At 39.5% G+C, this 144,179-nt stretch overlaps 3 protein-coding genes and 1 long non-coding RNA gene across 5 annotated transcripts; 2 read left to right on the top strand and 2 right to left on the bottom strand.

Annotated features, from left to right (window-relative positions):
- Positions 1-13,887: 13,887 nt before the first annotated feature.
- crip2 (cysteine-rich protein 2) lies at positions 13,888-37,956 on the bottom strand. Its single transcript, XM_028000893.1, has 8 exons — positions 37,778-37,956; positions 22,829-22,923; positions 18,066-18,123; positions 17,711-17,833; positions 15,835-15,903; positions 15,616-15,710; positions 14,445-14,502; positions 13,888-14,241 (listed from the first exon to the last, which is right to left on the bottom strand). The coding sequence occupies exons 1-8, from the start codon at positions 37,818-37,820 to the stop codon at positions 14,174-14,176; spliced, it is 609 nt and encodes a 202-aa protein (XP_027856694.1). The 5' UTR covers positions 37,821-37,956; the 3' UTR covers positions 13,888-14,173.
- A 13,964-nt stretch (positions 37,957-51,920) lies between these two features.
- Positions 51,921-95,445, top strand: mta1 (metastasis associated 1). 2 transcript variants are annotated; one of them, XM_028000172.1, is made up of 18 exons: positions 51,921-52,044; positions 65,380-65,447; positions 67,807-67,900; positions 77,556-77,682; positions 79,327-79,390; positions 80,359-80,476; positions 81,632-81,734; positions 83,425-83,524; positions 83,662-83,850; positions 85,394-85,468; positions 85,607-85,665; positions 87,000-87,136; positions 87,394-87,545; positions 88,615-88,804; positions 88,913-89,002; positions 90,049-90,204; positions 92,133-92,282; positions 93,497-95,445. In XM_028000172.1, the coding sequence occupies exons 1-17, from the start codon at positions 52,017-52,019 to the stop codon at positions 92,240-92,242; spliced, it is 1,860 nt and encodes a 619-aa protein (XP_027855973.1). In that variant the 5' UTR covers positions 51,921-52,016; the 3' UTR covers positions 92,243-92,282; positions 93,497-95,445. The 2 variants fall into 2 exon arrangements, with proteins under 2 accessions (XP_027855973.1, XP_027855972.1); XM_028000171.1 differs by having other exon boundaries at positions 93,494-95,445.
- Positions 95,446-99,539: 4,094 nt separating this feature from the next.
- On the bottom strand, positions 99,540-100,267 carry LOC114134000 (uncharacterized). The gene is made up of 3 exons (XR_003593322.1): positions 100,098-100,267; positions 99,761-100,022; positions 99,540-99,677 (listed from the first exon to the last, which is right to left on the bottom strand). It is a non-coding gene; the product is annotated as an uncharacterized LOC114134000 (long non-coding RNA).
- An 846-nt stretch (positions 100,268-101,113) lies between these two features.
- Positions 101,114-124,075, top strand: tmem229b (transmembrane protein 229B). The gene is made up of 2 exons (XM_028000173.1): positions 101,114-101,264; positions 118,240-124,075. Exon 2 carries the CDS (start codon positions 118,295-118,297, stop codon positions 118,898-118,900), a length of 606 nt encoding a protein of 201 aa, XP_027855974.1. The 5' UTR covers positions 101,114-101,264; positions 118,240-118,294; the 3' UTR covers positions 118,901-124,075.
- Positions 124,076-144,179: the final 20,104 nt, after the last annotated feature.

The raw sequence follows: 144,179 nt of genomic DNA, 5'->3' as shown, positions 1-144,179 counted from the left end.
ATTTGTTTCACTGTAACAGGAAGGAGCATGTCCCCATATAATAAAAAAAAAAATCAAAAAAAATCAAAGACATTCAAAATAACTTGGAATGCTTTTCGTCTGAGAAGCCTGCGTTTCCATGGGAACCGCCTCCCGATAACACAAACAGACCCCGATTAGCCGTCCAGGCGAGAGCGGAGAAAATGTTTTTTTCCCTGCTGATGGATTCTGGAGAGTCCCTGGGGAGGGTTTCCATTATGTGGGAAAGCTTTGTGAAGAAGTCTGTGGAATAATATCAGAGCAACAGCTGGGGTACTTGCAAGCTGAGTGTTGCTGGATAACAATCTGATCTGTGCCTTGTTTTATTATTATTATTATTATTATTTCATCTGTTATGCTGTAGATTTACACCAAAAAGGGACAGGACATTTTTCAAGAAATGAAAATGTTAGCTAAATCCAGATTTTTTCCCGTAATAATAATAATAATAATAATTTTGTACACAAATGATTCACTTCTTATTCTATTTTTCAACTTCTTTAGCTCCAAGATTACAAAAAGGTACTACAACAAGTAACATCGAAGGTTATTAAATATTCCAATGGAATCAAGAAATACCTTAACCTCCTGAGATCCGGGCTTTTGTTTGATGTGCATTTTTTATGTCTCCTTACTATTTGGGATTAGTATGACCTAATTTTAGTTGAAATTAAATTTTAGCTTTCTATGTGCTCTTGAACTATGTCAAAACCAATGCCCTCATATGAGGACAATGGGTCTGTTTTTGCATATACATTTTCTCCTTGTCATTTGGGATCATAAGGACCCAATTAGCCTAAAAATGAAATTTTAGCTTTCTACAATAAGTGGTTATCTCAAAACCCAATGTCCTCAGAGGAGGACATTGGGTCTATCTGTGTGACAATAAGACCATTCAATCAATGTTATTATTTACATCTGTGTTTACAAAAATGTAATGTCCTCATATGAGGACGCAGGGTCTCAGGGTCTCCTCTGGGGCCTCTGAACTTCAGGGGCCCCAGAGGAAGGAGTTTCAAGTACAGTTGACAAAACAGATTCACTGGCAATAATTAGTACTTTTTAACATATTAATTACTTATTCACATTTACTTATAATATTTACATTTGTTGATTTACTTTTTGTTGAAGACCCTAACTTAAACATTTTGACTAGATTTTAACTGCAGATGTTGTTTCGGTCAGGAGGTATTCCCCTTTGTTGTATATGATTCCCAGAATAAGAGCCACTGCAAAACCACAAAATCTCACCAAGTATTTTTGGTCTAGTTTTTTAGCGCAAATGTCTTATTACACTTGAAATAAGTCAAACTAAATTTAAGTAACTTTTCAGCAAGATATACAGGCTTATTTTAAGTAAATAATTCCTTAATATTGATGAAAATGTACTTGTTCAGTTGGCAGATAAATTAACTTATAAAACGGGAAAAATGTCTTGTAAATTGTAAAGTTAAATAATTTGCCAATAGAGCAAGTTCTTTTTAATCAATAATGAGGTATTATTTACTTAAAACAAGCCTCTACATATTGCTAAAAAGTTACTTTTAAGTTAGTTTTGATTTAGTTCGAGTTTTCAATGATATTTGCACCAGAAATTATAGACAAAAATACTTGGTAAGATTTTGTGTTTTTGCAGTGTAAGACGAGATTATTTTAATTTTGGGTTACATAATGAATAAATATCAACCCAGTAAACATTATTAAAGATTATATCATAAAGCATGTGCAGTAGCTTTGAAGCGGGGCAAAATGGGCAGTTGCCCAGGGCGACAACTTCAGGCCGTGTATGGGGTTTGCATAAACAGCACGTGAAAAAAAAAGACTTATTTATTTATCATTTGCCCCCTGAACAATTGTGTTGCATTCACGCTCGTGCAAGTTGACACCGTCACGCTTTGACAAGGTAACGCTTAAAAGTATTATCAGTCATGCTGCACCCCTGTGGAGTGAGGAGCAAGTTACCATTTAGTTTCTTTTTATCTTTTGATCTTTAGCTCTACCAAACTGGGAAACTGCTTTTTCGTAGCTGAGAGTGTCCAAAGGAGGGGTTAGCACTGGGTGCCATTCATGCAGGAGCCGCTGTGAGCATGTGGAAATGAGACAAAGTTTACGGGTTGGAACAAGAAGCGCAGATTGTGTCCAGCTTTGGCCGGTTTAGAGACGAAGTGAAGATTAAAGTGCAACTCTCTAACAAGCTGATCTTGGTCTTCCAGGCTGTAGTTGTCAGCTGTGGAAGTTGCAAAATGTCAACTTATCTGCGCTGTGCTAATGTTGACTTTCTATCTGCCATCTCAGCTCGTCGACATTCCAGCCATCTCTCATCCTCCTCCCACAAACACCCACAAGCGACTCGTGGTATTTCACCGCTCCTCCTCGCTTGTTTTCCGTCCGACTGACAGCCTCACACTGGGCCCATTGTACACACACACACACAGACTTTTTTTTTTTCTTCTTTTTTTTCCTACACATTCACCGGACATTCAACAATGAGGGAAGCCGTAAGCGGGCGTGCCCTCTGAGTCTGAGTGCTGATGGACACCCTCTCACTGGAAACACAGACTGTACAGTGTTCACAATCTGCCATCTGAGTTACAAAATCCCAAAATGACAGAACTTCTGGAGCCACAGCACAGAACAAAACGTCGAGTCTTTTCAGAAGCATCCCCGTAGTGCTCACAGTTTGTCTCACATTATGTCGTTGTTTTTGTTTCTGGTCTTACTGACAGATAAGAGTTCGGTGGCGTAGGAGCTGACAGTTCCCACATTCACAGACTGTTAATCACTTAAGATTTCAGGAACTATAAATAAACTTCAGCCTCACTGAACTGGGTGATTTGCAGTGTAAAGTAGTGAGTGTTTTGGTTATTTAGGTGCCCTCATTTTAACAGGCAATAGTCCAAAAGTGTTCATACCGCTTTAACTTCTTTCACGTTTTGTGATGTTGCAAACAAGAAATGACTCTATTTTGGAATTTTATTCGATGGGGCGGCTGCTAATTGTAAAACATGGCAGAAAGGATAAATGGTTTTCAACATTTTATTTTACAAACAAAATCAGAAACGTTTGGCATTCAGCTTTTCGGCATGAACAGACTTTGACTAGGCCATTCTAGCACATGAACATGTTTTGGTCTATGCCGTCTTATTGCAGTTCAGTGTCGTGTTGATGCTCATTGTCCACCGGAAGGTGAGGAAACAGCGACCCAGTGAAGTTGTTTGCGGCGGGAAAAAGATTTCTGTGTTTCCAGTCAACCATTTTCAGATGCTTGACATTCAAATTGGATTTTAGCTGAGCTGAAAGCGACACAGGAGGGATAGCATTGCTGCTCAAAGCTTGCGGCTGTTTCCATCTGTTTACTATTTCTTGCATTCTCTCTTTTTTTTTTTTCAATATACAATTTTCCAGGAATAATTCTGAAATAAAATCAAAATGCAAATTTGGTTCATTCAGAAAGTGCTCCACATTTCAGGAATCTGACTTTGCTACAACCAGAGACCTCTATGAATGGCTCATTGTCCTTGTTTATTCTGCTTTTTAAAAAAAGCTTTTTACATATATTCATCATGCAACATGTTGCAAAACGGAAGATGTCACATCTGGCAGAAACACAACCTTAGAATTTCCAGTTGTTAAAAAAAGAAGTTTATTTGAACTAGGTAAAAACAATAGTAACAATAATAAAAATCTGTTGCATTACCAAGCAAACGGGTATGAAGTGGATTGGGCCGCTCCTCTTTAAATTTCAGGACATAAAAAAAAAAACCTCCAGCCCAATTTGGGATTAAACCAGTTCTGGTTTAAATATGGATCAAATCTTTGATTAATTTAACATGATTAAAGAGTCATGGCTTTGAAAAAAGAGTAACTGATTCTAATGTCAGGGACACAAGATGAGTAAAAAAGTATAACCTAGCTTAGATGAAAAAAGATAAGATTTTTTTTTTTTTTACTGACAATCAATATTTCAATAATTCTCAGCCCATTTATTTATTTTAACCATATTTCATATTTTTCATTTTGAGGATGATGCTTTTGCTATTTATAACGGAGGTCTTCTCTAACCCAACAAACAGGGACACAATTAGAAGATTTGTTGCTCACTAGAATTGCTGAAAAGCCTCCAGGCCTTCCTGTTTTCACGTCCTGCTTCACCACCAGCTCAGCTTTGCACTCTGACCTCTGCTGGGTTTATACTGTCGGGACACAAGATCAGGTAAACGGGAAGTTTGTTTGTTGTTGTGTATGCTGATACTGATCAATCTGTGCTAATTATTGCAAGCTTGTGCTAGCTGCACTAGCAGTCCCAGCTCAACAGAAACATTGACAAAGCTGTTTTTGGCACAGTTTACATCGCTGCTTGTCTCTAAGAAAAACCTGGGTCACGTTTCCACTTGGGGCCGTTCTGCGTGGTTTTCTGTGTTCTATTTGCGCGTACGTAGATTATCTCTTCTGTCAGTTCTCAAACATTTTCTGCTGTGAAGCCTTGCAGAGGAAAAACCTGTCTCTGCCCTGCCATATCAGCAAGACGAGAAACGTAGGGCTGCATTTTGTTGTAGTTAAAGAGTAAAAGAAAAGAATCAATATTAGTTCATTCGATATCTACCAGGTGTTTTAGCCATTTTGTCCTTCTGATCGTCTCTTTTCATCTTTGCCCCATATTATTGGTGCAGACCGACAGCCCAGCTCTGCTGTGTAAAATTATCCCATGATTGAGGGTAAGACTTGTTTGGAAAAAATAATGATGAGATGTTTTTCCCTTTTGCAATTTCGAGTGTGTCTTGCTCAAAACGTACCATAGGTTGGAAATCTTTTTTTCTGCTCCATCGTTTGGCTGAATAACACTGAAGTCATAGCAGCCTGGCGTACATGATCAACTATAGGTAGGTAGTGGAAACCTGCAGTATAAAAAGAGGAAAAAACAGGAAAAGCTGACAAAGGAGGGGGAAGAGTCGGCGTAGACACGATGATCGGCGGTCCACAGCTCCCTCCATGTGATTGGGTTCACAGCTGCTTCCTGTCTGTCTGATGGGCGTGGATGGATGTTATATAACTGATCTAACATCAGTGAACTCCTGAAGGCGCTTTGTCTCTGCATTTTCTTCGGAGATGTCTGAAGAAAGGAGACTCCTATGACAGCAACGTGTCTTCCTCCAGACTTTACTTTCACTCCGCTTCTTGTCGCTATCACTTCCCAACCCGATAACTGAACCGACTTGCAGCCGAATAGGCCCGTCACTTTGGATCTTGTTAGCATGTGCTCTGTGTTAGCGACAAGTAAAAGAAAAAGAAAACCTGACCCCGTTGTCTTTGACCAGCCAAGAAAAAGCGAGGTGGCCTCATGGCGGATAAGGACGTCCGGGCACTTTGTGCTACAGATCATCAGTTAAAAGTGGAGCTCCCTTCAACAAAAGTATGATAAAAGAAAAATTCCTCCATCGTGGGCTGGTCGGGCCCTGAGGGAGAGAGGTGGGAGCTGGGGATTCAGAGGCGGAGGCGGAGGGAGGGAAGGGTTGGCTTGCCGCCCCGGCAGTGGCAGCTGGCCAAGGTTTCATGTCTCTCTGCTGCCATTCTCCTCGATTTAAAACAGCAGACGGCCCACCTGTGTCGGCTGGTGGTTGATGTGGGGTTGCTCTGGGCTAGAGCCGGAGAAGCTGCCTCCCAGGTTAGGTAGGCTGCCAGGGCAGCAAGGAGGTTGTGGGGTTCAGGTATCCTGCTCTTTTGTTCAAAGCGATGCCGCCGCATCCATGTCCAGGTTTGGAAATCGGGCTCATCGTCCGGTGGGATGTTCAGAACAAAGAGAGGCGCGATAAAACGACCGGCTGCAGACGTGAACGCGTGACAAGTTGGTTGAAAGAACAGAGACACAGAAAGCAGCCGTGGTATATGAAGCCATCAGTATGTTTAGCTGATTTAACACATTACAAAGTTAAAGCTTACGTTTCAAAACAACAGAAAAAGGAGCATGTGTTGCACACCTACGTACATGCTTTAAAAAATAACTTCAATTAGCTCCTTTAAGATAGTTCCTAAGATTAGTTCCTTTTTTAAAAATCTTATCATCTCCACTGATCCATGTGCTTGTCTTCAACCGCTTTATGAAGCCTAGATTTGGTTTTGCTAAATGTCTTTTCACATTATTTATGACATAAAAATATGTCACTTAGGACTAACAAAGCTTTCACTTCTAAAAGTTAGCACCGTCAAACACCGTTGCTGCTTACGCACTGATGGAGATAGTTCGCCAAAGTTTACAAAATTTACTTTTCTGTACGTATTTGTGAACATTAGCGTCTCTCACTTCTACAAAGCTGATCATACGTGTGAAAAATGAAATATTTCTTGGAAATACAGTACAGACCAAAAGTTTGGACACACCTTCTAATTCAATGGGTTTTCTTTATTTTCATGACTATTTATAAGGCAAGAAATCCCACTTATTAACCTGACAGGGCAGGTTGACCTATGAAGTGAAAACCATTTCAGGTGACGACCTCTTGAAGTTCATCAAGAAAATGCAGAGTGTGTGCAAAGCAGTAATCACAGCAAAAGGTTGCTACTTTGAAGAAACTAGAATATAAGGGGTATTTTCAGTTGTTTTACACTTTTTTGTTTAGTGCACATTTCCACATGTGTTATTCATAGTTTTGATGCCTTCAGTGTGAATCTACAATGTCAATAGTCATGAAAATAAAGGAAACTCACTGAATTAAAAGGTGTGTCCAAACTTTTGGTCTGCACTGTACATACACACCAATTTTTCTTTTTAATGAATAAAACATGAAAGGCCTCTAGATTTTCATTTAAGGTACTAATTTCTGCTTCAGTTGTTTATTTTTGAAGGTGTATTAAGTGAGAGGACTGCAGTGGATAGCAGTGCCGTTGAACTCCCTCTGTAAGCCTGCAGATGCAGCTAATCGGGATAGTCAGGACAAAATGTCCCTGACCTTCAGCTCAGTGTTACTCTATGATGGTGATGTGTTGGTCTCTTCCTGCTCCGTTTTAGGGCTCATAAAACAAAAAGCAGAGCATGTCAACAATAAGGTATTGTCCTCATTTCTGAGTATTCCTGAAGGATGGTGGAGAGGGGATGTACTACATTTCTTTCTCTGCAGTCCTGCTGACCTTACAAGGCTCTCTGAGCGGCGTATGTGGGTTGTTTTTTTTTTTATTTCCCTGCCTATGTTGACTGTTTTTAACTGTTAACAGCTGTATGGAGGCTCTGCTTTACATATGGCTTTGAGATCTGAATAGTGTAACATCATACGTATGAACTTGCTAAAGAGCTGCAATGCATATATATGACTTTGCAGCCAAAAGAAAAACAAAATGTTCTCATATTAGTTGATATTATGAGGGGGAAAAAAAGCACTAACATCTGTTGGACTTCTGAAAATAAAATCATTTTCCAAAAACGTTGATGTATTATTTATAAGCACCCCAAATGCTTCAGGTTTGTGTTTGTTAAAAGGAAAAACAACTGAAAATTGTGTATTTTTTGTCATCTTAATAGCTGTGTGCAGTTTTGTTTTGGTTTATTACATGCAGTCCAAACAAGCAGAGAAGACTGATGAGAAAAGGGGAAAACAAGTGGAAAAAGGAAAAGCAACAGCAAGTGTTATTGTATTGTACACTGCAAAAACACAACGTCTCACCGAGTGTTTTTGGTCCAGTTTCTAGTGCAAATATCTCAGTTCACTTGAAATATGAAAAAAAAAAACATAAAAAACTGACTTACCAGTAACTTGTCAGCCAGATATGAGCTTATTTTAAGTAAATAATTCCTTAATATTGACAAAAAGAGTACCAGTTCCCCTGGCAGATTATTTAGCTTATAACCTGGGAAAAAAATAATATCTTGTTATAGGTGAAAGAATCTGCCAACAGAACAAGTATTTTTCATCAGCATTAAACAATTATTGATTTCAAACAAGCTCTTGCTGAAAAGCTACTGGTAAGTTAGTTCTGTCTTACCTCAAGTAAGCACTGAGATATTTGCTCTAGGAACTAGGCCCGAATTTCTTGATAAAAACTTTGTAGTTTTGCAGCATAGTACATTTTTTTAGTGCTTATAATACAAAACCGTGTAAAGAAAACCACTGCAAGTGCAGTTAAGCCTGTTCTCATGATGAGTGTGGCGGTTCAATATTCACTTTCTCAGTACTACCAAACTCTTACATCTCTAGTTAAAGTACAGTTCAGTTTTTTATTGACACACCCAGGGGGAAATTGGGTTGCCTAGAGTCATTCTGTGTTCAGTGACTCCTAAAACTTCAGAAACTGCTGCTGACGTTCCAGTCTGTTTCAACACTTGAGCTAAAAATGTGTTTCGTTTAACCGTGGGGTTTTTTTTTTCTTTATTTTGTAGATTTTGCAAAAGGCCAACTTTGATGGCAGGACACAATCATGGTCACTGCGGTGGGACTTCTGCTGAAAGGAGGGGCCTGCCAAAAAAAGCGACTAGCAGGTCCCCGGAGACGTATCCCGATTTCATTTTAGTGACCTATCCCCCCGTATGGCTGCTTTGGTCGTGGAGTTAAAGCGTTCAGACATCTGCTGGAAATGTTGGAAGTATGCAGGACCTATTTAGGGAATAAGACGGTGGAAATATGATTTTATGATGTGAAACAAAGTTATAATCCCCTCAGAGAAGCAAGTCCAGTTCAGAGGCACAGAAACAGAGAGGAAATGATATCATTTTTATGAGGAAACCAGTTCTGCACACTATAAAAAAAATCTATTAAATAATCACATGGTTTGCTGAGATTTATTTATATTTCAGGCTAGAGTGATTCCAATTATTGCCCTTGTCCCCCTCAGTAGCCACAAATGTGGTCATAAGTGGACAGTACAGCAGTTCAGACAAATGGTGAATTAGTCGAATCGCACGGCAACAGCTGAATGCATGCAGAAGACGACCTCCGACCTCCTGAAGTTTAAGCTGAGCATCAGAATAGGGGAATGTTTGTTCAGTTCTGCTGAGAGTTTCTTGCATAATAATCTCCTGGGTTTACAGAGAATGCTCAAAAAAAAAAAGAGTAAATATTGTGTCAGCGGCGGTTTTGGGGATAAAATATCTTGTGGGTGTCTGAGGAGAACCAGCAGACTGGTTTGAGTTGATAGAAATGCAGCAGTGGCTTTGAAAATCCACTTGTTGCAAGCAATGTATACAGATCTCCAAACGCACAACAGATGGGCTGCAGCAGCAGCAGCAGCAGAAGGCTGCGCGCCTGGTGCCGCCACTCCTGTCAGCTGAGAACAGGAAACTGGGGCTGCAGCTTACAGACTCGCCAAAATTGAAAAATGACAGATTGGAAAAACGCTGCCTGGTCCGGTGCAGTCTTGGATTTCAGCAGCGAGAGTCGGACGGTCGGGTGAGAATCTGAAAACACGGTTCCACCCTGCATTGCGTCTCCAGTCCAGGCTGCCGCTGTAGTGCAATGCAGCGAGCTTTGCTTCAACAACACCCGAAACTGAATGAAGAACATCACAAAGTCAAGCCAATCTGCATTCTTAAACAGAACTATGTGTTTACTGTAGTCCACAGTTAGAATATGTCAAACTAACAGCACCTTTAACTTGTGGTCGAAATAGGGCTACAGCTAACACTTACTTTAGTAATCGAATAATCTATTGATTATCCGGATGAGTCAAATTTAAAAAGTTGGCCCATTATGCAGATTTCTCATTTAACCACTTGAGCCTTTTTGACATTAGAAATGCACGAATACAAGCAAATGCCCAATTAATTAAATTCCTTTTATAAATAAGAAAATGTAGATTGTATTGCCTAAAATGTAACAACATGGGATATCAATACAGAATAATGCTGATCTGATCTTACTTTTGGATTAACCAACTAATAACTGGATAGATAAACGATGCTTAAGTATTCTTCTTCTTCCTTTTTAAAAAAATTTTTTTTTTACGAAATTTGAATTAGCTGAAGCTAAAACTACCACTATCTTAAACGGAAATAGTAAATATTTGTTGTACAGTTTTGGATTGATTACTATTCAGAGTGCATTGTTCTTTCAGCAATTGGTCTATCGCGAGTGTCCAGTTAACGATTTTGTCGATCACTAAATTTGCTGACGATTATTGCAATAATCGATTCATCCTGGATCTGCAGCTGACAAATCTGCTGCAACTGTGATGCAATCATGACTCTGATGCACCAAAACCAAAATATGGGAAGTTTTGAAGCTTAAAGGGGAACCTAACAGACTGTTAGCAACATGTAATGTGGCCAGTGACCTGCTCTGGACAACAGAATTGAAATGAAATGGTCATCATGGACTATCCTCTCTGTGTCTAATTTCGCCAGACCAAGCCTCGGGGTGTGCGCGAGCTCACAGTGAAAGCGCGCGCTGTGGGCGGCCCAGTGGCTCCGTTTAATGTTTCCGTGTGTTTCGTATCCAGGCAACGGCTCCAGGGAAAGACCCAGCCCAAAGCAATGAAGGCGTACGACTGGAAACGACTGAATACGGAGGGGAGGGAAAAACCCCCAAAAACTTTATTTTTGATTTTCGGGCTCATAAATCACATCATGATGCAAACTGCAACCATTCCGCTAAATGCAAAGCAGTGACGTCAACGCACATGTACAAAGGAGAAACTTTTTTAACCCTCGTGCGTTTACGGATCAAGAATGACCCGCCCTAAAAAAAAAAAGAAAAGCCCCCAAATAAAGCAGCTTACTTGAGTTTGAAATCCAAAATCTATTTTGCAGGATGAAACTATCTGTTATTTATCAATTCAACTCAATTTAATTCATTTTTATCATGTATATTTTTTGTGTTACGCAACACAAAAAGACGATCAACAGTATTACACTTTTTTTTTCTTTTTACGACAAACCACCTGTCATAAGTTTTCTTTTATTATTGTCATTATATAAATGTGAATTACTTCTGAATTAATTATACTGAAAGGGAACAATGTCAACAATCGGTAACTTTTTTTTTGTCAACAGTTCATTCTTTTATACAGTTTAGGACGTCAATTATGAATTACTTCTCTAACAACATCCTTCAACATAAGATGCTCAACATCTTGTGTAGGACAGTATGTGTGAAAGTACAACCTATGACCTGTTGGGACAGAGAAACATCAACTCACAGCTTCAGCAAGAAATCAACTAGTGGCACTTTGATTTAGGGCACCTTTATATCCTCTATACTGAATTTGTTTTTATTATGTCTGAGATTTTTTTTGTGTGTGTTTGGGAGCTTGTGTGATGTGAGGGGTTAGCTGCAGGTCAAATCCAAGTTCAATTCATACATCAATCCAGTTTATTTGATGTGTGTGTAGGCGTGCATGCGGGTGTGTAGGTGTGTGTGTGTTGGAGACAGTTTCTGTGTGACAATTTGAACTTTTTCTGCTGTTTAAATGGTTTTATAATTCCCGGGCCAGAAATTACCATAAGACAATCCTTGTACCCATGTGGTGTACAGCCCACAAGGAAACATAAAGTATCACTTTTTCTAATGATGGGGTCAATTTAGGAAAGGTCATAAAATTTCAAGTTGGTAAAAGGTGGTTTAGGGTATTTTTTCTACAGCTAAACATGCTAGTGGGTCACTTTTGACCTGCAAGACAACACAAGGGTTAGCAGGTGATTCACAAGTGAAACTGTGGAGCAAAGTCATTCTTGTTTTGGTCAGCCTCCACGTATAGAAATGAAGCAACAACGATGGCGTCTAGTCGTTTCTAATACCTTTTGGTTCCTTTAGGAAATGAGGCACTGACAGATGAGGTTTTGTCATGAAGGCAGGCATGCATTATCTATTCTTCACTGCAGGATGGTTCTGTTTTAACGAGCAACAGACAATAGGGCCATCCCACATGGGTCCAGGCAGAAGTCTGCATTCTGGGCTAAATGAGAAGAATGCAGTCATGCTTTGTTTTGGGGCGTCACGTGAAAACAGGCCACAGTCCAGACCTGCTGTTTCAAATTTAATGTTGACGACAAAAAGAAAGAAGAAACCTGCAGCAAGTTTAGTGTTCGTTTATTGCAGTTTATGAAAAGAAAGAGACAAAAAAACACATCAGAATTAGTCAAACGTCTTTCATAACACAGAAAAGGAGCTTCTGAAATAAAATACAATAAAATAAAAATAAAAACACAAAGGCCGTTGCCCAGTGAGTGTCTATGAAGCCACTACGATGCACAACAAACAGTGACAATCATACATTAATACTAAAATGCACATTCTTACAGAATGACTTGTCCGTACGTTTACAAGCTAAGCTAACATGTTGGCTAAAGGCAAAAAAAAAAAAAAAACCCAAAAAACTGAAAATGGCGCATCATATCCTGGAAAACAGCAGGGTAACTTTTTCTTCAAAAGAATAAAAAAAATCTTGATCATTAAAGACTTTATACAGCAGGCATTGCTTTGTTTAATCATCTTTATGATGTGTTCTTCCGTACGGAAGCTAGTAGTACGATGGCAGAAATTTAAAGGACTTCAGTTAAAGCAATAAATACCCACAGCCCGACCTCCTCCGAACTTCACCCACATCATAACTTAGGAAAATAAAAACCCCAAACGTTTACTTGTAGCAGATGGGGGGGAGAATGTTCACCATGTTGAGCTTACAAGTTTGCAGAACTTGTAAGTTTGAAAAGAATCAAACTGCTAGCTTATGCTATAACCACAAACTTCAATCGCGTTTTCATCTGACAAACCAACCCCAAGGTATGTTAAAAAGAAAATGTTTTGTGGTTTTGAAACTTTTATCTTACAAATCACCAGAAGAATTTGGTGCGTTCGTAGTGAGGCCCTTTAACTTTAATGCAACTAAATAAAATCCAAGTCAACTAAGCACCTTTTATAGGTTACTTATAAAACATAACTCAAAAGAACAACATTGTTCTGGGGGAGGTGAAACAATAAATATATGCCACATATTTTTTCAATTTGTAGAACCTGTTCAAAACCACAGCTCTTCTCATTTCAATTTACTATTATTCACAACAATAACCCCTGTGGTTGTAACACAGTCAGGCACTGTATTCTGAACTTCATTTCTTTTCTTTTTTTGCATTATTCTCACATTTGAAATTCAAATCAAACGTATGTTTTAGAGCATATGTAAGGGTCACGTTCGTAATGCTTTTTCCCACCTATTCATAATGTGCTCAAATTTTTTCCCTCTCGTAGCAGCAACGTTGTCACACAGCCAAACTACGAATATGGCGTTTGTGAAATAAGAGAATTATTGGCACGGCGCTCCATTCCTCAAGACCATCTGTGCGTGCAAACAGCCTCCGAGGTTAAATTTCTCCGTCTGTCGTCAGTAAAGCAGCACCTGAGAATCCCTGGCGGTCAGATTTTTATTTCCTCGCATATATCCTTAAATAACCCGGAGGACAGATTCGATTAAGTTTTGCGGGGTGAAATATGTGAGACGGAGAGACCTGAAGTCTCCTGTTGTGAAACCGCATTACAGTGTGAACGTGGCAACAGCTTTAGCTTTTGTGAAGAAAAAGAAAAAAAGCACACTGAAAGCAACATAAACTTTTAGTTTCTAGTGCAAATATCTTAGTACACTTTAAATAAGGCACAACTGAAAAGTTACTAACAGGTGTTAGTAACTTTTCAGCAAGACAGAGGAGCTTGTTTTAAGTAAATAATTCGCTAATATTGATCAAATTCACTAGCAGATCTTTTCACTATAACAAGACATTTTTTCATATGTTATAAATGAAATAATTTGCAAGTGGAACTAGTACTTTTTAAAATCAATATTATGAAATTATTTACTTAAAATAAGCTTATATATCTTGCTGAAAAGCTACTTGTAAATGAGCTTTGTCTTATTTCAAATGTACTAAGATACATCCACTAGAAACTAGACAAAATATCCTTCGTCAGAGTTTTTTTTAATGTGCATTTTATGAGATACTTTGACGTGTCTGTGCTTCTTTCTGCATTCGAGTTCAGTTAATTTTCCTCCGTGCTGCTTTATCTGATCCTGGGAACGGCAGAAGAGCTGGGAAAGGGAGTCGCAGCCGATCGACAGTTGCCTCAGGTATGAACAAACGAATAGGGAGGAGGGGAGAAAACAAAATTCAGCACATAATACTGTGGGTGTTGGTCAGTGTAATGTAGAGAAGAGGAGGGTGAGGCTGAGGGGGGGGACAAAAGGTTCAAGGCTGGGTCACTGCACTGGGCTCCTTGTCATAGATGTAGCTGCCCACGCCGCCAGTGTTGACGCCTGGAGAGACCAAAAAGGGAGAACAGCGGGAGAACAGTCAGGAGGGCAGCAGAGAGGAGGAGGGGAAAAACAAGGTAAAACATCAGCAGGACGGGTCGCTGCACAGTCACAGTGGGAAAGGCTTTTTTAGAAACACTTGTGTGACATTCTCTTTCAAGTGTCAGTTGGAGATTCGTGGGTCGACAGCGCCCCCTAGCGGTTACCTTTGGGTCCAAAGAGGACGGCGTAGCAGGGTTTGTGGCAGTAGGGCTGGCCATCATGCTGGAGGTGGGGAGGAGACGACGACAATTAGTTAGACAATTTACTCTGAAATGGAATGAAATAATAATAATAATAATTTAAAAAAAAAAAAAACTCTCACAGCTACAGATTAACGTAACATATACATGGACAAAAATCAGACTACGGCTGATTTGTACCGCCTCTACAAAATGGCAGTAAAAATCTTCTGCGGAATCAAATCTTGACCTTTGTAGATTATATTTCTTTTATTAGAGAGCTTTTAAATTAAACCATCTACGAGACAGAAGATGATTTCAGACGTAATAAAAGACTCGAAGAAGTCTGCCATTGGGAATATGAAGTGACCTTTTCAATTAATTCCTCCCCAGAATAGCTCATAATGTTAGCTTGGAGGTGGAAAAGGTGGGGATTTGTGCTGTCAATATTTCCAATACGCTACTACCTTACTTGATTGTGGTCACTTTTGTTGTTAGTTTTTTGGCAAGTATTGCTTATCTTTTAAAAACCACTGTCCAGTGTAATTTTATTTTTCCTGATAAAAATATACACTCGCAAAAAACACACAGCTGGGTATTAATGTTCGGACGTCCATTGTGGGATTTTATATAATTTTTGGTTTTTTTTAGAACAACATTGAAAAACTGCTAAATACGCTTTGTTTATGTTTGGGTTGATGACATCACAAGGAAAAAAAAAACAGCATACCGGTACTTTACTTTGAAATAACCTTTTAATTTCACCAACATGTTTCCTCTGACTAAAATAAATATTAACATTTTAAGACATAACATCAGTGTGATGGACAATCTGCATGGGAAGGGTGATGGCAAGAAGGACTAGAGGAGACGTGCAAAAAGCATCAGATTAAAGATCTTTCAATTTATTATTGAGGAGGGTATAAATAATTGTCACTACTGGATTACATTTTTTTTTATGTAGAAAATTGTTCATTATCTTATGTCTGATTTTCTACCAGAAACAAACTTCTCAGTTGAACAAAAATGTGCATTTTTACATCTAAATCTGCTCTAAGTCAGTGATGTTTTATGAATGATGGTTTTAATTTAATATTTCTAACAGTCCTGTATTAGGCTGCACAGTAAGAACCCAAAACCTAATGTGAGTTGTCACCTCTGCGTGGCTGCCAGGAGCCAGAGTCTTGCTGCACCTCTCACAGCGCAGACAGGGCCGGTGCCAGTCCTTCCCCAGGGAGGTCACCTTCTCAGCTAAAGGGACGGAAACCAGACACATATTTCATACATCTGTGAGACGCCTCGTTACGCGCTTTGCACACGTCCGCGCCGCTTCCTGTAACGATCTTTGCGATTCTGGGTTGTTTCAACGACTCACCAAAGTACACCTTCTTGTTGCATCGGGGACAAAGGTTGGCCTCGCCGGAGAAAGTGGTAATGCTGCCAGCTGCAGAAAATAATCAAATAAAAATGACCCCTGGAGGTAAGTCTCTAAAGAACAAATGTAAAAAACAAAACTGAATGAAAACTGATGAATGAGTATTAGTCTGGCCCTGCAATAACGAAAGAACAGGAAAGAAATGTTACGTTTTTATGGATTTCAAGGGAAGCTTATCTAAAACACCCAAATATTGCCAAGTTCAGACACTTAACTCATTGTTTCCTATCCGAGTGTGAGATGACAAGAGATGTGACCTAATTAAACGGAAGCTTCCATGTTTTCCACACAAACATGAGGCTCAGTAGACCGACGGATCCAAAACATGAAGTATTCACACTCAGAACCTCTCCACATTTTCTCATGCTATATTTTATTTGATAGCTAAACACAAATTAGAGCTTAATTGCAAAACATGGAAGAACAATTAGAAATGATTTTCAAAAATTTTCACATCTAAAAAATAATAATAAAAACCAAAAAAAGTGTAACACATTTGTATTTACCCCCCCTTTATCCTGATGCCCCCTAAGTTCTGTGCAGCCAGTTACGTGCTGCATCTAATTTACTAATTAGGTGCCCAATTAAACATCTAAATTTCCAAATAGGTGCCTTGGAGGGCATCTAATTACATAAAACATAAAATCCCCCTGTGTGTTATTTAATCTCTGTGTAAATCCAGCTGTTCTTTGTTAGAGAGGATTAGTGAACAAACAGCGCCATGCAGACAAGGAACACAGCAGACAGGAGGAAGTTATGGAGACGTCTGAAGCGGGGTTAGGTCACAAAGCGACATCTCAAGCTTGGAACATCTATCAGAACTTTGTTCAATCCAAAGTCTGAGACAGAAATGACATCCTAAACCTGCGCGAATCTTGCAGGCTGCGCCACGGCGGCTTTAATAAGGGCAGCAGCTGATGGGACCAAATACCGATGCACACCACACTTTTTAGATTTCAATATTTAAAACATTTTGAAAACTATCTTTGATTTTCACTTCACAGCTTCACAGCTTCATTTTGCTTGTTTATCACATAATATCAAGTTGGGCTGAAGCAATTAATCAGATGAATCGATTATCGAAATGATTGTCAACTAATTTAGTAACTGATTAATTGATAACTATAGACTAAAAAAAGAGAGAACAATATACTCAGAGCAGTAATTAAGCCAAAGCTGTCCAAAAAAAACATACATTTTGTTTTTAAGATTAAAAAAATATATACTTTTGTAAACATGTTCTGCCTAGAACTCCTCAAATGGCAGTTTTAGTTCCACCTGGTTCAAATTATATATACGTATCAAAAAAATCTATTAAGCACCTTTGCCAACTAATCAGTTGATCCAATAAATAATCAACAAATCAGCGCTATACCGTATTAATGTTAATGCAATACATAAAGTCAAGACCCATTGACATGTTGCTAGAATTTTTTTCTTTTAGCCGCAGATGCATATTTGCTGCAAATGATGAATATTGCCTGCTGTTATCCCAGTTTGGGCAATAAAATGTTGCTTTTCTTATTTAAAAAAAGAAACTCACCTCTTTGTTTATTTGCATCTTTGAATGTATTCCCAATATTGCATAAAAACTGATTCAATTGGTAAGTTAAAAATCTGCAGACTACGCCGATTTTAAAAAATCAGGTCAATCATCGTAAAAAAAAAGAAAAAAAAGAGGGAATGATCGATTACTCAAATAATCATTAGTTGCAGAATTCATATCAAACTCCCAAACAAAGAGAACGTCAGATCATTTTCTCACGTAGATTTTAAACCAACAGCAGAATCTTAATGAACACTGCATCTGAAATACCTTTTGATGGCGCCTTTGGCGCGTACACACGCTTCTCTTCAACTTTAGAGGCTGAATCCCCACCAGTGTTGTCGTTGGCTGGAGCATCGTACACATAAGAACCTGCTCCTCCAATGTTAACACCTCGAGTAAGAAGATAAAAGAAGATTTAGAATTGCACAAATTTAGTTGATGTAATATCCATTTGATGAATTATCTGCATTAAAATGTTCCAGATTATATTTTAGTATAACACGTACAGCTGTAAGGAGCCAAATATAGAGAATTACATGCATCTAATCAGCCGAGAAACCAGCATAAATAAATCAAATGGGTTTTTAATAATGTAACGGTGTGAGAGGGGAATGCAGTTCACCTTTTGGCCCAAAGAGGGCAGCATAGCATGGTTTGTGGCAGTAGGGCCTTCCATCGTGCTGCAGGGAGAGAGAACATATAGTCGTTAGCAGGAGAAAACCCCCAAACTGATCCATTTGAGTACATAAAACACACCATCTGACGCGGAAAGGAAGCTGCACATGATGTGTGTGAAGTCATAACGTTCACACACTTTCCCGGTGTTAAAAATGTTGCCGATGGAGGAACAGGTCCAAAAATGGAGCTTTATTAGTTTTTTTATCCTTCTGCCACCTAATGATGAAGTCATTGTCACAGGGAGCTTTAACCCAAAAATAACAAGCGCTACTGTATCCAGGGAACCGGTCTCTGTTGATGAATTCACACACACCCGCACGCGCACACACACACACGTCAATGGGAGCTTTGTGTCTGCACATGTGTGACAGACATCGTGTTTCCACTCCCAAGGAAAAAGGGGGAGGAAAAAAAAAATCCAAATTGTGACATAAAAGGTCTTGAATCCGATGCACACTGGGAATGTGTCGGCCACCGCAGGAACATGTGATGGGCGAAGAGGATGATGGGTGAGGGGCCACCGGTCTGTGTGCAGGTTCCGATGCCCATAGATGAGAAAAATCACTAAGCAGGAGGCGAGACCTGTAGGGTGATGAGTGGAAAACCAGACACTGCTCACATTGCCCTGGCCACCTGAGCTCTTTTTTTTTTCTTTTCTCTCCCTTGGAGGACAGCGAAGAAGAAAGAAAAGGTTGCTCTCTGACTTTAATAATGCATCACCCGTGACAGGATCAGCTGTTGTTAAAGCCGCCACACTCTCCCTCTCGCCCTCGTGTTCGGCTTTCATGAGACTCGCAAAGGTACGGAGTCGGACTCCTACTCTGACGTCTTTCTCAGGATCCGACTGTACAGACAAGATGCAAAGTGAACTTAAAAATGGATTCGCCACTGAAAGAAAAGCCCACTTTCTTCCCAGCAGTCAAACCTCCCACACTGTCACACACACTTAAGATTTGCTTCAACCCTGTGCTCTGATTTCTGAACCACTGCTCACCTTTCAGCTGGTAAATAATCTCTGAGGTTTAGCTGCTTTACTTTTTATTTTTTGCGGACAAATTCCCTGTCATCCATTTCTGGGTGAGTTATTACTTAATAAGAACCCTATTTATTAAGTCAAAGTTCATGTTTCTTCTAGGATTTCCGTTGTGTTTGAGCCTAAACTGCCTGGAGTCAGCAGCAGTTCAGGAGCGACCCGTCGCTGCAGGTTACGTAAAAGAACAGGACCATATTTCCTTCCTGTATTGTCTGAGTTTAATCATTTTAGATGGCTGAAAATAAGAGCAGTTTGATAGAACGAGTTTACATTTGAGGCACAGTTAGCTGAGCCTTCTAAAAATGTTTTGACACATTGAACTTTTCCAGTTTCTCACATTACAACCAGAAACATCAACGTATTTCATCAGGATTTTATGTAATGGAACAATAATGTCCGTGATAAATGAAAGAACGTCCAAAGCATGAGGCTACCGAAACACTTTTTTCACATTAGGGTGGATGTTTTGTTTCACTAATTAGATACCTTCTGTGGAATATAATTGGTTATTTAGGTGCCTTGTTAGTAAATTAGTTCAGTGCAGCCAATCTTAACTGACCTAAAACAAGAGAAATACATTTGTTCAGACAGTGAGATATTTATTATCTTTAAAAATGCGGTTTCAACTGTAAATAACGCTTTCTGAATTTAGGCTTTTAATCGAACGTTAGATTACACTTTAATATTAAACTGTGCAGTTTGAATATCAGGCACTTTCAAGGGTTTTTATACAGAAATCAAGCACTTTCCAAACCTCATACACCTAATAGAAATTCAATACTTTTCTAGGTTTTCGAGCACTCATACGAACCCTGTATATTGGAAACGGCAAAAGAAGTATAAATAAATAAAATTAAATAAAACATTTCTAGGTTTTTGCGGTTGGAGAAACTGATTTGGCTCGACTCATTCTGTCCCTGATCATTCTGACCTTTTTATGAGCAGTTCATGAGTGTACCGCCATCATGTGTGTGACCCGTACAGGCAGCTTCAGAGCATCATCAAGGCCCATTAGGCTCAAGTGATGACTGCCGACCCCGTAAGTGATGCAGCTGACCTTAAAGCAGCTAAAAGAGCCAGTGCTCATCAGCAGAGTGACGAAAGCTTGCAAATGTAGATGAGAAGTAGACCTTTAAGTCGCTGCAGTTGAAAACAACTGGTAGCTTTTATTCCATTTGCAAGAAAATGAACGTATCTGAACATACGAGTGTCTCACTTTGAAGCTGTTAAAGATTAAATCAAACATTTTAAACCAGCACACGCGCTAATTCTAGACCACTAGGATTTATAGACGTTAACTGAGTCCAGATGGTTCTGATGTTCCAGCGGTGTTGCGTTAAAAAAAACGACCAAAAAACAAAAGCAAAAACACCTCTGAATGTGCTGGAACAAATAAAGCCATGCTCTTTCAGGGTCAACTACGGAGACTTGCCACGTCGCATGTTGGAGGTCGCCTCGGGGGGGAAACTGCTGCCCTCGTTTAGCCCACAGACGTCAAGCCGCTCTGGGCCGCATCCTGTCCTCCTTTTAAAGCGGCAGTCCTCGTCCTTCTGGGGTTCATAACCTTCCACATACCGCGCCTGAGACGATAACAAACAGCACTCCCGGACAATCCCTTTAAACGTTTCTTTCCAGGACAAACGTCACCCGGCCTTGAGTTTCCATGACGACGACCGGGCAGAGATTCGTTTCCCTGTTAAAGTAAGAGTCATGGCGTGGGGAGGGACTTGGATGCCCTCCACGGAGCGAAGGATGGCGGGAAGAGCGAGCGAGGGCCTCAGAAAGAGATTGTGTGCGACTACTGTACTGTAATCAGGCAGAGATTAAACAGCAGACAAGCATCCTCTGAGGTCTGTGGGGGGAAACTGCTTTTGTGTCCAAAGAGGTTGAGATCACATCCTCTTTGACCAAAAGGAAGAAAAAAAATGCGGGAGATCAAGAAGAGTGTTTAAAAAGAAAAAGAAAAAACATAGTTGCCCGGGTCATGAATGGGTAAATCAAAAAGGATGAGATGAGAGAATCCTCAAAAGACAGAAGTGGACAGTGAGCAGTGCCGCGTCAAGGGAAACTGACTGAGATGTGATACTGCAGTCTGACTGTGCAAGCCAGAGAGGGAGGATCTGAAAACGGCTCATCCTGCAGGGCTAAAGGGAGTAAAACTTCCCATGAGGACCCAACATATCGACAGACACCACGAGACACACAAAACAGGCCCGGAAAACGGAAAGCAGAAACAAATATATCCGGTGACAGATGCACAAGGACTGTGACATATCAAGACTCAGAGAAAGAAAAATAACACTCCGATACATCACAGGACCTTTTAAAAGAGACTACAGACTCTGGTGTTACACGACACTTCAGGTCCAAAAGGCCAAAATTGAGAGAATCTGTCTGTAAGTCTGATAATCACCAAGCAACAATCGATACTGGCTCTTAGAAGTTACAATAGCAACGAATGGACTGCAGGAATACTAAAGTCCTAAAAGTTGCAGACCTTTGACTACTGTGCCATGTCGTCTCGTTTACGGTAGTACTGGTGGATGTTTTGACGCTGGTGATAAAAGAAAACAAAATAAACTGGTCAGCCTCGACGAAAAAAACTTTCTGAAACACCGACGTCTTCCCAAAAAAGTAATCAAATAACTCAATGCTTACTACAAGGTTCAGGGCCACAGAAACGTAGGAAACAGGAGAAACATTTCACAGATGTTTTGTCAGCACCCGGTCGACTGGAACAAGCTAGCTAGCTGCAGCCAGCTAGTAACATCTGCTACATCTTGAACATTTCATTAAATGTTCAAGATGTCAAATGTTCATGAGGAAGCTCTGAAGAACGTTTCAGTGGTGCACCTCACGTGTAAAATATCCTTAAGTTCTTTTACCATTGATGACATCACTGGTTTTACTGTCCTAGTTTTGAATTATTCACGAATCTTATTAATGTAAAGTGTCTTTGTCATGATTTTAATCATTTCTTTTTAATGGACTATATTGTACTGGATCAAATCAGATACACTTTGGCATCCATTGTAAATGAAGGTTCTAGACTTTTTTGAGGGTTGAATCAAAAATACTTTTCAAGAAATCTGCAGCTTGTGCATGTTTGTAAAAAAAAAAAAAAACGTTCTTTAGCTTTTAGTTATAGTTGAGGTTTTGCACTGTTGTTTCATTTTTTTATTTATTTTGACCTTAATCACTCTTTTATCTGGTCATATTGTCATGTGTTATTGTAGTTTATATTTTGGTAAAGTTAACTGTGTGTTCTTGCTCTACTTTGTGCAGCACTTTGGTCAACAATCATTTTGAAAGTATAATAATATAAAAAAACAAAAGGCTGACTTGACTTCAAGAAGTCAGAGTAGGATTCTCTTGCAAAAAAAAAGATTTGTAATGTCAATGGCATTTTCCTGGTAAAATAAAAAATAAAAACAGTCATGAATAATGGTTGAAACAAATGAGCTCATAAAGCAAAAACAGCTCCTTTCTCCGACACAATGTCTATACGGCAATTGAAACAAATTTGAAGAAAAAACTAATATTTTATGTTTTCATGGAGAGAGAAAAAAAACATACATTCAGGACTGGTAAAGCTTCAAACGCAGCCAAGTGATTCCACACAGAAGTTTTTTTTTTTCTTTCTCTGAGCTCTTTCGCAGTTTGACCCCACTGACCTCTGCGTGGCCTCCTGCGGTCAGAAGCTTGTTGCAGCGGTCACATTTGAGGCACAGTTTGTGCCAGTCCTTCCCAAGCGATGACACCTTCTCAGCTGCAAATCAAAGACAAAAGACAGAAGGAAGTGGGATCAATGCAAACATTCACATCAAGAAACATTTGTGCAGATTACTGTGAATAATCCCGCCCTCCCCCTCTGCCCCTTTATCAATTGTGCACGTTTGTAGCACAGAGCGCCCTTCAATCAGTCACTGCAGGGAGGAGTGACGTCCCCCATTGCTTCACTATCTACAATAATGATTGGTTTGTGATGTTGTTGTCTCTGGCCTCGATGGGGATGCTGTCATCACGCCAACAGAGGGATTGTTTTCTTGGAGGCGGGAACAGTGGGGATGCCTGTGTACAACACAGGATACGGCGATGATGTCATAGCCGGGTTAACCGACAGCGGCGTTAACCCGTCCAGTTGAAACAGTGGGGGGGATCCATATCTAACCCAGATTCTTTGAATAATCTATTTAAAAAAACAACAACAACAACAACAAAAAAACACACTCCCTTCCCCCACTCTGATGCACACAACCCCCCCAAACCCATTTCAGTCCACTTCTCCTGCCGTCGTCCGTCCAGACAGGCGAGGGACCCAAAATGTACACTTTAACACAACAAATCACCACTGCCTCCAAACAATGGGCCCCAAGGAGTCGTCCCGGCAGCGGAGGAAACACCTTCTCTTATCAAGGAACAGCAAAAATAGCCGGAAACTTCGGCCCGTTTCCTACATGCCCCAGCTCATAAAACACACAAACATGTGCGCACGCAGCCAGCTTATATGCAGACATTAAGGAATTCCTCTTGTTCCTCCACACTGCGACATAGCTTCATGTTATAGTATATATTTATGGAAAGGTTTAAAAAAATATATACTGTGTCTGCAAGCGAAAGATGGAAAAAAGAGAAGAGCCTTAGTGGGAATGTACTGAAAAAGAAAAGATATAAATACCATAGAAGCACAAATCAGATTTGTGTTTGATTTTAGATCTTGATTTTTTTTTTACAGCCTCTACCTGCCTACACAAACTTCAGCACCTTTTCTTTAAAAAGGAATATTTAAATGCCGTTGAAAGTATTTCTTTCAAACTTTCTTGATTTGAGTTCAGTTATGTGCATCAGGAGCAGAGGGGACGTCACACTGTGTTTGTACGAGACAAAAACAGGATTTTGCTTATTTAAAACAACCCATAATTATTACAGACCTGACATATTGAAATTACTTCAATAGCAAGTAACATCAAGGATGTTATATTAGCAGAACTCTAAGGTTTACAAGACACTGCCTGCATTTCCAAATCTAGCATTTTCTATAGGTTTTCTATTTAAATAGCTTCTTGCATCTCTGCACTCGCTCTGCACTAAGTTTGAAACATTTCACTGATACCCAAAATAGCTAAGTTTGAGTCTTCCTCCCTCAGTAATAACTTCCACACTGCAGAGTTTTGTGGTTAATGCAATCTGGTATTATTTAAGAAAGGTATGTTCGCTGCTTGGAAAAAGATTGTAATTTTGAGTTCCCAATCATATAGTCATTATTCAGTACAAAGTGAGCTGAAAAATATTAAACTCCAAATATTGCCTGGTGCATTTCTAACACAAAAAAAATCTATGTTAGCGTTGAAAGCTGTCATTTTCTAAAGAAGTCATTTCTGTAAAAAATAAACTTTTGAAAACTGTGTCTGGGCATTAGATCAATTGCCACATGACTTCACTAAAACATTTATTTAAAACAAAAAAATCAAAGTTATTCTATCAAAAATGAATAAAACCCCCAAATAGCCACACGCAACACTTCTTGATTGTAGAAAATTGGCAGGTTTATAGACTATGTCTCCTTTGACCGACTCTAAATGACTTCTTTGTAAACCTGATTAAATCAACTTCCCTCTTTGGGTAATCAAGTTAAATTTGATTTGATATAAATTACAAAGGAATCACATTAAATTATCTAGTGGAAAAAATTCCCTCAGGATTGATTCGAGAGATGAGATTACTCTGTTCTGTCTCCAGTTGCACTCTCCTAACTCTGTCAATTACGACAAATGGATCACAACAAGACCTGGGGAAAAACTCACACTCTGCGTGGAAGTGGGGTCCTGGAAAAAGACCAAGCGCTGGACAACTTCTTAAGTCCAGCAATTTACACAATAAATTGCAGCATGAATAATTTTTATTACTTAAATCAGAGAGAAAATACATTTCAAGCTACAGAAAAGAATCTGCCTTTTGACAGTTTTTCAAAGCAGATAAATAATGTCAAATCACACTTTTCTGGCACAAATATAGTCCTCGGCGCCACAACTCCAGTAAATGGAAACGCACCAACATATTTAGATTTTTAAGGTCGTCTTTAACAGAAAACAGATCAGATATTATTCACAACCTTAAAAAAAAAAAAAAGATGGAGTGAGAACAGGTCCTCTACACAGAAAACAGAGGTGAGCACCAGGTGCGCTGTTGAAACGCTGTTTACCCCAGGATCATGAAACAGCTGAAATTGGGGGTTCAAGGGAAGAAACCAACACATGACTGAGAGAAAAACCAAAACACAGTTCATGCAATAACATGAGGTGACTGCAGGTGTTGTTTGTGAGCATAAAGATTCTTAGGTAAGAATTCTCTGTAGCTTTTACATCTTGTTATGCAAAAAAGCAAACTTGTCTACAGCTACCTAGGTGTAAGAATAACATTTTGACAGCTACATTGGTGAGGTGAACGAGTAAAGAAACAGACTGATTATGCACAAAAAATGAGACTTTTAGCTGCTTCCATTCACTGCCACCATATTTTAACACATCCTCAGCAACAATGCTGACCAGAATCTTAAAATAAATTTCTCAGTTTATCTGAGAGCTGCATGAAGTTTCTTTTTTAATATTTTTATCAAATTGTCATTCACCACCGTTACCGACAGATATTTGTCTTTGTACATTTGTACATTAACAATTTTGGACAGAAAAATTAACATCCCATAACGTCTGCGCAACACAGTAATTAGTTCCCTTTTCGCTCCAACTTCAGCTCGAAAAAGTAAAAACAGGATGTGTTCAGTTTCTTTTCAAAGCAGATTTGCAGCATTTCCTCTCATGTCTGAGGTCACCATATGACCTCTCAAATGTTGACAGAATGGCGCAGAAACAGAGTACTGGAAAACTGCCTGCGTGTCCTCTGGGAAATCTTTCTGTCAATGACTCATTCACAAAAACGGACACAGAGATTTAAAAGTCAGAGGATGAATGGAAACACACTTCAGGGGGACTACCGCATGTTCTCTGCGGATGTCCACTGTTTAACAGCTCCCACTTTGAAAAAGACGTTAATGTAACAAGAAGGGTGAGCTCATCTGGCGTATTAAGTGCAAGAAAAGGGAGGGTAGGGGGGCTGGCCTAGATAAACTGAGCCACTATCTGCCCTCATCATCCTTTATTCAGTCCAAACTAATGCACCAAGAAACAAAATGCGTTACATAACAAAAAACAATCACGATATCCTAAAATAGTGAACACGTGGGAACAAATGATGCAAACGAAAATGCTGCAGCGCATCGTCCCGCCTACATGAGGGTAAAAGCCCCCACCGGTTTAAAACAAACAGGCTCCGGCTCTAAAGGGGGAGCAACTTGACAGAAACTCGCGTTGGCAATGTCAACATTGAAGAGGACGTGCCAGATCCTGTCTGCTCTCTATCCAAAGCCCACCAAAAAGGGGGATTCCTGGGCATGTTGATGTAAACAAAGGGGAAAAAATCCCAGCTGAAAGGTTCTCATGCATCTTACCTGACCTACGCTGACAGAGCCATGGGGAAATGAATAATTTTCAGTGAACTGGGCTTCTCTTTATTGTCCTATTTCCTTGTAAATGACATGCATCTCTCCTATTGGATGTTCTGCAAGGATTTTGCAGCTGGACAGATTAAATGCAGAAAACTAACTAGAGATATTTAAATGGTCCATAATTTGGGGTGCAAGCATGTAAAGGCCTTCATTTGTGGAAAGGGTTTCATGCGAGATATGATTGCTGCCGAGGCGTTTAGAGGCTCTTCGGATTTGACAGTGTGTTTGTGTTTATGTAAATGAGAGCCGGTGCCTTCAAAACCGAGAATGTCAGCGCTGACTTTAAATCCCGACAAACAGAGCATGGTCCCTGCAGTAACGCTGAGCTGGACAGAGGTCGACGCCAGAGGTCGATGGATACCTGCACCACTGAAAGCTCTTTAACTTAATTTCTTCATTTGAGCTCTTCGGGATGTTCAGGAGTCTCTGACTGCATTGGCCTTAATCACAGAGCCTTAATCGCTTCCCACTCTCACTTACCAACGCAACTATTACAGCATCGTGCAAATGTATTCACACCCCTTCAACTTTTCCTCATTATGTCATGTTACAAACACAAACTCTTTTTAGAAGGATTTTATGTGAGACCAAAACAAAATAGTGTATAACTTGAGATAGTAAGGAGATTGATATTAGTTCATTTATACAAATTAAAATCTAAAAAAGAAAAAGGAAAAAAAATTGGTATTTGCATTCACTGCAAAAACACAAGATCTCACCAAGTATTTTTGGTCTAGTTTCTAGTGCAAATATCTTAGTGCACTAGAAATAAGACAAACCTAAAATTGATTAAAAAGATATTGATCAAACCAAAAACTACAAGTTTCACTGGTATTTTATTTCACTTATGGAAAAAATGTCTTGCTATAAGCAAAATAATCTGCCTGTGGAACTAGTACGTTTTTGTCATTATAAAACATTATTGACAAAAAAAAAACAAAAACTCCTATATCTTGCTGAAAATGTATTTGTAAGATTTTTGCACTAGAAACTGGACAAAAATACTTGTTAAGAGTTGGTTATTTTTTGGCAGCGTTTAGCCTTTTTTTACTCTGATGTCTCTACATAAATTAATCCAGACCATGGAACACACCAGAGAGACAAGGAATAAAGTTATAGTGACATTCAAAGCAGACCCTTCACATGGTGATACACAATGGCGGTGGGATGATGCTGTGGGATGTTTCTTTTCCAGGAAAGACAGGGAAGCTGCTCAGAACTAATGGGGAAACAGGGAGTGAAAGTGGGAGAAAACCTGTTAGATGATGGAAAAAATTTGAGAGTGGTGAAAGGTTAAATTTCCAACTGACTGGTCTCTAAATATAGTCAGAAGTACAAAATCAAAGCATATTTTTGTGGTAGAGTGGCCTAGTCAAAGTTCAGATCTAAGGGAGAATGGAAAGGCAAGCCACATGCTTTCTCTTTTTTAACTTTTTTGAAAACTATGATTAGCCACGACTTTGTGGGGGTCTATCACATAAAATCCTAAAAAAACACATGGAGGTTGATGGATCCGTTAAATATGCAGAGCAAAAAACAGAGCAATAAAAAATACCAACTGCATTAAAAACATTAAGCCAAACCCCAAGAGCAGAAAAGACTTCTACTGTATAAGAAAAAAAATTAAATAACACGACTAGCTTGATCTGTAATGAAATGCAAATAAACGAGGCGGCGTTCTTTACAACAAAACAAAAGAAAGCATCTGCATGTCGCTTTAAGCACTACATAATATAATTTCACAAAACGTTATTTCTGGTAAACTGTAGTCAAATGATTTTAACTAAGGAGAATAAAAAGGTCCATTCAACATCAAATAGATTTAGCATTAGCGAGCATGAATTACTCGTGATTGGGTTTGAGGTCGTTGGAGCATCCATGCCGTTGACGTCACAAAGAGCCTCCTGGAGGTTCTAATTTAATTCTCCCCGTTCGTTTCGGTTGTGAGATGCACTTTTAGTCTAGACTGCCCTCAGACCGGGTTTTCCATAAAGACAGCAGCTTGGGAACAGACTTGCAACAAATGGTCCACAAACACAGCATAATTGGACAGAGCATTAAGAAACGGAGCACTAACCTTCTGAGTGGAAACATTAAGCCGCATTTCTCCCAATGACTTAATTACCTTTCCCTGATTGTCAGCAGTGACAGAGCAGCTGTGCCAAAGCTGCCGGTGGACTCGGTTTTTTTGGGGGCTGGGGGGGAGAAATTGTCCTCGTTTTTCTCACGAGTGATCAACAAGAACGGAGCGCTGAGCAGAATTTACACAGCCGAATTCACAGCATTTAAAAAAACAACAGGAAGCTGCGTCGGTAGGTCTGGGTTTGGAAATCTAATATGTGTGTTTACTTATCACTCAATAATTCGATCAGGGTGTAACAGGCGGAATTGTAATTTGCTTGACAAGGAAGAGGACAACAGGGCTTTCTGATCAGGAGCTGGTTTCTATAAGAGAAAAATCTGATCATCATTTGGATCCATCAGATAGTAATAACAAGCTATAGTCAGCCATGATGGTTCTGGTGTGACAAACTTAAGGATTCACCTAATGCTTCACCCTGAGTTTTGTGCTGTTCTTTTGCAGCCTGAGCTAACTTGGACCCATGTGTTCTACCTTTTCTGCAATAAACCCAACCACAGAGCCGTCCCTTCATCTTCTTCTTTACCCTCTTCGTCCAACTAGACACAGCTGTGTCCACACGGGTGTTTGTGATTTCAGCGTGATAACCGTGGCTCCACACACCTGAGGAACAGACTGGAGGCCAATCAGCTTGTGTCCCGGGAGAAACAACAACAACTAACCAAAGGGAAAAACTAAGCACCCTGTGTTTTCCTGTCTCCATCCGTGTTCCACTCTCTGGAGGAAAAACACCCTCAAGCACTTCTGACCTTTTCCTTCACATAAGCACAATGGGCATTCATGCACCAAAGGAAAGTTCTCAATAGATAAATATGCTGTGAATTTAGTTCATGTTTTTTTTTTTTATTGTCTGCTCATTACAAAACATTCAAGATGCAAACGCAATATGAAGTTGTACAGTGCATTCAAGGGTGAACATTCTTAGATTAATTACAAAGATGATGAGGTTCAAAAATAACAAAAAACATAAGAACTACGGACACACAGACTAAGTCTGTCTATTTATAAATACACGGTTCCTTCTTGTTTTACAGTAGAATCATTTTCCAGACTCAAATTCCCAGAATTCTCCATTGTTTATACACATTTTAAAGTTTCTAAAAATGTAAAAACAACAAATGTATGGCAAATGTTAAAGTAAACAGGCTTTAGATACAGAACCTATAAAAACCAAAAGGAAGAAAAGGAAAGCAAGAAACCCCAGGAAGGACACAAGAAAGGGAAGAAGAACGGAAGTAAGCAAGGACTAAACAGAAAGAAAAGCACAAGGAAAGAAGGAAGGACACAAGGAAAGCAGAGCAAAACTGAGAAACAAAAAGAAAGTGGTGGATACCAGGAAGAAAGGAAAATATAAGAAAAGAAAGATGAGAGAATAGATAAACATAAGGAAGAAAATAAGTAGGACAGAATGAACAACCTGAAATGAGGATCTTCCTATCTTTCCTTATTTCCTAAAGAAAGATGGAAAGACAAAGTGAAAAGGGAAAAAGAAAGGACAACAGGAAGGTAAAAAATACATGAAGAAGGAAGAAAGGAAGGATAGACATGAATAGGAAAGGGACCCTATAAAAAGTAGCTTTGGCCACACTTGATGCAGATTAACAGGGTTTAACAACATATTCTGCTCCTTTTTAATGGGTTCCCTGTGATCAGGATGGGGGGGCTTTACCAACACTGACAGACCAAAGGAAGTTTATCTTAACTTCATAATAACTTTCAAATGAATATTGTATATCGAATGGCCAGAGGGCAAATGCAGCCTTTAAAACAAAACATACAGATAAACTCAAGGTCAGACCTACAGGACCAAGGACTGTTTGGAAAACTACATTTCTTGCCCATTGCATTTCAATTTTCTCTATAAAACTCAATGTCTGAGGTTTCACTAAGGACATTGGAACAAACACCACCTTCTACCAACATCCTCACATTGTTTGACTGAGCTGCGGTTGAGAGCTGGATCTCAGTGTGGAACTCCAACAGAAAACAGGGCCCTGCAGAGGATAGTGAGGGGATCTGAGTAGGTCATTTTTGTAACCTTACTGTTTAAGATAATATCATGATCACAATGTCCTATTGTTATTTATTTTAGGAGGAGAAAACATCCATTAACTCACAGAAAAGTATGCACAAAGTCATAACTTTCTTTTTTTAATATATTTTTAAAAATCTAGTGGATGGAGATTGAAGAGTAAAGCACCAACAAGAACACTAATTAAAAGCAATTACATAAAAAAAACAATAGAGAGATATTGTAGCTTAATATAATTTATGAAGATGTTATTACATTAGATTAACTTTAAAAATGAATTCTGGGAAATTTATCCTGTAAATCCCCCTCAGTTTTATTTTTATTGTGGCAGCAGTTTTGGGATGTTGCTAAATCTGGTAAAAGTAACATCGGGCTGACCCTGATGGCAGCGTTAACCAACAGAATTGATTTATTTATGGTCGGTACACGCTCGTAGCTCCCTGAGCGGCTCACAGTGACTGTTCAGGTTGGCTGTTCTTTTGTTTCACAGTTACTAAAAACATCTTTTTGGATCCAGCTCACTCCCTGTGGCTGATGCAACCTCATAGCAAAACCAGCTCTGGAGGTTGTCCATTGCCTCAGACGAGGTGAGGTTTCCTCTCCGGGCTCACACCCCGTCGCCCCTCCCTTTGTGTACAAGCGAGGCCGACCTTGTGAGTCCCGCTGGCTGATGTAAATGGACTGCAGTTAACGTGCATCCTGCCTGCGCCGACCAGCAGACCCGCGGGCGAAGCAGCCACTCGACCGTCCATCTCTCTTTGACTTGTTTCCCCCAAAAGCTGCTTTCCCTGCACCGAATCTCTTCTCCAAGGAAAAAGGGACACAGTGTCCAAGCTGCGTGCCGTTCAGAAAGATCTAGTGCTTCACCAAACAGGAAGCGGAGTCACTTCTATGACTTTGCATTGTGCACCAGTTTGCTTTAATTTGATAATGAGTCCCTAAAGGGAAGACATCGCATGAGAGTCCTATAAAGTGCAGACGGTTTTAAGTGAGTCTTGAGGCCTAACTGCATGGACTGCATGTCTGTGTGGCAGGATGGTGCAGAGAAGAAGCTCCAGAGTCTAACAGGTGAAGTTCTAACTCAATGGAAATTTGTTTGTCTGTTTCCACTTTTATTATAATTAAATCAGGTTCTACACTTAGATCACTAAAAATATTGTATGAGATGCATACAATTTTCATCATCTGAATCATGTCCAAACCAAGTGCATGCACCATTTACACAGATTTAAATCTGGAAAACCTCAAAAGTCATCAATTTGGGAATGTGGTGTGTTCCCAAATTGATCTTTCCATTGGATCGATTGGATGCTTTGTTGTCATATCTGCAAAACGGACTCCAGCTATTTCTCTTTACAGTCATCAATAACCCAAAAAACACAAACACGACCCCAAATCTTATCAAGCACCTCAAAGCATGCAATACATGTAGGAGACATGAATAATGATACTAGTCTGATATCTGATTTCACTTCTTTTCCAGCTCCTTCTAGCTGATTACAAACACAGATGTTTGCAGATATTGTCGTCCCCCCCAACCCCCCCAGCTGTTTTTCATCATGATACCTCACTTAAATGCAGCAATTGCAAGTTGCAGCTTTGTCTAAGCTGTATGCTAACTGGTCTAAAAGAAACATGAAATAGAAGGAGTACACACAAAAAACTGTATTTTGTTTTTAAAAGATATAAAAAAAACTGCATAAAAATGTTCTATCCAGGATGTGTCCTGCTAGAGATGGGGACCGACACCCCTACCAAACCTTGCTGGGATAAGACGATGGATGGATGATTCGTGCCAGCTGACTGTGTGGAAATTATGCCAAAAAAAGCTTTTTCTTTCCCACCATCACAAATGTAAACATATGACGTTTGTGAAACTCTACTGGGAGTTTAACTGGAATTGTGTGCATAGTCCTGTCACACAATAATCAATGAATTAATGAATCGCATGATAAATTAAAACAAGCTCAATAATTTCCATTGGCATGGTTTATTGTTTTCCTGTTTTCTTCTCTTTCTACCAAACACTGAATGATAAAGTCTTCAGTTTGGTGTTTTGGTTTCAACTAGCCCTTTTTTTGAAAGACAGTTCTGTTGTTTTGTTTACTTATCTTTGATATTTAATATGTCTCCCACTTTCAGTGTTAAATGTTCATTACAATTTAAAGTTCATTGCTTTTTGAAAATGTGTTCTTGTATTATTTTGCCATTATCATGACATTAGTTGAAAATGGTCTCAAAACAACATTATCGGTTATTGCAGTAATTTCTTTATTTATCGTCCAGCTAAATTTGTTATTGTGGCAGGCCTATGTGTGCATTAAAAACAAGATTGGGCTTTTCAGTAGCCAACGCTCCAATGAAAAAAATGCCACTCTCTGTATATGTTCTAACCTTGAGAAATTTTACAGTTTAAGATTAAGTGCCACTCTGAAATAGTAGGCGTACTAATATTTGTGCCAACCTCTCCTTTCATTCCACTTCAGAACAGGGAGAATACTCTGTGCATTAGGATGAACAGCCGACTGCGCTCCTCTACTCTGTTGCCTAACAAGTCAAACCGCAGCAATGGTTGTACCTGTGTGGAAAGCAGTGGTAAAAGATGAGCCGTCAGCACCAAGCTTAATGTCATGTCCATTAGAGGATCATATTTGTGCTTCATAAAGGCAGAGAAAGAGGACCCTCGGTGACTGCCGCACAGGAGCTGGTGGGTTATGCAATTCCAAAAACGCAGGAGGAAAAAACCTCAAGAAAAGATGTTACATAACCGACAAAGCACATTCACCCAGCCCGCTGGGCAGCCAAGTGGAAAACAGGGTGCTCCAGCATTGACAAAAAAGTGGGGTGGGATAAGTATTTATCCCACCCCAAGGCGTATTGTGCGGGATAAAAGTGGGAATAAAAGCGAAGAGGAGTGTGGGAAACGGACCGCTGGCCTTTCGTCCCCTCGTTCTGGTTAGACCGAGGGGACGAAGGTACTCGGACTCTCTGGAAAGAGAACCGTGCGCAGAGACAGAAAGAGCCCTGTGTGAATAGAGATGTCGCCTCTCATTAGAATGCATGAAGCACTCAGGGAGTCTCTGCTTAAAGAAAGGCAAAACCATCTCACCCTGCTTCCCCCATTCCGTGCAGTTAGAGCGGAAAGGAAAGTGAAGGAGGAATTACAGGTCCTGGGCCGCCACCAAGAGACTGAGAGGAGTCGGTGGATAAAAGAGAGAAAGAAGAAGCTCACACGGGAGCTCCATTAGTTCCCATTAAGTCCTCGTTTATTCAGTTAGCGGCCAAAAGATGCATTGGCCCTGTTTGTCGTGCAAACGATACAGATCAGCTGAATTCAGGCTTGGACTCCATCACATGGCCTGAATTCCCACTGAGCCTGGCTACATGTCTGCCTAGAGTCCCCCCAGTGTATTATTACAAGCATTTCTGTCCCCATCCAGATGCGAGGCCACAATGTGGACATGTGGAATTCAACCAACCATACCCATACAATCCTCTGAGACCTTCGCATTCTTTCAATACCAACTCTGACGAGGGATTTCCTTTTTTTTTTTTTATTTATTCCTGACGTTTTTCTTTTGGGGTCCCTGAAAGCAAATCAGCATTTTAAGTTTCAGAAACTCCAGAAGTAGAGGTAACATTTTCCCCTTAAGTTGCAATTAAGCTAAAACGTCAGTGCCCAATAAAGCTTCAACGGAAAACCAGAGGAATTTCCATCCCAGCCGCGGCTCACCACTGCCCTTTGAAAAAGCATTTCTATTTAGAAAAGATGAAGAAAAAAAATAATTGGAATTAAATAATGAATCTACTGTTGCTTAACCCCCATACAGAGGGAACCAGATGGAGAGCCAGGTGGGTTTTTACAGGCAAGTAGGAGCTTTTTAGAACACATCCCAAACCAAGAACGCATGAAGAAAAAGGAGAGCTAAACAAGACTGGAAATAGACAATTTTCTCCACCAATGACACACTTTTGAGAACATTTGAAAAATTAAAGGCGTAGTCGTGGAGAGAAGAGAGTCTTTGTTTGGGAACTTTGGTGCATCATATTTGCTTTTTGCAGACAATGCGGTTCTGCTGGCATCCTCAGCCAGTGACCTTCAGCATGAAAGCATTTCAAAACTGGATATTAAGGAGCTGTGAGAGTAAACCTGAAGTTCTGATGAAAACAAAAAAGATGGATTGGGAGGTCAGTCTCTGCGGTAGAGTTCAAGTTCCTTGCCATCTACCACAAATGACAGTGGAACGGATGAAGACAGCTGGGCTAAAATTCCTTCATAGGGAGATTGGACTTACCCTTTTAGATATGGTCAGGAACTCAACCATTCCAGAGGAGGTATAGGTAAAGCCTTTAATCCTTCACATTGAAAGGAGTTATGATCTGTATGAGATTCTGATACTGATCTCAAGACTGACAGTTTGCTCCATTAGCCAGGAGAGCTCTGACAAGAGCTGCTGCTCTTCCACATTGAAAGGAAAAAACTGGTCAAAAGAGCAAAGCTCTCGATTTTCCGATGCGTCAACAAGTCATTTGACAAAGGACCAAAAAACAAAGATCTAAAAATACTGGTCTCGCTAAACCCCAAACATGACATATAGTTCATGACCAAAACAAACACACCTTGCATAAAAATGACTGAGATTAGCTTCCTTCATTGGTTGGCTTGGCTAACCTTTAGAGATAAAGTGAATATCTTGATTATCGAAGGGGAGATCTCAAAGTCGAACCACTGCCCCTCCACATAGAAAGGAGTCAGTTGAAGAAAGAGCTGAGCCAAATAGCGAGATTCTACATTTCTTAGAACCATCCAATCTTCTCTAATATTAATAAGAGATGGATCAAGTCCAAAAGAACTAGAAAGAAGAAGGTCAGAGATAAGCTAAGGACATCCAAGTAAAGTCACCAGTCCTCCAGGGCAAAAGGAGTCATCTGAGATAGCTTAGGCCTCTGATCAAAAGATCTCCCTCTGGAGGTTTTCCGGCCACTTAAAACTCAGCGTCTCTGGGGAGAAGTCTTCTATATCTTTGTGGACTTTTTACCTTCGAAGCACCACAACCTCATAAGGAGAAGACAATGGACAGAAGGATTGATCATCACACTCACTCATGTCTGCCTTGTAACTTCTACATTTCTGCAGACTTGTTAACTCACCCCTGCTCAGAATTCCTCACCTTTTTCACAGGCAAAGTAATTGTAAGGAGTATGTGTGTGTGTGTGTGTGTGTGTGTGTGTGTGTGTGTGTGTGTGTGTGTGTGTGTGTGTGTGTGTGTGTGTGTGTGTGTGTGTGTAGGTAGCCCTGCTGAACTTATGTTACAGTATCTGACAGTCATTGGGCATGTTGTTATTGCTGCAGGTCAAATGTTACTCCCACCCTGACCTCTCCCATTCCTCCTTACGCATTTCACAGCCGCGCTCTATAATGACTGAAACGTTAATATTGTCATTAACGCCTCCCTGCACTCCTCCATGACCCCTTCATCATCTTCATCATTTGCTCCACCCAAGCAAGACACACCTCACACAAAAATAACTGACCCGGACCAAAGTGCGTTACATAAAGACAAATAACACACACCAACGGGGAGCGGTGACTCACACGCTGCAGAGAATTAAGGCTATGCAGAAAAGTGAATACTCATATGTTTGAAATCTGTAAATAAATCTTATTTGTAGGGATATTATTCCATGCCAGTGATTCCCGGGACCCGGAGGATGAGGAGCAGTGTGCTGCGGGCCGCTTCTGTTACGTAACAGTCCTTCCATCCACTCACATAATTGCTTTTGACCCCCACTGATGAGCGCTGTGAATTGCGTAGAGCTGTGCTTTCTGTGTTTTTTCCCAACACAAACAGTGGATTATAAAAAAAATTCAACAGCACAAGCTTAAATTTGAAAAAATAAAAATCTACAGAGGAGGATGCACACGAAGAGCAGAGGACGCAAATTACTGTTTATGTTAAGAATCTGAGCTCCTATAATCTAGGCACATCTCAAACTGTAAGCGTCTTTTCATAAAACAGAGCATATAAGTAGTAATCATCCTCGCTGTATGGAAGTATGAGTCAGAACTGTCGTCGTGTGGGTGTTTTGATTTCTCAGTTTTGTTTACAAGGATGAAAAAGATGTACATTTCCAGGTTTCCATCCCACTGACGCAGCGTGATGTTGCTACCATCTTCTGTGAGTGGACACTCTTAGCATATGGCTCTCTTGGCAGTAGGTCTCTGACTGCTATTCTCCAGAGCCAACCGCTGAGTTTGGAGCTTTACCAAACACAACAAATTAAAAATGGCACAGATCAGACTCAGAGCGGGATAAATCCTTCATCTGATCTGCAGCAGACGGCACAAACATCACAAATTTCCACACTGATCATCCCTTGATGACATAAAGAGGAGTCATTCAATGAAAAATGTGTTTGTTTACTTTCTTTTTGTTCATTAACCCCTTCAAATACACAGCTTTTGGGTTTCACAAAGTTTGTTCAAGTGAATCATTTACTTTTCCAGTGACTATGACCCCTAAAATTGGCTCAGTGAAAGGAATGCTGAGGACTTCTGTGAGGGATCCTTAGGGAAAACTAAGAAAAGTATTTCCCGCCAGTACAGTGATAATTCATCACAGCAGACAAATTTGACCAAATATGTAGGTGCATTGTGTGGAAGATCTGCTCACATTCTAAACTTTATTTTTAAAAAGCAGTGTTACTTATAATGCATCTTCATAATTGTCATATTAAACAATCGACAACATCTAAAAATAACACTGCATAACACGAACGGACCCAAATGTTTACCGTTTAAAAATGTTTACGTTTAAATTGGCGACACCGTTATTATTAGTCAAACGTAATTTAAGCACACAAAACTCAACTCTACGTGCATTACTCACCGAAATACACCGTCTTGTCGCACTTGGGACACTTTGAGGCCATGTTGGAGCTGTAGGAAAGACGGGGCTACTAGTTCTGTCTGTCCACCCGGGATTTCTCCTCTCCTCGTGCTCTGGTTCTGCCAAAACAGCAAGTGTCCCGCCGTCCACAGCAGCCAGAGCATCTATGCCTCATTTGCATATCCCCGCCCACTTCCAGCAAAAATCCCGCCCTGACTACTTCAGGGACTGTCGGAAATATTCCTGCTTGGCAACAAAACCCCCCTCCTTCGTAAAAAAAAATTTCAAATATTTTTGTGAATATCTTAGCTGCATCTGACAACTCTCTTCTCACCCTTCACTTACTATAATCCATGCTGAATAATCTTTCTGTGTGAACTAGTTATTGAGATGTAGCCTAAAGCTTTCCCAGTTAGAGCAACTGTTTCATACAGTAGAGATGTACGGATCACAATGTTCAAACCTACCAGTTCATTATTTTTTATATTTTCCTCTTAAAAATGTGCTACACCTATTTCTGTTGTTTCCTTTATTTTTAACAAAACTATGAGACAGAAAATTTTCTTCCACCTCTCATTTTTGCCACCTTTTAAATATTGATAAGGTTTACTCTGCATCATGCTAACTGTATTTTTGGAAACTGGGCTAAATATTTGTACAGCAGAGCCAGCTCAAGTTATAAGCAAACTTTGTAGCTGGTCATGGCTTCCAGATCCTATAGAGGAGGAAAGAACTGTAGATCAAGTGAATATAAAATAAACATATTGTTATTTGAAAGCACTTTATCCAGTCCTGGCATATATTACCTTCTGTAAGTATAAATTTCATTAGTTTCATATTGGAAAAAAAAATTGAGAAGAGTTCCTTTTATTAAAATGTGTAATTTTGTAATTGTGTTATCTATTTGCATTTTTTTCTTCATTTTAGTCTATAAACACCAGAATTAGCACATAACTCTTTGTTTTTGTCTGTCTGATTACTTATTTTCTAAATATTATAATATTATAATCAACTACTCAGCACATAGCCTTTTTACCAAATCCTTTTTTTCCTCTTGAGTAATTTCTTAGTGACGAGTGAAAACTTGAGTAAAAATATGTTGAGGTGCTATTGTTACTTGAACGCAAATTTTTGTAATCAATTAATTTAGATCATAAAATTAAAATGAAATTAGAATCTATAGTTGCTCATATATTTGCTTATGCTGCTGGATACACTTGCAAAGCTATGGTGCTGTTTATGACCAGTAAAAACATACAGCTTTAAATGACAAGCCTAATATGATAATGAAGTGTATTTGTGTTCTACACAATGAAAGGTTATGTTACATAAAACTATGTTGATTTATATGTTATTGCATCAAAACAGTGCAATGAGTTACAGAACTTTGTACGGTTGCGATTAGCCTAGCCTTCCTGAGCAAAGTGAATGTCCACTGTTTATGGCATTTCCATTAGTCTAAGATCACCTAGGCTGTTGTGATAGTGAAAATGACACCCTTTTTTTTTTTTTTTTTACAGAAGTCATCCAGTGATGTTTTGTGTGCTGCTTCAAGATTTTTAAAATCCGTATAAAATAAAAGTAAAACAATGATAACAGAATTACATGGATAATCGGTTTAATTTTGCAATGGTTTTAGAATCCTTTCAATAATTATCTACCCCGTCTAGCAGTACTTGAATGCATCACATCTTTGTCACAGCCTGGCAAAGCCAGGCAGGAAATCTTTAGGCCAGTCCAATGGAACATATTCACCCCCGCTTCCTTTTCCCTCTCTTCCACAAGAGGAGTAGGCAGCCTTCGGTTGAATCACAATGCTCTCTTTCAGAGAAAGTGACTTGTAGGAATTTGTAGGTAAGACAAGACGCTGAAACGTGGCTCTGGTGGATCAGCTTTCCTTCTTCCAAGGCTTTACTGTCTTTTACACAAATTGGGCTTTCCGAGAGAGGGGGGTGGAGTTGAAAATCGGGGTCTGAATTTCTCACAATCCAGTGGTGCATGTGACTGCTACATTCACTTACGTCTCCTTAAAGACCTGGCAGGAGACAACCAGTTCCCCCAGCAGACAGTCTACCTCTTTCCAGTGGGCCTCTTGAGAGTGACTGAAATAATCAGTTTCACACATTAGTGCTGTCTGCTCTGTCCGCCTCGTGACACAGAGCAGGTTCGGGAACAGCCGAGCTGATAATTCCCACATCTGTAGAGCAGCTGATTAAGACCTGTCAGCATAAATATCTGCAACTGCTTCCTCTTTATCTCTGAGTGCACTCTTTTTTTCACAAGACGTCAGAGTTAACGGTCAATCGGAGACTGAAGGGGTTATTAAGGGCAGCCAAACTGTACGCCGGACAGCTTGAGGGGAAAATCTTGAGGTTTCGCAGAGTTCATTACTGTTTGCCTTCAGCTGTGTTTGCTGTGGTTGCAGGTTTGTTGCCAGTTCAGCTTCAGACCTCAATCAGACCTGCTGAAAGGATATCCAGTGTGCTACTGTGTGAATCTAAAACCTTTGGCTCGCTGGTCTCCTGTAAGACAGAAAATCACAGAGCACATTTTTTGTGTGGCCCTGAATTAAACGAATACTCGGGTGAAGAAGAAAACCTTCCCTGGAAAATACATCTAGGAACATGATCTTAATACATCAGGACAACCCTGAACGGGTTGGCAGCCTGATTTAAGGCTCTTGAGGAGCGGATGATGCCAGGAAGATCGATCGGACATATTGAGGCCAGTAGTCTCTCTTTGAAAGCGTTTGTGGCGCTTGGTGCGCTCTGGTTGTCTGCAGATCAGCTATCCAGCAGGGACAAACACAGATAAACAGGAAAGGTGGAACAGGGGGAGTATGGCATTAGTAGTAGTGGTAAGGTTCAGAAAAAGGTTGCTGGGGTTAAATGCAATATGTGAAAACTAAAACAGCTTCCCAGACAACTCTTATGTCAAATCTATGAGGAAAACCTTATTTAACACCCACAGGAATCGAGTGCTAATGTTTAATTTAATAGAATTTGACTTGTTATTATTTTGCTTATGGATAAACAATTGAGAGAACAGCAAAAGTACTGTAACACTCAGAGTGAAATTCCCAATTTGAGGAGATCAGAGAAGAAAAAGCGCCTTCCGTTTAGTCCAGGGACTCTCAACTTGTAGTTCAATGATCTAAATCTGACAAAGGTCAAAGGTCCAGTAAAATTAGTGAGCAAAAAATCTTTGTGCATGGAGTTTGCGTGCATGGATGGGTTCTCTCCAGGTTCTCTTCATCTCTGAAGTCTGCGACTCCTCCCCACCATTGACCAACTCTGATTTATCAGGAAGGTTATTGGGATTTCTTTTTGAATACCAGCATCCAGGGGTACTGACTTCAGAATTAATTTCGAAATATTCGACCGACATTGATCTAAACATATTTTTTACAGAACAGAAAGTGTCTGAAATTTTATATTGCAGCATAAGATTTCAGACATTGAAATCTGACAGTGTCTGATTTCTGTTCAGCCCTTTTATCCTCACCAGGACGACCAGCTGTAGAGATGTAACACAGGAAGGAACACGGGGTGGCGGGGTGTTTTCAAATTCCAGCAGGACACCTGTCTTCAACACGACTCGATTCCAAATGTGCTACACAAGCCACGTCCCCCCCCCAAGGTCAAACAGGTGCCAACGTTGGCCCACGACTGGTGAAAATCCTGCCTCTCCTACTGTATGTCTGTCCTTTTCCTTTCAGCACCTCGGCCCCACCAACTCTCACAAAACGGCCAGACTCAAGAGATGCAGCAGTAATCCACCAAACGCAGAGGGGCCTGCAATGCAGCTGGACCCAGAACCGGCTGCAGCAAACAGACAACAGATCAAGAAAAGCACAGGTCGCACAGCTGAGTTCTGAGGCCTCCATTTGAAATGCACAAACACGAGCATTTAAAGGACACCACACGGCCGTGGATCTTCTTTAACCATTAGCACAGAATGCTTGCATGGATAACACATGATCGGCTGGGTGAACACGTGCATGTCTCTCGGTAAGACAGAAAAAAAGGACGCTTGAATTAATTATTGAAATGTTCTCACAAAAAGCAATCTAAGAGATGTTTTGTTTTTTTTAGAAACAGAAGTTGGTGTTTATCACTACTAAAGAAATGGTAGGGAAAAACTACTGGGTAGTCTCAGCAGATGATAAAATATTGTTGTGGATACAGAGGGGTCAAATTGACCTTAATAAGGAGGCTCTTTATCTGCAGGATGGGACTGTTTTATTTTTATTATTTCTCCACTTATTAAAACAGGGTGTGATTTTTGGCCGTCTTATTCTGAAACTACAATAGCGTGTGCTTCACCTGAAGTAAATAATTCGCCAGTTGCAGTCATAATGCTCTAAGAAGTGATCTAATCTAATCCTGTAATCCCACACGACAGTCTCTTTACTTGGTCACAGAGATTTTTCTTGGCAAATTGTCATTATATAAGATTCTGGGATTTATTTGCAGTTTTCTTTTTTTTTTCATGTATTACTGGTGTAAATCCCACCAGAGATGATTAATTTGAAATATGGACGTTATGATTAAAATTAGAACTTGTGAGGTATTAATACCATTAAAATTGTGTGTGTGTGTGTGTGTGTGTGGGGTGGAGGTGAGGGGGTCACATTTTGTCACAGTTTCCAATGGATTTTTGCATTTCCGCTCCCCTAATTCAATATTTGTGAATTCACCACTTGTTACAGGTGCAACATGCTACATGATAACATTAGGAATTTTTCACTTTGTTTTGTATAAATACGTATATATACTTTAATTTCATGAGGAAATACAACTAATTTGTTCACTAATTAGAAAACAAAGAAAATAAGGTGGGAACTTTCAAGCATTGTGTAAGAGAACTGATCTAACTTAATGTGTTCCCAGGTTGAAGGCACAGTGTGGTAGGGAATTGGACAAAAGCATGTTTTTAACTTTGCACTGCATATTTAGCTCCCATCTAAATTTTGGCTATTAGCTCTGGTTAGGTGGTTAAACATTCGCACTTAAATCCAAGTTTATGATGTGCTGGAACTGATAAAATTGGTTGGCATCACCTCAAGCCTCAGTTTATGTAATATCCTCAGTGAGCTCTCTAACCTTGACCCTTCACCGTGCGAACGCACTCGCTACTGCTTCTGGCCTTGGGGCGGCTTTTTGCAGACAAAATACATTCTGTTAGTAAAGTCTCACAGCATTTTTAACAGCAGAAAAGCAGAGTGCCTCTGTGTTTTTAGCCTTGGACAGTTAGTTTGGAAGAGCTATATTTCCACACGCCCACCCGGTGTGGGTGTGGGGTGGGTTTGGTTCCACCGAAGGCCTTTTTAAGTGACGCAGGCCTGTTGTTTTACTTGGCAAGCATCTTTCTAAGTTGGTTCAGGCTTCTTCTAAAACACTTTCTCTACATTTCCCTGGCGTATGTCTAGCACTGTGTTTACGTTTGAAAATGTCACTTTAATATCGATGCTTGTTGTGAGTGTATAACCATACTCTCACAACAAGAGTTTCTGGAGGGACATGTGGCACGTTGAGGCGGGGCACAGATCCTGAGAAGCCCAGCCAGGGCCCCTGTGGGGAGCAGGGCGTGGTGGAGGCAGCTGGCAGAAGGTTTTGATCCTCCCTCTTATGGTGCTCCCTTTCTTTTTCAAGAGAGTCACATGGGAGTTAAAGTCTACATGCAGAAAATTCAGTAGCATATTAAGCTAGATGGGTAGTAGATAAAGTTCATTTTTGTACAACTCTTAGGCTCTTCTAAGTTCAAATGGTTTCATAGGATGTAATTCCCTAAATGCCTGCGTAATCAAGATTTTTCTGAATGCGTGGCAGCATGTTGACTGATCAATAAATGCTGTGACGCGTTTGGGCAGAAACCCCTCAGTACTCAGCAGATATACTGGTGCTGGGTGTGTTGTTTAAGCTTCCCTCATCGGGCATCAGTCAGCAGGCGGATCACTTAGCAGGGAAAAGACATTATACTACTACTTGCTTTTGTCGGCAAGGTTTTCTTTAAGGTTTTACTGCCGAAGTGCTTCTACACAAAAAAACATTTAGCAAACTAATAACTCTGACAGAGTTTTTTGACATGCTTTGCTCTTTTGAAAAATTCAGATTCTATGTATTCATAGTCTTTCTGAACATATGCTTCGAAGAGCATGAATGCAAAGTTGTACTTGTTTGAAAGGAAGTTTGTTGGTAATTCCCTGATCCATCTTTTCTTTCGCATGTCAGCTTCTGACAGGAGCTGCCACGATGAGATCTCAGCCCACAGACAACATCAGTCACCGTGACAACATCTTAGCTGCACTTCTAGATCCCCCCTCAACTGTTCATAGAAATTTTAGCACTGGATTTGATATTTTATCTTATAATGCATGTCCTTCGTCCACATAAGCAGGATCATCTAAATTTCTATTTCCATCTGGTTTACTCTAGACTAAAATCCACTTCATGGCGTGTTTCCATTTCTCATTCCTGCCAACGTCTGTGAGAGTGATTTCCAGACCTCTCATCAACTGCAAGTGTCTCTCTAAAAAAGGAAGACCCACTTGGTCATTCCCCAGCTGCTCTTCAAGAGAAAAAATTAGAATAGAAAATGTGAGGCTCTTGTTTGGTATTTTGGTTGAGAGCCAAAACTTGCTGACAGGATTCCCCGGCGAGGTGGGTCCTATTGGAGGAACAGAGGGCATCTTTCTGGGTGCTACATATTCCAGTGTCTGCTATCCATTTCTGATATTTCTTTCATCTTTTTCTCATTGTGACCTCTCTTTCATTTCATGAAGGTCACAGTATCAATAACCCAGAAGTAAAGAATGGCTAATCCCTTTGAATTAGAGCCAAGAGTTCTGTGGGTCTGTGCCTCTCTCAAAGCCATGAGGCAGATGGCAGACTGTGCAGCCATATAGTAGCAAATTGTGCTACTATATACTAGCATAAATGAGGAAAAAATTATTTTTTGTGAAATTATTTGATTATGGTATGTTTAAAACCGGCAGTTCTAGACGGATTTATTTCATAATACGAAATAAAAGTGCAATTTCTCACGCTAGAGAGGCATTTTTTCTCTTATAGAGAAGAACACATTAAAAAGCAATTGAGGACAACGGCAAAATCTCGTTGAATGATGACCCCTGCTGGAAGACTGAAGTCAGTGCAACCCAATACTATTAGTTTATCTGGGGTTTTGAGCAACAAAATTAGACAAAAAATTTACTATTTATTGTACTGTTAAAAAAAAGAAAAAAGATACACCATCTGCATATTACAAGTAGCACCAAATTTACTGTAAATAGATAGATCCAGATTTCTTTGATTTAACTGCAGATTATTTCTCACTAAAACAGAGACAACATCTCCCTCTGCTGACGGATTAATATCATTACACGCTTTAATTTTTAATCCTCAGAGGTATCTGTTTCAAAAACAAAGAGCGGACAGCATGACGACTCATGGTCGAGGTCAAATATCGGTCTGGGACAATAAGGACGTCTTGTACTAAGTGAAAAAAATCTATCTATCTATCTATCTATCTATCTATCTATCTATCTATCTATCTATCTATCTAGATAGATTGTTTAAACCCCTGCTGATCTATCTATCTAGATCTATCTATCTAGATAGATAGATAGATCTATATCTATATAAATAAATAGATCTATCTATATCTTTATATAAATATAGATAGATCTATATCTATATAAATATATCTATCTATATCTAGATAGATATATCTATCTATATCTATGCATAGATATAGATAGATCTATTTATATTTATATATAGATAGATCTATATATATCCTTAATTTATTTGAGGACTTTCTTTGAGAAGGTAGGATGAAAGCAGATTCAGAGTTAGTTGTGTTATTAGCACAAGTGATGTCATCTAATTGTAAGTTTCTTCATATCCACAGAACTATTGGTACCACCAAAAAGCCCTCACTAACCATGGAGAGTGACTGTGCAAGCAGGAATCAGCCCTTTGCCTCTCAAGAGCTGTGTCACACATTGCACTTTAATAAAAGTAATTACATTTCTTCTTCAGTTAATTAAGAATACACCTAATTGCACCAAGGTGTGCTGGAGAAAGTGCTCCAAAAATAGTGTCTTTGTTATTGCCTCCCCGTAGAGTCTGTCTGTTTCCACGCAGCGTCCCCGCGTGAGGGAAATGTAAAAAGCACAATCAAAGCTACGGCGTGGCTTCTGCGGGGGGAAAACAGGCCTAATTGATTTCCTTTGTGTCCACACGTCCTTCCCGTGGGAGAGGAGGAAGGTGAGGAAACAAGACACACAGAAAGAGAGAGCCGGGGAGACGGAACTTTCTGAAGACGTGCTGCAGTATATAGAGCCAAACTCTCAGATGCACCAGGGAGGACACCTGCAGAGTACAGCTCCAAGCGGAGCAGCACTGAGGCAGAGCTCAGTGCTGCTCCGCTCGTCATCCTGACTGCAGAACATCTGGCAGAGGAGCAGTGGATTCAAATCGAACATCTGCACGGCAGCACACAGCCAAGAAAGCAGTCCTAATGAAAGCAGGAACAGCTCCCAAATACACCACTACAGCTATACTATCCATTTTTCCTTTAATTGGGACCATATTTACGGATTGGCAGTTGTTAGATTAGAGAATGATGCAAAGGCATAAGAAGTGAAGACACGAGGGAGCGTTCTCCAAAGGTGGTGCTTTTTGTTGGCTTACAATGAGGTTAAGCCAACAAAGACTTTACGTTAGATCACAGTGGGAGATAATGGAAAATAATTAATAAATAAATAAAAAAGACACAAACAGGAAGACATAAATGAAGAGCCAATCAAGGCTTAACTTAAATGTTAAGAAATGTGTAGCTACCAGAGGTGATGTTGATTTGAGAGACTTAGGAAGATGAAAATGATGAAGAGGACAAGAAGAAGAAGACATAAAATTTCCGAAGGTCTGAGATCTCGTCTTAAAACTAAAAGGGCGAACAGGTATTACGAAATAAGTTAAAATGACATATAAATAGACAAATAAATGATAAAATGAAAATAAATAATGATAAAGACTTAAACTAAATAATAGGAGGAGTATTGATAAAGTACTTAAAATAATAAATAAATAAGTAGATAAATAATTAAACCATGATAAAATTAAAAGACAAAATAGAAGTGCTAAATCTAAGATAAAAATGGGGAATATAAAAATAAAATAAACTATAACAGCAAATAAAAATAAACTAAAATCTACTATTCACATAACAGAACTTTATGTGTGAGCATGCTATTAGAGTTCACTGATCACCACCAAAAAAATCAGTTGAGAAGTGATTTAAAATCAAAATAAAGTCAGATGATTGTCTTGATATGCATCAAGTAGAATTAAGGATACAATTCTTAAAGGTCATTAAAAAAAAAAAAAAAACACAGATAAAAGTAATGTTTTAAGTTCGCTTTTCAACACATCAATGAGGGGCACCAGGTGGCTCAGACTGTTCCAGGTTTGATTCCCGGCTCCGTAATAAAGACAGTGTGAGGTTTTGCTTAGATATTGAATATTACCAAAAGAAGGCCGCAGAGGTGTGGTTAGATGAATAACTTATCCCATAAATATGTTCAGTTTGAATGTTTTTAAGCAGCTGAAACACCAGTGCACAAGCAGCCAATGTGGAAACCGTAAAAGTTGAGCAACGTGATCGCCTTTTCTGATCTTCCTCAGCAATTGCGCAGCTGGATCTGACTCTGACAAGCATTTGAACTCATTGTTTATCCAACACTTTCACACAGTCATGTATGACAAACATACTGCCTGCCGTCTCTCGTTCTTTGCCATGAAAGAGCTCCAGGAATACAGCACAGGATATCGTTCCCTTGCAGCACACTTCCAACACTGAGACTGCACAGCAGCAGGAGTGCGTGGGGCACAAGTGCACACGATTGGCCTGTAAAGGTCATGTGACTGCAGGCTGTAGTCCCCTGTGTTAGGCCACAGTAATTGAAGCTTCCATATGGTATAGATCAGATGGAGCTTTTAACCACAGCATTCCTGCAGCACAGAGGCTCCGTGCTCGTACCCACAAAGAAAACTGAGCTAATACAACTGTGTGGAGAATACTAAATGACATTCTCTCATTGTGTTCTGGCAAATATGCTAAACACCTCTCACTGACAATTTATGCGGTAGCAAGCCTGCTAACTTATGGTTTTCAGTAGGGTGTCTTCACTTTTGTTTTTGCTTGTAATACAATCGCAAACCTATGGCGATACTGCATCATGCAAGAAGAAAGGAGCAAAGCTTTTCTTGTTGCAAAACTTCCTGACTTGTCTTAAAAGATTCAAATTTCTCATTTTTTTATTGTTGGTTTTTTTGGAGTCTGCCTGGTGGCACCAGCAATCTTCTGTGGTGCAGTATGTTGGAGCAGCAGCTTATCTACAGCTGAGAGGAAGCGGTTAAATAAGCTCATCAGGAAGGCCAGCTCTGTCCGAGGACGCCCCCTCAACCCACTGCAGGTGGTGGGAGACGGAGGAACTCCAGCTAAACTAACATCACCGATAGACACTGTCTCCCAACGTGTTCATGAACTGAAGAGCTCCTTCATTGACAGACTGCTGCATCCTAAGTGCACAAAGGAACATTATTGTAGATTCTTCCTCCCAGCAGCTGTTAAGACTTCATAGCTATCATTGCTCCTAACAAAATCAAATACCCCATGAGGTATTATTTGCGCATCAGCGGGATGTTTTTACATTTTTAGTAAATAGTCTTGCTGTTTGCTATTGTAAATAACTATTCAGTTTTATTTTTCTTATGTTGTTCTAACTGTACAGTTTCATAGTTATTTTTTATATTTTTCTTACCACAGTTTGAATATGGATGTTTCCATTTAAGTTTAACTTGCTGCGGTCACACCTAAATTTTCCTGTTGAGGGAAAATAAAGAATAAATCTATTCTAGTCCATTCTATTCTATACAGAATGTATTTGTATTTCCAGTTCTATGCGTGTTTTGGTATGTTGATGTGACGATGATGACATCATCATCATCTACAGTCTTGAAAATATAAACTCTCCTATGATCGATATGAACAAAGCAAAGTACAGAAAGACAGCGTGATTGGATAAAAGACAATATAAATCAACAAATCTGGAAAATTCGGAGTCCATAAAGTAAGATACCCTCAACACGGTAGTACTAGCTTCAAAAATGAGGAGAAGAGATAAATGTCCTGACAAGATGGGGCCAAGGTAACCACCTTCAGCTGAACGTCAACAACACCAAGGAAATGATCGTGGACTATGACAGGAAATGATAGCCTTCTTCTTCTTCTCTCTGTATCAGAGACACATCTGGTGGAAATGCTGAGCAACACCAAGTTCCTTGAGGTTTAGTTTAGAGATGATCTCACTTGTTCCACCCAAATACATGCTCAGGTCACAAAGGCATGACTGTACCTTGCCCACCTCAGGGCGGCTGCAGAGGGTGTCTTAAGGTCCTCCAAACCTTCTACAGGGCTGATGCTCGCAATATTTTGTTCATCACTGGGAAGGTTACAGTACTGTAAAGGACTGTTAAGACCTGTGGAGCGTGATCAAAGCAGGCGAGCACTACATTAGATCAAATCTCCCTTCACTGCAGGATATCAACAACAGGAGCTGCCAAGTACAGCCATCAAAATGATCACAGATACCTTTCAACCCAGTATCTATCTGTTTAGGTAGTAGAACTCAGACAGCGAACACCCAGAGACTGTGTGTCAGAAGGGCCTGGACTTTGATATTCTCATAATTTGAGGCTCCTCAACGAGGCCATGTCGTACTATCTGATAAAGCCGTGAACAGTTCACCACTACCATGAAGCACATTGTGTTGTACATTCCAGTTTTTACTTTTGATGCACATTTGCAGCTGTTTGTCTTAACTGCGCTGGTCCTCCACATGTACGTCACTTGCCATTTCTAACAATGTCATGTGGTTTTTCATTCTCATTGTTTATTTATTCATTATTATTATTATTATTCATTGGTCTTTAGAATTCTATTTCTCTTTAGAAATAATATTTTCGGTCCTGTTTTTGTGTTATTTCACTGTGCGTTGTCCATGTGGTTCTGTAACAAATGAGAACATAACAAGTAAACTCCTGAATTTTAAATCCTAAAAAATGGATATATTTGTGCCAATCCTGTACAAACCCCATGGGATAGACCAACAATGGTCAACAACACAGGATAATTCAGATGATCCAAAATTATTTGGATTATCACACAAGTCAGGTTTAATTTATTTTTGTATGAGTGACACATAATTGCGAATTGGTCAAAACATAGTTTGTGATATTTGAATTTTTTGTTCAGTCTGTGACATAGGAAGATATTATTCTGAAAGAAAACAACAGTGTTTAAAGAAATTCAACTGCAACCAGTTGTATCAGGAGTGCTGTTGTTCTGAGTAAAACATGTTGAAATAAAATTACAGGAAATTTCTTAAAGAGCCGACTAGATACTGCCAATCTGGATTATAGCGGCTTTTTTTGTTTTGTTTTTTTACACACTGCTGTTGTATGTCGCCCTTTGGAGGGAAGTACCTTAAATCAAATTATTTGAGATGCACAAAATAAACAATAAAATAAAGACAAAATGGTTGGTTTTGGCATTACCCGTGGTGTGGCATGCAAATATTAAAGGTTCACAGGCACAATGTTGTGCCTATATTTTCAAAATAAAAGCACTTAAATTGTATTAAATTGTGCCGATAAAAAGCTCCTTTGGTGTGCTTTGACCATGTAACCCAGAACCTTTATTTATCCAAGATTTTTGTTTTGTGACATTCCATGGTGTAGGACAAAATCACGCTGCTCATGTAAGCTATGTTGGCATAGCTACTGGAAGCGTAATAAAACTCAGAGGTGAAATAAAAACGAGCCTGTTATCTGTTAACTTCCATTGGTTCAAAGGAACACTTGTTATTAATCATAAATAGAAGTTTACATTTTGAACATTCATGCAAATTTAGAGATGTACACATATGGACCATTTCCTAGTGCAACTGCTGAGACCAGAAAGCAATTAAAAACACAAAATTCAGATTATTATAGTTTCATTTAAGGGTAGTTCAATAACAGTCTTCATTTAAAACCATATAAATTTACTCCAAACCTTGTGTTAACATGTATCCAGAACAGATTTTAAATCGAATATGTCAATCACAATTATCGTCAATTTGTGGGACTGAGAGTGTAAAGAGGTTCTAACTGCCAGAATAAAAAAAGTTAAGATTTTAGGTAATTGAACTATAACTAATGATTCTGTAACACCTTTCACAATTTATAACTCATTGAAATTCCCTTTAACATTCACAAAAATGTGTAACAAACTTTAAAAAAAAAATTGGCCATAGATGTTCTTTTGGCTTTGGAGTGAGAAAAGGGAGCGTTACTGTCAGGAATACAACCTGGGTTGTAACACAGTGGATACGCTAAAAAACAGTATTAAAATCCCTTTAAATTGAGAGGTACGCTAAATGTAGAATAGAAGTTTCTTGAAAAATAAATTACACACAAAAAACAAGAAAAAAAAGAACCAAAACACAAACCCATATCAAAATCCATCTTTAAACAGGAATCGATTTCCAGCAGGCTTCATCTAGTCACTAACTTCAAGTAAAGTAAAAAGTTTGTGTCAGTAGCAGCTCCTTCACAGAGTTCATTTTTGAAAGAAGCACAGCTAAGCAGACCTTATTCTTTAAAGTACGTAGGATAAAAGAGACATATAGGCTACATACGTTTGACTCCAGATGGTCCATGTATGCATTCTTGACGGGTTTTAATTGAGATGACAGAAACACAGTGCTGAGAAAATTCAAACAATCTTATCACTCCCTCCACAAAACTCCACTCGGTAGTTCAGAGTTCATCAGATACTCCCCAGCCCTGATCCCCTGCGGTGCATTTTAAAGAGGTAAATATCAACCTGGCAATCTGTGTTTAGCCTAGCAGAAGCAGTGGAAATTGGGGATGGGGGTGGGCATGAACAAAGACCCCAGAAAATTACCTTGGTTCCTGCAAAAGGTTCCTGCAGTCAAAAACGCGCCTTTTGTTACATTCCTCCCCCTGCCAGAGTTACGTAGAGGTGTACTGTCTCTTTAAGAGCTCACTGCCAGTCTGTTTCGTATTGATCAATCCTCCATTTTCCAACACACAGCAACGGCAGCGGGAGAGAGAAGAGAGCCACCCCTCTTACCTGGAGAGGAAGCCAGGGACCGGGGGCAGTCATGGCAGCGAATATGTACCGGGTTGGAGGTAAGGCTGGTGGATTACATTTTAGAGCAGTAATCTTTTAAAGTCGCTCTCGCCATTGTTAACGCAGACTCGGGTTTTTGTGTATTATGCAGAGCGTGGTCCGTCGTTGCTTCCCTTCGTTTTTTTTTATTTCCCTAAAGCTATATAGCTCACTGAGAGATGATGGCGAGTCTGTGAAGAGAAGGATGGTGATGAGGACTAAAAATTGCTTCAAAATGTCCACACTTCCTTTGCTTTATTTTCTCCCCCTTTAATGAAACTCGGCATAAACACGGACAACTTGAATGTAATGAAACGCCTAAAGTATCGTCAGTGTTGCTTTTGTCTAAGAAATCCCAAAAGTTTTGCCTTTGTTCAACTATTTCATGTCCTCGCTCCTGTTAGTAGCATTATGAGCACTTCACTGACCTCCAGGGACCGCTTTTGACTGACAAAGAGTTCAGGCAAGTGAAGGCAACAGGGACACAAAAAAGTTGAAGGGTACACTTAGTTTTAACAGATGAAAATGAGGGGGGGATCTTCTAGCATCCTTCTGGATCCTTACAACTAGGGTGACCTCTCCATCTTTTTTTTAATATGGGCAATTGCTTCTAATACCTAATTAAGATTCCTGATTCCCCCTCCCACTAATTTTCTGCTGCATCCTGATGGTGCTCAGTAAAAATACTCCCATAGGAAGTTCTGGCTGCTGTTCCACCGTTTAATTATAACAGTATTTTTGCATTGTTAGGTTTAAAACAAAGAAAAACGATCACAGAGTGATTTAAAGATACTCTCCAGTGTTGTACTTTTCCCCCTTTCCAACATATATGTACACTATAGAAACAGCTGGGTAAGGAAGTATGGATTTTCACTGTGAGATTTCAGAAAATACAAATGTTTCTAATGTTTCACACAAAAACTTGTGTGATTTTGGGTCGATGACATCAGAAGAGGCACAGCAACCAAGCTGATCAGCTGGCATTTATCAACGCTTCGGAGGAGAGGCAACTTTTGACAGATTCTGATAGATTCTGAAATGTGATTGCAAGGGCTGTAACTGTACATTAAAGCGAGCGAGTCAGGATTTGACCGAGGATCATCAGTTCATGACGGATAAGGCGGTGAAATGATGACTGTGACATTTACTATGTTCTGAACTTTTATTTTGTTCAAATCTGTTATGTTTGTGGTTAAAATTTTCTATTGGTTTTGGAGTGTGTTCACCTCTGGCGTTGACTTGAATCGTGGTGATAATGGTGCGGTCTGTACTGCAGGTGGATGCGTGTTTTGGCCAACTGGCACACTTGCTCATTTTCAGCCCCTGTCTGGTAAACATATTTGGTGGAAATAAAGGGGTGACTGCATAGTTGGAGAAAACATCATAGGAATTGAAGAAGTTTGGGAAAATGGGGGTGGGGTGAGTTCATTCCTGTCTGGCAATCAGCATTTGTTTTTATCCTTGTATGATTTTTTTTTTTTTTTAAACATTCAAATTATTCATACTTGGCCTTGCATTTATGTTTATTTTCTCTCGTTTTTCTTTTTTCATAACCTCACTTACACGCCCCAAACTATTTTATTCCATCTTAGGCTCATTGGATTATGTCTAATTAGCAAGATTTGGAAAAACGGGGACTCATATGGTTGGCTAAAGACGTTTCTTAGTAACTGTTTCAATGCTTTCTCCATGAGATGCATGAAAACACATATTTACTTTTTCACTAACTTGCTTATTGTTCTTGGTAGTTATAAAATGAAGTTATTTTTTGTAATTCATGCTGAGAAAGTGATGTTGTTATAAAAGAATTACCAGAACTACAGAAAAAGTAGCAGAAACCTTGTTTATTGTTGGCATAGTTTCCAGAAATCCATGTTGTGTTTTGAGATACAAACTCAAACTTTTTTGTTGCAGTTGTTCATAATAGAAGTGACCACCTCTTAAAGGAGAAATTTGGTTAAATAAACTGCAAAACAGAGGAAAAACATACATGAAGTCTGATTGAGTTCTTGTGCCTTATGTGATGTCACTAGAGGCACAAGCTTGATTTTGAAAGGATTAACTTTGTCTTGACTAAATAATTTGCAGCCAGTTCCATAGTTAGAAAAACTGACAAAAGCAAATTGATTTCTAGATGAGGAACTACTCAAGTGAGGTTGTTTGAGTTTTACTAATTAGCTTTAAAGTTATTAAAGACAACAAGGATATTAGCTTTAAAGCTAACGCTCAGCCAGAGTCATTACAGGAAGACGTGCTGCTGGGCTGGTCTATGAACACAGTAGGTTCTTTATTCTTTCTTATTTTTATTGTTTTGTCCATCACTGTGCCTGACGGATAAAACGGTACTGATTGTACAGTTCTGTTTCCAGCTGTGTGTAAGTGGAAGGAAGAGAGCTTGGAAGTGAAAACGATAACTTAAATGTTTGGGGCCTGTTTCCATTCGATGGCTGACGGTTGTCTTGTAAAACGGGGCTGTGGGGACTCTGTGCTCGGCTCGGGTGCACGCAGCGAACGGTGTAAAATTAAACAAGGTCTTGCTACGTCAGAAGAAGGGTTGAAAATTAACACTTCTCTGGCCACATATTGCTTAGCTTGGTCCATGTCTTGATGCGGCCAGCCTCGTACACAGAACCAAGGAGCCTGGATTCAGATCTCCTGTCTCCGAGTAGCTGCAGCAGCTTTGTTACAGGTTTCCTCCTCAGTCTGCTGCATGCGTTTCAGCTTGTGGGATTTGGCCCACATGCTGTTGCGCTGCATGTTGGCAAGTTAAATGTAATTAACGAAAAAAGACCGAACTATTCAGTGTCAGGCTGTTAATTATTTATTTTAGACAATAGTAGAGATGTGCCAGTCTTTACGCAATTTTCACTTCAAGTCTAATCAGTCAGACAGGTCAAATACTGAAAAATTCTATTTTAAAAAAAATGCATCAGAAATAAAAATACCCTCTGTTTTTGGTCTATAAACACATCAACCAATAACATGAACTCTGACTCACTTTTTTAAAATAATTTATGAAATGTCAGAACTTAAGAATATACAGCTATTATCTCTAACAAGGAGCCGGATGAATATTTTCTCTTTTTTTTTCTAGTCCATTAAAGAAAGGAGTATAAAACAGCAAGTAAGATCTGATTGGTGCATCTCTTAACGGCGTGTTTGGTCTGTATAAAGAAATATTGAAATAACTGTAGAGAGCTGAAATATTTAGATTGATTTCAGTATAGGCCAAAAATAAACCGATTTTTACTCGCATTTTGACATTTCACAACCTCCTCCTTCCATTTTTCTACCAATGCATGTAAGCTATTGTTTTTTTGTTTGTTTTGTTTGCAGTATTTTCAGCAATTGTGGGGATAAATAATCAATAGAAGGCTCAAATCTCATGTATCTTCAATTTTCATTGCATATTATTTTCAGAAGAATTTGTATTTCACCATGTCTCCTGATCCCTGTTTGGGCCAGCTGATATCATCGATTATGACAGCTGATCAAACAAAATAACGAAGAGCGATCTCCTAGTGCTGGACATTATTTATTCAACCTCTAATTTAAATGTATTTTACTGCAAAATACAGGAAACATCCGATGTCTTTCTTTCCTATTCAGCCCCAAAAATCGTCACTTTTTAACCTTTTATAAAGGTAAAAAAAAAAAAAAAGACAACAAAATCACAAACTTCCTCTCAGAGATAATTTCAACCTAGCGTCCCAACAAAGCCTGGTCCTCGAAGAGACAACCATAACTTTGCAGGACAATAGGGCCCGTCTTGGGAAGGCAGCGGCTTCCCTTTTCAAAGAGCAGTGGACAAAAGATGGCTTCTTAGGCCTTGATGTCTTTGTTTGTTAACCGTGCTGGCCGCACTCTCCTCATCCGGCACATGCAACACCAGTGTTGGTGCTCAAAGTGTTGATGATTAACAATGAGCTCATACAGCCAATGACTCGTCATCTCAGGGGTATTGAAGGTGGCCATGTTAGTTTTCAACTGGATGGAAATGATTCCTGCAACAGACAAAATCCAGCTAGAGACAGAAAGCAAGGATGGGATTTTTGCATTAGATGATCTATGATTTTTTTTTCTCTACCTTATACTTTGTGCAATTATAGTATGTAGAGCGATTCAACAGAAAATGATGCTGGTATGAATGCGATTGGTCAAGGAAGCCCAAGGCTAGGTAATAATGGTTTCCACAGAAACCAAGTTCATATTTCCTGCTATGTGCTCCTCTCTCTTCATTAAGTCATACTTACAAATATGAATGTTTCCATTTTAGCATGTCAACAATAGGAACTGCTGGGGTTTCTCTTAAAAAAGAAAACTGACTCAAATCCAAGTTGGTGCGATTTCTCTTTGGATCAGTCATGTTGAGAGATCCAAAGTAAGCGTAGGCCTTAGATTTTCCTACCTGAGGTGTGGATATTACGTTGGCTCAATTAGCAAAAAAAATCTTTAATCGACAACTCCAACAAACGCCGCCTAAAGTTGAGCTTGTCCTCTTGCTGCGTATCAGTACATGCAGCTGTTCCATTCCACTGTTGTTTCAACAGGATGCACCGTATTTACTAGCTTTGTGACATGATCTGACGAGAGAGCGGTAACTTTAGAAGGGCCGCCAACGTTTTGACGAGAAGGCAGCGTCTCATGTGACAAACAGCTGATATGGTGTTCTGAAAGCCTTGCGTGGAACAGAAGATCATTTGATTCTTGAGTTGCTGGTTAGATTACACTAGTAAAGTTATTCCTTCTTGGGTGTCACTCTGACTGTTATTAATCTAGAGAGTTTTACACTGCTTTTGTTATCTCATTGGAGTTTAATTAAAACTTGTCTTTTTTACTTGATTAACTGTCGGGGTAGTTTTGTGCAAGACGACGAAAGTGTACTCATATTGCAAAGGACTGTTTGGAGTACAATAATTTATGGCTAATGTTATGAACTTGCAGTTTTTGTGCTATTCAGCCATTTGGACAGAGCCTCATGGCAGCAGATGCTCAAAATGCCAGAAGTGATGAAGCCCAAAGGAGAGCAAAAGGGGAAAAATATGCATATTTCTATTGTCTCTGCAATATTTACCAGTATTATTGCCACTCCAAGATATTTGAATATCGTTTAATCCCAAGACATTCTCATTCATCTGTTTATCCGTTTGGCTATTTATCTATTACGTTCAATCGCTCACTGACAAAATATTTAAAAGGGTTTGGAAATCCTGAGTCTGGAAAACTGTGGAAATGATTTGAAAATCTTGTTGGAAGCTTAGTAAAAATAATTAACCACAGAAGAAGAAGGAACAAATGTTTGCAAGTTTTTTGAGTACCGGTAGTCATAATGAATTGATCTTAGAAGAGATGAAGAGATTATTAAAGCTCATATCCCAAAAAGAGATGCACTAAAATTTAAATTTGGGCCGATTTTTTTTATGTAAGTATTGATTTTTCGGCTGATAAGTGATACTTATCAATATATTTCACAAGATTTTCGATGCCTTGAAAAAACTGACAACCCCCCTTCACCTTTTCAGTTAAACTCCCCACAATTTTTTCTGCATTACCATCACATGACCAAGCAAATACTACATGAGTAACTTCCTCCTCTGCCCCTTCAGAAACAAAAAACAAGATAGAAATAAATATTGGTCTGTAAATTTAGCCTGGCTTTATTTTTCGGACCGATACCGATATGTTAAAAAAATGACGAACATTGGCATTGTGGATCCGTCGTCCCAATCCAGAGTTTTACTAATTGCAATGAAAGTGCATTTGTAATATGTTTTTGTAGGAATGTGTTTCACAAGCTGAAAAAATTGGATTTTCTTTTTGATGCATTTATTAAACAGGAGAAGATTTAAAATTTTCAGCATTTGTCTTGCCAGTCAAGGAGAAATTGACCGATTGATGTGTTCTTCCCTAACAGGGCACGAACAACAGAGGTTTGGGAGAAAATGGTGAACGAGTTCTAAAACAAAACATGATTTGGCTTGACTTTTACATTTAGCATGCTGATATTCGTACTTGGTGAAACAGTTCTGGTGTGAGAGAATCTTCTTTATCAGAACAGAACAAAATGTTACACAGCTGCAATGCAGCGCAGCTCCTTCTAGTGGGAATCGAGGCCTCAGCCAGAATAGACATAAGGAATGATTAGAGCTCGCACAAGATGTTCAACCATCGTACGGGCACCGGAATATCATTTTGGGACAATTCCACATCTGCTGTGAATAAATACTCTTGTGTTCAGCAAGTTGTAGTGTAACAAACACTGCTATAAGTGGGCTCATCTAGCATTTGCAGAGGAACTCTCCATGTTTGCTTGGTGCGATTTGTTTGATGCTTGAAGTTATTTACTGATACACAAACTGATTAAGTAGAAGAACTTTGATAGAGCTCATAGTTTGCTTGGCTGAGCGCTGGTGTTAATTTCCCATGCTGGCAGTTGTCTCGGCCACAGCTCCAGTGGGTGCGCTTCACACAGTGAAAGTCGGAGGCTTCTTCGCAGCCTTCCTGCCAAGTTCAGGACAGCCAGTTGGACAGATGCATGACAGCAATTACATTCCCTCAACAACGTGTCACCATCACTGCATTTCAGTGACCAAACATCACCCATCTCTGTAACAATAAATAGTGTTAGCCAAGAGCTAAATGTTGTTGTTTTTTTTTTTTACCCTTCTTGCTGGCAGGAGCAGAAATATTTCAAATTTCAGATGTGGTCGGCTTCAGAATAAGCAGAAATGTTGCAGTTGTTCAGAACGCATGGCTGATGCATAAGTTCTACTGTTTCACATAAATCTCTGCTTAATCACAAATACTGAGCTCTAAGAATATCCACGAAGACGTTATGTGAATCGGGGAGAGCTTTACTATCTAAGTATAGAAGAAAGGTAAGTTCGACTTCACAATATTACATTTCTAGCTATTACCATAGAAACCTCCATCCCTCATCTATGCCAGTGTGGGTGGATCTTCCTGCTCCTCAGCCTCTTCTCGTACGTTGGCCTGGCCGTCCTCATCATTGCCTTGGGATGCTTAACTTCGAACGGGCCACGTTTATTTCTTGCATTTAAACCTTGTTTGTTTTTGCCGACTGGTGACTGATTAGGTTTTCATGTCCTTGAACTGGTATAATTTCTTCACAGAGTTCTCTCCTACCAGTCACATGCTGTGTTCTAGCTTTTAATTGGAGTGCCATTGGCAGGAACTGCTGGATCTCAGTCAGGTGATCAACACGTGTCGGCAGATGTTGCAGTAGGCATGGATACCACCCTAGCTTTTACGCCCCTTTTCACTTTTTTCACAAATTATGTTACAGCTAGAAACTTCAGCGTATTTTAAGCGATGGGCCAGCAGAAAGTAGAGCATCATTTTGATGTGGAAGAAAAATTATACTCCACTCCAGGACTCTGGACTTTATGGAACAGTAGCAAGAAAAAAATAGGAAGGTGCTCTGGTCAGGTAAGACTAATGGTGATTGCAGTGTCATGGCATGGGGATGCTTTTCTTCAGGGAAGCTGGTGAGACTTGATGGATGATGCTAAACATAGGTCATATCTGGAAGAATAAGAAAAGACTTCAGATAGACGTGGAGGTTCACACTCATGCGGCAAAAAACCCTAACTGTACAATCACAGTTATGGGGGAATTGTTTAATTTCATTAATTGAAACATTCAAAGTCAAGATTCAAATACAATTGAGAATATGTTGGATAGTTTAAAGAAAAAATGTTCGGATGCCCTTCATCAAATCTGACTGAGCTATAGCTATTTCTGCAAAAAAATCTGTTAAAATTTTCACAATCTTGATATTGCTCTACTACTAAAAATCCCAACAAAACACATTAAAGTTTATGATTATAACTTTGAAAAATGGGAGTGCTTACAGGGTGTAAATACTATTGCAACACAATTAATTCACACTGAGGACCACTGTGTTAAGTTCCATCCTTTCATTTTCTGTAGCCGTTTAATCCTATTTGGGGCCACGGGGGCGGTGAACCTATCTTTAGCAGCCAATAGGCAAGAGGAGAGGTGCACAGTAAACAGGTCGCCAGTCCATTGCAGGCTATTAACTACCTGCTTACGTAATCATTGGATGAGATGATATTTGAACATGCACAAAGTGTTGCAGCCTCCATTGTGGGAGTAGCTCTACTTGGGTTTGTTAGTAATGTAAATGTCTCACAGATTGTCAAATGGTAAAATCACAGTTTATCTAAATTAGACCTCCAGGATGTTAAACCTGCATTTACTTGATGTCCTGTTTGGTCTCTGTGAGCTTTAGCATCTCGGCCACTAAACTCTACACCAGGTGTGGGCCTTGTGTTCAGAGAGAGTGCATAGACCAGTCATGAATGCCTGGTTTCTCAAATTTAAAGGCCGACCCAGGCTGATCAGTCCTTTGCAGTTGCAATACCATATTGCACTGGTATTGTGACAGAGTTTTCATGAATTGTGTAGATCTGGAGAGGGCTTGTGACGGTTTCATGAAGCACTTCCTGTTCATATTTCAGCAACCCAGATTCTGGTCAAGACAAAATAAAGACATTTAGTAGTTTCTTGGTAAAGAGTTCAGTCTGAGTAACTCATTTGCTGTGACTGACATGCTCTATGCTCTCTTGTTCTACGTACAATAATTAATTTGATGTAATTGTATATATTCCCTTCATTTTCACCAGTCTTTGCTAATTTGTCTACTTTTTAAAAATCCGTGCGGGTTAGTTCGTCACGGTTCTCCTGAAATGCGTTTCAGAGTCTGAGAGTCTCTCTCTGGCCTGGTTTGGATCAGCCCCACAGGCTCTCTCTTTTGGGGCTCAGGAAAATGCCTTGATTGGCTCACGCGAAATTTGCCTGCACTGTGACATCACAGCCGCCGCAGCCTGCTGTTTGGCTGCCGCTCGGAGTGGGGGATGGATGGTCGGGCGGTTGCACGCTGGGTGAGGCGGCAGGAGGGCTCATGGGAAACTGAGAGACTGAGCGACGCTGCTCAGTGCCTACAGGCCCTCTCTCTCTTTTTCTTTCACTCTCTCTCTGTTGCTCTCATTTTGAGTTCCTCTCCAGGCTGTTCTCTACTAGGCTACAACTCCTCTCATGGTGGAAACTCTCAAACAGCCTGCTCTTTGACGGTTAACTATTTCCTCCCTGTTGTCGTGTCATTCTTGGTAACTTACTCTTCCTTAACCAGGAAAAGCAAAGACGGTCAAAGTCTCCTCTTCTTTAGATGTAGGTGGAGATGTGCTGTCATCATCTTAAGATGCGTGGAAGCGAATCAAACCCTTCATCACATTAAAACTTTAAAATGTGGTCTTGCTTCATGTTTGAAACATTCACAGCACTTTCTGGCTCCCAATTAATGAACAGCAGAATTGGTCCCTGCAGTTTGTCACAACACCCATACAGAATGTCACTTTGATTTAGAGCTTTAATAGAGGTGCAAAATTATTGCTGGGTCTTATAAAAAAATATTTTATTCAAATGATCTCATTTGTAGAAGCAGATTCATCATTATCATTTTCTATGGCTGGTTTTTGATTAGATTTTGTTACAGTATCAGAAAATCTGAACGTTGTAATGATGACTGATTTAGAAACATGCCTTACATGCTCAAGATCCACGTTTGTTCTGAAACATTTATTTTAGTATAGAATTATCCTTGATTTGTTCCTCAGTAGTAATATTTACTGTTAACATGGGGCTGGGCGATGTAGCTAAAAAAACATTTTTTTTTTTAACACATAAGAGTTTATCAGTCAATATCAGTAATTATTGATTAACTTTTTTTTAAAGCAGCAAAACATAAAACTGCTCCCACTTATTCAGGTGTGTAATCTATACTGTGCACTCTCTGCGCACACTGTTGGCGGACAATTGAAATTTCACAGTCGAGTGTACCGATTACCTAAATTCTTCTTGACAAATTTTGTTATTTCCCACAATCTCAACGGATATCATACAAGCAAGTTGGGCACCAAGCCTTGTTTCTCCTCCACAAGGGCACCCATCGCACAGCTGTTGGTCCTGCACAGAAAGCGGCAGTCACACTGTGCATTGTAGTGACGGGTTGACTCAACATACATTATCAGCTTGGTGCCGCATACAAAACTTTGTGATCATTGTTTCTTACCTAGCAGTTTACTGTACAAGTCGGTGCGCGTCCACGGTTGTAAAATTGACAATTGTGCAAATGTCCGCATTGTGTACGAGCGGACCTCCAAGGAGTGAGGCATGCCCGAATATGTTGGGGTGCTTACTCAACAAAGAGTGAGTGAGTTAGTTGATGCCACCAACCTTGTTTAGCATACATTCGTGTCTATTGGATTCGATATCTTTACTGTTTTGTGGCTCAGCCCTAAATCAACATCAAATGGAAGCATACAGTGACACTGTCAATACTTTGGCATGCTAATGTGAAGATTGCTGCCCACCTATGCTAGACGCCTGTTTCTATTTTTAAGCGAGTGTGCCATTCAGCTGTTGTTCTGGTTCTTGGGTCATTACTGACCTTACCACTATCTGCTTTACATCCTGCTCTCCTGGGACTTCATAACTCCATGAAGGACTGCCAGTCACAGCATCAGAAGAGTGTGTCTGTGAATGCAGGACATGGGGAGAGTGCTGTGTCACCCCTGCTGCTGAGGAAACGCTCCTGTAGGATTTCCTTCTGGTGAAGCTAGTTCTTAAGAGATCAAAAACCACAGATGGCGCTGAAGTTGGGATGGTAATTGCAGACTCCAGTGTGGAGTCAGATATGGGTTCGGCCTTGACGTCGGCATTAGGACAGGCCAAGTCATCGGTGTTGCACTCTAACCTTTCGGTCAGATTTAGGAAGGTTTGGATTTGCTTTTTGTTTGTGTTAAATTGGAGGAATGTGCTTTTCTGTAGTTCTACCTTATTGTAGGGGAAACAGAGGTCTGACACTTTCCCATCAGCAAATGAAATTATTATTTTTACAGCTCAATTATATTAAGTTTAAATTAACTGTAAAAACATTTAGCTTCTAGATGCCAAGATATCAATTTACATTCTTATTCCAAGTGTTATAATTTTTTTTTTCAGTCTACTGTCTTATCTGGGTGACTGAAACAGAGTTACCCGAATATTTTATGATCATCTTCTAACTCTCCAGCGCTCAATTTCATGCCTATTTGGTATTCAGCAGTGTGACGAAGATGTCATAGTGACAGTGGAGTATGATAACAAGCTCTTACAGTGTGAGGGCTGACGGGCCTTGTGTGGATCCCCCCCAATGTCTTACAGTGTTATTCAGCAGTAAAAAAAAGTGCCTGAGAGGAAACTGCACTCTACATTTCTTCTGAATTACTGCTGTTGCATTGGTAAGCTCACAGAGGGAAATTATGGGTCATTTCATAGAGCATTGTACAGTTAGATTTCTGTTGCCACCGTTTAATTAATTTTGGTTACATTGACTGTAGATATTTTTTGTCTTAGAGTTTCTTTTAGAAAACTTATGACAGGTTTTGATTTTTTTTTTCTTTTTATATTTTTAGCATTTTTTTAGTTAAAATTGGCTAGGTAAAGCACATATTTCTGTCAAAAATTCCATGGTATGTTATAGCCTACTTGGCTTGAATCAGCATCTTCTTCCTGGTTACATGTTTGCATCACTTGTCACTAAATGCCAAGAGTTGCATGCACATAAAATGAAAACTGCACTCTAGCGGCAGGCAGGCAGGTACGACTACATTATTGGTGGGCTATATGCAATGAATGACCGTGGTTGTTCATACGTTAGGTGAAAGTAGATGGAGACGTTTTAGTTGCTGCTCCAGGTCTGTTAATATCTTACTCTAATTGCTGACTTTACGTCAGAAATATTAAATATTTATAATTGGATTTCCAACCCGCTAATCTTCTCAAAATTATATTTTGGCATTTAATCTTAAGTTTTTCTGTACTTCTTCAATTTTAAATCTTTTATCTTGTTGCTTTTTTTATTTGCGAATGCTGGACTCAATTTAAAGAAAAACAAAGTATTCTCATCACTTAATGATTCGTTGTTGGTTTTTACAATGCTTGTAGAAATGTAAAGATCGCTGTGGGCGATGCAAAGTTTATTAAATCTGCCGTGTAAATAAAGTTGACTTACAGTGCTTACGACAGGGTGCCAAGTCACATAAAAGTCCCATGCTGCCACCAGCTAGATCTGATTACATCTCGACATGATGGTTCTCGTTAATCAACAGGATTTGAACCAAAATCAAAACTACTCAATTTAATGTACCAAAATGAAGTTGGAACATTAAAGTTTAAAATTGTTGTTTATATCTCTAATTTTGTAGCCATTAAAATTGTTTATGTTGTGTAGAAAAAAGTAGTAATTTCAGTTACTACTGAAATTACTACATTCAGTAGTAATTCAGTAGTAATTTCAGAAGTAAATTTCACCATCAACAAATTGATGGTGAAATGTGTTTCACCATCAAGCTACCTTTACATTAATGAAATTATTGTCCAAAAAAAATACCACAAAAAATACCCCACAAGTGGGGACTTTTCTATTTCATCTTGACTTTTAGGGACATTAAGCATAGTTTTGGCTGTTATTCACATCCCGAGTGCATGGTGGGTCGGTGCCTCAACCAGTTTGTGTTGGTGCATTTTCAGAGTGGGAAACAAAAAGCAAGAATTGTTGTGGTTTTTCTGGTGGAAAGTCATACGATCCCTGCCCCTTATGGTCAAGAGCAAAGCACTAGGGGGTGTTGAGAGATGGCATGCGATACATACGACTGGAGCAGAGCTCCGACACCAGGCAACTTACCAAGTGCTGTGCATAATCTGAAAACACTCAGCCAAGACACATGCAGGGCTAAGACCAGGCACCCTACCAAGACCGGGGCCTGTGGGGACATCCTGGTGAGAGCTAAGCCTCCAATGGGCCTGGAGCTGCGCCAGGAGCCACACACACACGAACACGCACACACGTTAAAGCTTATACAGGCTCTCATCACACCCACACAAGCCCAGACCCACTGCGCATGCAAACAACACTAAACAGAAGAAGAATGAATGGAGCAAAAGACAAAGAGAGCATGAGGGTTGAGGAAATTCAAGGTTTGCAGGCTGAATTGAAGGTTTGCAGCGCCAGATTTGTTTTGTTTAGACGCGCATTAGAGCGTCAACGTCTCATTCAGTCGGCCTCCCCGACTACAATGGGGACTTTCTGTGTATGAAATTAGCCTAATCAAGTTAAACTCACATTTTGTAGACGTGTCTGGTGCACACTTGTTAATTAAGCAGTCGCGGTGTCCGAATGGAGACACCCCATGTTGCTGAGTGACTCCAAAATGCTGATTGTCATGTTTCTTTTTTTTCTTTCTCCTCTTTCTCTTCCTCTTGTTCCACAGATTATGTTTATTTTGAGAACTCATCCAGCAACCCACTTCTGATCAGGAGGATAGAGGAGCTGAACAAGGTGAGTGGGTGTCGGAGGTTGAATTTCCACCCTTGAATCTGGCACTAATCCCACCACTGTGTATCGGTTGTTGAGGCTTCTGCCTCACCGAGTCCTCTAACATTGTATCTTTCCTTCAGCTCCTTAAGTAAAACCTGTAGAAAAATGTTTTGTTTTTTTGTTTGTAAACCTGTTCAGCTTAACGTATAGGAACGGTACATCTCAGTACATTCCCACTAAACAGAAGATGATTTGAGAAACTCAGATTATTATAATTACATTTAAAGCAATGTGTGCAAACTGTAATACAGGTGCATAAAGTAATTGGCTATGATGTTTTGGACATTCCCAGTACTTACAGAGCTGCACAGACCAACACGTTCTCCACAAGTAAAGAGAAAGTTGTTCTCTCATGACATCATTCTGTTCTGGCTGACCTGGTTTGGGAGTTCCTCCACTTTGCTCTTGACACACATCCTGGGCACAACTTATTATTTTTTTTGTAACTCGAGGCACCAGCAGCTGGTTGCTAATAAATCCTTGCTAGCTAGGTTTCTAGGTAGCTTTTTTTTGTGTCCGTTTTGAGTAAGTGCACCAGTTGCTTGGGCGACTTTTGTTTTTACCACGTCTGTTGCCAGCCGATACGATCCAGCAGAATTCCCCAATCATCCCCTATATTTATAGTTTTTTTCAGTATTAAATTGACTTCAATTTGATATTAAAACGTCTTAGATTGGACTTGCTGAAACCTGCAGATACCCTTTTTATTATTGTGTTAGATTTAGAGGTCTTAATGCTTTATTTCATTCTTCCAAGATTTTAAAAATCATTTTCAATTATTAGGAAAAGTGCTAAATTTATATTTCAGAGGTAAAATCCATTCCTTGTTGCAAAGTTATTGCAAAAAGACATTAAAGATTGTTAGCCTAAACATATGAACAAATGACTGTTTTAAGGCACTTAAAACAGCTTTACAGTTTTGTGGCTTGTCTCCTATTAAATAATACAAGGCACTATCAATAATAAACAGCAGCTATCAATAATCACCAGCCAGAACTAACATTTATTCATTGTTAGTAATTTCAAAAATTGCAACTTGGGATTTAAAATCCTACCATTAGTCACTGTGTGTTTTAAATTCGTCCATCTGTTTTGCATTGAAAGCAAACTGTTTTATTATAATAAAGGCACTACTAAAAGGGGGCAGATGAGCTGTCACTCATCAAGTCAAGCCTGCGAGCTGTTTTTTTTTTTTTTTTTCCTCCTCCTTCTTTTGTCAGAAACCCGGTGCCAATCTCCTGATCTGTGCCTCTGCTCCAAAATGTGGAGGTTGTTTTAATGTTATTGACACAGATCCCAGCATCGACCTTCTTCTTTTCTGACTGTCACTGTCGGTCTCCTCATGCTACGGATTCAGATTGAGGTTTCAGAAGTGTAGATGTGTACATGGAAAACCGCTCAACAAAAACACTGAACTAAACCGGAGGAATCCATTCTCTCCTTGCATAAACGTAAAGATAGCTTGAGTAAGTTTTGGGGTAAAATCCTTAAAAATGGCAACAGAAACTTTCAGAGTGTTGTTGAAAATGAACTCGTTTTGATGACAAAGCATGTGTGAAAGAATTGAAATAGTCGTCACAGAAAAGGTTTACTTTCCAGTGCTTTAAAATTACATCATATTAACATTCACAGATCTTGAAATCACTTAATTTTTAATTTTACTTAACAGTTAATTTGCATCTACCTTGAATATTCACCTTTATTTAGACAGATTTCTTTATAAAATGTATTTCATCATCTTATTCTAAATGTAATTAATGAGAACTTTCTGCTTGGATGACACGCATTTAATGTCTGTTTTTGCTTTTGTAAATTCTGGTCGCCAGCTGATTTCTTAGTACATTTCTACTTTCTAATGTCTGCGATGTAGACTGAGGTTTAGTTTTTTGCTATTTTTTACTGCTACACATGAACCAATTAGCAAGTTTCATCATCTTTTACTATATTGAGTTTCACACGGAGGATCCTGTAAGTTGGATTGAAATGATTTAAATAACAAAGAAAAGGTGCAGTCCTCCTTGCTGGCAGAATAAAAGCTTATAATGATTAGGTTTTTTCTGCTTTTTTTGTAAATTCAGTTCTCAATTCAACATAATTAACTCAACTCCTCTAAGCGTGAAACCATTTTTTAGCCTTTTTGATAAATGATTCAATGTCTCATTAAGTTTGTAGGGAAAATAGCTACGTGCAACAAGTCTTGCGCTGATTTAAAATTAATATTTTTTAAATTTAGTCTGTGTAGTGCATTCTCACGTGTGTTGGTTTTCTTTGTGCGGCACCACTTGTTGCCTTGGTAACGTCGATTGTCTCTGCTTTGCAGACAGCCAATGGGAATGTGGAGGCCAAAGTGGTGTGTTTTTACCGGCGCAGGGACATCTCTAGCACACTCATCGCTCTGGCAGACAAACATGCAAGTAAGTGACTGACCAAAACCCAACCAGTAAGCATCGAGCATCAAAGACTTCCAGCCTCGGCATAAAAATGCCTTCCTCTGCTAAAAACCTTTTCTGTTATTTTCTCAGTGCGGAGGTGAAAAGCCCCAACATAAAATAGTGCAAGCTTGAAATCCAAAGAGCTTTTACTGCACTGATCCAGACTGCAGACTTGTTTGAGGAGAAAATTGTTTCTTCTTTTGTTTTGCAGTGTGACGACTCCTCTGTGTGTAGGCGTGCGTGTGTGTGTGTGTGTGTGTGTGTGTGTGGAAGTGTTCAATGTGCGGCTCTTCACTTGCGGAGTGCTGTTCTCCAAAGCAAGTCCAGTCGTACTCAGAGTATCGCTGGTTGCCTCTCAGTGTTATCTGTGATTGGATATTTCTCCGAGAGAAGGGTCAGCGACCAGGGACGCAAATGAACTAAAAGGGAATGCTGTTCAGTTGTGTGGCAAATCCAGCAGGAGCACGTGCAAAAGAAAGATTTGTGGCTGCAGGTGGCAGAAGGCTGTTGCTAAAAAGCAGCAGCCATTCCAGACTGTTGCGTCATCACCAAAGAGGTCAGCTGAATTGAAAGGGTAAATAAGCAGAGAAAAAACCCCAACAAGATTTCTTCCAAGTTTAGGGGCAGGTGGCTTCATATCCTTAAAAAGTATTTTAAAAAAGGCTTTAAAATCATGCCTTAAATTAAGGCCTTAAATGACTGAAATTCCTTAAAGAAAATATAAGTTGGCCTTAAATACGTTCATCACAAGTCTTAAAATTTGTTGTGGCAGGACTGTTTAATCTCATATGTTCTATGTAGGTACTTCTCTATTTGGCAAAAGTTTGAGTTGTGCAGAGACATCTTCACTTACTGCGTTGTGCAACTCAAGGCGGTTTAGTCTACCAATGACAAGCCGCTAATGCTTGCTAGCTAGAGAGCCATGTACCATGAGAAGAGCACAAAGCTGCTGCCAGGAGACACAAAAGGACCCCAGAAATGTTACAGTTTTGGTCCCCTGAATTCTTTTATATGCAGCTCTGTTGTGATATAGTTTTTAAATTTGATCCATAATGGTCTTAATGATCTTAAAAAGCCATAGGCTTGAGTAGGTGAAACTCTGTTACATAGAACACTATTTTAACTCTACAGAATGTCGTAATCTCTTGATGTGCATTGAATATTTTGATTAATTTGGTTAGGTATCCAATAGGTGCTGAATGACATTGAAATTCAAAAGTGTTTAATTTCTCTTTGGGAATAATAAAGTAATTCTTTTAGTGAATACTTGATCATTCAAGTATTCATTTGATCATTCAAGTGAATGAATGCTCACTCATTCAAAATGTTAGAAGATTTTGCAGCTAGCAAAAGCTCAGCACCTTCTGCTTGACTTAAGATGAATGCTGTGCATGGCTGATATGTTTTATTTATTTGATTAACCGATAAATAATAGAATTTATTTTTAATTGAATCGGGTACAGCTACAACTATGCCACTTTAGGAGTTCTGGTTAGGACATAGTTTTTTTTATCTTAAATGTATATTTTTTGTACAGCTTTGGCTTAGTTAAAGCTTTGTGTTTTTTAAGCAAATATATATATTTTGATCTGTGTACTCTACTTAACAATCAATAGATTACTAAATTAGTTGACAATTATTGAAATAATCGATGCATCACAATTGATCTATATTGTTTCAGGCGTAAAGCTTTTTAAAGCAAGTTTTGGTTGTGAACATTAAAAACAGCCCTAATGAATTGTTTCTAACTTGATTTAACACACAAACAGTCCCTATTATAGAAAAAGATATATAATAAACGTAAATGTAATTGGCACTAACTACCAGCTACTTACCTCATTAATCAAAGCATTAGTCAGTTTTCCTTACATTACTACTTTGTTCTTTTGTTCAATACATGTTGTTACAATTTAATATGTCATGTATTTGTCACAATCTTATCCAGTAATTTGCGTGTTAAGGACCAGATGCTTTCCAAAAAAAAAAAAAAAGTCTTCATCAGTTGTTAAACCTTCTAGATTAGCATTAATCTAGAAGAGAAAAAAAATTCCCAAACATTTGATAATACAATTTCATTTAATTCAGTCTACCGTTTTCAGTAAGTAGTGCTGTCATCCACACGCTCTGGAGGATTGCAAGTCAACTTGTAGACTCCGGCTGGGTGTGGCAGGCTGTGTTGGCTCGAAGGGTGTGAAAGCTCTTGCGTGAGCCTCTATAAAGAGACCGACCGGCCTTTTTGGAAGCGTGTTTATATAAATACAAGTCTTAACCACAGCATCCACAGAGGAGCGATGGGGGCACATGTGTTGCAGAATCAGAATTTTTTTTTTTTTTTTTGTGGGAATACCCAGTGTCGGCTTGTGATGCAAGCCAGTCAGTGGTACTTTGAGGTTTTTGGATGTAAGTAATGTCTAGAAGAAGTGTAGATTAGAAATTGGAATGTACTAATAAGAAGCAAACTGAAATACACTGCAGGATTTTGGTAGATTGGACCAGATTTGGATTGTTGATGGGTTGCCTTGACAATTTCAACATTTCTAATAAAAAATAAAAAAAACAAACGGCGAGAATTGGACTCTACCACATGGGTGTGGTTAACATCCCATCTGCATTTCTGTAGCTACGATCTCATCCTCTGAGTGCATGACTGCAGATACATACATGTGCATGAATAATAGACTGGAGCTGCTGCCTTTAGGTGCCACTGGAGGGCTTGAATCTACTTTAATTTAACATTTCTAATGGCTCTGCGGAGAGCAGTTCTTCGTGGCCTGTGTATATATAAATCTGGGTGTCTGCTCTGAGTCATTGATCAAATATTTTGCTTGCAGAGGTTCGCAGTGCTCCTTCTGTGCGAGGCCTTTAACTCGAGCTTTAGTCCCTCCCTACGAGTAAAGCAGGGCTCCAAAGTGGACGGTCTCTCTGGAGAACTTGGCATTTTGGCTCCAAAGCTCCTCCTTTCAAACACACGAATTTGCCATGACTCAACCTTTAGTTTCTTTTTTTTTTTTTTTTTTTAAAAGGTGGTGCCTTCTTCCTATAAACTGTGGTCTCAGTGCTATTTGTAAAGCGATTCACAAAAGTCATGGCAGTTAGGGAAGCTAGCAAGGTTTATCCAACCCAGTTTTGCTTATGTTTTCATTTAAAATGTGCTTCATCACTGAAGACTGAAGACGTTTTTCGGCTGCCTCACTTGTAGCTCTGGTAATTAGGTGTTTTCTGCTCCCACAACTAAACATAATGGAAGATGACTGTTTCTAATTCTCTGTTTTTTGGCTCTGAAGCTCCTCCTTTCAAACGCATGAATTTGCCATGACTCAACCTTAGTTTTTTTGTTTTTGTTTTTTTCAAACTTTTTTAAGCAAAGTGCACAAACTCTTAATAGGTGCAATGGTAAAGCTAATGCAACCAATATAAAGAGTCGTCCTGTTTTCCAGCTGTGCTGGTTTTGTTGTTCTTTGGAATCTGCTGTGGATTGGGGGGAAAAATCACAATGCACTAGAGTGAGGAAAAGGTTAAGTATTGAAAAGGTTTTTTCTGGAAGTTATCTTTTACGTAGCAAATGGAGAACTGTGCAGGTAAGTCTTTCACTTCTTTTTGACCTACAGTGGCATTTTGATTGTATTTTACAAGCTTGTATTTTTTTTTTGTCATGACTTTGAACTTTTGACTTGGTGACATGTTTAGTCTGAGATGGAGTATGTTTGTATTTCTCAACTTCCTGAGCCACCCCATGGCTTGTAGCAGCACATTTGTATCCAGTCAACAATTGGCTACTATTAGAGATGCACTAATCAGGATTTTGTGGCTGATTTATCATCTGTGTTTTTGTAAAGCTTCAAACTGCAAATTCTGATTTTAGCCGATCCTGTTTAAAAGCTATGCTGTGTGCATGGGAGAGAGCTACCACTGTAGGGTTATACCGTTTAAAAACAAATGCACTATTATATGCAAGGTGCATCCTTAAGAAGTCTTAAATTCATGCATCTAAAATGAAGATTTAAAATGTCTTAAATTCAAGTAATTTGGCCTTAAATATGTTAAACACAAGTCATAAATTTTGATCTGACATGACTATTTAATCATATTTCTCGCAGAACTTTTATGTCAGGCAAAAGTGACTAGATGGTTGAGGCTACCGGTAAGTCACTGCTGACATACCCTGGCTAGCTTGTTTTTATTTATTTATTTAGTTTTTGCATCCATTATGAATAAGAGCACATTTATTGCCAGTTCAGACCATTTAACCCCCCCCCCCATTAAATTCATAATGGTCTTAAAAAGTCTTGAATTTGAAACTGGCAAAAACTCTGCTAGGAAGCAGTCATTTCAAACGGGTTCATTAACAGTTAGGGCAACTAGCATGGTCAGCTTTGCTAACTGTAGACATAAATCTCTGTGTGTATTCTGTATTAAATAATGTACACCCTAAGTTTTCCAAAAGACTAACATTTCCAGTTCATCATGTTCAATGACAGAGAATGAAAGCTTCAAGGAAGACAAAGAGCTACTTTAATGGATCTAGTTTCTCCTTCCTGTTAGCAACTGAAGTCAGCTCTGAGTCTCTTCTCCATTGAAGGGCAGACGGCACATTTCTCTGCCTGTAAAAGTTTGGTATGAAACATTAAAAGTTGTAAAAGCATCAAAAGACAAATGATCGAAAAGGACGACACTCTTAAAATTATAGTTCTCTGGAGCAGCCTAAATGAATTGTGCCTCTTTAGGGAATGATTTTTAGCTTATAACTTTTTATGCTTCCTTTGGATGTGTTTAAACATGTCAACAATACGGAAGATTGGCTAACTGTCTTGATGACTTCCACTCTGAAGAGTGTTTTCAGTTAGCATGACCTGAAAACTTAGATAGGCAAATAAAAATATAACATTTTTAAATTTTCAGACTGTTCACGCATGCCTAAAATCAACAGATTACTATTGCTAAACTTTTCTTTCTCTGATGTTATTATTATTAGTATTAGTAGTAGTATTTAGTACCAATAATAATGAAGAATGGCAAGTCTTCACTGCACATCTGCTGTTGGCGCATTGAGTATAGGAAGTTTATTAAGGTAGTAAAGATCCATTGTGCTCTCCTCACATAAACATCTCACCCTCAGGCCCACTCTCTTCTCTTCCTCACCTTCCTCTTCCACCTCTCAGGCCAGTAAGGCGACCCATTCATCTATAATTGATAATTGGCTGGGACAGGTGAGACGGAGAGGCAATTTGTGGAGAGTGTGGTGTGGGTACATTGTGAAGTTGGGTTGCCACTCAAGGACTCGCACTGAGGCGCCAGCTGGAAGGTCCAAACAACCGATGGACCACTTGATAATCCTTGCTTGTGTGTAGGGGTGTGTGTGTTTGTGTATGAAGTCAGTGATACGTACATGAGAAAAGCGTGGAAGTTCTTCCTTCGTGAAGAAGACTCTGGCAGCTCGCTTCACTATCAGACTTTACAAAGGAAGTCAGAGGAAGCCCAAAAGATGCAAGACTTGTTTAGATAGGAGACTTTATTTTCTATCTGTTCAACCAAGCTGCTACACTCAAGAGAGTTAGACATCAACAGATAACAGGAAGCTGATTGTGTTACAGCAAAGTTGCTCCGTTTTATACTTTGTAATTTTTGTGCAACATGGATTTGGAAATGCTGGCACTGTTTTTGGAAAACTCTAAAGTAGCTTTAGGATCTGTAACTCTACAGGGAATACATGCTTAATACTTATTACATTCAGCACACTATTATAGTCTTGAAAGTTACACCAGTGATCGCTTTCTTATATTTGAAGTAATTGTGAAATCTTATTCTGTGGAGCTGTGTTACACCAACTGTTCTCTTATACACGGTGGTATTAAAGGCTTCTTAAGGGTCCTGTAAGAAGCAAATAAACAACTCGCAAATTTAACACAATATTAAATCAAAATGCATATAATGGTTTTTATTTTCACTGATAACTCTTTCATAAGAGAATTGCACTCATTGTTTCCCCTTTATAACTGGAGGTTGTTTCTTCGAAACCATAATTTTATTCTGTGAAGACACTTTCCAATTCGCTCTCAAAGATAATTTTCTAGAAACAAAATTTGTGTCGGAGCTTTACAAGCACAAAAAATTGGAAACTAGCTACAAAACGTAATCGGTGCAGCTTACGGTATTTTTTGTTGATTTTAAAAATGTCTCTACTACACATTTTCATTGCTTTATCTTTCCAAGGGTTGCAGCTGGTTAAGTGATTGTCTCATTCTGTGCACTGAATGAGATCCAAGGTTTGCATTCGTGGGGAATGATTGTTGCATATTGTGCGTCTTCTCTCATTTTTGTTTGAAATGGGTCCGTTGTGTTCAGAAGAGAAGACGTCTCGCAGAGTAGAATCTGAACTTTACTTATTTATAGGATTTTCCTCAGGTTGTTTGATTCAACTTGCCTGTCTGGGATTGATGCAGCTCAGTTTATATTCCCTTTGCTTTAGCTGTTTGGGGATAAATGGAGAATTAAAAGAGCAATTGTCTTTGTCTCCGTTTGAAATTTGTCCCCATATATTTGTATTATCTGCCTATTATTTATACCAGTATCCACTGCATTGTATTACATAGTTCTTTAAACAGGGTGTGTATAGCTAGATTAGATTTCACTTTTATTGTTCTTAAACAGCCCTCTGATTAATTTGGGTATATTTAATAATTGCTGCTAAAGATATGGATAACCCCTTTGTTTCATTTGTGATAAATTGCAATATGTGTTAACTGATATAGTACTGTAGAAATGCTCAGTTTTAGAGCCAAACAGCAGGAAGAGAATTCAGTTATTTTGGCCTTTTTTAATCTGTCTTTAAAAAAGAAAACTGCCAGCCTGATGATAGATGGAAGGAGGGAAGGGAAGGAGCTCTAATTGTTGTTCCAATGCATTCTGGGAATTGTAGTTCTTACTCCTTTCTGTTCTGAAGAGGTCAGATTATTTTCAGTACATTTGAAAGAAGAGGCAAATTTGTAAGACAATCCAGACATGGCTTCCAGTCCATGAGCTTTCTTTATGGTACGGAGCTGTATGGATGATTGGTCTTAAAGGGGAAACATTTTTCCCATAACACATATGTTAGAAAGTGATACAGATACAGACGTTAATGCCTATATATTTACTACACAACTCGGTCAGAAGCAAACGTCAGATTTGGGTTAACTCATGATCTTGATGACCATAGATCTAACAAAACCTGTCCAGGTTTAGGTTTTACATGGGCAGGCGGGGGGAATATAGAAATTTAAGCTTGGAAAGCTGGAATATTGAAATCGTAAATTTGTTGGAGCTTTAACTGAACTTCCTGTAATTAGGCTTGGATGTTTCCTGTGTGCTTCATGATTCAGCACCACAAGGAAGTAGAAGAAGAAGAAGAAGGAGCCGGGCCCATGCAGAGTGTATCCATCTGAGTGAGCTGAGCTGCTCTTCCTGGGCATTGATGGTGTGTCTGCTGGGTGCTGAGTGCTGGGCAAAGAGAGTGAGGGAGTGAAGAAGCACTTATTGATTTTTGCCACACATCTTTTCTCCTGAAAATCCCTTGATTGCTTTTGTTCTGCTCCCAGCCTCTCTCTCTTCGTCTCTCTCTCTCTCTTAGCCTCGCTTCCTCTAATGAAACTCCAAATGAATTGGAGCACGTACTGACTGCTCCAGCGCTCTTCGTTTCACTTCTCTTATCTCTTAGGCCTTCCCTCTCTCCCATATAATGGCAGTCTCTCGTTGTCTTCATTTCTCACTGTTTTTATGCCCCTTTTGTCTTTGATGCTTTTGTTATTCTTACCACTCCTTACCATGATTTTTTTTTTAATCTGTTATTCAGTTAATTTCTTTCCTGGTGGTGCCTATCTCCAGAGGTCATTGAGCGAGAGGTTGCCAGTCCATCACAGAAACACACAAACTAATACCTAAGGGCGTGAGGCACCAATTAATTCAATAGGAAGCCAGAGTACCTGGAGTGAACCCTCATATGCACTGGGAAAATATGCAAACTCCATGCACAAAGCCCCCACACCAGGATTCAAATGATGGAAATATTCAAACTTGCTGCCAATGCCAATAAGACAAAGTACATTCTTCCTTGTAAATGTTTATACATAAAGCGTTTTTGCAAAACAGGAAGACGAGGCTGTATTGATCCGGGCACTCTGATTGTTTAGTGTTCATCAGAGAGACAGTCTGGGGGAAGAAACTGTCCCCAAGGCGGCTGGTTTTTGCAAGTGACACTGAAGATTTAAGTCCAGATGGTTTGTGTCCAGGATGGCTGGGATCTGCAGAGATGTTAGCTTAACCTTCTCCTGACCGTAGACCTGTACACGTCTTGTTTTGTGGATGAGCTAAACCACACAGTGATGGACGAACACAGGACAGACCGAATAATTGTTGTGTAGAAAATGACCAGAAGGCTGGAAAGATTGTACTTCTCGAGTTTCTACAAGAAGTCCAGCCAGGAAGAGGGGTGGGGGATTTTGGGGTTTGTGTGTGAGAGATGAGGATGTGGTTTCTCAACATTAAACACAAAATTCTACTTTTAATGACTACTGCAGTTTCACGCTTGGTTGGTTTGGGGTCCAAAATTGCAAACTTTGCTACATTTTCAGCTGGTGCAGGTCGCTTTTACATTGTGCTGTGTCAAATGAAGAAAACGCTTTGAAAAACCAGTTTCCCCGTTCACCTGTGGTGGCGCAAAAACCTGAAAAGAAGACGTGAGCACAACATCCTCCTTCGTAGAATACGAACAAAAATGGAGTAGCGTCAGATTTTAGCGGTTGCAGGATTTCTCTTTTGTCTTCAGTGAAAAACCAATGAGCCATTTTTTCCATTAGACTAGAGCATTTGTTTAGGTTGTATTTACCCAGAATGCACAGCTGTAGGTCGTTTTCTGCTTTTCTGCTTCCATCCACGTAATGCATTCGAACAGCGCTGAAGTTTACTTTAGCCGAACTGAAACTGAGGTTTGTAGGCGGAGCAGAGTTCGCTTGTTCAGTTCACATCAGCGGTCGATTCACACCTCCCCAAACGAACCGGAGATTCAAACTCTTAATCTGAACTGATCATGGCTGGTGTGAATGCACTTTTTTTTGTTAATCCCTTCATGACAATCATCCCTATTTCATAACAGAGCACCTTTTTGCTGTTTGAACCTCCTGTCAACGTGAGTCAGAGCTGCACAGGAAGCTTTTATAATTTCCTCTGCTCACATCAAAGATTGTTTTTGCTATTTCTTTAAACCCCAATGCAATCCTTCTGAGCTTATTACTTTTGTGATCAACATGTAAGACATAAAACGGCAGCTGTATACCTCAGCCAATATAAAGGAGGCAGAATTATACGTGAACTTGTTTCTTTTTGCTTTTTCTTGTATGCCAAGTCAGTCAGATTCCCATAAAACATGTCTGAGGTGTGTGAACACAGCTCGTGTCTCTGGGGGGTTCATTGTTCTGGCTCATCAAGTGCGCGTCCCCGTGTTTTAGGTCCTCTTGCCATGCACCCGAGACAGTGTACCGACAGCTGCCGAAAGATTTTCCGTTCCTGCTGTTTTTCCCAAAGGGGCCCATTGTTCCACCTCATCTGATGTGTGTATATTTGACCTTTGTTCCCTGTTGTTGTTGGGTTTTTTTTTGTACTCTAGGGGAGTTGGAGGAGGAGATGGAGAATTCAGAGATGGCCGATCTCCCCGAGAAGCAGAAGCACCAGCTCAGACACAGAGAGCTTTTCCTGTCGCGCCAGCTGGAGTCCCTACCAGCAACACACATCAGGTAGTCCACCAGCAGGCCTCACTAGCTATACTGCACCTTTGCTTTTGTTTTGTTTCAACTTTTTTTTCCCTTTATTTGAGACAAAATACAAACTTAGAATATATCAAACGAAGAAAAACATTGTAATATTATATTTTTGAGCATAGCAATGTAATAACTGATTAACCCAGAGGTATCAGTCAATTTTCAACCATCTGAAGTCATTAAGGACAAAAATTCCCATTCCCTGGAATAGTGCTGTGAAAACTTTGCAGGTTGAAACTAAGTTGTGACTTTTTTCTCAAAAATGAAACTCTTAAGATTATACAAATTATATTTTGCAAGCACTGGAAAAATTAAAAATTGGGGCTTTTAATGGGAGTTTTTTTTCTCAGAAAAATTTATTAACATCACGTTCTCAATCTGACATTTGAAGGTATAAAACCCTGATTGATGTTTAATATATAATTATGATCAGGATTGAAGTTTATCAAAAAAACTTGCCCTAAAAAAGTAGTTGAAAAAGATGTGACTTGAAGTAATATTTTAATCCGAAGCTTCACAAATCAAGTCAAAATTTTGAATCCTTTTTTTTTTTGCATAACGTTTTTTTAAAAAATAGATAACAGTGGCATAAAGTAATAAAGCTGAGATTTAAAAGGTTAAAATTTTCTGAATGTTTGAGACAATTGTCAAAAGAAAAGTAAAAAGAAAACTGAAATGTTTCTTTATAGCATTTTCTGGAAGGGGACGCGTTTGTCCTTTGAGTCAAGATGATTGAACATTTATCTTCTAATGGACTGCTATAGAAATACCAAAACAAAAAAAATGGCTTGTTGATGAGGAAAAAAGTGTTGAAAAAGACAAAAATGCTCATAAAGACGCCTGAGGGTTAAGGGGTGCTGTGCTTTATTAAAAAATCGTGTCTAAATGAAGCTCTGATGTCATGGGCAAACCGAGCACTAAATGCCAACCGAAGCCAGTTTCTAGACATAACCCTACTGTTACTCATCAGTAAGCTCCATTCATTACCACATTATAACTTGACATTTCTTTGTCAAAGCTGGAAGGTTAAAGGTTAAAGAAGAGTCCTGAAAGGTTAAAGCCAAGACTGATTAAGACTTCCTGATTTACACGGGTGTGCAGATTTTTTCACAGGTTGTCTGAGTTTGTCACCCTCCCAAATTAGATATAGGGGTATTAATAATTTTCTGTGAAATCATATAAATTTAGAAAGTAGCAATTAGCGAAGCCAAACGGACACTATCGCTGACTGACCTCCGCACCATGAGTCATCTGATTTGGAACAAAGTTATAAATGTGCACTTTTATTTTTTAGCCTCACTTTAAACAAGTTTAAATGATCCTGGTTTTTGTTTATATGTAACAGAATAAAAATTGCTGAATGGAGATAGACAAACACAATTTGAAACTTTGCATTTTCTCCCTTTCCTCTTCGCAATTATGCATTACTTTGTGTTGGTCTGTACTTGAAATGAGATGCGTTGAACTTTGGGGTTTTAACGTGATTAAATGCTACGTTTTAAGGATATGAATGCTTTTGCAAGAAACTGACAATGTGTCTTCTGGCCTTTCCTCCAATTTCTCTTTCATCTCATGCATCTCGCTACTTTGATTTTCCTCCCCGTCCTCGCCCGACTCCAGAGGGAAGTGCTGCGTGACGCTGCTGAATGAAACCGAAGCCCTGAAGTCCTACTTGGACAGAGAGGTATGTATGTGTGCATTCCTGCGCAGAAAGCATGCAGGCATTCTTGCAGGCTTCTCACCAGAGCTTGTTTTTTTGTTTTTTTCCATCTTTGATTATGGCTGGTTTCAGTTTTTAATCGCCTGCAGCAATACGTAATGGTGCCTGACAGTTGCTTTCCATTTCAGCTTTTTTCTTTCATTTTTTGGTTTATTTCAAGAAGAAAACTTTGTACAGTTTTAGAATCTCTTCATCACCTCAACTCTAACTGCCGCTTTAACATTTCATAATTTTCGAACAACTTTCCAACAAATTCAAACAAATGCTTTAGTCTTGCTGTCCTTCTGATTTTGCTTTTTTTTGCAACAATAAACCCAATTAATGACATTCAATTCAGATAAATGCATAGTTTCTTTTACCATTTTCCTGCGGCTTCTGCGTTGGCAGTGAATGTTTCCTGTGGCTTTAAACAACTAACATTCCAAAAAACGTTTCTGCCGCACAGAGCACGAATATGTTGCTATAACTAGCTCATGTTAATGGCATCCATCGATATTGTGAGTGAAAATCCTTGCACACGTGAGGGAAAAATTATGGAAGGACTGAAATTTATACAGTATGAGATCTATACACACAACCTCGTAATTCTGAGGAACGGGCTTTTGTGCCTCTGGCCGTGAAGCTACGGTATGCATCCAGCCCCAGGTGCAGATGCCCAGCGGCATCATGGGATTTAAATATGTGATTAGGTGTGTTAGATTTGCGGGCTTGTATGAGGTTGTGTGGGTCTGAGTCTTACGAGTTTAAAGATTCCTGTTTCCAGATGAATTATTCAGCATGTTGACCCAGAATGTTCTGTTCACACACAGTAATGAGGAGACGAGAGACTAGCAGCGAGGAAGCCGCGCACACACACAGTCAGATAACGGCACACTCTCAGGCCCGGTTGCCCGTCTTCTGCTCTGAACTTTCCTCCCGCCTGTAATTCCCAGGATGCCTTCTTCTACTCGCTGGTGTACGACCCTCAGCAGAAGACCCTGCTAGCGGATAAAGGGGAGATCCGCATCGGGAACAAATTCCAGGCTGACATCACCGACCTCCTGAATGAAGGTAGTTTAATCTGGCCTGTTTAAATAAACATTGGATTCAAAGAGAAGGAGGTTTTTCTTTTCTTCAGGGAATATTTTCTTGTTTTTTTTAAACCACTGAATATTGATGCGGTGCATCTGAACGGTAGTCCAATAACTAACTGCTTTCATGTCAGAACATGATCCTGAACACTGAAGTCCCAGCGCTATCCGATAGTTTTTCAGCTAGCAAAAGTTTATTCACCTCTCGAACTTTTTCACACTTTGTCACAATAGAATGCGTTCAATCTCTGTTATGAGATTGTCCATCACAAAGTCGGCTAGTTGTTGAATAAATGTAAAGGTAGACTAAATACAAATGCATGCCACACTTTTCAGATTTTAATGTGTAAAAAAAAAAAAAAACATAAACTATACATCAAATTCACTATTGCTTTGTTTTGGTCGAACAGTTATCAGATTTCTTTATATAGCACGTTTCCAACAACTAAAGCTGCAAAAACTCAAAAGACCAAACATTGGACAGAAGATCTAGCCAGTAAGGCTGTTAAACTAAGAAAAACAGCTAGAAAAGAAAAAGGACATAATAAATCATCCAATGATCAGCTCCAATCAGTGATTGGCTGATCAATAACTGGAAATTCAGCTTATTTTTCATCCTAATTCATTAATTGCATCAAAACAAAACGCTTTTACTATTTTCACTCTATAAACTCGCCACCTAACACGTGTGCAGACTTAAGCTTTTGCTTATGTAATTGTTTAATTACAATTTTTCAGATTTCTAACCTACTACTTCAATATACAAACCTGCAGCAGATTTACCCTCCTTGTTTAGACAAAAAAAAAAGGTTTTGGTCAAAATCTGCATCTGCCAAGAAAAGCGTCCATAACTTTTACTTTCACAGAAAATGAATCATAACCACAGCCTTAATTTTATTCAAAAATTACAACGTACCATAGTAAAATAATATTTTTGTCTCAATACTGTAAGAAAATGTAAATGTTTGTGGACACATTATATGTTTTGCCAAAACCTTTTATTCTTAGCAAGTAGAAAAAGCAGAAGCTGCAAACCAAGCATAGTTGGATTCAATAAAAACTTTAACAGGTAGATGAGTTGTTTTTTTTCTTCCTTAAATCAAATTATGTTTACTGTGTGTGTTGGTAAATTCAGATGAAGAGGACGGCAGAGACCTGGCAAAGCTAGAAGAGAAGATCTGGGATCCCAACAGCTCACTAACAGAGAAACAGATCGACCAGTTTTTAGTCGTAGCTCGGTAAGTAAACAATGAAAAAAATAATCACAAGAAAGCTGTTTAGATAGGAACACTAATTATGCTAACAGTGGGCAGGTTGTTTTCAAAATTTCCCAGGTTTGAATTAACGTGAAAACCAAAAATGGTTTAAATGTTTCGGTTCCATCAGAAATTATGTGTAGTACATATGGAAAGTTAAGGTGAGAAGAGCTACTACAGAATTAAGATTTTGTATGTATATAATCATAATTTTATACTGAATGCGCTATCAGTAAGGCCATGTTAATATGCCGCATAAATAGCGGCATTACTAAATTTTTATTTTAATAGAAACAAAAATAACATAAAGTGCTTCTCATACGTTCAAAACAGATGTGCAGAACAACCACTAGTGTGGATAAAGTTAAATAATTGGGTCAAAATTTGCTGCTTTGACATAAAAAATAATAAATAATAAACCTAGAAGTGGTACAAAAATATATTTTTATTAAATTTAAAAGTGCAATAATGTTAAAACTAAATAAGTAACATGTTGGGAGGAATAAATATTTTCATGTATCTAAATTTGATTAATAATGTACGCATTGTTTCCAGAGTGCTTTCATCTTTGTTTGCGGAAATCCGTAACACCTCTGCTCCTTTATCTTCCTGTGTGCAGAAATGAGCATAATCAACAAACAAATTGGATAAAAGAAATGCGCCAAAAAGAACAAAACAAAAAAAAACACATAAAGGGAAATGGCAATAAGAATAAGCACTCACAGAAAAACTCCAAAATAAAATATTTCTCTTTGAAAAGACCGTCTGTACATAAAATAAGTTTGTACAAGAAAGAAACATGAAGCCTCCAGTCTCATCAGATATTGTCCCTTAAATGTGATTCCACATTGGGAAGTGTTGTACTTGTGATATTGCGTTGTTACCAATCTGTTAGGAGCTGTGCTTGTTGTGCAGTCTGACGGTCGCTGACAGAAAGGACCCGTCATACTTTTGGAGGCGGTGCCACTGTTTTGCTGGAATAAAGTCCTGTATTAAACCAATAAACAAACATTCCCTCTAACTATCCATATGACTTATTACAAACATTGGACATGCCAAAACTGACCTGAAGAGCATCAGAATTTTATTTTATTGATTAAAATGGAAAATGTTTAGGAGCCCTTTAATAGTCAGAAAGTATCCTTGTTCAGTATTAGGGCTGAAACGATTAATCACATTATTCGTGATGAATTATTTGTTGAAATAACCATCAACTAACTTAATAATTGATTAATCGTTAATTTGAGATTATGAGTAAGTAAGTATAATATAGTAAGTATAAGTAATTAAGCCAAAATCTAAAAAATGTATATGTACATTTTGCAGTTAAGAAGAAAACCCATTTGTCTGTAAATATTTTACCCAAAACTCCTCAAGAGGCAGTTTTAGCTTCACCTGGGTCAATTTCACTAAAAAAGAGCTATATTATTGCATTTCAGGCAATAAAATGTATTTTTTATTATTTAAAAAAAAAAGGAATGTAATTGTTTATTTACACATTTTAATGTATTTCTAATATTGTAGAATAAAGGCTTAAATAGTTAAATGAAAAAATCTGAATGTGCCCAATTTTTTTTAATCCGATTATTCGTCAGAATAATAGCCAGTAGCCTCAATAATCGCCAATTGCAGCACAGTTTTGCGTCTTGCTGAAGCCGTCTTTGTCCCACAGGTCGGTCGGTACGTTCGCCAGAGCGTTGGACTGCAGCAGTTCTGTCCGGCAGCCGAGCCTCCACATGAGCGCCGCCGCCGCCTCCAGGGACATCACACTGGTGAGACACGTGGAAGCGGGTTCGGGGGTTCAGCTCCACATCGTGCCGCTGCTTAAAGCGTGCAACCTCGTCTGCGCAGCTGTTGATATGCTAGCGATAGCTTAGCGTTTTAACTCTGCACGGCGGTTCCCTTCCAGTTCCACGCCATGGACACGCTCCACACCAACGGCTACGACATGACCCGGGCCATCGCGGCGCTGGTGCCTCAGGGTGGGCCCGTCCTCTGCAGGGATGAGATGGAGGAGTGGAGCGCCTCCGAGGCCAACCTGTTCGAGGAAGCGCTGGAGAAATACGGCAAAGACTTCACAGACATCCAGCAGGATTTTGTAAGTGACGAAACCAAAAAGTAGCGCCTTCACAGAATCGCTTGCTTTTCTTTTTTTTCTAGCTTCTTTTGTTCTCCTAAAGTAAAAAGACTGGAGTTGATCGTTCAGCACAGTCATGCCATTGGTCTCATATTTATCATCATCATGTTTTGTTTTTGTTTACTTTTAATGATGCGTTTTTCAAAAAATAATTTATTAAAAATAAGAATGGGTTGCATTAGTTTAGCAAATGTGCTGCAAATATTCTTCAGCCAACCTGCATAAATTCAAACTTGTTCACCCAGTTTTTGTTTTCAGCATTCATTAGAGCAGCAACTAATTATTATTTTAGCACTCAGTTAATCTATCAATTTTTCAAACCAGTCAATTAATCAAATAAAAAAAATTGCATATTCTACAGATTTTTCATTTAACTACTACTTGCACCTTTTTAAAAACAACAATATTAGAAATACATCAAAAGTTGCAAATAAAAAACAAAGAAATTCTTCTTATAAATTTGAAAAAACCCCCAACATGTTTGTTGCCTAAGAACATGTTGCTGGAATGCGCTACAATGTGCAATTGTGGCGCATTGATCATTTGTTGCAAAAGTTGCATCTGTAGCTAAAAAATACTTCTTAGCTTTCTTAGCTGTTTCTGCTTAACTTAATAGAAGCATTTTTTAGATTAACTGAGTGTAATTTGTTAGCAAAATGGGCTAGCAAAACATCCTTTGTATAGTTCTGACTATACAAAGAATAGTAAAAAACTATTCTTTTGACTGTTTTTGTTGCTGAAAGTATATTCTTTCAGCAAGTGCCCTTTTTTTTAGAGTTAATGATTAATTGATTACTAAATTAGTTGACAATTATTTCAATAGTTGATTTATCCCTAACGTTCATTGAATAAAGCTATGTTGTATGATCGAAACAAAGCTAAACTGCAGGACACAACTTGTCTGTCAGATATGTAGTGTATTTCTACCTGCTGCCCTACAGGGGATCTTTGCAGATTTATTTAATGTTTTATTGATTATTTATGAACTGGACCGTTTTTTTTTTTGTTTTCTTTTTGGAAAGCAGCCTGTTCATCCTGTGTGTGGTGATCACACAGATCCATTTGAAAACCAGGTTGAGTTCTTCCTCCCAGCTGAGGAGCTGGGAGGAAGATGCTGCAGCTCCTCATTTTCTGATTAGGCTTCAGCCTGAGAAGATTGAGCCGTTTCTAATCCTCAGTTAGCTGTCACCGTGAGCGTTACTCCGCCACCTGGTGGCCAGCGTCTCTCAGTGCTACTCATTCTTGTTTCCAGTTTAGCTTTTTTTTTTTTTTTTTTCTTTTTCTTTTTTTTGAACAGCAGCATGGGTGGGGCTGCAATTTCCTACAGCTTTGTTTTAAACTTTGAGATCTGGAATCAGCTTCAGCTGAACCAGAGAATAAATCTTCAGGTTTTCCTGTCAGAGGGAAAATGTTCCACAACAACAACTCTGTGGCAAATTGGATTTTATTTAAACAATCAGCTAGATCATATGACCATGTCCATCATCCTTTTCTTGTTTCTCAGCTGCCCTGGAAGTCGCTGACAAGCATAATTGAGTATTACTACATGTGGAAGACTACAGATAGATACGTCCAGCAGGTACATTGTCCTTACATGGTTGTCCTTACTTTAAGCTCGGTACCATTGATGTTTGGTCGCAGGAAGACGAGGAGCTGAATAGATCTAATCCTGTTGTTCTTCCTCTCTCCTCCTCCTCCTCACCTGTTCCTGCTCCAGAAGCGATTAAAAGCAGCCGAGGCCGAGAGCAAACTCAAGCAGGTCTACATCCCCAACTAGTGAGTGCTTTCTCTTCAGATACTAAGACTTTTGCGCGTTTCAGTTCAAAGCAAGAAAGCAACACAGGTTGCTAAGCTAAAAAAGCTGAAGTTGCAGCCACAAAAGGTTTTTCTTTTTTTTTTTTTTTGGTGATAAACAAAAGCAATTGTGAAGTGATTGTAGCCCGCTCTTGTATTTGGCTCCCTTTCCTGTGGATGCCATTAAATAAAATGAGAAGTCACCTAATAGGTAAATGAGGCGCCCATCTTTGTGGGGGTGTGTGTGTGTGTGTGTATATCTGTGTGCGGGCGTGTGTGTGTGTAATCTCAGTATAAATCCAGCTCAGAGAAAACACTGGGATAGAAGGGGCATCATGAAGACCAAGAAACACTGAAGATAGGTCAGAGATAAAGTTGTAAAGAAGTTTAAAGGAAGATTAGGTTATAAAATATGCCAAGTTTCAAAAATCTAACATAACTCTGTTCTATTCACAATTTTTAAATATGAATATGGCAGAACTGAAAACTACGGATGCACAATATTGTCTGAAAACCTTAAGATCTGGACCACTGAACTTTGTCACTGCCCTTTAGAAAAAGTCCTTACAACAGGCCAAATATTTTGTTTTGGTCTATCATAAACTTTAGTTTGTGTCTGAACCTGAACATGCCTCATTCAGCTGCTTCCTACATTTTGGAGGATAGAGTGTGTCTGAGAAGCTTCCAGATAGAGAAGGTCCCATCGTCAGAGGCCTTCTTTAAGAGGTTAACACACAGAGAGGAAGTATCCACTTTCAGAATCGCTCTACGCGTAACGTTGCAGTTTGATCTACATTTGCTCCATGCTTTCAGAGATGGACTCGTTGGTCTCATCGCTAAGAGTCAATTTGAGAGTCTGTAGGGAGTTTGAAGAACTAAAAGGGAGTAAAACAAAGTGTGGAGTGGTCCATCGTGTCTTTTTTTTTTTTTTTTTTAATTGGATCTTATTAAGGTAACTGTATTATTTATATAGAATTCAAATCAACAGTAGTTGTTAAATGATGGGAATAAAGACAAATGAGGGCTTAATAAAACAAAGACTAGGAAAGAAACGCTGCAACTGATGTGAGCCAGAAAAACAACAACAAAAAGCATTCCAGCAAACTGTGTGTGTGAAAGTCTTGTGGTTATGCAAGAGAAAACCTTAAAGGAAGTCATTTCTTCCCTTCCAGTAATTAAACTTTAATATTTGTCAGATTTTGGTCATCACATTCTTATTTATCTATTCCCCCCCACTGGTCTGTACCTGCGTTCATGTTTTAAGACGGTCTGTTGTTCTCATGTCTGACTCCGTCTCTGTTCGCCTGAACTTCCAGCAACAAGCCAAACCCCAACCAGCTGAGTAACAGCGTAAAGCCAGCGCTTCTAAACGGAGCAGCGGGCTCAAATGTCCCAGGACCGCTGGGCTCAGGGCAGACCCCGGGGCTGGGCAGAGCCTGTGAAAGCTGCTATAGTAAGTTTTCCAACTTAGCACATTTAAAAAAAAATTTTTTTTTACTACTATAATATAGATAATTTAAGAAAATACAGACTCCCTCTCTTCCCTGTGCATCTCATTAGATGATTATGATGGAGGTAAACAGCAAATCCCATCATGACATCTCCTATCAGCTGACAAAGAAAGTGAAAGTCTGTGCTCTGTCAGGCTGATGTTGTTGTGGTGTGTGTGTGTGTGTGTGTGTGCGTGCGCGTGGGTGTGTGTGTGTATAGCCAGTAGCTCCTACCAGTGGTACTCGTGGGGACCTCCCAACATGCAGTGTCGCCTGTGCGCTTCATGCTGGACCTACTGGAAGAAGTACGGCGGCCTGAAGATGCCCACAAGGCTGGACGGCGAGAGGCCAGGGCCCAACCGCAACACCTTGGTAACGGCTGCATTCCTGGACCGTTAATCAGAGGAAATCCTCCTGACTCAGTCAATCTAGCTGCATCTCAGACAATGGCTGGTTATTTTCCAAATTCCGTTTAGTTTTTTTCCCCCCCAAACTCTCCTTTATCTGTTCTTGTTTCCTCAATTCCACTTTGTCCATTCGACCGAATTTATTAAGTCAAAAAGTGTCGTTATGGAATGAGAAAGTCCAGAAAGAGATCCGCATATACAGCTTTTCAGGCTTCACTAATAACAAATTAATGCTGTGGTTCAATAGAAAATTGAAATGACTTTACAAGATGGTTAAAAGCATTTTGCTGTCAGTTTTTAAAGAACTCAAACTTTATTTTCAAATGAAAGAAACTCGTGTTATTTTTGTTATTTACGGTTGAAACCAGACATTTTCATCTCGGAGACGTTTTTTCCCCTCGCTGTCTGAAGTTAAATCAGACTAAACCTTTCTTGTTTTATGTTAGTTATAATTACCAAAATAATTTCCATTTGCTAAATGCCAGAACACGTAGCGGAAAGTGTAACTTTACTTGAAAACTTCTTGAATTTTACAGTGGGGAAAAGTGGACAGACTCCGTCTGTGTTCATGTTTTTGATGTTGCTCTTTGCTATCCGTGGTCGTCACATGTACACCTGCGCCTTCAGTAGAGCATGTACTGACAAAACCGATAAAGAAGTTGCCAGCCCTGATTCTTGCATTAAGCTTCAACCTTTTTGGCTTTTATTTGGTTTGCTTTTACTTAGAGGAAGTTGGTGTCTCAGTGCGTTTTGCCCGCTGCTGGTACGGTAGCTGCAGCGGCCAAAATAAAACAGAAACTATCAGGGTTTGTTAAATTCTCCACTCCCGTCTGTATTTTCAAAATAATAGCGGGGCAACGGGGCCTCTACTCGCAGCAGTAAAGTACCCATCTGAGTCCAGGTGAAACAAATTTACCTCAAAGCCATCTTGGCACTTTAGAGTCATTTGCTTTCAGGGTAAAATAATGCGAGATACGAGTCCTGCCTTATCCTTGGTGAGGATCCTCTGACCGATCCGACGTTTGTTGTTCCAGAGTCCTCACGGCCTTCCTCTGCGGCACAGCGGCAGCCCCAAGTTTGCCGTCAAGACCCGGCAGGCGTTTTTCCTGCAGACCACCGGCGCGACGCGGCTGGCGCGCCGCCTGTGCGAGGACATCATCCGACCGCGCTACCTGGCCCGGCACCCCTACCTCCCCGTCAACACAGCAGCCATCAAAGCAGAGTGTAGGAGGCTTTGTGTTCCCAACAGCCAAACTTTGGCCACATTCAAATGTTTTTTTTGTTGTTGTTTGTTTGGTCATTGATGAGTGTTGTTTCGCTGACTGACTTCAGGTGCTCTGAGGTTACCGGATCGGCCAAAAAAGCCATCAGAGCTCAAACCAGTGGAGCGGAAACCTCTGGAGTCTGTGGTTCGGTACTTGGGTAAGACGCCGGCTGTCAAGTTTGTCATGTTTCAGCTTATCTGTTGAGCATGAGAAGATTTTTATTCTTAAAAAAGAAGCTTGGGAAAGTCTGGAAATATCTGGGATGTTATTTCAATCCAGGAAAAGTCTAGACTAAGAAAATACGAATGCTTCCAGACTTTATTCCCTGGCCGGTTGTCTTTTCTTCCTCCCTGCCTCATCTTTCCATTTTATCCTTTTCCTTCCTTCCTTCCTTCCTTCCTTCCTTCCTTCCTTCCTTCCTTCCTTCCTTCCTTCCTTCCTTCCTTCCTTCCTTCCTTCCTTCCTTCCTTCTTTCCTTCCTTCCTTCCTTCCTTCCTTCCTTCCTTCCTTCCTTCCTTCCTTCCTTCCTTCCTTCCTTCCTTCCTTCCTTCCTTCCTTCCTTCCTTCCTTCCTTCCTTCCTTCCTTCCTTCCTTTCTTCCTTCCTTCCTTCCTTCCTTCCTTCTCTCCTCTCCTCTTTCTTTATTGAGCCCTTGCTTCCTCTTATCCTTCCCTCTCTGCTAACTTTCTTTACCCCGTTGTTCTTGTGCCTTTTTTATTGTCTTTCTTTTCTTACTTCTTTCCTTCCTTCTTCACTCCCTTATTTATGCCCTTTTGCCCTTTGGATTGTCCTTTCTTTCTTCTGCCCCTTCTTCTTTTCTTTCCCATGTCCTTCCTTTTTCCTCTGACATAATTCCCATCTTTACTTCTTGTGTCCGACCCGATTTGTTTCTCGTGTCCTTCCATTCTTCCTTGTTTCCTTCCTCGATCGTGCTCTTCCTTTGTCACTCCATTACTTGTGCCCTTTTGTCTTTCTTTCTTTGCTTTTTGCGTCCTACTGCGTTTGTTTGTTCCGCTGTTTATTCCTGTTTCTCTTTTGAATGCGTCTGTTGTGCATGAGTCGTTTTTGTTCAAAATTTCTCAAATCCAGAGAGAAATTGAGTATTTATTTATTTATTTTTCCTTTTACGATGTTTATCCGTTTGAAAGTAAAGCTTCTGGCGTCTTCTTCTCTGCCTGACCTGTTTTCTGCTCGCTGTGTTCAGAAGCACATCCCCGTCCGTCCAAGCCCAACCCGCCAACCCGTGGCGGATCCATCTCAACAGGCAGCTTGACGCCCATAAAGTCCTCCCCCATCCTCAACAACGGCTCGCCCACCATCCTGGGCAAGCGCAGCTACGAGCAGCACAACGGCCTGGATGGTGGGTTTCTCAGATTCAGGACATTCTACCTTTAGCTAAACTACAACAACCAGAATGACACCTTTGTGTAACTGTGGCGACCTCTATTCTCTCACTCTCTCTGCCAAAAGTTTGAGTTCAGCTCGGAGATCAACACACGTTAGATATTTGGTTCCTTTTTTTGAAGCCGCGTACTCCAGTTAGCGATTAATCAATTACTAAACTAATTGGCGATTATTTCAACTAATTGATTAACCACAATTAATCAATCAGTTGTTTCAGCCCTGCACCACACTTCGGAGATATTTTTCTTTGCACAAGGTTTTTAAAAAAAAAAAAAAAAAAAATCTTTCTTCCACTTCAAAATCCCGATCTGTTGTGTTTATTCAGCACATAAAGCGCCAAATTAAATGCACCCGCAAAACCTCCAAGGGGTATGAATACTTTTTCAAGGCCACCTGACTCCAAAATCGAGATTCTGCGAGGAGCCGCTGTGGTCCTGTGTGATGCGAGGAGTCGTGTTAGCGTGACACTGACGGATCGGGAGTACGCCAGAGAGAGGAGGTAGAGCCGGAGATCCGATCAGCCGCGCTGCTTTAGCTGTAGGCTGTAGTGCGTGTTGTCATGGTAACGAGGCAAGGAAGCCTCTCCGAGCGTTTCCTGAGGGAGACGATTCAACCGGCCTCCGAGCCCTCGTCAGAACCACGCTTGGTCCATGTGCTAACATTTATTTAAATCACTAGTTAATGGAGCTGCAGTCGTTTCAAATCCAACATGTCGAGGTCGTTGTTATAAGATAAGCAGGGGGCTAATGGCAGGTTGTTCATGAAGCGTATTTTCTGCGGCTTCTGGGTCGTGTCTATAATTATTTAAACTTCCTCTAAATGTGTTGCAGTTAAAAGTGGCCGTGGTAAATATTGCATCAGCGTGTAAAATCACTGGAGATGCAGCGGTCAGAGCCCGGTCCGTTTGAAAGCAACGTTTTCATCAGGAGCTGCTGGAGGATCTGAACCCGAACAGAGAAAATGGAAATTAAAAAAACATTAAATGCGCTGAGATCGGCCTCGATAAACGTGGAGCTAAACAAGCAAGAGGTTCTTATTTGTAGCGTCCAGATAGATGAACACATTTAGTGGACACGAAAAGACGAAACTCTGATGCAGGTGATTTGTTATTTTTAACATAAATACTCAACCATGCAGGCAGGAGAGGTTGAAAACTAATAAAGGGAATAATGACTAAAATAGCACTTGATTGTAATTTAGAATGTGTTTATTTTTTTAAAATGTTTGTTTTTTGTAATTTATTGTTATAAGAATGACTGCTAGTTATCAACTAATCTGTGAAATTAGCTGAGATTGAGTTTTCTTACTTTTTAAAAAAAATTTTTTTTAAACACTCTATTTATTGCAATGTTGAAAACTAATTTCTTGTTAAGAGGATTTTTTACCAGACAGTTGATGCGAAAGTTAAATTAAGTATCAGCCCTAATGTCTGTCTACATCCCTTTGTTCCACTCTGTGATTTTTGCCTGAGAAATATGAAAACTGTGAAATTTCTCACAAAGAATATCTAGGAAGGCTTTTTTTTTTTAAAAAAAAACTGTGATTTCTCACTTCATGCATCCTGAAAATCCGTAAAACCATTGATCTGTTATCCTTAAACATGGCTTCTCTGATAAACGTCCTCTGCATCCATTTTACAAATTAAAACGAGAGAAAGATCCACAATATAGTCAAATCGGAAAAACTGAATATCGATAATGTTCGTTAATTTTTTTTTTTTTTTTTACTGCTGTTATCATGTGAAATTAGTTGCTTTTGAAGCCAGCAGGGGGCAGGTGAAAGTTAGCTTCTTTTTTTTCCTCCCACTGTAGAATTGGCAGATTGAATCGGTGTGTGTGTTTTGATATCTGCTGCATCAACTCTCCCGCTCCGCTCCATTTGCAGGCACCAAGTCCAAAGCCCTTACTCCACAGTGGGACATTATGGCCAAACGCGTTAGCGATGTGGGACGGCCCTCGGCGTCCCTGCAGGACGAGATTCACGAAGTGGACTGAACTCTCCGTGGGAACAATCTCTGCTGCAAACAGCAGTGAGGTGAGACTTTGGCTTCTGCTGCTGGACCGCTTTGAACACCAGGGGCTCGGATGATTTATTCAGCAGGTTGTCTGCTTGTTGGTGGTGTTACCAATGTTGGCTTGAGAGGTGAAAACCAAGCTGAAATTGAACACCTTTGCAGGCAACAACAAAAAAAGTCTTTAATCTTTAAAAGGTTAGAACAGAAACTATATATGTTCTTCACACCAAGTTTTTGTTCATGGTTGTGACATAAAGCTAATGAAACCCCCAAATTCTGTTTCTCAGAAAACCTGAATATATCATAAGGCTGATATTTTTTTTCTTTTAAAGAATTACCACATTATTTTCTACATCATCACTGGGAATACAACAGACTTGACAGCAGGCTGTCCAGAGTGCTGTATGCAAACTTATTTATGGAATGTTAAGTGGAAGGAAAAATTGTGGTGCACATTAGCACAGTAATTCATGAAAAAGTAGCCCCACCAAGAAGCTGTAAGCCCTAATCATCTAAATTAACTCAAATATACATCTATAATTCTTCTGGTTTAGTTTATTTGCTAAACATTTGCTCACTAAGGCTAAAATTCATGTGCTGTTGTAATAAAATTTTAACATTAAACCCCACGATTTTTAATTGACAATATTAAAGAATTAAAGAAACAAGTAAAAAAGTATTAAAACTGTCACTAATCTACAAGTTACCAGTTTTTAGTATTTTTAATGATTCAGTGGGAGGAGGGACAAGACCATCAAAGATGAGTGAAATATCTAAGAATTTAATCCTGTTTTTCCTGTGAGAAACGGTATTTATTTCTCCCAAATAAAGCTTGTTTCTAATCTTTCTGTAGTTTATCTTATCATGCAGTAATTCATATGTGACACAATTATGGCATTCATCTGTGAATCCTGGGTAGTGAAAATATTTGCGTCTACAATTCAACAAATTCAAATAAACTTTGAAAGTTTAAAACCTTGGGATCCAAAAGTAAACTGAATGAAATATTACACTCAGATATTTATAGCCAGGTCGGACCAGCCCCCTGCTACTGTAACATCTGGTTTAGTTTCACGTTTTGTATTTAATTACCAATGATATTCAAAAACTTCCAGCTGCACTTTTCTTCCCTCTGTGACAACCTGAGGTTGGCGATGCTTCTGCTGCCCCCATGTGGCCAAAGATATTTAATTGCATCTTTTTTTTTTCTTCTCTTTTCTTCTTTCTCCAGCAGGGGGGAGAAAGGAAACGGAGAAGGCTTTCCTAACAGACCATAAGTGTGGGCAGCTGGACAGCATTGGTCACTTTTCTTTCAGTTTGTGTCTCTTTGCTGCTGGAGGCCAGGCGACCGCTTCGGCAGAGGTCTCCATCAGAAGACGAGCCTGACTGTACAGGACTGTGTTTATTACTTACATTACTTGTTATTACTGTCTTTGTAATTATTGTTTTTGTTTGTTTGTTTGTATTTTTTTTTTTTTTTTTTTTTTACCAACTATAACTCGGTTTGTTTGTCGATCAAACGATGGAGACTTGTAAAGTTTCATGAGAAGTGCTTGAGGAGCCCCTGTGGAGAAGGAACGTTAACATAAGCCACTCGCATCTTTTGTTGTTTGTTTTTTTTTTTCTTCTTTTTAAACAAGATCAAGTCGGAAAAGAGACGCACTTTTCTTTTTGTTTCAGCGACGTGAGTTCAACTTGTCTTCTGCGTCGCTTAGGCCGGCGCCGCTCTGCAGCCAGAGGAGGGTTAACTTATTGAGAAGGACTTGATGTTTTTTTTTCTACCTTTTTCATCAATTGGCAGCATCTCTTCGCTTCGTGATGTAATTAAAAACAATAGATTTATTTTTTTTTCCTTTCCCCTCTTCTTGTTTTGGTGTCTATCCACAGAGGTGAGGTGTTAAAACACACATCGACTGTTGCCGCTTCGGGCCACTGTCGGGGTGTGTGTGTGTGTGTGTGTGTGTTCATATATTTTTTTTTTCTCCTCTACTCCACACCGGGTATGCAAGCAGGGTATATGCAAATTTACAGCAACTCTTCATTCCTAATGGCTTTATATGTTGTCGGTATTGGAGCGGATTTAAAGCTCGAGCTGTTCTTTGTTTTGTAAGCAAACACCTGAAATGAACTAAAAAGCAAAAGGAATGCAGTTTGCTTTCATGTCCAATCTCTTGTCGGTGTGTTTATTTTTTGTACATTTGTTGAAAAGTTTGTGAGCAAAGTTGGCTTTTCCCAAAAAAAAGAAAAAAAAGATGTAATTTTACCATCCGTCCATAACACACGTTTACAAATCAACCAACCAATCATCTAAAACAACCAGATTGTAAATAAGTATCTTCTTCAAACAACGCTCTGACTGTAGTTCATTTGAATCCTCGTAGTTCATTGAACCTAAGAACTATTTAGAGGGCTGTCCAAACTTTTTTTGTCGCTCGGCCCAAACAGCCGACCCCAAAGTATCGACGGGCAACAACAACATTGTGAGAGCTGACATTTTTACCTGTTTAACAATAAACTAAACACACAAAGAAACCAAGTATTTACGTCTTAGAGGAAAAGTCTAAACATGGAGATCTGCGGCTCATTGGGAGGTGTAGTTCTTTTGCAGTCAGAAAGCCGTGGGTTCGATTCTGACCTCCTGCCAAATGTCGGTGTTCTAAAAGTTTTCTATTTTCAAATTTTTTATTTCTTTTTCTGCGGGGGGGGGGAGATATACTCAAACAAGAGATATGGGTCACTTCTAACAAAAAGAGGCTTTTTGTGCCACATTTCTTAAATGTTTTCTTCTACATAAATCTCTGTATTTGTGTAGTTCTGCTTACTTTGAAATTAAAATTACTGCAAAAAAATGTCAAGATACATACTCTGTGTTGCATCTAACATTTTTTTTTTTTCTTAAAGAAGAAGAAATTAATTTGTCTGCAACTTTTTTTCGAGAGGCCTGGCGTCACTAAAGTTTTCGGCATAAAATATTTTTTTTAAAAGGTGGCAGACGACACCTGGGCTGCATCTTTAGACTCCGCCCTCAAACCCCACAGCTTAGAGTTGCAGCGTCTGGCGTATCCTTGGACTTGTTTTTCACACTTTTCCCAATCACAAACACCAAGTAGGGCATGTGAATATGACTAGGACACATGGTTTTCAAATATTTTTTTATAAATAAAAAATCCTTAAATTGTGGCATTTATTTGTGTTTATCTCATTTACTCTGTCAGGAATCCAGTGTAACCAGTCGCCATGTAAATGACTAGAGTCCACTTGTGTGTAGTGGGAATTCAGCTGTTCTGTGAACGGCTGAGGGGAGCGTTGGGTAAATTAACAGCATCATGAAGACCAGGGAAGACGGCGGAGAGGTTGGAGATAAAGTTCTGGAGAAGTTTAGACCAGAGGTAGGTTATTAAAGTCTAACCCCAAACTTTGAACATTTCACAGATTGCTCTGCTTTTCTTTTTTTTTTCTTTTATACGCTTCGTCTGGCAGTGTAGCATTCAGAGCCTGAGTAACAAGAAGAAGTCCAACAGATTTACTTTCACAAGTGGAGCATTGCAGCTTTTACTACTTTGCAGAGAGAGAGAAAGTAAAGGCAACTGTTGCTGGGTAGTGTGACCTGATCACCAAGCCAATGAGAAAGATGCATCAGCTGCGAAACCACATACACGTAAACGCACATCTGCAATGGATATTACAAACATTTGCATATTGAACATAAAGGTAACAGGACTACATTTAGATGAAATATTTTCCACAAATAATAAAACTGGTAGATTCTTTTAATACTTAATTGCATGAAACAGCCCAAACATATCATGTTAAAAATACACATATTTTTTTGAATAATAGAACTAAAATTGACAGTCTTTCCAAAACCCACAAACAACCATTTTCAAACTCTAAATGAAGAAAATAAATACAAATGCATGTCACAATTTCGGGACACTATTGGTCAGAAGTGCTTATTTTATATTCCACCCATTATACAATTATGAGATACTTTGTGTTAGCCATATAAAATGCAGGTTGTGGCTGTGACAAAGGATTTGTGAAAAGAGTTTAAGGTTTTGCAAGAACTTTGGACAGGCAGTGCAAGTATGATGGCTTCAACTTTAATGTAGTCTCAAATCTGCAATTTAACCAAATGATCACAGGAAGCCCATAAGAATACATGTTACTTAATTCACAAGGCAAGTGTGAAGTTCTAACAAATACTTATTTCCAGAGAAGCAATGTAATTTTTCTTTTTTTTTTAATGTTTTCTTTTGACTACTTAAATAATGGATCTTTTTCTCATCAGTAAGTACGGATTAGCTGCAGCCTGTTCTGCAACATTTGGATTCGGCCTTAAATCATCTTCAGTTGGATACGTTCTCCCTCGTCGTCTCCAACTTCTCCTGTGCTGGTTGCTTTTTCTCCCCAAACACATACTTCTCCTCTGTGACCCTCCCGAATATTTCTCCGTTGAGTCATCTCAGGCGGCTCTATCTGCGATGGTTCCTCGTGCGTTTGTTGCCCTTTTAAGCTTTCAGAAAGTGAACTTTGCGACGAGGAAGGCGCATCTCTTATCGACTCGCTTCTTGGCTCAGGGACGAATGTTTTGGCCTTGTTTCTGAATCCGATCTGATCCCTGGTCCGATGATGTTTCTGTGCTGGAGGAGCTCGATATTTGTGGTAGCTGCAGGAGACGACTGGTGCTCACCGTGGAGACGTGATCCGTTCCAGTCCACTCGTATGCATGACCGGATCAATTCTGACGGCCAACGTAATGATTTTCAGAAAGCTTTTATTTTGACTAACTGTCTGCAGTTATGCACCCGAGCTTCTAGACTACATCACTACCGAGTATATTTTTAATAAGTGGAGGACTGCTTAGAAAAGATGTCAAGGTTCCAGCCACATCCTGCATTATATTATTTTATCGTAAGTGGACACGATTTATTTGATCAGGTTGGCTAATGTGGAGCAGTAGGCTGTGTTCTGCAGAAATCAGTACGTTAACACCAATATAACGGCCACAAAGTCATAGAGGCAGCTTATTATCTAGACGTCAGCTTGGAAATTGAAAATGATAGGCAAGACTGCAGACTAAATATTTAGTTTGCTCCTTTCTAGTATGTAACAGGGCCTTAGTTGTCCACCCATAAATGCTTGAATTTTACCACAGATCATAGATCTAAATTTTTTTAAATGTATCTATTGAGATTAGGATTACTGTTGAGTTTGAATTGATGGCTTATGTATAGATAATATATACAGTATATATATTTTTAATTTAAAGGGGCAGTATTATGTGTTTTTATCATTTCATAGCACAATCAAGTAACTATGTTGCCATTAGTTATAAAAATGCTGCATATATCAAATACTACTTAAAAGAAATTTGACTTTGTAATTTAACGCCTTGAACTTGGGCCTGTGCTTCTTTAAAAACTCTTGCTCTTTCTGAAACTCCGTCTTCAGGAAATCATTACAACTTTTAACAACGTTTTTACCAGCGTTGTACTGAGCAGTGGCTCGCATTAAGAGCTCAGCAGATGCCCAGTTCCACCAGGTGTTTGCTAATTGCTGCTGGCTAGTCTGAAGGAGCTGAGCGGGGGGAGTGATAGATGGGGGCTGCTCAGTGAGAAGCTTGGAAACTGCAGCTCCAAGGAGGAGCTTCATCCTTGAAGGCGGGGCTAGGTGTCCACCCAAGTATTTTACACAGCTGAATGGTTGCCACGGGAGATTAAAGTATTTCTTATGCATGAAAAGAACAAGGCAACACTCCAGGTATGATGTGGAAATACCATTATAACATGATGTAAAGCTCAGAAAATTTGATTTTTACGTAGTTGTGTCCCTTTAAAGGAAATGGAAAGTTTACGTTGGACCCTGCTGCAACAGGTTTAATCTTGACTTTTTGTTTTAGCTCAGTTTGTTCACAAATGCGTCTTGACAATCAACTATCCGTTTTTTTTTCCAGCCAATTACATTTGACCCTTTTCCTAGATTTCACCACATCTGTCATTAGTGGTAGCAAATTGTAATTATGAGCCAGCAGTGTGTAGTATCTCCAAAAATACAAAGTATTCCTGGGGTAGAGAAAGAAAAAGTGAATGGACTAAGAGACAAACGCAAAGCTTGAACAGCTCCTAATCATCTCTATATATATTAGGGACGTCTTATGGCTTTGACCCGCACAACTTTTAATGATAATGGAGGCCTACTAATTTATTAATGAGATGCTAGAAAGACCAGAGTAATAAGTTAAACTGTAAAACGTGTATCTGACTGATCATAAATCTGGTCTTGATGGGGCAGGGGGAAAAAATGAATAAATAAAGTAAAATAGTTCAGTGGTAAAGAAACAAAAGTTAATATTTGTGCTTAAACTGTGAGAGATTTTTCTATTTATTTTTATTATTTTTTTTACATCCAGACAATCCAAACGTAACCCCTCATTTCGATCCAAACAGAAGAAAGCAAAGCTACTAAAGAGGAGCAGTGATGGAGCAGATGGGCGGATCGAAGCGATGAATCACCAGCCTGCATTTAACAAGGAGATGATAGAGCTTCAGTTTGGTACAGAGCCAATGAATTGGATAAAGAAGTCTGTCTTAAGAAAAGCACATGTCTCTCCACATCACGGGAAAGTAAGTTTGGCGATTATTTCAAGCTGTTATAGTTGCCAGATGGAAAAAAAAAAGAAAATCAAGTATCTTGATCCTGTACTTCGATAAAAAGAGCAAACAAAAGTAACTAATGAGACGGTTCCTTCTTGCAGTGCTCGGTCAACTTTTACAAGAAACAGCTGAAGACTAAATATTTGACTATATTTTTAATTATATAAAAATGATATTAATATTAATTATACTCTACAATACATGCAGAGGAAGTGTATCAAAGTATTTTTTAATGGAACAATTTTAGACAGAATCCTAAAATTCTGACAAATTGTAGATTTAATCAAGTTACAAAAGAAAAGCATGTTAGAAGTAAGTAATGTTAGCATTGTGCAAGTACAAGCATACTAAATGATCATTGAAAGAATCTCAAGGTGTTTTTTTACATATTTGTGTAGTTACTTTATAACTTTTAAACATTTAACAATGTTAAAGTAGAGATAATGAAAGTCTACAGATTGTTTTCTCAAAAGTTTAAGACTTGAGGTGATACGTTCAGCAAAGAGGTTTCGGAAAAATGATGATTGGAGACCTAGCTGACCGGCACCACATCCAGGATTTAAAAGTGTCATTTAGCAATTCAAAGAGGGAAATTTTTATAATAAGGTCACCACACTGAGATGTGATTCATATCTGTTCATTTCGATGATCATGACTTACAGGTAGTACAGGTAGAAACAATTAGACAAGCAAACAAGGAGGAATTTAACAGTTACAAAGGACATGCATAGCCTTGGATCTAGTCCCCAGGAAAGGCAACTGTAAGGGAGATATAGACAGTCAATTGAGATGAAGAATCCAGTTCAATAAGTTAATCATAAGAGTCGTCAGGATGAACACACCACAGGCTGAGACTGGCAGGAACTTGGTTGAAAACTAGCTGTGTGGTTCCTAATGTCTCCCTCTCTTTCAGCAGGTTGACCGTCAGAGGATTCATTGGAAGGTGGGATGGTCATGCTGGCAGCAGACAAACAGGTAAGTTAGGACCAGGTCACCCATGCAACATGAGATGGTTCCAAATAAACGTGCGTCATATCAGATCAAGACGCTACGGAGGAAGCGACAAACCAGAGCTCACTCGTCAGGAGGCCAACAAACAACTTTCTGTAGAAGAAACAAGAAGTCAATACTGGAAACCATAAAAGCTGAACATGAAGCGACTGAGGCCTGGTTACCAACCGGTAAGAGAACGATCCAGCGTCCGTCTGAGAGAGCTGGTTTCCATATATTGGCTTCCCTAAGGAGGTTGGATGAGCTGCAGCTGCCTGGAGGAAGAGAGAGAGAGAGAGAGAGCACAACCAAAGAGACTGCACACAGGTAGATGGACACAAATTCAATTTCTCTTATCAAATATTAAAATAAAAAGGACTATTAATTCAGAAATGACTGTTCTGACCTTGGACTTGATGAAACACAGTGGGCCAGCATCCTCAGGTGGCCTGACTCACCAGATTGTCATTAACTGTGGAAACTTCCCACTAGAACTCAAGCGACTTGGATTGTGAGCCTCTCCACTCTACCTCCAGACTCCAGCTGCAGTCCAGCCTCGTGAATCTCCTCCAATATCTTTATTGTGCTTTGCTTGACAATCTATTGAAGTCTGCAGTCATCCATTGCTTGTGGGGTTTTTTGTTCACACTTTTTTTATACCACTCAATTTTCCATTAATAGTCTCCTATTAAGAACCAGCTTCTGAACAAATTTAATTAAGTTAAGTTACTTTTGTTATGGAAGCTGTTAACCTTCATGATGCCGTGTAGACCATAGCATTTCTACATTTAAAAAACTTTTCTTTTTTTAAAAAAAATGACATCTATTATTAAAAACTTAGGGGAACTGGACGCAAAAAGCAAAAATATATCAATATCAAAACAACTACAGAGATACCAAACTTAAAAAAAAAAAAATCTATTAAAATGCACTTGTAATCAGTGCTACAACAAACAAAACAAAACAACAACAACAACAAAAAAACAAAGTGGCGCTATGGGGGAAAAAAAGAAGCAAATTGCTCTCCGTGTCCTTCGTGCACCAAAATGCAGCCTGGCTGCGAAGCGGCGCAGAGCTGCGGTGAAGAAACGGTTAAGCGCAAAGATGCAGGAGCTGCGTGAGTCCATCTGAGCATGTGCCGCTGGTGCCGCCGCCGCTGCTGCAGTGAAGTAAAAAAAGAAAAAAATGTGTGTGGATTTCCACAGGACGGAGCGGAGACACCGCGCAGGAGAAGCCGGGCGACGGGCTAGCAGAGGCGCGGACCGACACCGACTCTTCCCGACCGACCTCACCGAGGGATGTGTCGAATCCGCCGGGGTGTGCGCCTGGGCAGACACCGCAGAGACCCTTCTGAAGGTAAAAATTCAAATATATTTCGCTGTGCTGATCGTAGAAAGACAGAGAGAGAGGGACACGCAGTCAACATGTTTGTACTCAAGCGGAGTGACATTCAGGGCAACAACATGTGTTCCTGTTTGGGAATCTTCTGGGCTTTTATTTTCCTTTCACAATGAAATTTCACCAGATTTCTCCCAACTTAATAATGCTGCGCTATTGTTTTTTTTTTAGTTTTTTTTTTAACCGTTTATTCAATTGAATGTCTAAAACAGTTTCCTCACCTCCACCACCCTCCTCTCTCTTTTCATATTCAACAACAATATTGCGCGTGTTGTCTGCGCAGTCGCGCCGCTGCACCTGTTAAAATCCGGATGATCGTAAGTTTATTTGGGAACCGCTCTGACCAAAACCGTCTTTGTGGATCGCAAGTCACCTTTTTTTTTTTTTTTTTTTTTTTTATGCGAAAGAGTTGCAAAGTATCCCAGATATGAAATCGGTGCATGAGCTGCACAGCTACATGTATGTTTAATTGTAGTGTGCCGCACTGCTCATCATCAGTGTGCTTGATGCTGCAGCGGAGTCACCCCCCCCTCCTCCCCACCAACACCAACCTCTTGCCCCCTCCCCCGGCCCCTCCGACGGGGCCCCTGCACCTTCCAGTTTCCCGGGACAGATCCGGATCCAACGTGAAGAAAAGCCGTTCATTTGCAGAGCGGATGGACGCCTGGACTCCAGGTCCGCAGTGTAGCTCCATCTGTGGAAGCCTTTTGCAGAAGCTTAAAAAAAAAAAAGCCCTAATCGATTTATGCCACATAAACCCTGCAGTTCATTATCATTTGGGGTGAGATAATCCCCGCTGTCGCTTCCACTGCAGTCCATCGCCTATTTATAACCCACGCAACAGCCTCCACAGCGAGGAATCCCAAAATGACCCCGTATTATAACACTGCTAAAAGGGAGTAACAGTCCTGAGCTGTGTGTGTGGACACAAGATTAATATTCCCGTAGTGATGCAGCGGGTCTGTTACCTCTCTGTATTCACGTGTTGATGTTTCACAACTCATAGGTCTTACTGTAAGTCACCTTACGGGGCCAAAAGGTATATAATATTGACATAGTGGTGGTTAATAAAATTGGCAATGTGGCTCATTGAGGGCGGCATTATTGTAAGTAGCCTACTGTAAGAATTTTATTTTATTTTTTTGGGCTGTCTACATACTTCAATTTGGCGTTACAGTAAAGGACTATTTCCACTCCTTACATAAACCCTGCATTTGTACATCTCTAGTTGAAATTCTAAAATCTCCGACCTTAATTATTGTACATTTTGGCTGTTTCGGCATTAAAACTACCCCAGAATTAAAACAAGCAGCTGATAACCAAAACTTCACAGCAGATGTTGAACATTATTCAAACTGCAAGTTCACAAAGCAGCCAAGTACAGTGGCGCAGTAGAATTGATGCGGAAAATTTCATTCAGGCAAAGCTGCGTGCGTTTTCCAAGCTATCAAAAATGCTACAATGATGAACGAAAAATGAGCTCTGCTCTTAGTATTAGCACGTAAAACCTGACATGCGCAATAATATTAGTGAATGTTGTGAGTGGAGGATGATATCACTGGTGATAAATAAGCAATTTTAAAATCATAATATATATATATATATATTTTGCTTCAGTTTGATAGCAATCCCAACAACGCATTTTTATTGGTTTCTTAGTGACTTCCTCGTGTCTTTGTCTTCTAAAAACCTTTGGTTTTTTTAGTTAATGCATTAAATATCAATTATAACAATGATATTACAGGAATTGGGCCGTAAGTACCTAAATATTTAGGTAAAACTTTTTGCAATACAGGCAGCTCTTTGTATTGCATACAGTTATACTGCCATAACAACAAATTTGCTTTATATATCTCTTAGCAAAACCACCAAACAGATTATAAACTAAAAAAAACTAGTGACCTCATTCAGAAGTAAATAAATACCTGAAGTAAATAATGACCTGTTTTTAAAATTACATCTTTATTTATGATCCGCCTTTCCTGTGCTACATTCCGTCACAGCTTTTAATATTTGAGAATATGTGGGTGAATAGGTGAATGTAGTGTGATGCACTTTAGAGTCCTCTGGACTAGATAAAGCGCTATAGAAGTACAGGCCATTTAACATTTGCAGCTGTGTGACTTTCTTTTACTGCTCTCCATTGGAGCACACCTCACGCTAACCGCCACACATCAGCTCAGTACAGTAACATCCGATCCCGGGTCAACGGCATTCCCTGTGTCACATCATGTCAGGGTTATCTCACCTGCTAGTGATCCCGTCACTTTACAGTGTGTGGGAATCACTGTTACAATGGAAATCCTTTCGGATGGGAATATATCCAAAGAATCCCTGGTTCTCAATGACTCTCATTGTTTGCAAATCCATAAAAAAAAGAAAATCTATTTTATCCCCCCCACCCCTGGCTTAAAAGGAGGTCACCTCATGTCAGAACTGGCCCTGTTTCTACACACTGAGCTTGGTGTTTGGAATTGATGGAATGCTACGAATAAACTATGTCTGCGTCATATCACAGGTCGGGATTAGCAAATATGCTTGTTCAAAAAATCTGGGAGTTTGTGGCATGAAAGCAAACGGGTACTTCTGAAGTCACTCGGAGAGTTTGGCCTTCGTCTCACCTTCTAAACGCTAGTTGTCCCTTTCTCTATAAATAAAATACTCAACACGTTATTCCAGTTTATTGATTTGAACAAAAGCCTCAGTAGCCTCAGTAGTTCATTGGGTTGACTCAGACAGGACATTTCTGTACCTCTATTGTTTTCCACAGATCTCTTGCCATAAAACCAACATCAATTATGGATGACCAACGATTGATTACAAAGCTTCTACGTCTGATAGCCAGTTGAATCCCCATCCATTAGGTGCATCCATCTCCATTTCACCACTTCCATGGTGACAATGTCTATAAAACTCCAGATTTTGCCTTAGGAGCTCTAAGATTTATTGCGTAGCTTGACCCACAAATGTCAGAGCTTCAACTTCTCAGGATCTGGAACTTCAGGACGGTAATGGACCTGCAAAGTGTTTGTACCTCTCAAACTTTTTCACATTTGGTCACTTTGCAGTGAGAAAATCCATGTATTTAGTGTGGCGTTATGACACACCAACAAAGTAATGCATAAACGCAGACCCGTCTTTAGACAGTATTTCAGCAACAACATTTTTATGCAAACCTTTTAGGGGGTGGTGGTATTTTTACCTACTTTGCCCATCCAGAACTTTAAATGTTTGCTTATTCTAATTTGGAAAATAGCTGAACATCAGTCAAATTGCATGAAACATATTAATTTCCAGGTCTTCCCAAAGATTCTCCACTGGATTTAGGTTTGGACTTTGACTGGACCATTGAATCTGCTTTTATCTAACCAGCTCCACTGTCACTCTGGTTCTATGTTAAAGGTTGCTGTCATGCTGAAAGGTGAAATCCCCACCAAGTCTCAGGTGTTTTGTTAGTTTGTAGCAGTTACATGATTTGCAGAGTGTGCAACTATTAGTTGCCTGTCAACAGATTCTCCCCCTTAGGGCTGTTCTTGTTCGGAGGCAGGGGTCTGCAAGCTTTACAGTCTAAAGAGCCATTTTTGTCTTTGGAGCTGCAAATGTAACATGACCTTTTGAATAAAGATACTAATGTTTGACAGGCACTTTCTATAGAAAATCTGATGTCATTCTTAAATAATCTCTATAAGATATTCCCACGTTCCTTGCTTGTCATTCTAGATATTTTAAACTTTTTAATTATTGCTTGTGCATTCTGGGGAAAAAAGGGCAAGTCTTGGTAAGTTGCTTCCTGCCTTACTTTAAGGGCTTCTCTTTCTCATTTTGTAGAGTGGCTCAGAAATGTAGCCGCTGTGTTGCTCCATATTAATACTGTAGGGGGGAAAGAAGTTGTGAATTATATTTTAAAAGTTCTTAGAAACTCTGATCAGCATAAAAATGAGAAAAAATGCCTCATTTAACTGATTTTATGGGTTTATTGAATGTAATTATGCACCCAATAATTACTTTCTAACGTAACTAGGGAAAATATTTTTTTATATGAGATCCTATCCATCCACTGAATAAATGCAACTTTAATTACAGATGGGATTTTTTTCCTGAAATTTCCAGTGTGAGATTATGCTGATGCAATAAAAGATAGCGATGTGGACAGTTTTAAAAAAAATATTTTTGTCTTGTCATACTTATCCCAAATCTTTATAATCATATGTCCCCAGGTGACATAAATTGCTATATGAACCTTGATGAATCAAATATTTTGCTAATACTTTTTGAGTTACGTACCAATCTGTTTTTCTTGATTTATTGCGTTGTTGTTGGAGCCCAAAACAAAGCCATTGCTTCCAGTCAGAGGTTCAGCCTGTCCGATCTCTCTTGGATACTGACATGTTGCCTAGACAGCTTTATGAATCACTTTAATTAAAGAGTTAGAAAGTTCAGCCTTCTGTTATATAACTGACGTGTTTGGGAAAGCTTATTTTTTTGACTCGTCACGTTTAACACAAGAAGCCTCCTTGCTTCCACGCATGACTTCATGGTTCTATTTCTTGCCAATCAATAAAAGACTTTTGGATCCGAAACCCACCTCCCTGTTTACATAAATCCTTCCTCCTCCGCCGCTCTGCATCACTCGCTAAAGCTTTCACCTTGCGGTTATGGAGATGATGCCTTTGATAGTGTTGCACGGGCCTGCGTCAGCCGTGCTGCGCCGGAGCTTTTAGTGTCGACGCTTCTTGGCGCCTTTCCAGCCTTACCTGAGAGCATTATTGAGAGACCTTGCTAATTATAGAGCTCAAACATGCAAACCGAGGCTTTGTGTTGCGAATGAAGCTGTGCATCTGTCTGAAAAAGCATCGCACCGGTAATGTTTGGGAGGATTAGACGTAATCAAACCTTACCAAGAAATGGCAGCCTTGGCGAGGAGTCAGAGAAACTGCCAAGAGAATGCTGGGTAACTCTTGGGAAGCTGCAAAAATCCTCAGCTCAGGTGGAGTATGCCTGCATTTCTATAAATATGCCCTTTGGCACCACGAGAAACCACGAGAAAGAGGTGCTCTGGTCAGAACGGGGCAAAAGTTGGACTTTTTTGGTCTGGAAATCTAAGACCTCGCACCACCCCCGAGGTGAGGCTTGAGAGCAGCAGCCTAAATCTGTGGGGACATCTTTCTTTAGCAGCAACAATGAAGCTAGTTAGAGTTAATGGAAGAGTAGATATGACAATCCTTAAAAAAACAAAAAAAAAAAACAATAAAAGGCTGCAAAAGACTTGAGTTTAGGATAAACGGTCACTTTTCTGCAGACTGACTTTTGGATCAAAGCATAATCATGTCTTTCAATGGCCTAGTGAAAACCTAGACCTAAGTCTACTTGGAAATCTCTGTCAAGACTTGAAAAATTACATTTTATTTGTTTCCAAAAAAAAAAAAAAACAATAGAAAAATGTCTGATCAAACTTCAACTGAGGAGCTGAATACAAATACATGCCATTATTTTCCCATTTTCATTTGAAAAAAAACAACAACAAAAAAGCAATAAAAAAACCCCCCATAAAACTCTTGTGTTGTTTTTTTACGCTTTTACAACTTTGCACTGCTTTGTGTCGAAATGAAATTCTTAAGAACTGTGGAAAAAGTTCAGGGGTCTGAATGCTTTCATGGGGCGATGTGAGGAATGAACATAGCCTGCGTAGCCGCGGCCGTCTTCCGCAGTGCGGCTCGGACTCACATGATCACACGGCCTCACCAGACACGCCACGGCACGCCGTAGCAGACCGACGGAGAATAGCAAGTGTCGCGTATATAACCTGAGGTCTAATGTAGTTGTTAAACTGAGCCACTTTCTGAAACTGTAAACCAGAAGGAGAGGCGCGGGGGACGAAATGTTCTACACGCTTAACTGGAAGACTGCTTTTAAAGGGACGTTTAGTGTGTTGTTTGCAGAGTGTGGGATTCCTGTATTTTAAAAGGAGAGAGAAGATAAACCAGTGGAAAATATTCATATTGCAAGACTTTATTCCCTGTTGCATTGTTTAAATGTTCTGTCCTTTTTTTCCCTTCTTTCACTGCTTTCTTATTTCCTAGTGTCACACCTTACTTCTCTTTCCTTATTCGCTACTTCCTCTTTCATTTTCTCATGTCCTCCATCTCTATGATGTTACTCCTCACCATCCTTAGATCATAAATGCAATAATACATTAAACTGCTTTAATCGGAGTGTTTACACAGTTCTAATCTTTATCAAAGGCAATTTGTATATAAAACGTGTTCTAATAAAGAAAGAAATTTAGATATCATCTGGATGCTATAAAAATGTATGTGATAAATCTAGATATTTTTATGTAGTTTCCTTACAATAACAGGAAAAATGTTTCATTATCAAGAAAGAAATGGCTTGTAATAATACATTACAATACAATAATACATTGTGTGAGCGAACGACGTTAATATTAACTTTCTTTTCTTTTGAATTGCTTCTTTGCATCCAAGATTGTAAAGTTAAAGCTCGGATGATGGAGCATTGAACTCACTCCCTCTTAAATAAGATAAGATAAGATAAATCTTTATTGTCATTGTCACAAGGACAACGAAATTCAAAGGGTGCCATCAGTCGGTGCACATGCCCAAAAACAAAAAATAACTGTCTCACAATTCACACACAAAGCAAGAATCAACAAACTGGCAAAAAAAAAAAAAAAAACAGCCACCTTCTTACATACATCATTTATGTATTTAATCATCATTTATGATGATTAATGGTTGTTTTTGATTGCATTTAGTTTTGTTATTGCTATCGTGTGTTATTGCTACCGGGAATGGGACACCAGAAGCGCCGTATCTTAGCAGCAGGAGTTTTAGGTCTTTTTGCACGAGTCTGAATGAGAGGAGAGGCGTAGTTCTGCCCTGGGGGCTGAGGGGGTGAAGGCCAGCTTGCTGTTTCGGAGCTAATCGACCTGTCTTTGCAATCGATCAGAGTCCCTTTATTTTGTGCCGCCTCCTGGGGTTCTCCCATTCCACCTTTCCTCCATCCCCCGTCCATCTTCTTCTTTTCTCTCAAACCTGTCTCTGGATTCATTACTCTCTCCCCCCCTGACTCGGCCTATTGCTCATCGTGGATATAGAGAACATGTGATTAAGGTATGTGAGGAATCTAAAAGACGCAGGAATTTAAAAGCAGAATTTGAACTTTGAAGCCTGTCTTGTGTGCATATTTCAGACCTTAAGGCGCTTGGCTTTTGCCTCTTAAAATAGATCAAACTCGTTTTTGCAAAGCTTTCCTCTGAAAATGTTTTGCTTTATTTGTATTTATTCTAAATTTTGATCTAGTTCCTATTGGCTTGTTTCTATTGGCTTTACATAATTTGTTAGAATTTTCAATTACTTAATATATATATATATATATATATATATATATATATATATATATATACTATATATATATATATATATTATGATGATTTCTAATTATAACTTATTGTATGCATGGATTATTGTGGATTATTATTGTATGCTCGGATGTCTGATTTTCTCCTATTTGAGATAATGAAATTTAAAACTTAAATAACCACTTATTTTTATTTTTTAAATTTTTCTATTACTTGTTTCTGGTGAGAACATTCAGCAACTAAAATAGCATTTAAACTGTAATTTTATGATGTTGTACAAATAATTCAGGATTTTTGAATCCTGTTTAGATGTTTTATTTAGATAATATCTTAACCTGCGACAAACGCAGGAAATGAAAGGAAGCGGTGTGCCACCAGAGGTCATGCTGTGTGAAACACGTTCTGAATACAGAACCTGTGAAGTGTTTTTGACTTATCACCTAATAGATAAAGGGATTGCCCTAAAAAAATTAGTAGGCATAAACCTCTACAGTAGTTTTGCTTTTAACACCACTTTAGTTTTATATCAGACATTGACTCTGACCAGAAAACGCTTTGCGTGTTGCATGATCTGTAAGTGTTACACACAGAAGACTCAATGTCAGCACACTGTCTGCTATCTCAATTTCCAGTGTAAATAATCGTGTTTATATAAATAACCACTCAGTGGAAACATACTAATAGTTTAAAATCCCAAATTCAAAACGTCCTGTGTCGTTTTTGGGTTTGGATTTCTGAAAGATTGTGGAAGGCAGATAATTTGACTTCTCCTGGACCAACCAGAATTTATGTTAATTTTGCTAAATGAAGGCGCAGAGCTTCTATACTAAATTCTTAGAAGCTTTTTAACAGAGCCCCACTTGAAAAATCCCAAACTATCCCTTTAAATGCAGGAGCGCAGTTCTTGCTGATGCAGTTTCTGTCATTGGAGATGAGTTGTCGCTAAGGTCACCCCGGTTCGCCGTCGTTCACCTGCATATCGGATGCTGCTGGTTCCTCTCTGATGCCTCCCAAAGTGACCTTCCAAAAGTCAGAGTACACCTGGGATCCGTGTCACACATACTCGGAAACACACCGGCATGGAAGATAACCCGACTGTGCGCTGTGTTTTGGATTCCTCAGTGTGTTCGCTGTCGGAGCTCATAGCTGTCAGCGCTATAAAGACGTCTTTATTCTCTACCTTTCGCTTACTCCGTATATCAGTCCGTGTGTTTTCTTGCTCGCCGAATGTCTCAGAAACCTGTCATCCGTTCCCTTCACAAATAATCATGTTGTTTCTCTTAAAAGCACACAATCAGTTCCTTAAACAAGACCTGCGCTGCGCGGTTGATTTACACTTTTTCAGTTCAGTTTGTTTCGTGCTGCTTTTCTGATTCCGCTGGTGATTCTGACCTCAAACTGAGATATATTGTGGCAGGTTTCAATAAAGGGTGATGCCAAAATGGGGCCACTGCAATTGGAGCCATGCTGATCGATAACTTAGTGCCTCTGTGATGGGGAGGGAGGGTATGATACAACTACATCAAAAACAGAGCAAAATACTATCTGGCAAGTTAATTGTGTGATTATGAGGCAACAGGTCAATAAAGAAGCATAAATAAGGTGATGGGGATATCTGGTTACGTCATCTTGATGCAATTATCAAAGAAATCCCAGTTTGAGTCTAGCTGGGTGCTTTTAAATATGTTACTATCAATATTTCAATCACTTCCTGACTGCTGTAAAGTGGGAGTAATCAAAAATGTCGGGAACCGGTATGTCATTTGCATTTTCTCTAAATAGAAGCAACTTTCAGTTTTGCTACGTCAGCAGAAGGGGGTTTGAAATTTGTGACACAACGTCATGTAGTTGCTACAAAAAAGTGCAACAAACTGGCAAGTTTCAAAGGATTTCATGAAACGTGTTTTCCAACGTGGCTTTGTGTTAACTCCAGTGAAAATTTTTTAAGAAATGTTCCGTTAACATCTTGTATTAGATTTGATCTTTTAATGATGCATCTGAATTAGCCGTGGGACACAATAAAAGTGTATCTAATTAATTAGGGGCTTTGCAGTTAATGACACTTTATTCTATTTTTATCAAAAAGCAATGTTTTGACTAAACTCATAAAGTTAAGCAATTCAAATACAGTAGATTTAATAGACATATGGTTTGAATTTTATTCAGTAAAACTCATTGTGTCTCTATATGATAGAGTCCTTAAATTTATTTTATTACTAGACACTCAATTACTTTGTCTCTCCAGAGATACCTGACATGTTTCGATGTGCAGAGACAGAAAGTAGTTGGTGGTTTAATGAGAAAATAAATGTCAAGACTGGTTTGTACTTTGTTTTTGCACAGCAGTCTCTACTTTTACGGAGTGGAAATTGCAGAGTGTTGTAGATTTGCTGTGGTTCATCCAGCCGCACAGATTACATTCAAAATGTCACAGCCAGAAAGCCAGCAGCTTTAAAAGCTGTGCTTTAATAATGTGTCTATGTGTGTCACTGATCTGTGCTGCTCTCATTAGTTCATGCTGCTGTTTGATCAATGTATGATCCCTCGCCTCAAGGGAAGGGTGCGCTATGTAGCTTGCGCTTAGCCGTGTTTACATTTGACCATTTACGATGTGAGCCCCTCTGCCCCCTGAACTGAACACTTCCATCTTCTTTATTTCCACCAGTAACAATAGCACCGATCCAAACTTTTTTTTACATAATTCTGCCACAACATGCAGAAGTAAATTAAGCTAATCAAACATCCAGCCAGCCTGATGCCAACAGTATTATGGTTTGACATCATTTCACAGGCCTATTCAGTTTTTATGGAGCAGTACGGTGCCATAATATTTTGCAGATTATGACAGCCATTTTAATATCAGACACAGACACACTATGCTGGCTTTTCTCAAAGTGTGACGAAACGATTGGCCATTTAAACTGGACACTGATCTCAAGCATGATTCACCAAGGCTTGATGTCAGAAGGAGTCCTTGGAAAATACTAGACTGGCAAACATAATCGCCTGACTTAAACGCTGGTCTGATTTGAAAAACATGATCACAGAATCCAGAACCAAGATTATTAGTGAACTGGAGGGTTTGCTCATGACAAGTCTCCTGGAGAACTCTGCCAGAACCTATTGGGTGGCCATACATCACAGTTCTAGCAGGTCAACAGCAAAATGGCTGCTGCAGCGCACATGAAAAATACTTGGAGGAGTTAAATCATTTAGAGACTGCTGTCGTCATTAAAAGTTCTCTTTCGTGTTTAACTTAAAGGAACAACTTGTAATTTCAGCTTTGCTCAGCTATTTAAATAGTTGTGTTTTTTTTTAGATTTGTTGCATGTTTGTTGCTTTTGCCAATAAATTCACTTTGCAGTGGAGATTCAGTTACATTGGATGCAACCGTGCTAATATTTTTCCATGTTGAAATGGGTGTGCAACAATTACAACAAACTGACACACAAATCTCAGCTAAATTGAATGCGTGTGTGACGCATCTAATGCATATTACTCAGGTGAATGCGCTGCATTGTAGACCCGGCCCCTTTGACTGCATGGACCCACTGCATGCTCAAGAAGCTCATATTGACCATGATCTCACCAGACTGACTGGTGTGACTTACAGGATTAAATGAGCCACCAAGAGGGATTGGTGGTTACGTATATCTGTTGTGAGGCGATGATTTGAAGAGATGCCAGAGGAGTCTGAGTTCACTGCTGGGTTTGGCTATTTCAATGATCTTTTGTTTGAGTTGTGCTAAAAAAAATAAGTGTGCCTCACCTTACCTTGGGCACAAACACGCACATTGGCACACACAAGTGCCTTTTATAAACCTAACCGGATAGTAAAGAATCATCACCACAAGACTCTCTGTGAGCATAGAAAATAAATTGTTTGGACCATTTTAGTTTATGCCAAGTGTCGACTCTCTAATTTTTCAACGCCATAAAATTATCAGAAATACCACCAACTGTTTTCAGAAATGAAGATCACAGGAAGAACACAGAAATGATTTCCTTTTCTCGGGGCACATCGCTGCCTCGTCTTCGTCTGGATGTTCGCGTGTATGGTGTGTTTGGCAGGAGGTGTAGCGTTGGACAGCCTCATTACAGTTTTAGATAATCCTTCTCATTAGCAGATTTTCATGTGTGTGGGTAACGAATGTAATGTGCATTTTAGGTGGAGAGAGAAAGGGGGAAGTGTTGGGAGAAAAAGCGGAGATCGTTTCTGTGAGAAACCGGTCGTCAGTGATGACAAGAGAACAATGTGGCTAACACACTGCTTTGATCTGCATAGAAAGTGGTTATAGCAATGAGGTGTTTTGGAAGTTAGAATATGCTGGTGTATTTAAACTATAGACTACTTATAATGGCAGATTTGACAATAATTCAGTTTTATGGTGAAAACCTGAACTAGATTAAAAAAAATGCTTTTGCATCACAAATGCTGCATGGATGTTGTAAGCTAAATTGGTAATCTGATTTTTCATTTCAACTTCTGCTGAAAAAGTTGAACTGGAGCACAAATTAATGTCATGGAGAACAAACAGGCAGAAATTGAGAACAATCCCTTTTAATAGAGCCGTATTGCATAGCAGAAGCAGAAACTGAAAACCGCTGAAGAAACCGAAGTCATAAGCTGAACTGTTAAAAGTGGTGTTAGATTGAAGAGTCAGCAGCCTGGCATGATGGACCATAAAATAAAATCTAAGAGCATAAATCAGCTGACGATGTTAAACAGTAGGGAAATCGTAACCTAAGTGGGAGAGCTTAGGCAAAGTGAAAAGTCAATAATTGTGATGTAGGCTACAGTTAAAATGAGTGGAAAGGCTTTCTCTCTTTTTTTTAAGAAAAAACGTTTCCAGTTTTTCCTACCCGACTGTAGCAAGTATCAGTTGTTTGCTAATAGCATTTTAGCCAGCATTAGCTAAAATGCCAGCATAGTAAAATTAGCATAATAGCTACTCTTCATGGCTATTCGTCATGGTTCTAACTTCAGTTGAATATAATGAAAAGACTAGCAAATATGGTAGTATGTTAGCTAACAGTAACTGTTAAGTTGCACAAAATTCGAGACCAAACTTCAGCTATAAAAGAGAACAAACACAGCTTTAATTAACATTTGCAAATGGAGAAAACATACAACGCTCACATCTCAGTGAGAATCGAATGAGTTCTGACTTGGGGCTGAACGTCCCCTCATTTACATAGGATACATCACACATTACTTAGTCACACCCCCTGGCTCAAGTGTCAGGTAAAAATCTACAAGTTACTTATCTGTCAGTTCCAGTGGAGCAGGGTTGCATACCTTTCTCCAAAAAGGCCTCTCTGCTGATGGCTAAACAGATACTAGAAACTGAAATTCTACAATCTACGCTTATCACCTTAGCCATGTCTCACATTTCTAACCGCTGAACACCCTGTTCTTCACTTATTTGAGGAGGGTCAGAAGAGCATATATCCTGTTGAGCTGCAACTGAGTGCAAACCTTTAATAGAAACATCATAAAGTGTACATTCAAATTTATTTAAACTTTGCTACTAAATTTTTCCTTCACAGTAACGAATACTGTTATTCTAAGAGCTAACATCCTAACATTAACCTGTAAGTTGCTATTAATGGTAGTTACTGTATATTACCTGTTACTTGTTTTTGGGTGATATGCTAACATTAACTATGTCTAGTAGTTAATGTTAATTCCAGCAGGTTAGCAAATGTTAACAGGCTAGCAGCACTTGCTATTTTTATTTATTTATTTTATTTTATTTTTTTCCATTTTTTTCTCCGAAGAGTTTTTGCAGAGCTAGTGGCTGGTATTTTTTCGACAGTAGGCAGACAGGAAGGAGGGTGAGGAGAGAGGGGAAGACATGCGGTAAAGGTCGTCGGGACCGGGAGTCGAACCCGCGACATCCGCGTCGAGGACTAAGGCCTCCAAACGTGAGGCGTGCTAACCCCCTGCGCCACCACAGCACGCCCCAGCACTTGCTATTTTAACATTAGCTAATATACTTACAGTAATATGGTATACACTGTAAACAATAATCTTTTGTAAAAGTAGTTTTAATTCCCTAACTGTCCCGTTCTGAAAAAGTATGAAGAGCATGAATTTGTTTTTTAATACTGACTAAAACAGCTGCTTCTGGTTTGATAGCATGAAGATGTTCAGAAGCCCAAAAACAAAGAGTGACCCGGTACGCCCCTGTGCCTTTTTGACTCTTCCATGAGACTATGGGGCACAGTCACAGTGCCTATAGGCTGGAATTTATTTTAATAAAAAAGTGAGATATTTGAAAAGTGTAAGAGGTATAAATAATGTCGGTGATAGTTGACAGATTCTGAATATGCCAAATATTGTGGAATTTAAATGACTGAAATACCAGGCAGTCCGCAGAAGTAGTTCAGTGACTGAGACATAAAAAACCGAATGATACAGAGAAACAGAATCATAATGGCATGAATTCCTTGAGGCTTTGACACAATTTAACAATCTGACTTGACTAACTTATAGAAGCGAAGGAGAATTCAATTCAGCATGCCTCTCTTTTTGTAACAGGCTGAACCTTTCTTCTCAGCACTTGAAAAGTACTCCTTGACCCAGTCTAACTTTCATAGAGGAGGTGTGTTTCCCAGGAAGCCAGAGAAAAGATGGAATAAGGGGTTTATGGAGGTCAGTTGGTCCATCGCTGTGGCCCAGTTAATCACATGAAACCACTGTTCCTTGTTTGGAGTAAATGTGCTAATCCCTGTGGACTCTCTCTGGGTCACAGCCAGGCTTTGAAGACAAAAAGAGACAAAAAAAGACCTTTTGTTCTTCAAACATGTGTTTGTACTTGTAGCCTCGTACTAAGATGTAATTTCACCAAGCGTTTGTGATCTATTGTATAATCGTTGTTGCTATGACAGCTTCCTCTGGAGACATTGTATGGTAAAGGATATAAACTGCGTGGCCTTGTTGCGTAAAATGGTCTTTGAATTCGTCATTGTGCTGTTTGCATTCAGTGTTCTTCTAATTTAAGACGCGATGTGTGGAGCAGAGCTGCGAACGGGCCCGTCCCTTTGTGGGATTTCTGATACCTGATATGTCAGCACGAAATGTTTGTCAAGCAGCACGAGTTGGAGATGCAGAGTGTTGATGTAGGCAGTCCGATGACAAAGCTATACGTTACATAAGAAACCCCCTCACTGTGTAAATAGCATCAGCTGAGGGAAGGTCGTACACTTTAAGTGCTTCATCAGCCTCTAGTCTTTAATTAAATCTCCTGATGCCTGCAGTGTTTCACTGCCTTGGCTTAATTTAAAAGTGACTTAGCACCCCACGCAATTAAATTTCTAATCCTGAAGATTTCACTTTTGATTTGGCCAGATGGCTGTTGCTGGAGATGGCAGCAAATCCTGTTTAATTCTGTAGGCTGCAGACTCTGTTTGGACAGTTAGGCTGCAATCATTGCTTAAGACGGGATGTACTGCATGTCAGTGTTTTATAATGAGGAATAATTATTGTAATTTTTTGGAAAATCTCTACAAGCAGTTGCAGTGTCTTTCACAAGTATTCTCAGAAATTGAACTGTCACTGTCAGAACCTTGCTGTCTTATGAATTATACATTTTTACCCTGTCATGAAACAGAGTTGAAGACGTAATTCTGGATTCCCTGGGGCCAGATCGTTGAAACTAAAAGGTTTTATTACTAAAGAAATGGCATTCAGATGGAGAAGCTTTGGGTGAAATCCAAAGACAACAAACTAGACTATCCGGACCAACAACTTTGATACAAACTAAACAGGAGGCTTAACACAACAATCTTGCAGGGAGCAAAGCAAACAAACCAGAATGCAGTGTCTGACACATTTAACGCTTTATTTTCCACATCTCACCCAAACAGGTTTTCTGTAGGAGGCAGATCCTGATACTGTGATAGTCATGGAAGAATGTTGATTTGTCTTGTGGTGGCCATGTCTGTGTTGGGTTCAGTTTGGTCTGTGTTTTGATTATTAAGCTGCAGAAATAGCCAATAAGACTCATATTCTATACTTATATTCAGATTAAATGTAGATGTTTTTACATTTTATTTCAAAGAGGTCATGAAGCCATACACTTTATAAAAGTTCTCAGGATACATGAATGAAAAACAGGCCCCCTGCATTTCCAATCTTCCACTATCCTTTGCATTGAACATGAGATGCTTTTCCTCGACTCACCCTGCGTCTTACATATTTTGTTGCTGAATCGCTCAGTCCTCGTCTCCTCTGACCAAAGAACACCCTTCCAATTCAACTCCTAGTAGAATTTCCTTTTGTGTTTCCATCTGTTAAGGCTTTTTTTTTTCTGGCATCACCCCGAACCATTTGGTTATATCGCAACAGCATGTTGTGGTTGCTATGGAAACTCGGTGACCTGAGACTCCACTCTTGACTGTGGTTCTCTAACAGCGAGCTTTGGAGATTTTATTACATCTTCTACTGCACTCCTCCTGTCCGTACGTGATGGAAACTTTGTATTGACTCCCCACTGCTATTTCTGTGTTGGCACATTGCTGTTCACATATTATTTGCTAGATGTCTTGTATTAATAATCCATCTTGGAGTCTGAGAAAACAACTTGGCAACTTCTGTTTTATCGATTTTTTTTCTTTTGTAGCAATACCCTTTTCAATAAATCTTATGCCATTGTAAAGCTTTTTAAATTTCCTTTTAAATGGTGCCACATTTGTAAGGAAAATGCATTTGTGGGTTGAGCAACAGAGTTGAGTATATGGGTTGTGGCAAAGGAAAACCTTTCAAATCATTTCTGCTAATACCAAGTAGTTTATTCTGCTACTTATTCTTGTTGAGTGTCATCAGTTGGCGATGAACCTTGATGAAACAATTACAAAAAAAACCCATTAATTGAATAAACTGGGGCCTCAGCAGTGTGTCATATGCAGCCACAACATCCTGCCACCTTCTCCTCATTCTGATCACCAGCTTGGTCGCCCATAGGTGTGAGATGGCATACTACTCTTCAACCAGCAATTGTCGCATGTAGTTGCGTTGGTCACTTTGACGCCAGTGTTCAATGAGGTTGAGGTCAGGACTGCAGGGAGGAAATATTTTCTCTTCCATTAAGTTCTGAAGGTAGTGTCTGTAAAAGCTCTCTCTGTTGGGCATTAACATTATTGAGGTTGGATTTGGGTCCCAAAGAGGGCAAATATGGGATTGCCACTGGTTGTAGGATCTCATCTTGATACCTCTTTCTGTCAAGATTTCGTCCGATGTTGACAATGATGAAATGTCACCCCACACTATTGCTCTGTTTAGTTTTTGACAAGTCTTTCATGAGAGCAACCCACATACTCAACTCTGCTGCTCAACCCCCAAAAGCATTTCTTTACAAATGTGGCACAATTTGAGGGACAATAAACAGACTGTTCAGCAGTATGAGATTCAGTTCCATGAAACATTGTTATGGCAATGAAAAAAATCAACCAAGTGCAAATGTTCTTTCTTTTGGTACCAGAGTTGAATAAAGGTTAGCAGGTTTTCCAAATGATCATTTCTGAAGTCTTTATTTGTTCTCTTTTCAGATCTGAATCCTGTACATACAAATAGGAAATCTGTGTGAAACACACAAGAGGAACCATGGTAACCTTAGAAACGTCAAGGGACCCTGTTCCTCTCACGGCTCTCTCCCGCTGGTACCTCTACGCCATCCATGGCTACTTCTGTGAAGTGATGTTCACTGCTGCCTGGGAGTTTGTGGTCAACTGCAACTGGAAATTCCCCGGTGTGACCAGCGTGTGGGCCCTCTTCATCTACGGCACCTGCATCCTCATTGTAGAGCGGATGTACTTGAAGTTGCGTGGCCGCTGCCCCGTGCTGCTGCGCTGCATCATCTACACTCTGTGGACCTACTTGTGGGAGTTTGGGACGGGGCTGCTGCTTCGGCAGTTCAACGCCTGTCCCTGGGACTACACCGAGTTCCGCTACAACTTCATGGGGTTGATCACGGCCGAGTACGCCGTGCCGTGGTTCTGCGCCTCCTTCACCGTGGAGCGCTTTGTTATCCGCAAAACCCTGCGGCTGCGCTTCAATGAAGGGCCCGAGGATGGCTGGTCAAACCATCGGCATGATGCTGGAGGAGGAGTAGGAGGAGAAGGTGCTGGAGAAACTTTGGAAGGCAACAGACAACGAGAACAAAGGAGGGGGAGTGACTTTAATTCAAACGGCTACCTTAAAGTTGATTGAGTCAATTTGCAGGGGACTCTGTCATACCTCCTTGACCTGCCACTGGCACTTTTCCATATGCAATCCTCACCCTTTAGTGCATGAGATTGAGAGACAGCCATCAAGAATAAGTTAGTTAGTGCTGAGGAAGCCAGAAAACAAATGTCTAACTGAAGCTTCAAATCCCAAATACTCACTGTTGTTAGCTAAACAGAGACTCATAATGCTACTGTCAATACTGCATTTCACATTACATCCACCCATTTACATGGGGCTGACCCTCGTGCTAGGATATTCAATGATCTGGATTAAACTTTAAAACTCCTTCTTGGAGCTCAGAATATAGGATTTAAAAAAAGCACTTTTGCAGAGATTAGTGTTATTGTTCTGTAAAAAGACTTCTTGGGAAAAAAAACAGTATTTGTGTTATTTAAGTATGCACCAATCTATGTAAGAACAGTTTTCTTGCCTCATAGAAGTGTTAAATGAAAGCAGCACAGCCACGAAGTATCAGCTAGACACCCAAATGCCGGACTTTCTTTAAATTTAAAGGAATGTGTAATATTTAAGATGATCTTTCGAGTTGTCAGTATAGAAAAAACTATGAAGATATGAGGAATTTTGTTGTGGTTACGTTGTAATAAGTAATCTATATTAGGGTTGCATGTGCAATTTTTCTTTTAGTAATTGAATCAGCCTCTGATTAAACAGCAATAGAAGTGCTGCTGTGGGTATTCCCAAACTTTTTTTTTTAAGCATACCAAAGAGCCGGCCTCTACTTTCCTCCGTCAAAACAGTGCACGTTCACCACCCCCCCACACACACACACAAACACACACACACACACACACACACACACACACCAACAGCCAAGTCATTGATTATACATGACAAACCCTTTACAAAACATGCGTCTTTAAAGAAAACCTAACAGTCACCTGAGTCTTAAATACCTTGGTATGGAGGTAAGTTGTCAGGATGCATGGTGAAGGCCCATGCTTATTCTCATAAGGTGCTAAAGCTCATAATAGGCACAAATAAAACTAGATATTAACATGCACTTTATAAGAAGACATAACCATTTTTCTCTCACTGTGTGATATTAAATCAGACTAATCAGACCAGAAAAATGATTGATCAGTTATTTCAATCTGGAGAGACTCAGACGGAGAAAAGTTTATTAAGAGCATGAATTAAATCTGTGGCGCTCGGGCCCCGGCTGAGGACATCGATTATCGCAAACTTTGCGATGGGCTCAGATGAGCTTTCCATATGCTGATAGGAACGTCATCCCCCGGGACCCGGCACTGCTGGTGGAGGCGATGAAGGATGCGGCCGGATAGCCGAGCGAGTGGGGGTGAAGGGGTGGAGGTGGGCTGAGCTCTGCTGGAAAGCGCAGGACGCCATGGATGGTGGTCCTTATCAGCTGGTTGCTTGGACGGTGATTGGACGTGACGAGTCTTGGACCGGCGTCGATCAATCAACGGTGATGAGCCGGGAGCTCTGGTTGGATGATGCAGGTGGGGCTAAAAGAGTCTTCCAGTTTGAATTTGCGCCTAGGCTTCATTTTAAAGAATATCCACAGGTTCACAGATATTCTTCAATTTGAGTTAGAAGATCCCAAAGCCATGAGATCATTCTCATTATCTGGACTCACTAAATGTAATCTTGGAACTATAAACTTAAAGGAAGTTATAGAAATGAAAAATTTCTCTCATTATTCTGGTGCTGATAAAAAATAATTTTGGTGGGGCTAACTGGAAACAGGAAAAGGCAAGTCTGACATAATATCAGAGAATACGATAAAACTGTCTTGCTTATACAGTTGATGGAAATATCTGGTTTCAAGTTTAGAATTAGGGGAGAATGACCTAAAACTCTGTGTTTGTGTTACACCTGTCTTCAGAGCTGCGTGCAATTTCACCAATTCGTACCCTTCTTTCTCACACAACCAGTACCATTTGACCCGGAACCGCTTCCATTTGGTACAGGACCAATTTATTGTCTTGGTAGTTAGAAATTGATGAAGCTCACTTATGATTTATTTAATTGTATATTATTTTCTGAAGATTTTAGACTAGGAGTATTAACACTGGTCCAGATTCCCGCTTTGACCGGTTGACTTAAATGAAAAAGGAGCGATTATGAGGCTCAAGTTTTCTGCTAGTGGTAGCTTTTCCCAGTCAACTCTGTATTCCAGCTTATGGATGCAAGAATTGTAAAAATCGAATATCCACTTTATTTCTTTTTAACAAAAAATGCATCCATTTACAGACTTGTAGACTTTTTTTGGCGGGGTACAATTCGGAGTTGGCTACTACAGAACTTTTTGTTTTGTTTTTTTCAGATCTGTATTCACCAGTTTCATACTGGCTTTGAGAAGGCATAATTTAACGTGTCTTTCCATACTCTAATCATAGCTATGTAAGAAAATGTGGCTATATGACTTGGCTAAACAACAACATACAGAAGGTCGCTCATTGTTATTCTGCTTTCATTGATCTTTAAGTCAACCGGCCTAAATGGGAATCAGAACCAAAATGCTTGGAAGTAATAAGATTTTGGAAACTATTTTACAAACTATTTAAATTATACATAAGATTTGGGCATTTTATGACCATTTGTCTACAGTAATACACAAAAACACTTGACTACAAAAAAAGGTAAGATGATTTAGTCTTGGTATTATTTATACGGATGTATGAAATGGTATGGTTATGGGTATGAAATGGCTGAAGAAAATTACTAATGTAGGTAACGTGTGTGTGTGTGTGTGTGTGTGTGTGTGTGAGAATTGAGGGTGCGAGTTGGCAAAGCAGCAATTAAATTAACACTGTTAATAATGGTTGCTTTTCTTTTGCGTGATATATCTCCAAACTTGTCTTTCTGCCACCATCACTCTTAATGTGAACGTAAGCATTGACGTGGTGCGACAGCAAAAACTGTCCTTGTGAAACACTGTGGCCGCCGCATCACACCCGTTTGTGTGAATTAAAAGTCACACCAGGCCAAATTTAATTTCTTTAATAAAGGCTTTTAAGTCGCTTGAAGGAAACACTTTGGCTAATGTTCACTTGGCAGCATTTTCATCACATTCTGCAGCAATGGACCTTTAAGAATGTATCCTTCCCCAGTAGCAGGGTTTCACCATTATTTATTTTTTCACTTTGGTTCTCAAGGATCACATAAAAAAAAAAAAAAATGCATGGAAAGATCTTCTTTCAGCCCGTTTATTCAATCAACAACCATAATGTATGTCTGATGAATCACTGTGCTGCATGTGCGAATAGAATGACAGAAGTTGCTGGTTATCAGCGAGGGTCTGCGGTTGTCTTCTCCTAGCATGTCAAAGTGTCCCTGAGCCACACGTTGAACCACTAAACTGTAAGTAAGCAGGTCATGGCTTTGCATGGATGCTTTCCTACTGTGTTTTTTTTTTTTGTGTGTGTGTGTGTGTGTAATTGGACATATATGTGTGTTTTTTTGGTAAATATGGGGAGGATAAATAAAATTATTCCTCTTGACATAATTTCTATTACCTATATGCTAAAGTCTGTGACGACTGTGAGTCATGGCCATCAACATAAAAGCCTTTTGCAATTTTTTATTTTTTTTAAGAATTATCTTGTGTGTCTCTGTCTGCAATTACCACTTTGTGTGGTTTGATGCTTGAGTATGGCAAAGACTTAAAAGTCTTATGTAACAGTAATTACTGTAAAAAAAACCCACACAATTCACAGAGCCTTGCAAAAGCATTGGCATTTTTTGCGATTACAAAATTCAGTGTATTTGGATGGGGTCCATGTGATAAACCGACACAAAGTAGTCATAAATGTACAGTGGAATTAACACATTGTGTTCAACCTATTTTACAGTCAAAATAATTACATAAATGTGTGCTAGGAGGAATATGTATTCAACACTCTTTACTCTGACACCAGAAATGGTGCAACTTATTGCCTTCAGAAGTCATGTGTGTGTAATCGAATCTCAGTATAAATACAGCTGTTTCTGTGAAGGCCTCAGATGTTTGTTTCTACAAACCACACGCCACTTCACAATGACGGTAAAGACAGATTACAAGTAACAATTTTCAGATTTTGACTTGCAAACTCATGTGACGTGCTCCTTTGTGTTCGTCGGTCACATAAAATCCAGGTAAAACACATTTGGTGTGCAGTTGGCATAAAAAAAATAAGTGCTTTTGGAAGGCTCTGTAGATACCATAAGCATATTTCTAGAGAATTTAAAAACAAAAAAGCCACGAGAAACATTCAAGAGTAACACCAGTAGTTATAAAAGACATATCAGTAAGATTAAGCATGTTTTTATTGGCTTGAATCTAAACCCTGTATGGGATCACAGGCTGACAGCCTCTGTCAAATGACTCTTTTCTAAACATGTCCCTGGGGGAAAAAGGAACATAACTAAACCGAATATAGACTCAAAATGTCATAGCAGACTCTAGATAAACTCAATAAATAATAGTAAAAAACATTATCCTTTTTAATGTTTCCACTGTTCTGCTTGACTAAGTGTTCACTATGACCTTCTCCTGTGTTGATGCGTTAAACGTGGAGTTTTATCTGCGCGTGGCTCTCCTGAGAGAGCTGCTCTGCATCTCAGATGAAGTGCTGCCACCTAGTGGTGAGTGGTCTGCTAAACATCCAGAAAACGGAATGCTTTGTTTTGCACTCTTCGCCAGTGTATGCATTTTTCATTAGGCTTGAAAGCAATACTGTAGATGCGATTATTACCCTTTTCTAAGGAAACGTCTCTGCATAATTCATATGCAGTAAATATCTTAACTGGCTAACCTAAATGTATTCTCTGCAATATGTGTGTGAAGGAACTTTGAGTCACGCAGAGACGCTTGTCTGCAAGTAAGTGCATGAATAAGATGTTAACAGTAAGCTGGGTGTCTGGTGTTGTTTTTATTTTTATTTTCTCTCTCTTTGAATGTGCATGTCTAAAAGCAGCTCCACCGAACTCCAGTTTCAAGCTGCTGATGATCTGTACTGTATATCGCCAATGAATGATTTATCAATCTCCGAGGAACAAATGTTAAAAAAAAAAAGTATTTGGTTTTTAATGTGTGTGGGTGTGAGAACTGTGAAATATATCTAGAATGCCTTTTTATATTATTTCCTGATTAATTGTTGTCATTAACCCTCATGAATTAAAAATAAACATCTTGCTGGTCTTTGTGTCTTTTTTTTAAAGTAAAAGGTTTTTCACCTACAGTTTTTAATGAAAAGGGGTTTGTGCAAATATTGCAATACTGAATACTGAACATTTTTAAACCGTGTTGCTGAAGTTATTGATGGGTTTTTTTTGTTTATCATACAGCCATTTCTGTAGCTTTCACCAACCAATAACTAGTCACTTTTCATACATGGAATCAGAAAAAGGTCCTATGTTAAAAATAGTCACGATTTACCCACTCACACAGAGCTTAGAGGGACTTTTTAACCTAAGATGGGACCGAATCCCCATTGACTCAATACGCAGGTAACAAATAGAAAACAGGCAGAACTTTCCAGTTTAGTAGTTAGAGCATCATCCAGGACCATCTAAAAAACAAACAAAAAAACAATGAATGTTATCAATGGGCTCTTTGCACCTCCGCTTCCGCGTTCGGGGAAAAGCGGCTCAGTCGTTTCCGATCTATTGAAAAAGGCTCTTTACACTGGGTGTTTGCAGGGCTTGTCCAAGGTAACGATTAATGATGTACATTGATCCAAAGCCCCGACAAGTAAGCTGGAGAAAGGTTTTAATATGTTCGCCTCGTTATACACAGATACGAAGGTGAGTTTTACTTTCTTTAAACTTTGTGGCTAACATTAGCTTTAGCTTATGCTAGTAGGCAATATTCTCGGACATTTGTCTTGTAAAAATGTGCTATTTAAGTATCTAAACATTTTTCATCCATTCTAACGGACAATATTTTTACCTTGTGTGCAAGTATATTACCTGCGTTTATTGTTGTTAGTGTCAGAGACCAAGTAACGGGGATTTTATGGTTCAGGTTTTTTGCTTCCTAAGCATGAGGAAGCGAAACAAGCCCATAGCTTAACAATAGAGCAGCTCCGGTGTCAGAGTTCTAGTTCAGCTGACTGTTCAGGTTCAAAGTTGTTGCTTTTAGAAAAATATGGCCGTGTTCCTTAAGGTCTCCGTGTTATTTGGCTTTATTAGTTTTGCATGTTTCTTGTGAAGCAGGACGGTGTTTACAGCAGTTTGTACAGGCGGATCAGTTGCTCGGCTGTCTGGCTCTGGTCTGCTCTCTCGTTCCCATAAACTCTCTTTCAGGTTGAATACAGAATTGACTCCATGGAAATAACACAGAAAGCTCCTTTACCTTCTGCTTTAGGCTGAAGAAGTTGATCCGGAGTGAAGTGAAGGCTGTAAACTTTGCTGTGCGGCGTTAGCTTTAACTGGTAGCGACGAATATTTACAAACCACCGTCTTCTTAATTCAGGACCGCTTGGAAATCTATGAAACCTTAAAAGCCCATTATATTAGGAAGACAGCAATGTTCATAGTATTGTTTTATCTGAAATAAGACTTTGTCTTTTCTAGCTGTCATGGTAACTCAAAGCCGCATTTGCGCATGCGGTTGTGACGTCAGCGCGGCAGGTGCAAAGAGCCAATTGCAATAAAGCGTCTGTCTCCCTCCCTGAAGGGTATTTTTTTATGGTTAAGCATTTCCTTCAGATCACCTTTGAGCCAGGATTTTTCTTCTTTTTTCTTTGTGGAGAAGTATTTCACTGTTCTGATGTTCTTCAGTTTTGTCATCAATGCATAAGTTTTTACTCTCCGTTATGGCGTCTCCATGTGGCTGGAATAGTGAATTGCAGTCTGCAGCCCTAAAGCAACTCGCCCCCTCCCCAACCACCCCCACAAAGCTCTCCTCATCCAGGATTGTGAACAGACATGTTTGTTATATTATATGTAGTTTTTCTCCTAATTATTTCAAAGGAAATATAGATCCTGTAGTCCTTTCCATTCACGATATAAATAAGACTGCTCTTCTGTTGCAGTACACATTTGTACCTGAAGATGGCTCTTTTTCACCAACAAAAACAAGGCAATCCTGCCTTTGCAGTTCAGCTTAAAGTCACAGGTTGAGTCACCAGTCTGCACTTAGCAATTGCTTTGTTAAGCAGGCTTATCTCATGACTGGGCCTCCAAAGCAACAAAGCACAGATTTGCTTCAAATATAACTTTCCACTCATCTTAAGGTGTGGGCGTCAATATGACCTTCATTGCAGTCAACATGATCAGAGTTGTTCTTTGCTTTTACCAGGTCTTTCGTTTCTGATACCAGTTTAGAAGTGTTCAAGCACAATTAAAAATATGCTTAAACATAGATATGGGTTATCACAAATCTCATTTGCCTATAAAGAGGCCTCGCCTGTCAAAGTGTTCGATTAACTGCAGGTTTCCCGCCGGCCTCGGGGCCCGGCAACCAAAACAAAGGCTCCCATGTGAGGGTGTGTCCACGTTGCACGCTCTGCTGCACTAATGGCCCAGAGCCATGGCGCCCTGGCCTCGTTTCACACCTTCGGCATATGGCTTCATCACCTTTCCTCCAATCAGGGCCTCTCATACCAAATATGGAAACTGTAGACCTGTAATCCCTGCACTGCAGATTACCAGTGTCCTCCCTCGGGCACATCCGAAGGCCTGTTTTGTCACTGCGTTGAGCTGTTTACGAGCTCACACCCAAATATGTCTTGTGTTTAAGTTTTGTCAAGCATCTTCATGATTGACTTTGTTGTGTTGTGGGTCATGTTTGAAGTTTGTGTAAGAGGAAGTCTGCATGGATTAAGGATAATAGATTATGGAAGAAATGCCCTCACTGGGACCCTTTTCACGGATGTGTAAAAGTATTTTCTCACCATACAGACTGTTTTTTGATTATATTATAACCACAATTAATGCTGACCAGAATTTTTTGTTTTTTTTGTTTGTTTTTTTTGGTCAGGGTGCATCTCTTCAGATCTAATGTAAAATATAGTGACACATAGTGGCAATACTATGAAGAACCTGGCCGGCTCTCTCCTTCTTGAGCAACTGGATAATTTGCAACAATTGGTGGATCCATGCATTCTGCTCTCGAGACAAGCTTTGCATGACTCACAAAAGCAAGCAAAAATATATTGCGGTGGCCTAGTTGAAGTCTGGACTTAAATGCAACTTAGAAGCTCTGGCATGACATTAGGAGGTCCCAGGTTATTTTATGCATGAAGTTGTTCTCTCTGGATACTCACCATCTGTAAGCTGTCCTAAAGCCTTGTTGTACTAATGATTTAAACAGTCTTGACTCTAAAAAACGTACTTAGTGAGGTGACGGGTGTTTAGACAACCAGAGTGCATGTAGAAAGCTTTAATGTTTTTCTTGGGTTTCCTAGTTTTGCTCTTTTGTAGAGTGACTTGTACAGAAGCAGGTCGTTTGCTCAGTTCATCCTCAGAAGAATCACCATGTCACTAAAAGCAGTTTTCAAACAGCTTTTAAAATTAAAATAAAAAAACAGCTGGGTAGCTGAAGATCTTGGTCTTTCTAAGCTTTTTTTTCCCCTGGTTGCTTTTGCCACAAATTGAGACTCGGAGGTGTTGTAGCGACTAACTAGTTACAGATAGGGGAGTGAGAGTAATTTACATTATTTCCTCTGCAACATTGCTTTGAACTTCACTGCGAGTCAATATTTCTATGCCTCGTTTCAAATTTGAAACATTCGAGGAGGAAAATTCTCTGTAAAATGTGTACATGATGGAAACCAAAAATAAAATAAGAATAAGAATAAAAAAAAAACAGCTGTTACTGAAAGTTGTCACTTTTTATGTGTTTAAAACGGGCACATTGAAAAGCAGTGGTGACCATTGGTCTTTTGCTGTTTTACCAGAACAAACGCGTAAAACATTTTTCTGTTTTACAAGAATAAACTTAAATTTTGCATCTAAAGCTTACAAAGAAGCTAAATTGGTCCAGAAGATTTCAGTGTTTTGAGGTGACTAAATAACTAAGCTCCAACGGCACTCAGTAAGGGAGTAGTTTAGGTCAGTAATGTTTGTCCACTGTCTTGTGTTGTGTCTCCATGGTCACCATCTGTTCCGGATTTCAGTTTAGTGCTTAAAGTCAAGTCAACTTTGTTTATAAAGCACATTTCAGCAACAAGGCAGTTCACAGCGCTTAACACCATATAAAAATTGTTTAAAGTATGTTTACATCATGTTTAAACATGAAACAAAATATGAAACAATACATTTTGTCAAATGACATAAGGAAAATCATCAAATATGTTGATCAATGTTCATGTTATTATGAATCAAAGGCAACATTAAACCAGTTAAGTTTTAGACCTTTATTTAAAGGAACTGCAGGGTTTCGGCTGTTTTGCAGTTTTCTGGAAAACGTCTTTCGGGCTTCGACCCAGATGTTCATCACAACATCAGATCAGAGCTTTTGCAGCAAACTCGCTTCTTTGTTGTTCAAGTGGGCAGATATAGGCTGATACCACATCCAGCTGCATTCAAAGACGTTGCCATGGAGCTGGTCAAAAACAAAAACACAGCAGTCTCTTATTGGAAGATGTACATGCTGGGTGTGGGCAGGCAGCTGTAAATAATCCATCCGGTTATCCACGGGATGAAAATTAAAACACAGGGATGAAGCAGTTCGGCTCTAGGCTGCAGTCCTGCTGCCCAGCATCCATCCACCACTCATTTCAAACTTTTCATTTTCTTCTATATGTCATCTAAAATGATAATTGTCCACATCAAAAACAAACAAACAAAAAAAACCTTTGTTAAAATAATTTTCTGTGTCCTGGCATGAGGAAAGCAGCTGAGAACACTCAAATATTTGTTGGATGATGAGATTTAAACCAAAAATACAGTTGAAGAACTGAATGCCAGACCAGCAACACAGAGCAGTAGGGAGAATAGCAGCAGCAGGGTCACGGTACTGAATGACTGTAAGCATGTAGGGTCAGCTGGGGTTGAGCAGGGTGAGCCAAGAAGATGAATTGTTCCATCGAATCAAGGCAAGGGCTGAACATCCGCATTTGAACAGAATCAATTCCAGCAAAGAAAGTCTCTACGCTTGTTTGACACGTGAACGAGAAAAGGCATCAGGCCTTTTCCTAACTGCATCCACGTCTTCGCAGCTCTGGACCAACTTCGAGCGCTTTGCTCCGATCCTTCTGGAAAACTCGAGCATTTTTCAGTCACTTTTTCCTCTCGTGCCGGCACTCCTGGCAGTCAGGGCGCTCTGCAACGACTGGCTGGACCGGCTAGCGATGGGGAATTAGCTTGGCTCGAAGGATCACTCACTCTTCCACTACTTGATTTTATATGTACTCACATAGTTCTGGAAATGCCAAATAACTGCACAGAAGCAGCTCAGATGAATAAAACAGGGTGTTAAGAAAGGGAATCCTTCCCAGTGTTGCTACATTGCTTGCTAATTTGTTTACCATTCATGAACTTAGAGGAAAAGAAATGGGAAAGTTCCCTTGAATACTTGACTTTTAAAATGCTTAGTGTTTCGAACACTAAGCAGACTACAGTAAACTGGAATATCATCAGAAAGGTTGTTTTTTTTCCCCTTCAGTAATTCAATCCACACAGCGTAACCCATGTGTTAGGTAAATTTTTTTTACACACATGGTGATATATTCTAAGTATTTATTTTATAGATTGTTGCTCACAGCCAAGAAAAAAACAATTTATTTGTATTTTAACCATCAAAGTCCCGTTGAGATTGAAAGCCTCTTTTTCAGAAGAGTCCTGGCCAAGAGGCAACAAATGTTACGCAATAATTACGAATAGTGTAGTATACTGACATGCGTTTCAGTAAGCTAGAAAGGCATATCTGCATTAGAAATCCTTTTTTAGTTATCTTATGTAACATTTCAATTCGGTATCATTACGTAAATGCCGTCGCGTGTACAATTTCTTTTACTTTTCTTCCACAACTGATGTGTTTTTCAAAGAAGCTATTGTCTGTTTGAGCCACTATTCTCTCTTCAGTGACCTTGCCAAAGCAGAGGTTCAAAACGAGTTGAAAGAAAAAATGTTCTTGCCTTCTCACTCTGCAGAATCAGGGGCAGGATGAGACTTTAAAGTTGACAATTTCCTAGTTTGACGTTAAGGAAAAATAACAGAAGGCTACCATCTAAAGTTGGACTTCAAAGTGGGATGTTAGATGTTTTTCACCAACCAGAACCTCAAAATCCAATATGGCTGCCCTGTGTAAGAAAAAAACAAAATAAAACAAAACTTATACTTCAATTGAATGAAACTACACTTTTCCCTGGATTTTGTCTACTTCCTGCCTATATTTGGGTTGTACGTCATTTCAGATTGTGATAGAGGACCTTAGAAATGTTGACAAATCTGCAGCCCGTGTCTGTGTACTTGTATTTTTTGTGGTTTGTTAGCCACCTTAAAATGGAACAAGTCTTTTCTTCAAAGGCCACTCTTCAAAGTCTTTAAAAAAAAAAAAAAAAAAGAAGAAGAAAGCAGCTAGTGATGATTTGCGTTCTGAATCCTGGAGATGGGTTTATTGAGATCCAAGATGACAGATCCTGAATGACAACATTCCCATATTTGGCTCAGTCCTCCTCCTCGTTTCTCTGCCTGCCAGTTAGTAAAACGAAGTCTCCGTATCTGGCAGAGCTCCTAAGCAAAGCCACAACAGGCAGCGGTTTGTGCACATTTGATTTTGACAGTTTGAGCCTGTGGCCATCTGTAAAAAACCTGCCGTTTAGTCAACGGTCACGGTTTATCTCCTGAGAGGCTTTTTGCATAACAAGAGGGAACGACGCTTTCCCACACTGCTTTACATGAGCTTTATTACATGAGCAGTAGCTTGAATTGTGACTGACGAGAAGCAGCTATCACCGCTGCTTCTACTGGGGCACAAATCTGAAAAGTTAACTTAAGGTTTTTAATAAATATCACTGTACTCTCTGCACTTTGAATTTTATTGCATTTACATGGCAATCAAACTCAGATTCAGGTAGACAGAGAGGAATGTATTACGAAGAGGCCTTATGGATAGCTACTAACTGACATACTGATTTGTGCAACACGTCACTTTTAAGCTCAGGGGTAAAAATCCTTTGGTAACGTAGCAACATGAGAGCAGGATGTAGGTCTAAGGTCAAAGGAAGAAGTTTCCAAGAAGAAGAATTGTTTCATTGCTCTGCCCGGTTTAGTGCACACTGATTTTCATATTCAAAGTCCCTGTTAGAAATAATTCATTTATAACATCCTGTATTTCAGTATATCAGATAATATTCAAATGTGCTCGTCTGTATACCTAAAATCCCACCCAAATTTGTTATTTTTTAAGTGCAAAGAGAGTCATTTCTAGAATATTTATTATTACCTGAAAGGCAAATCATACTTCTATCATTATTTGTCATATCAAGATTCATAGTGAAAGTTAATTAAGAAGATTTCTTCCAGTCTTTCGTACTTGAAATCTATCTATTCCAAAAAGCACAAAATGTAGACGAAAGGAAAGTGATTTGATCTCACATAATTCTCAGGTATTAATTCAAAGCTCTAAATGTTGACCTTAAAGCAATTATTTGTAAAAGCGATGCAAATTTACTTAGCAGGTGTTCATTTTTATTCTTTCTTTTTGTCTTGTAGAAGTGCCATATGAGTTCAGACACCCAGAAACTTTTTTTTCCATCTGCAAATTTAAAAAATTAAATAAAAATCACAAAAAACAGCTTTTGTTCGTTGGAATATTTTATTTTCAAGTTAACTAAAGTCATGTAAAAATTTATTTTTGCAACATGTACTACAAGAATGCAAGGGTATGGTACCCTTGCAAAAGGGGGGGAGGGCGGTGCCAGTCTCCAGCCGTCAGTGGGCCATAGGCTGGTTACTAGATACCAACAGGTTGCAGTTGCCATGGTCGCAAACTCCATACAGAAAGACCCCAGGCTGGGATTAAAACCCATAACCTTCTGCTCTGCTGTGTAGCCTACATGAAATCATAGTTGAAATAATTTGACATTTTTGTCAAGAATTTGCAAAAAAAAAAAACCCAAACTCTCTCATGTCAAGATTGTTGCAAACTAATTAACACTTATAAGATGTCAATCTACAACTTATAAGTGTTTGCAGAAATATTTACTCCCTTTAAAATCCAGCATTGTCACAACTAGGGAAAAGTTAAACTCAAAAATTGGACGGTGAATGTGGATCAGTGGGTAGAGAAGAGGTCTGCCAATCGAAGAGTTGTAGGTCAGATTCCTCCTGTCTCACTTTGAGGCAAGGCATTAACCCCGAGTTTGCCGGTGTATAAACGTGTGCAGGTTTGTGAGTGTGAACGGGTGAATGCGGCTGTGGTGCACAGCGCTTTGATTGGTCAGTATGACTGGAAAAGCGATGTATAAATTCAGTCCTTTTGCCATTTTATGAGTGCAGTTTATGCGTGTATAAAATTGCAACATCAAGAGAAAAAAAAACACTTTAAGAAACTCTGAGAAAAGATCATAAAAAGTCATACGATGCCTGGAAAAGACTTCCAACTCACTGAGCATTTCAGGGAGTTCAGTTAAATCCATCATTAAGAAATGGAAGGAGGATGGGACTTGGCTGAATCTGCTCAGAGCTGGCCGCACTCATAAACTGAGTGAAGGAGACCACCAAGACTCCCAGGACAGATCTGGGGCTTAAAGCTTCAGGGGCTCAGAAGGAAGAGATTGTACAAACACCACCTGTGGCCCCGGTTCTTCTCCAGTGGAAACCATATAGAAGGAAAGCAAAGAGAAAACTACTGCTGAAAAAATAGAGGTTCCTATCCTGAGGGATAATCTAACTCAGCCTGCAAGGAAATTGCATGTTGGAGGCAGATTTATTTTCCGGCGAGACATAAAGCAAGAAAAAAACAACTGCACAGAAAGGTACACGTTCTGGAGTGGCCAAGTCAAAGCCCAGATTTCAATCTTATAGAAAATTTGCTCACAGGAGGTTGAGCTGCTCATAAAGGAAGAATGGAGAAAATTTACAATGTCTAGATGTTCCCCAGATGTGGCTCCAAAAGGCTTTCTTGTCTTTGGACCTGGCATGATTGTGGAGATGTAGATGCAAGGCCTCTTGCGACGTTACCCTTGCTACCAAGATTGGGCGCTGTAAATTTTCTTAAAATAACCTGAAAGTTACAGAAAAAAATAAAATAAATAAATAAATTCCAAGTTGTGAGATTTCACAAAAACTTCATCTGCTCCGAGCAAGAGAAGATGTAGGCTGATCCTAAACACCAAGTCAAGGTCTGTTCTGAATCTGACATGCAGGGAGGGAATCTGTGAGATTAGCTTAATGAGCACACCACAAATCTCTGGATCTCTTTGCAGAGAAAGTCCAAAAAGGGGCATGAAAGTTTTATCAAAAGGGGAAAAAAATTAAAAAACCTTGACAGTCTTGATGACTTCCACGGTTGCGGCGGGTATGGTCCATTCAATCGAATCGTCATGACAGATTCAAAGTCTGTTATATAAGTTCCTAGTTATAAAGTGATGCTATCAAGGTATTTTTGTTAGCTTAGGTGATAAAATGTTCTCTATCTAAGGAATCAAAGTTGGTTGGATTGTTTTATTTAGTTTGAAACAATCCTACCTCCTGAACTACCACAGTGGAGGAGGTTCCTGTATGACCTAGGAGCTTTTTCCCTCAACGGATTCTTCTGGTTGAACAGGGTCATCAAAATATGACTGGCTATGAGATGTAGCAGGCATCCACCTTGTTTGTGAGGTCATCTTTTGGTCTTTCAACAGGCCAAAGCTGTAGTTTGTACTCAGTCTTTAGGGTTATGATCTTAGAACTTCAATCGGCTGATGATCACTCATGTCTGCTTTGTCTCTTACTCTTATTTCTTTTTTTCTTTTGCGTCCTGGTTATGATCCAGCCACACAGCCTCGATTGTAACTCTTCTGCCCAGGTAGACAGCCTGGATTATACTGAAAGCCGCGGAGAATGTGGAAAATAGGAGCAGTTACTGAAATTAAAGCAGCCGCTGCTTCTCATGTGGCCTTAAGGAGCTGGCTGCAGCAGTATCAACTACATATGGGGCCGCGTTCAGCATTCATCCCTTATTTCATTTGAAATTCTTGGGTATATTTTTCTTACTGTGTGTGCTTGTGTCAACCCAGCATAATCTTAAGAGCAGCCATTTATTCATTTAGGGCATTTCAAAGCTTGGCTTTTGGGGACTGATCCGAGTGTCTTATTTGTCCAACATAACCAATTCCAGCTTCTCTAAGTCCAAAAGAGCCAAGGGCCCGGATCTGTGTTGTGTCTCATCACGGTCCACCGTACTTCAAACAGACCCCACGCTGCACTGGAGTTCGGGCCGGTCCTCATTCTCCTCTTTGAAGTGGGAATCCTTTCACTTAAGCAAATTCTGCCGTCATCGTACTTTGGTTTCGCTGGGGTCCAAACTGGAAAGAGTTACTTTGTTCACTTTAAACTGCATTTGATCGTTTTTCAGGAAATTATTTCATCTTAGACATTCATTTGACCAACACAGCGGCCACAAAAACGCTCCCCTACAGCTCATTCCTTTCTTTTTTTGTTTTGTATGATGAACGCCCTGCTACAGCATTGGAAGCAGTTTAGCCTAAGGTGTAAATAAACACTAATGCCAAAGTTATGGCTTAACTGTATTTACCTGCATCGCTCACATAGCACCTGTCTGATGTTTCTGATTACAACTGAAAGTGTGCGGCCACGTGACCATCTGTGCACACAGAGAATATTTTCTCATTCAAACAAGCAAAGATAAGAATCTAACAGTTTTACTCCTGCGCCAGAGCTGGGCTACTGACCCAGTGGTTGCATAAGCCTTTGGGTCATGATCCACTGTCATCTTTTCCAACTGTGGGGGAAGTGTTTGTGTTTTCCAAGAGGAGGTTCTCGGCAGCTGGCGGTGGCGGTTGTGGCTAACTCCAGGTTGCTCATCCAGTCTAGTTGTGACTAGGACTCATGGTGCTGTGTTTGGGTTTCTGTTTGCTCGTATTGTTGCCTCCATGTTGGTATAACTTTGGTAAGACAGGGAACTTTTTTTCAACCAGGTGTATAAAAGACGCTTTCACCTTTTGCCATGAAGTTCCTTGCAACCTTTGTTATATTACCACGATAAACCTCAAAGTGATTACTGGGAAGAAATGTGTATATGAAATGAAAGCAAAAATGATACATGGATTTCAAAATGTTTTGCTTCAGAAGTCACCCAACCAGTTAGGCGAAGGCCTCAGAGGTTTGTTAGAGAAAATTTGTGAACCAACAGAATCTCAAAGAACAGAGAACACAACAGGCAGGTCAGAGATAAAAGTACTGAAATGTTTACAGCAGAGTCAAAAAATGTGAAAGTTATTGTCCTGTTGTAGACATTGCCATGCACCTGAACTGACTAGCCAAGAAGCCAGTGGCAACTCTCCAGAGATCCAGAGCTCAGCTGCATTAATCTGATTTCATAGCTATAAGTTGTGGCCTTCAGAATCTGGCAAATTGGAGAAAGGTGCCAGAATCCAAACGGCTTTGTAGACTACTCTACAATTGTTCCTGCACTCCAGTTCCAGTCTCTAGTGATAAGTGAGAAGGAGGAGGCTGTCAGGAAAACAAGGCTTCAACAAGTCAAATTGCAGTTTGCCACAATTGATGCTGGGGTAAAATCAAGCATGTGGCAGAAGAAACTCTGACGAGGGAAGAGCAAAATCGAACGTTTTTGCTAGTGTGCAAAAGGCTATAAGTGGTGGAAAACTAGCTAAACTCATCGCTGTCAAGGGTTGTGGTTGAACTGCACCCAAATGCAAAGCAGTGGACTGCACTCCCATATAGTAGTTGAACATTTATTAAATTACATATTGCAAAGGAAGAAACTGGAAAACCAGAAGAAACAGTGTCATAAGAAAATCAGTATGGAAGATAAAAGGCAATGAGACTAGCAAATCTGAGGAATCTGGTGAATACATAATGAAACTAAATTATCTTCAAGCTACTGGGAGCTTAAAGAGGGGTGAACGGCTGCCATGATAACCGGGTGCAACTAATGAATGCAGCTGGAGAAACAACCTGAGCAAAACACAGGAAAGAACTAAGAAACAATAACTTAACACAAAGGAATTCATTTGTGTAGATCATCTTAAAGACCCGTGGATGCTCTCTTTGAAGCACAGTAGTGGCAGCTTGGTGTTGTGGGGATGTTTGATGGGAAGATGGTTGGAGCTAAATATAAAGTTAAAGTGACTAAATGTGAATATGTGAAAAAAAAAAAAACATTAGCAGTGCTGCCGTGCCTCTACAGCTTCAAAGAAAGACGAGGGACATTTCCTTAAGCCAAGAAGTTAGTTTACGTTTACCATAGTGGTGTACTTAAGTTTTATGTTCACGGTGTCTAACCTCTGGCTAAATATTACTGTGTCATGAGACTATACATAATTGCAGAGATTTTAAAAGGAAATATTTAACTCTTTTTATTGAGTGTAGCTGACTGCTCTGGTTGCATTTTACGTCAAAGTTCAAGGCTTAAGCTACAGTTTATTTGATCATAAAAACTTGGAAATCTGTTGTTTCATCTTGAATTGGGCTTTTTATAACTAAGGTGCATCTATAAGAGGTGCTCCTAAATTGTACTCAAATAAGAGTAGCACTACTTCAAGTAAAAGTAAAAAGTAGCCGTTGAAGAAATTACGTAAGAGTAAAAACGTATTTGGTAAGAAGGCTACTGTGTAACGGATCAATATTATAAAATTTAAAAATGACCGGAGAACAAAAACATACAGTTGTGTGTAAATTTTGGTGTTTCAAAGATCAAAATGAAAATAATTAATTTAAGTAACCTAATTACAAAACAATAAAACATTTTTTCCAATTCTTTCAACATAAGACTTATGAAACTTTAACAAAATCTGCAGACATGTGTCTGTGTCTGGTGAAGTTTTGGTTCAAAGAAGCTCGTTCTTCATTCAGTGGAGTTACTGACAGAGAATAGAGTGTCCAGAAATTTTACTCAAGTAAGAAGAGCAATATCTCATACTATATAATTTGCTCGAGTAAAAGTAAACAGTACAACATAAAAAACTAAATTCTTCCAAAATGTTGTTTAAGTAACCTTAACTGAGAGAATGTAACTCTTTAGTACCCAAATAGTAACAAATTCTGTGGTCACATTCTCAAAAGAAATTAGGATTTGACCACAATTCTCAATTAAAAAATAAAAATATAAATAAATAAAGATACACAGTGAACCGACGCTTTTTGTGACAGAACTATATTACTTTTAAGTCCTGCCTCCATAATTATCTCACGACCCTGCAGATTTTCTTTAGCAACTCAATAAGTATATTGTGTTTTTTTTTTTTTTGTTGCAGACTTTTATATCAGCAATTAACTCTTGTGTGTGTAAGAGCAGCGAAGCCCCAGATCAACAGCTCAACCACTGGATACACTATAAGCTACATTCATGGCCTGTCTTCCCCCCAGTGTGCGCATGGGAGCAGCTCTACAGGAGTTTACAGTACCGCCGCTGTTTGTACAGGTGTGCTGCAGTATGACGTCTGATTATGAAACGTGCTGGTGCCGTTTTGGATCATTGGTGCTTTTCAGAGCAATGCCCAATTCAGAGCAAAGGCAAACAGTGTGATTTCCTGCCTGGCTCAGAAGCATGCTGCGGGGGTCTCCATCACCCGCATGCCCCTCTTCGGTCTACTGGAAAGCAGAGGGGCACAGTCAGCGATTATTTTTAGACCTGCTTTGATTCGTGGGCTGGCAGCCAGTTTTTCCAAGATGTGGGTCGGCGCCCACTAACTCTGCCGAACGCCACCTGTGGGCATCTCACTTCTGTTATTCCTTCTCTTGCTCTAATGAGGATGTGATGAGGAAGATTATACACTGTCGCGGGCCCGAAGCCAGTACAGAGCCGTCAGGTTTAATGTTCATCACAAGGGGGTGAACACTTTAACTTGACAGGAGGTTTATGTAATCGCATACAACATGAGCAGAGTTTTGCAACCTATATCTTTCACCCAAGGATCTTGAATTTGACAAATAAAAACACCTTTACATATCTTTACTGCATAAACTCCATAAACTCCATCAACATTTCCACATTTTGACAAAGGTATTGCCACACAGGTTCATTCATTTGTATTTAGTTTCGTAGCCCATCATGTTCTGTTCTTTGTGATTATTTTGGATCAGAATTGTTCATTTCGCCTCGTTTAGTAATATCCTCGAGTTTTAGTTCGGCCCCTTATTGTTATTATTCACGTCCTTTCAGTTTGTTCCCTTCCACAGCTGTTCCTATTCACCTGATTTTCTTTCTTTTTAAATTTTTTTTTATTTCCTTATCGGCGCCTAATGCCAATTCTTAATTTACGGGCTCCTCCGGTTTCTCTTCCTCTCCTTCAAGTCCCATTCTTGTTCTGCTCCTGTTCTGATTAGTTTAATGAAATTCCTTTATGGTCTTCCAGAGTTCACGTCTGCAGATGACATAAAGACCCCAAACACACCAGAACTACAATGGAATGGTTTGGATCCACGACTACTCCTGTGTTAAAATGACCCAAAGTCCAGACTTAAATCCAGGCCCCTTATTGTTATTATTCACAGCACAATCTCCCTCCATTATGAAAAGGGCATTTGTCTCAGACTCTTCACGTGCAAATCTTCTACAGATGGTCCAAACATTGTATCAAGAGGCATGCCGCAGTTTTCATAATATTTAGTTGCTAAAAAGTTTCAAAACAACATTTAGTTTTATTTCCACTTGTGGCCTGCTTTTGTGTTTGTCTGTTTTGTAAAAAAAAAAAAAACTAAGAAAATTCTTTATTGTTTGTGGCTGAAATGTGATCAAATGAAAAGCAAAGTTCAAAGGCAAAAAACAAACAAACAAACACGTGTGCAAGTTGGTCTAGGGTTTCAAATAACGTGGTTTTTCTCTGTTCTTTGCAAATGACATGAAATGAGTTCAGAACCACTTCATCTGCCAGCGATCGTGAAATAAACGGTTAAAAAAAGAGGGGCGAAATGCGCTCTGAGAGACATGTTTATTAGCCTGCAAAAAAAGGGTCAAGTATCAAAAAAAAAAGAAAAAAAAAGAGGCATAATTTGGCAGCAACAAAAACAGCATCTGCTCGGGTCTCCTCGTGTTGATTTTGGCACGGGGGCCGAGCGCGGTTTGTGTTGTCCGACTGCGGCCCGCGAGCTCGGCCTCTTTCCCCTCATGGGAGCTTCTCCTTCCTCCCGCTCCCCTCCTGCTCGCCTCCCGCCTCCCTTCGTTGCATTTTATGAAGCAGTTAAGTTATTTTACATCATGTCTGCACTCCACAACACCTCCACCCCTCTTTCTACAAATCTCGCTTGTCATCATGAAAATAGACCCCCGGCTGCAGCCTTTGCGCGGCCAGGCAGCATCTGGCGGTAGAATGGTCCCTCTGTGCTCGAGGATGTGGGCACTGCACGCTTAAAGGGGTGCGCGAGAGAGTGTGGGTTTCAAGGAACAGGAGAAGGTGGATGAGTGATTGCTCGCAGGTGACTGCTGCTGCTAATGCTGCAAAAAAAAAAAAGTTCCTCAAGTGGAGCCATTTCCAGTGTGACAGGTGAAGTTTCCAGCGCTGAGTATAATTATGACAAATAGCTTGGCTGTCCTTGCAAAAGCTCTCCAGTGGGTAGCATTTAGCTGTGGGGAATATCACATGCTCACTCAGATCAGATGTTTGATGGGTGCTGCGAAACAACCTTGCTCAAATAGGTCAAATGTAATAATATATCTTATTAGCTTTTTCCAGAAAAGAGCTCTAAGTTCAGTCTATATATATATAAGGACTTCAGGTCACCATCGATCCATCCATTTTCTCTATCATCTTTATATAGTTTATGTTAAGTTATCAATGTACAGCGATTATTGGCCAGAAGGGCGTAACCGCTAAAAGGTTGCCAGTCCGTCAGGGTCAATGCACAGACACACACAATAAGCAGACATGCCAACACACACTCTGAGGACAAGTCTTTGTAACATCGCATGCATATTTTTTGGAAACATGAGTAGCCTGAGAAAACCCAATCATGCACAGAAAGAGCAGCCGAGCTCGACACGGGATTTTAATCCAAGACTTTTCCGTACTGTAAGATAACAGTCCTAACCACCAAGTCGTAGTGTTTTCATAGCATTTTTAAAGAAGCTACACATTTGTTTTAGGTTTCTTGTAATTGTGAATCAGTGTGACTGAGGATTTCTGCTATGTGCAGCGGTTAGGAACCACATGAAAACCGCCTATTTCGATTGTCCCAACATCAAATATATCTTATTATGTGTTAATGCAGAGTGAAAAGCGCCTTGGCACAACCGCAGAAACTGACATCTACAGTCTTCCTTATCTCCACTTTTGGATGTTCAGAAAATAAACGCAGCTCCCAGATTGGCTGCTTTACAAAACGTCCGTCCACAACATTTTGAGCAGCGTTGTGCCCAAATATTTCAGCTTCCCAAGATGCATTTACTATTTTAGAAATGCTCTACAAAAGCACACATTCGTGAATAGATGAGATTTTCCACTGTATTATTTTCTCAGCGGTAATAATCTACAAATCAGCTTAATTTAGGAGTTTTATTCCAAAATGTCGAAATAGCTGGGTTTTTAAAAATTTTGAATAGAATAGAATAGAATAGAATAGAATAGAAGTACTTTATTCATCCCAGCAGGGAGAGAAGATGGGTTGTTTTAACCAAACAATGAGTCAAAATTGAGACAGAGTTTGTTGAAAAGAGAAAAGACAAGAAGGAGCCTCAATATTTCACACGACTCGCCATTTTGAATAAATGACCGGTTTAAACTTCACTAAAAATCTTTCGGAGAATAAAATAAGGAAACATATAATTGTTTTGAATTGAATGTGAAATGTCATTTCTCATTTAAGTTCTTGTCAATAGAAGATGTCAAAAGTTAGTTGTTTTTTTTTTTATCTGAAATTTTGTAGTGTTGAATTACAAATTACTGATTTAATTGACTTTGAATGAGTCGGTACGATTTGACCGAGTCGACTATTTGTCCCGTGGCGTTAGATGATGTTTGTTAGAAATTGGTGTAAACATTAATAAACTAAACTGAATTACGACAAAATAGAAAATAATGAATTTATCACTAGTGGTAATTTGTTTAGTCATCCAGTTTACGGTTTATCGTTTGTGGGGTTTTTTTAACCCTATGTTTGCTAGTGACTAACCTTCCACATTAGACAATTAAATTTTACATGAGTTAGCAAAAAGTTTTTTTTTTTCTTTATAAAAACAGAGCACCTGTCTGTGCACATAAACTCAATAAAAGTTAAGGAGGCTCCTCTCTGTTCCCATGACTAATAAATCATTTAAGACCCGGAGCATAAACCACAAAAAATAAGTTCTTCCTTGACCCTATTGCCTATTGTTTACTTTGCCTACTTACTCTGAACCGCCTCTTAATCTCTGAGCTCATGGCAAACCGAGGCGTGATCTGACCTTTTGATGTCTTGTTGTGTTTTTTCCCCTAAACGGATGCCAGCTCCTAATAGTCTTTAATCTGCATCCATCATTCTGACCGGCCCCTCCCACCGAACAGCTCACTAATTGGCAGAGAGCCTGTGGCCAGACGTTGCAGCGAACCCCCCACCTTTTGTGACGTAACAGTGGGAACGCTACCTGAGGGCTCTGCTTTTGTTTCTCCTTGGCTGCTCTGGTACTTCGTGAGTCATCGCGCTTCGAGTTAGTGATTGATTTCATCTGTAAACATTCAAACGCACACCCTCCAACCTTTCATTAGCGCTCAGAGGGATCCTTTAATGTTTGCTTTGGCTGTTCTAACTTGTCAATCACAGAAACAGGCAGGCACGTACACACAGGCACACACACGCCGATTTGTCAGGGTAAAAAAAAAACAAAAAACAACAACAACAAAAAAAAAAAAAATAGGCTGTGTAAACTGGAACTGCAGGTTTGGCGCCTATTCACATGCAAACAACCGCGGAGTTCTGTGAATGGCTATCCGAGGGCTGGATGAATAAGCAGTTCTGACCTCATTCTTTCATTTTAAATGGAAAAGAAAAAAAAAAAACTTGGTCAGGTTCAGATGAAGCCAAGATTACCAGGTCTAGACAATGACTGTGAAAGCCAGCGGAACAGAGCGACAGGGCCAATTGTCAGGAAGCATGTTTTGTGTGTGTGTGTGTGTGTGTGTGTGTGTGTGTTGATCACAGTTTTGGGTCGGAAAACAAAGAAAATCCAGGAGGATTTTATGTGGAAAATAACAAACTTCCAGTGAAGTTCGATGGCGGTAAATTGCCACCTCCGCCTGGCCTGTTTACTTGAGTCATTCTTATTATTTTGCCGGTCAACTAAAGTATCAGTTAAACTGATGACTAATCTCTGTGATCCTGAAGTTAAATTAAAAGCTGTTACAACAGCGTTTGCAGCCACTCATTAACTAAATGATGTGAGGGATTATGGGAAAGTCCCTTTTGTCTCATGAATGAATCTGAGGCCGTCATGGTCTTGAGGTATCTGGTGTTCCACTCTATTCCACTACACTGAGCCCTGGAGATCACTGTGTGTGTGTGAGAGTGTGTGAGAGTTCTCTTACATGAACATTTCCACACTTTGAAACGATGTAGTATGTGGCAAACCAAAATCTGAAATGTGGCATGGGTTTGTTCTCATGCCATTTTTACAGTGTCATCTAAAATTCATCAATATACTACAATATTAAATCAGTAAATGGCATCTGCTTGTGTAAAGTTAATCCTTTAATCATTTATTGCAACAATTTTTAGAAGGAATCAGAAGGATGTGGGAGAATATTTGTGGTGAAAAAAAAAAATCATGCAAAACGCTACGCGTCGCCCTGAACGCATCATCCCCAACGTCAGACACGGTGGCGGCATTATCATGATGTGTTAAATATTTTCCTTTGTGGGTGAAAAAAGTTGCTAAGTTAATTGGAAGATGGATGGAGATAAATATAATGCTGCAAATTGTCGCTGCAAAGCAGGAAGATGACTCAGCCAGTGTCATAATTTATGGAGGCAGAGGGCCAAAAAGAATAAAGCTTACAAAGAAAAGCATTAAAAATAAGTCACCAAAAATGTAGATTGTAGGTGAAAATAACAGAGGAAAAAACTCAGGAGCAATAGGAAAAAAAACACATTTGATGGAAAGATCTGAAAAAAACACATCTGTAAATATGAGGAGGGCCGACAGTAGAATTGAAACCAGGTGGTGAGTAATGCATTACAGCTATGAGAAGCACAGCTAATAATTCCACAAAAAGATCTGCAAGCATTGAACTCCGCTGTGTGTAAGAAAAAACAAAGTATGTTTTTGTTACAAAACCCAGAAGACGTAAAAGCGGAATTTACAAATTGACATAGTATAATAGATTGGCTGAAGTTGCTGTTTTTGGTTTCATTCCCATCCCTGTAGAACAGAAATCTGAGTAAACTCAACCAGCAGAAAGGGTTAGGAGACACCCGAACTGTTCCCAAATTGTTCCCAAACTACTGGGAAGCTGCTGGGAACCAATAAACAAACTACTGGGAAGCTGCTGGGAACCAATAAACAAACTACTGGGAAGCTGCTGGGAACCAATAAACAAACTACTGGGAAGCTGCTGGGAACTAATAAACAATTGTTTGAATCTGTAAAAGTTGCAAGACTTCATGGTCTCCAGGACTGAAATTCGACTACCTGGTTTGATACGGATTTGATGTGTCAGAGTCGTCTGGTCATTGTGAATCTTTTTTTTAAGTGTTAAAAATGTGTAAAGTAAAGCACGTGATGATCTGAGAAGTTTGACTTATTAAGCAGAAAAAAACGTAGCTAAATACAGTCTTCTTAATGCAGGCAGTTTACATCAATCAATAACGTTTGTTTGCATAGCACATTTCAGCAACAACAAAGTTCTTTACATTATAAGAAGACGCACAAAAAGTAACAACATCCCCGTCATAAAAACAACATACAGTCACCAAATTTAGAAACCGGAGACAAACATTACATTTTACAGAGTGCAGTCATAAAAACCGTCAACAGACATCTATTATGTTGGTCACCGTTCCAATGGTTATGGGTGGAAAGCAGCTCTATTAGACGAAGATGTAAATGTTCTCCTGGTTAAAGAACGACGTTTGCTACTCTGAGCCAGCAGGTGTTTCGACCTTCTCCCAGCAGAGAAAATGGGATCCTCGGAATGTGCATCTCCTCTGGGACGATAGTGAAGCCGATCTGTGACTGCGGGGCTGTGATCTC

This window comes from Xiphophorus couchianus, chromosome 19 (assembly GCF_001444195.1).
Source record: "Xiphophorus couchianus chromosome 19, X_couchianus-1.0, whole genome shotgun sequence".
In the NCBI taxonomy this organism is placed as follows: Eukaryota; Metazoa; Chordata; class Actinopteri; order Cyprinodontiformes; family Poeciliidae; genus Xiphophorus; species Xiphophorus couchianus.
Note: the sequence above shows the minus strand (reverse complement) of the source record. Positions and strands in the feature narration are given on the sequence as shown.

Bases quoted from the DNA above. Each gene is read 5' to 3' on its own strand.
- crip2 (XM_028000893.1), bottom strand. From the start codon at position 37,820: ATGGCCTCAAAGTGTCCCAAGTGCGACAAGACGGTGTATTTCG. The intron at 22,924-37,777 runs GTGAGTAATGCA...TTTGATTTGCAG, and splicing joins CGACAAGACGGTGTATTTCG to CTGAGAAGGTGTCATCGCTT. The intron at 15,711-15,834 runs GTGAGTCGTTGA...CCGTCCCTTTAG, and splicing joins CAACAAGAAGGTGTACTTTG to CTGAGAAGGTGACCTCCCTG.
- mta1 (XM_028000172.1), top strand. From the start codon at position 52,017: ATGGCAGCGAATATGTACCGGGTTGGAG. The intron at 77,683-79,326 runs GTAGTCCACCAG...GCCCGACTCCAG, and splicing joins CTACCAGCAACACACATCAG to AGGGAAGTGCTGCGTGACGC. The intron at 87,137-87,393 runs GTAAGTTTTCCA...GTGTGTGTATAG, and splicing joins AGCCTGTGAAAGCTGCTATA to CCAGTAGCTCCTACCAGTGG.
- tmem229b (XM_028000173.1), top strand. From the start codon at position 118,295: ATGGTAACCTTAGAAACGTCAAGGGACCCTGTTCCTCTCACGGCTCTC.